We start from the raw sequence: 144,179 nt of genomic DNA, 5'->3' as shown, positions 1-144,179 counted from the left end.
TATATTATATTTATTAATTATGTTTTACTAGTATTTACTTATTATTATTTATTATACCTATGTATTATGTTTAATTACATTATGTAATGTACATATCGTAATGTAAATTATTGTAATGTAATAGGACAAACAAAAAAAGGACTGTGTTTTTTTATCATCTAAAGGGGCATTATGACAGAAACGCAAAGATTTAGCAGGAGGGCCATTTAGTTTCTTGTACAAGAAGCTTTCAAAGAAAATTAAGCATTCTCTCTGAAAATCAAGGGCCACTGGAGAGTTTTGACACATTTTAGTTCCTTTTTCTGTCAGTATGATTATGTAGAACTTTTATTAAACTTTAAAGATTAAAGTTTGTAGGCATTTTCTTGGAAAAGAGCCTAGTTTCTACTCAGGATTTAACCCAACTTCCTTTGAATTAAAGTAAACATTCATACTGATCTTGAAAGACCTTGCATCAAATTCTAAATTTATTTATATGAGGTCACTAAAGAGTTTACTGGAATCTTGCATTCATACTGATTTTTCAGCAAAACCAAAATTCAGACATATAGTCCCTCATTTTCACAGAATTACAGAATAGTTGAAGTTGTAAGGGATTTCTGAAGATCACCTAGTCCAACTGCCCTACATGACGCTGGTTTATCAAAGCAGAATTAAAGATAAATTACTTTTCCCTCAATGTACACAATTATATCACATGAAAAACTTCTGAGAAAAGTTAAAGAAAAGAAAGGATCTGTAAGAAACAGAAAGTAAAGTACTCTGCACATAAGTATCCTTTTGCAATACTTTAGTTACAGACATAGTGAAAAGCTTGTCATGAAATATGAAAGTATTTCTTGCCCAGAAAGACATAATCCAAATCTGCTCTTTCCTTTATTCAAGAGTTTTGAGACTTGTGTCATTATTTCTATGTTATTCTTGTCCATTTGGCAGACTGTCAGGAAGGAGACAATACTATTAACAGCAAAAGCAACAAAAGATCAAAAAAGAATGAGTCTTTTAATAAATTCAGACTGCTATATTTATAATTAGTTTAAAATCTTTTAGAAGAACTCAGTGAAGGGATGGCTATTAGATCTTTGAAGGGAATGGAGAAGAAAGAGAAAACGAGGAAAAGGGGTGTTTGAAACAGAATGTTGCTTCTGTAATAGTCAACATCAGGCTATCAAAGTATACAGTATCAGATTTTATAAATATGCACAGAACTGTCAAGGATTCAAGCATCTGTATCCATTTACCACTGTAAAGCATCAGATTTTGTATTTTTTAGGCATGGCACTGTGGAAGGGAAAAAGTCAGCAAAAGACATCCAAAAGAGAAAATTGAGTGAGTGAAGCAAATTCTTCTGACTTTTCCACAACTAAAAGAAGGAGCAAATCACAAGTAAAAGATATCTGCAGATCTTATGAAAAATTTTGTTAAATATTAAATGAAATAAACAGTGAATGGTATATCTTGGGAGTGTTTCAGTCAGCATATTTTTCCTTTATCAGAAACCACCAATCCACACAGGAACAAAATGAACTAGAGGCCTCATGATAGCCAGCTCTCCTGTAAGACTTTCAGAATTTCCTGAAGGAACAGGCACCACAAAATGTCTAACTTCTTTCCTGAATTTATTCTGATTATTTTTATAAAGCTCTCCTTAAAATGGAGTGACTTGGATTTGACTTACAGGTGGAAACTGCAAGACAATTAAGCTTAAATAAAACACAGCCTGTCTGGAACAATTATCTAACAACTGCAACCCTATGGATGAGTTAGTTAGATATATTTATTAATTATTTTATGTGACACATCAGTCAAAACAATCATTCTGGATGCTTCATTATTAATATCTATTGTTCTATTTAATCTCTATTTTTCTTTTATTGTTTTAAGATTAACTTAAGGCTCTTACAATCCCCATTTCTAAGTGTCTCATGTTCATGGACTTGGAACTGATTCAGACTCACTGAGGTGAAAGGCTCTGCATGGCACCCTGATTTTAACAGTGAGTCTCACTCATATACCAGGGAAATGATAGCTGATTAATCTTTGAACAATATGCGCAAGTAACTGAAAGTGCCACAAAATTTAACTTTTATTAACTTGTTATATCACACTCTTTATTATTGTTACTCCCTGGAATTGTTGTTCAGTCCTTTGAGACCCCAGTGACATTTAATTGTTTCCTTTTAGTTTTTCAAATGAGTGGAAGACAAAGCCACAATGGATGTAACATCTCTACCTATCATTCACAGTGACAAAAGTAAGTGAAGAAAGTTGAATTACATCTAGCACAGTTTCAGTTAAAGTCTAAGTTCATTCAAAGGCAAAATCCACTGCTGTAGGTAGGCTTGCAAATTCCTAGTGACTGAATTTGCCAAGATCCATCAGACGGTGTTGTTATTTAGTGTCTTTGTGCTTTAGGTATATCCAGTTGGACTATGGTCATAGAATTCACAGTTTTCTGGTGTAAAAATGGCACAAAATTCCATTGCTGACCCAGTATCATTGTATCTTATTTATTTTTTCTAAACCACTGTGTGAGATCATGGGGCCCTTCCAACAAGGAATGCCTGATTTGGCTTTAAAAAAAACCCTGTACGTTGCCTCAAGCTGATCCTCTCTTTTATCTTTCTTCTCTTTGCCAGCACAAGGAGCCCCTCAGTTGCCTAACTGGACCTTTGACTTGTGTTTTAAAAACAAAAGTAGAGATTTCCTCTAAAGCAGATGACAACAGCTGCATGTAAATCAGCCTGCCAGATTCAATGTCATTCAGGGAATACCTGAGCGGGCAGCTTTCCCTCTGAGGCAGACAGTAATTCTCTTAACAATGTTACTCAAGGACAAAAGGAAAAGGCAAATGAGATAACTCTAAATGTAATCTACCAGCTGTCTAAAACCTTTTAATAGTTAGAAACTACTGCTTGTCCTGGGGCACTTTTATCTCTTTTTCTACTTGACAAATCTGTTGATAAGGCAGAAAGTTTTGCTATCACAATTTCAAGCTAACTAAGAAACTTGTTATAAAAGGGAATGTTAAAATATTTTCTTGGGCTTATGCAATTATGTGTGAATATGGTTGGTGCATCGTGTTATGTGTTCTTTTTTCCCATCCCCTGAAGGGAGAAGAAGCAAGTATTCCATTCAGATAGATCACTGATTAACGTTCATGTGTCTCAGCATTCACTGAGCTGTTTATTGAAAATATGTAGCTGAGTCTCAAAGCCAACAACATAACCCTAGGCTGCCCCTTGGGCAAAAGGGCAGCACAGTTGTAGATAATCTATTTTGTAAAGTCAGAGAATTTGATAGAAAAGACATCTAAGTAATATTTGGTAAATATTTCTTATTTTGTAATACATAGCTTACAGGCAGAGAGGAAAAATAGAAAGACAATAATTTAAAAAGTTACTCAAGCATAAAATCTTTCTATTAATAATCTAATAATGTTGTTTTTACAGAGTGCACGTCATAAACGCCCTGTCTGTGCCAGTTGATGTAAGTGGATTCCATAGGTCTGGATGGAGAAATAGCCACTAGGAAAAACTTGGTAGTGTGAGAGCTTCCCAACAAGTCATAAAACTCTGAGGATGATTTCTTGTGTTGAATAAACAAGCACCAGTGAGGTCAAGATACGAGAACCTGATGCATCTATAGAAGGCCACAAGTACAGATGGGCACCCACTGTGGCTCTGTACTATATGGTCAGTGACTGCTAAATGTCGATGAAGAGTATGGGACAGATTATGCCCCCAGTGAACAAATAGACCCCTGAGGGTCTCTCCTAACGTTTCCCTAAAAGGCCCTTGTACATCGCAGCAGCCTCATTGTTTTGGAGGAGCATTCCACTGGGGATCATCCCATTGGGACTGCCCTCCTTGCTGCTTCCTCATCCTAGTGTCTATGAATAAGCATGTGAGGGTGTGTGATGGATGTACTCAATCCTCCCTTAACCAAACCAGCAGCAGTTTGGTACAGGGTCTGAGGAAACAGAAGCCTGAGCTGCGGCTGGGCCAAGAACTCCTTTAGGAAACCCACAAGGAGCAGAGTGACACGGTGAACATTGAGAAGGTGTGAGTATAAGGAGCCTCATTCATACTTCTATTATATGTAATTTGGCTATAAGTCAACCAATTTTACCCCATAAATATGACAGCCTATATGAGCCTCCTCTGAGCTGTCCCTGTGAGGCAGTGTGGCTGCACGGTAATGATCTCCTCTGGCACTAGGATGCCCCTCGCGAGTGCTCCTCTAAGCCATAAGATCTTTTACCAACAGCAGATACTCGTGAGCCCCATTTGAATCCTCCTTGGATGGCAGCTGGACTGCACCATCAGGCAATTCTTCTCTTTATCAGAGATTAGTTGTTTAGCCTGAATAAGTAATATTTTAAATAAAATAAATCACTTATAATTATAATATTGTGTGATTTAGTATGTTGTTTGCTTAGCTTTACTTAGCTTGAATAACCAGACTAGCTGCAGCATTAGGCCACAAGATGGGAATTTCTGCTTAACTTACTGAATGTGTACCTAATTAGTCAAAACAAGGCCTCTAGAGTCAAGAAAAAAAAACAAACCAGAAAATAAATGAGGTTTCAAGGATACAGACCATCAACACCAGCTGCAACTAAGATAAAATAACAAAAAGTCAGAAAGCCAGTGAAGGAATCCAGTGAGGAATGAGAAGACTCCAGACCTAAATATTATTACTGAACCAAACCATCATGTAAGGAGCAGGTAAATAGTCTATAAGGGTATAATTACCCAGAGATTTCTTTGCTCATGTCAGCCCTCTCTCCAGAGATGATCATTTTGTTACACCACATTATGAAATTATTTATTTCATAAAATCAGATGCCTGGGAGTCTGCTTCAGGAAACCTCAGATTTGAACTTCGGAGCAAACTACCACCAGATACCCAGGTAGAAGGTAAGTGAATTTGGGATAAGCACTATGAAACTTTGAAATCTTAGTTAAATGATATAGAGAACTGGGTGTGCACTTATAATCCTCTAGTTATAAACATATATAATCCTTTAACTATAATTATGTATCATCTTTTAGCTATAAATACATGTAATCCTTACCCTTTGCATCCCTTACCCATAAACCATTGACCAAGGCTGGGACTAAGATTGGATCCAGCTGCACATAGACTTCTCTCTGAAAAGGAGTTTATGAAGCAAGGGTGTCCGTCTGAACCTTGTGATGAAACATGAGAGTCTCTGTGACATTTTTGTATCTCTAGTTCCTGTGAAAATAATTGAAAAAGAATATAAACATGATTTTCCCTCCATGTGTTTTCTCCATGTAGTAACAGAGTAAATTTTCCATCAAATTCTGTTACTTTGCACTTTTACCTCAAAAACACTTTTGCGACAGGGTGCAAGTGAACTATGTACATGCATAAGTGTACTGTGTTATCAACTGTTAAGAATAACAGCTTGATTCTATTATTAATAGCAGCTTAATGAATAAAATATGTTCTAATAAATACTGCCTGTGCTCTTGCCTCCTTTTCCTTCCAAACTCCTGCTAGAAAAGGAAATTTATAACCAATATGTGCTCAAAAGAAATACAGCAAGGAAGAAATTTGGGCATTTAGAGGTGCTACAGGGTCCAATGTACAAATTGTGGGCCTGTAAAAAATAGGTAAGAAAAAATGTTTTAAGGAGCAGACAGGGATAGATGGATATATTTTATTTGTAAGAACACTAGGCTCCCTGAAACTGGTGTATTTTTCCTAAAATGTGTAATTGTAGCTTGTTATCCAAATACATCTTTCTCTTTCATCTTTTGTACTCCTCTTTGAAAATTCTGAGACTAGAGAGCACATCTTTGTGTTTGCACAAAAATTATCTCCACAAAGTGAAATCAGGCCAATTATTAAATTAATTAAATATATACTAATAATATTTCATTGAAATAGATTAAAACTGGAAGTTTTAAACAGGAGTGCGTGGGCATCCAGTTTCAATTTTGCATAGAGTTAAAGGATTAAAATTAAATTTTATAGATGTATATTTCTTCTGTTAGTTATATCAATCTTTGTCATATGTAGAGCTAATCAAAGTACTTTAAATACTCATTCATTACGGGGAATAATTCATGGTAAATACCTGTATCTTTGAAAACGTCACTCTAAGAATAATAACTACATAACAGAGATGTAACTTGGTCGTCTCTCTATTTATTTTTAAATGCCTCAGTAGCCCATTCTGATTTGGTGAAACACACCAAGATGAAACACTCTCCTTTTGCTTGTGGTCTGATTGATTTTCAGTTGCTGTTGTTCCATAGTACTTTGCTTCTAAGCAGAATAATAATGAATTAAATCTGTAAAAGAATTAACACATTTTTAAGTTTATAACAATATATTAGCAAACTTTCAACATCCAGAAAAATAATTTTCTCATGATTAGAGCTAAGTACAGTTAATGTGAATCTACTTACTTTAGCTTTATATTACTGTTTATTAAAAAGTACACAGAAATTACCTTTTACTTTCAAGGTCATGTTTTTAAAACATGCAATCTAATGAGCTTTACTCTCTTTGTCCACAAGTTATGAAAAAAAAAAACCCTAAACCACACTCCAAAATCTCAACCCACCCAAAACTCTGACAATGCTACATAAATTGTCAAACATATTAAACCCTCAAGTTCTATTTCAATTTCAAATGAAATCCAAAATCAGTGTAATTTCTCATAGCTCCATTGCAAATTCTTGATATCATAGAACTGTCGAATGCTTTTGGTTGGAAGGGAATTTTAAGGATCATTTAATCCAGCCCCCCTGCAGGAGAAGGAGGGGCACCTTTTAGTTCAGAGCCCCATCCAACCCGACCCTGAATGTTTCCAGGGATGGGGCCTCTGCTACCTCCCTGGCAACCTGTTCCAGTGTTTCTCCACCCTCATTGTGAAAAATGTCTTCCGTATGTTCAGGGTAAATCTATCCTTAGTTTAAAACTGTTACTCCTTGTCCTGTCACAATAGATCTTGCTAAATGTCTGTCCCTATCTTTCCTATAGGCCCTCTTTAAATACTGGAAGATGCTATAAGGTCTCCCACCAACTTTTACTTCTCCAAGCTGAACAAGCTGAACAACCCCAACTCTCTTACCTTGTTCTCAGAGGAGGGGTGCTCCAGCCCTCGGATCATTTTTGTGGTCGTCTTATGGACCTGCACCAACATGTCGATGTCCTTCTTGTGCTGAGGGCTCCTGAGCTGAATGTAGTACTTCAGGTGAGGTCTTATGAATGCTGAATAGATTGGCAGAATCACCTCCCCGAACCTGCTGGCCATGTTTCTTTTGATTCAGCCCAGGATACATTTGGACTTCTGGGCCGCAAATGTACATTGTTGACTCATGTCCAGCTTTTCATCCATCAGTACCTACAAGTCCTTCTCCCTAGGGGTGGTCTCATTCACATCATCCTCCAGCCTGTATTGAAACTGAGGATTGCCCTGACCCAGGTGTAGGACCTTGAACTTGGCCTTGTTAAATCTCAATTTTTCAGCTTGTCCAAGTCCCTCTGGATGACATCCCATCCTTCTAGTATGCCAACTGCACCACTCAGTTTGGTGTCATCTGCAGACTTGCTGTGGGTGCACTCAATCTCACTATCTGTACAGTTGATGAAAATATTAAACAGGTCCAGGTATGAATCCCTGAAGGACAGTTTTCACTGATCCCATTGGACATTAAGTCATTGACCGCTGCCCTCTGGATGTGTGACCATTCAACAAATCCCTCATCAAACAGATCCATCTCCAGCTGCTGCCTTCCTGGCCCCATCCCTATACAACCAAGCAGAGTCCATATACTCTTCCCAAGTCACCAGTCTTTGCTTTCTCTGCCTGTGCACTTGCATCTTGCTCTTCAGTTTGACCAGAACATCTTGACTCAGCCACACTGGTCTCTTCCCTTTCCTGCCTGACTTCCTACATCTGGGGACTGAGCACACTTGCACTTTATGGAAAGCGTCCTTAAATATTTGCCAGCTCTGTTCTGCTGTCCTGTTTCCTGAATAGAGTTTTCCGGGGAGTGCTTCTGAGTAATTCATTGGAAAGCTGGAAGTTTGCTTTCATAAAATTTAGGGACCTAACCATACTTTTTGGCTGTATTGCCTAAAATTTGCCATGCTACTTTTCCAGCAGGTGTCAGGGTAGTTGAAGTTCCCCAGTAGGACAAGAATTTGTGAGCATAAGCCTCCTGTAGCTGGAGAAAGAAGGGTCCATCAGTAGGCTACACTTGATCAAGTGGCCTATAGCAAACACCAGCCACAAGGCTCCCTTTGTGGTCTCAGTCTCTAACTCTTTCGCATAGCTTTTGACCTGCTTGGGGCTCTTCACAGTCTATCCATTTCTTGATACAGAGGGCAACACAAGTGTGCCTCCTTCCCCACCTGTCCCTTCTAAATAACCTGTAGCCATTAATAGCCACACTCCAGTCCCAACAAATTTCAGTAACAGCAATGAGGCCACGGATTTCTAGCAGCGCAGTAGCTTCCACTCCTCCTGTTTGTTACCTATGCTGTGTGCATAGTGGAATGTTGGCTATGTCACCTTCATAGCGTAACGTCCATTTATTTCCCTTAAGGTGTTCCACAGAAGATTCCTTGTTGGTTCATACTACCTCAGGAGCCCCCGATTCAACTCCACAATCTTTTGACTGTGCTGCAGTGTCTCCAGCGTGCCTCTGGGCAACAAGTTGAGTTTCCATACTAGCAGCATGTCCCTCCAACAATTGTGTGTCATCCTGCAGTTTATCACAGGCAAGCATGATATGCTCCCCTTAACATCTAGTTTAAAGCCGTCATTGAGCCCCACAGCTTCTGGGCTAAGACCTGCTTTCCACTTTGAGAAAGACGGTTCTGTGTAGGCCATCTCTTTGTCAAAAAATCCAAAGATGTGATGTTGACACTAGACATGGTACCATGTATAGACCAAATAGACTGGGTCTGCCTGTTCCTTCCAATGTCACTATCCGCGTCTGGAAGGAGAGAGTTAAAAATCACCTGTGTCCTAGATTCCCTCCTAACCATCCCAAGGCCCTGAAGCCTCTTTTAATCACCTGTGGGCTACGTACTTCAACTTTGTCACCTCCCGTGTGGGACAGCAGTAGTAGGTAGTAGTTGGAGGGCCATATCAGGCTCAGAAGTTTCCTAGTGATACCTCTAACCCAGGCTCCTGTGCAACAGCAGACTTCCCTATGAGTAGGGTCTGCCCAGCATATTTGACCCTCTGTTCCTCTCAGCAGGGCGTCTCTTACAACTATGACATGTCCTTTCTTCCTTGTGGAGGTTTTAGCAATATGGGGATATGTCTTTCTGATTTTGGCCACTTCTCTACTGTAGACGGATCAATGCCTACATCGTCCACTGACTGGTTCTCCACATCCAGAGCCTCATCTCTATCGTGCAGAGGCATCTTGGGAGGTGGTCAAGGAGAGGGTTTGCTTGCTGCTGTTTGTGGACTTGCTTCCACTTGCTGCTTCCCTTTAAGTCCCTGCCTGCCTCCTGACTGGGGCCTGAGAAGAGTGGAATACTGGATGCCTTTGGTCAGGGGCTTTTTCTAGTGGCTGTTTATGTTTCAGAGAGGTCAGAGTACATGTCAAAATATAAAGTATAACATATTAAAAATTGACAGTTGTTAGTACTCTACTACACATGAATGTCACATCTGAAAGTTGCATACAGCTCCTAAAGACAGAACTCAGATATTCTGTATGTATAAATTCTGAGTTTCTTCTGATTTCCTTCAGTCCTATTTTCCAGTTGCACTATTGCAAACATTTCAGCCAAATGACAAGATGTACACAATACCAAACAAACTGCTTTATTCCGTGCAGTCCAAAGAATTTTCCAGCAGGAAAGATAAATTACCTGGGGTAATCACAACACACTATAACTTGTGCCATCAAAAAAAAAAAAAAAAAAAGTGGTAAACCAGGGCATTAGGAACATTTTTATAAATTTTCTTTAAATTTCTCTAAAATTATAGGTCTGTTCTAAGTACATCAGTATTCAGAAAACCACTCCAGGTCTTATACAGACAGAATTAGATTATCTTTCCTCATTCCAACTAACTCTCAAATAAATAACCATGTATAAATGGAGAAGCCTTGAAGAGAGACTCTTCACCATTTAAATCAGTCATCAGCATCTTTGAATGTCTAAATATGAATTTTATTAGAATATTCAAATTTTAACCTAAAAATGAAACATCTTTTTCAGCTGGGAACAATCAGCAGCATTAACCAAGAGAGACTAAGGTTTACCAGCAAAATTCACTCCTGTCCATCTGCCTCTTCAGCAAATTTGGTGAGCTATCGAGAGTTAAGGCAGTTAATTCCTCAGGGAAGAAAGTACAGAGTAGTTGGGTTTTCATATGATGATTTACTCAAGCTTTCAAGTGAATTCCTAAACAGGCCATTTACAATCCACTTTGAGGGTAGCAATGCAATAAACAAATATGGGACGAGTCACATTTTTTGAGTCATTCTTGTTTCATAAATTCATGATATTCAAAGGTATGACTAATAGCCAAATGTGAAAAGAATTCTTGTGACTATGTATGATAATTTATGTTTAGAACTTGGCAATGCTTCTCCTCAGTCTACTGATAAGTAATTTTCAAATAGAAAGTACAGAATTTTTGTAGTAATAGCCATTTAAATTTAAATAATTTCATTTTTCAATTTGAATTGCTCTATCAAAAATGAAATATCTTTCTTTCTTTCTTTAGATTAAAATCCACACTGCAACAAATATTAATAAATTAAATTTTGGTTTTGTGACATGAAATTAACCTAATAAGAGATGACATAGACACATAGGGATTATTAGAAGAAGTTATCTAGGGAGAAGTTACAACAGAAACTTTCTTGCAAGGTGCAGTACAGATAAGAAGTACTTGTTAATACATTTGATCCTGTGAATCATGGTTGGACTGATCTTGCAAATTTTTATTGGAATTAATTCACTTTTTCTGCTGTTTTTCAAAGAGTACAAAAAGCATCTTGGGCCTTATCTCTGGCCCTTATTGCTGTGGGTGTCGTTGTTCCATGAAAAGATATTGCTGATGTGAAATATTTATCCTTTGCTACTTTGTTTTGACATTCCTACTGATCTGGTGTGTGCTTCATAAAGCAATTAGAAATCTAAAATAACTATAAGAGACACACAAATGAGTGGCAGCTACAAGAAATTACCCACCTTGGTTCACATATACTGAATATGCTTGTTTCAACCAGCTGGTAAAGAAGGCTGTGGTTAATTTCCCTGTCAGTTACACCCTGTTTTGACGCACGTTGAGGTCAGGTGAGAGACAAAAAAAGATAAGAGCTAATGTACCAACATACTAATGGTGACACAAGACCCTATGTATGTACTTTTTTTTTTTTTTTGAAGCACGTTGTTCCTGGAATATATGTTTAATTGGATAAGATCAGTTTTAAGTTATTGTTTAAATTAAATAAAATTTAAATTAAATTACTGATAATTTATTGTTTAATTTTTTTCAATTACTCCATCTATATAAAAGAAATAAAGGCTAGAAAATTAGACAGATGAGTGAATGAAATACCGAGGACACTAATTTTAAACCAGTCTTTTGGGATCAGAAGATTTTTGAACACTTGAAGTTTGTAATTATGAAGTGTATATTTAAGGAGAACTGTATCTACACTTTTTGTCCCTTCTCAGTTTCAATAAAATTAATAGAGTTTTATGCCATTGTTATTTAAAGACTGATTTACTCGGTGACAACTGGCTCAGTATCACATTTGCAATCAGATAAAACAGTTTGCTCTCTTTAAGACATTTAGCATAATATGATAATTCATTAAGTGCAATGTAAACACTAAATAATATAACTTAGTAACAAATGAGAGATTTTTGTAGGATTTTTATCTTAGTGGAAGCCATTGTTTCAGCATGGCAGTATCAGGACAAAGACTTTGTTTGGGCAAAAGAGATGTTTTAATGATCTGTGAAAACCACTGTTGGTAGCCAAGTCCTGGGTGTAATGGGAACTGACAGGCATGTTGTCTATGATTCAGCAAATCCAAGGCAGAATGACCAAGATACCTCAAATACAAAGTTCAGTGATGTCTTATGTAGATATTTTGGTGAGCATTAAGGAATTTTTATGCAAGCTTTATGAATTCAAGCATATAAACAGTGAGTACTTTGCATTAAATGACTAGCTTAGGACACCCAGATGTCTTTGAGTTGATAATAACAGGTTGCCAGTAATGTCAGCCTAGGAGGCCAACTGACCCTGAGAGGAGCTGCTGCCTTCTGTATTCCTTCAGGAACTTTCCTGAGAGGTCACAGCAGCAAGTCATTCTACTAAAATGAAATGCAGTTTTTCTCTGCAGAAGGAAGTTTTGGGAAATGTGTGTTCATTAATGTCAAGCAAGATATCGCAAAAAAAAGTCATGTGCTATTTCCTTACATAAAAACATTCGAATTTCTACTGGTGTCTCTTCACAGAAGCCATTTGAATTATGGCATGGATTAAAGTGGGTTACTAATTGTTCAGTTCTAGTAAATCCAGTAGAAGTTCATAATTTAAAGTAAATCAGCAGTTAAAGGATTGGTGGCTGTAGCCAGGAAGAATGCAATTAGAGGTGTCATTGTACAAGTCTAAGATACCTGCATCATATTTCCCTGATACTAAACATGCAGTTCTACTGCAGATTAATTCAGATAAATGGAATATAAATCACTAACTTGTACATACTAACTTTCAAACACATGGCTATAGGAGAGAGGAGGAAAATTACGATGCTTCAGTTGGACTAAGCAATGTTGTATATATTATTAAAATCAATAAAGGTAATATTTAAGAGCCCAAAACAAATCTTCAGTAAAATCAAAGCATAAAGCAGTATTTATTGATTAATATAAATATGGTGTTATGTTTATCTTAATAAAGAGTTCTTTATCATGACATACAAAATGGTACCAAATTTCTGGTCTTTCCTTGTGTCCACTTACCATCATAAGCTTTGCAGACATTAAAGTGTTTGTTAAAAATATTTCTGCTGAGTTTTGCTGAGAATTCTTAAGAGGCAAATAAGGTTAAGGTGCTCAAAATTTTAAAATACTTTTCCCGATTGTTAATTTTAGATAGGTCTGACTTATGTTTGTCCTTTTTGCTGTCTCCTTGATATCTTTTTAATTAAGAACTATCTCTCAGTTAAGTGTCCTAGGAAAACTTAAGATTTGATGAAATACACTGTATCTTCATTCTGCTATTGAAGTACTCTGATAAGCATTAATAGGCAGTTGTTTATCATATCTGTTGGAACTTTTACTTTTTCTACATAAGGTAAAGGGGAAAAAAGTTTTTAAACAGGGCTTTGAACTGTGGTATTGCTGTAGGGCATGTTTTAGTGAGGTTTTTCATCATATGCACCTTTTATTTGAAATAAAAGTTTAGAAATTTACTGTTACATACACAATGATTTATGAAATTGTATTTAAATGCAACCCATGTTACTCTGTGTCAACAGCTAATGTAAACTATTGGGTGACTCAACTTGAACTAACCACCCATACGACACATTTCTGAAATACATAATCAAAATTAAAATGTCTAAAGAGAAATGAAAATCTTTAGAAGTAAAAGTCATAGTTGTCAATTGTTTGCATCCAGTGTTTAAGAGCATACACATTTTTTACTAAAATATTGTTTACACTCTCCTCTTGAGTGATTTGTGTCATTCTCATGCCATGACAGTGATTCCAAAGATCTCACTTTGAGTGGGACACAGCATTGACCATCAGCTGACTATGAGCCAACAGTGTGCCCAGGTGGCCAAGAAAGCCAACAGCATTTTGGTTTTTATCAGAAACAGTGTGGCCAGCAGGACTGGGGAAGTAATTCTTCCCCTGTACATGACATTGGTGATGCTCTGCCTCAAATACTGTGTTCAGTTTTGGGCCACTCACTACAAGAAAGACATAAAGGTGCTGGAGCTCCTCCAAACAAGGGCAACAAAGCAGGTGAAAATGTTGGAGCACAAGTCTTAGAAGGAGACATTGAGGGAACTAGGGTTGTTTGGTCTGAAGAAAAGGAAGCCAAGGGGAGATCTTATTACTTCCTACAACAACCTGAAAGTAGGTTGTAGCAAGGTGAGTATTGGCTTCTTCTTCTGTGTAACAATCCACAAGACAAGAGAAAATGGCCTCAAGTTGCACCAGGGGAGGTTTAGGTTGGGTATTAGGAAAAATTTCTTCACCAAAAGAATTGTCAGACATGGAACAGGCTGCCCAGGGAAGAATCGTCCCTGGAGGTTCATAAAGGATGTATAGTTGTGATTATATCTTAGGGACAGAGTTTAGTGCTGGATTTGGTAGTGTTGGTTTTACAGTTGAACTTAAAAGTCTTTTCCAACCTAAGCAATTCTGTAGTTCTGCAATTCTATGAAATATTTTCTCAATACTTGTTGTTTGAGAAAATAAAATTAATCATAGAACTACACTAAGAAAGCCAAAGTAAACACCAGTTCACCAACAACACTGCCAGAAAAAGGAGTGATAAATCTGTTTAAAACAAAGGACAAAAAAAGCAAAAAGCCGCATTACAAGAGGCAAGAAAGAATATGTGCTAAATAGCACCAGAGAGACGTAAACAGTTGCTGTGAGAAATGATAGTAATGTACTTTGTCAACTCAACAAGATTCTAAGTGGCAAATTTCGATTAGCTAAAGGGTGTATTAGTAAAAAAAAATAGAGGAAGACCATGAAAACTTCTTACTATGTCATCCATGCACTTGATTTTTCTGAACTTCCTTCTCTTTTTTTATATTAAGTCCAACTTTCCGGTCATCATTTCCAAGGCTGTTTTTCAAAGCCTGATCTCCTCATTTCTGACTTTTCATCCATAAGGTAAATGATTTTCTTCTCTGGTATTTCCACCGATCTTGTCTCTCATGCATACACATGAGACAACTGAAAAACACCTTTTTGCTCAGCCCTATCCTTTTCTCAAATATGGAGGAGTTCTGTGTAAGTGCTGTGAAAAAAATGTCATTCTTTTCCTTTCTTATTGCTCAGGATGGTATCAAACTATCAGCAATTTTCTTGAGAGACACTACACTATTTTTTTAAAAAAACACTTGATGATGTAATATAAACAACATCTCTACATAATTAGTTCAATGCTTCTTTTCATTTACTAATTTATGGCATAGTTTGAGAATGTGCTATTCATTTTCCTTTACACTTTTATGTCCTTGAATATTTGTATTACTGTTCTTCTTGGAACAAGTGAAAGTATTTTTTCAAAATTTCAATAGCTGCCATGTTTGCTAAGCTTCTCAATTTCTATTGTTTGCCTCTATATCAACTCAGGTTGCGGTGTATTTTCCTTGCAAAGCAGTGCCCAGAAGTGGACATGATAACAATGTTGAACAATATGGGGGTTACTCCTGCTTTTCTTGTTATGCAGATTTTTGCCTCTATGCCCCTTTTTGTGCATTCCAATGTAAAGTTTACCTACTTTGTAATAACATGGACTTCGCTGTTTCTTCTTCATTTTGTAATCTAACAAATGGAAGAACTTCTTCCTCCATTTTATAGATGGCTATTCCTCCCAAACCATCGTCTCTGTATGTTATTAAGTTTTTTCTAGATATTTTCAAAACATTTCTGTATGTATAGTTTGAATTCTAATCCCACTCTTTGTTGCTTCTACATTCCCTCTCAATTTCTCATCTGCAAAGGTAATAAACCTAGCCTCTATTTCATCATCTAATTCTTCATTGAAAATAGTGAATACAACTGGACCTAGAATTGACCTTGTACCACCCCTAAACATAGCCATGCTGGAATGAAATACTTTTTTTACCTCTTACTCTTCTTTCTTGTTGATTTGACTAAAGAACTATAATATAGGAACCATATGGCTTATCAACAACAAATTAATGCATTTAGATAGATTTTTCCTACAACAGAGCTCAAACTAAGAGCTCAGGAGAACAAATACAAAAAAACATACCCAACAGTCCGCTTAACAAGACAGAAGGCTGATAATGAAAGGTATAAATGGCTGTGGAAATAGATACCACCCAGAAGAGGTATTAAATGAAATGAATTAATAACAGCTGCTGAGATGTGTCAAAGACTTTTTTAATCCTTCTCTTTACTGTTGTCCAGAATAAGAATTAGAAATATTTACAATGTGTGTTAAGAATAAATTTATGGAATCTGCTATAACAGGTGTAACACTGAGCAGCTGGAGGAAGAAGTAAAAATGCCATTTTAAAGTCCACTTTATTATAATTTGGTTGTGCATGTCTTAATAGTTTATAGATGTATTATCCATATAAAGATACAAATACACACAGAAGAATTTTTTTGGAAGCAGAGGAAACTTTGGAAATGACAAAAGAAGAAACAAGTCTGAATCCTTCCCTTTCTAACCGGATCTTGCCAAGGGAGTGCTTTTGGTCTTTCCATAAGCTTACAGCTCAGGAGAACGAAACACTCTATCTCCTTGTTCTTCATGAGCGGAACTGTGAAATTTCTTGCTATAAACACATGCCATGAGAGAAAAGTAGGACCTGAGACTAATGGTGAAAGAGATGATAAAAATTTCTAACTTTCTAACTGTGTTAGAAGGTTGAACTGAGCTGTGGCTTCTCATCCCATTGTGTCTTGGCACTGCACTGAAATGAAGTCCATGTTTTTGCTGAATCTGCTTCTTGTAGTTCACACCTGCTTTACTAAATAAGATCTTTTAATGATAATATTTTCTTTTTTCTGAGGTTTCTTATCAACAGTAGGTTTTCACCTCAGAATAGTTTTGTCATACATCTGTAGCATCTAATCAGATTCCTTCAAGACAGCTTTGCTCTTCGTTTCTGTGTCTGGATTACATTGAACTAGCTTCACCATCCAGCTGGAGTTAAATTAGCCCTTGATGTAATAGTTGCAAATACAGCATTGAATGGCTACAAGCTCACTTCTACAGCACAGCACTTTGAAGAGATTTGGCTTTACTAAAAGAACTTTCCTCTTCAAAAGAGTTTTCAGCATTATTCCAGATATCCCATTTCTTAGAAGGTTCTAAAACCCTGTGTATTGATGCTTGTTTTCATTTGCCACCTTCAAAGCAGGAATTGATTATTTTCTCCACATAATTTATAAAACTGCTTGTGAGCTACGTGCATTTCATTTTTCTTTTCTGTGCTTTCCTGACGGTGTACATTATGTATGGAAACTGGTAAGTGTTCTTTTTTTTTTTTCCTAGATTCGTTTTGTCTTGTGGTTTGGACTTTCTTAATTTGGACTTTCTCTGCATATTTCAGCCATATTTGCTGTTTAAAGACATTTATGTGGAGATTTATATGTCTTTCAACAATCTCTCTTGAAGGCTTTAAACACATGTCCCACAAGTGAGTCTGGCTCTAGTTAGCAAGTTTTTCATGATTCCAGTGCTGCATATGGATGCCAGACTCCTCAAATGTGTAATACTCATATTTGCTATGGATGTACAATCATTATCGTATTCCAGTTGCATTCATTTGTAGGTCATAATCCTCAGGTACCTTTATCTGCTGCTCAAGCATTTCAAGCAGTGTTCTTAGATACAGTAACTCAGTTATTCTTTCCCTGCCCAATGAGCTGTTAAGGAATTTCTTTTCATTTTCCATTATCTTTAAGTCTGATGGTCACCTTTCCACACAGAATCAGTTTTTGCTTCAGAGTTCTGGGTTTTTAGTTGGAAATGTAGTAGTCAAGGTTTGTGTTCATTCTGACCGTTTTGTTTTCAGACATGCTTTGCTTGTGACTTTGGCTCTCACAGTGATAAAACAGACATCTACTTTTCCCCAGACCTATCCTGTTTTTTTCAGGTGGATTGTGTTTTTATTCTGTCCATTTGCCCTAGCAGGGGAGGAACCTCCAACACAGATGTTGGACATTCAGAAGTTCTGTACTTACAGCTGTCTGGTAAAAGCCACAGTTTATGTACACTGCACTGCAAGTCTACACACAGTAAATTCAATATTATTCAGGAGTAAAGAGAAGTACCATGCTGTGTATATTCTCTGGATGATACTGACACTTTCTAGAAGTAGATGTGCTTCTCTTGCCCGCCTTCTTTCAAGCGCTCTGAAAATTATTTCACATACTCCTTAAAATTATTCTGTGCATTCAGAGAAAATCTTATGCAAAATGCAAGTGTTGGTACTGAATAACTCTATGGTGAATGCACACTTATTTGTCTTGTTAAAAAAATATATTCTTTATCAAGGAAAACATTTAGAAAGGTATTACGCTAAAACTGGATTCCAAGCACTTTTTTATGTTTCAGCCTTCTCCAAAGTCCTCCATCATACAATTTTGGTTTTCTCAAAAGTTCAATGTATGTTATCACTTGAAAGTCAGGAAGATCTGCTGGTTTTACTGGTGCATGTTTAAACCAATTGCATGTCAAGTAGCTGTACTGTATAACCAATGATTTATTCAACTTTTTAATCAGCGAACTGCATTTGGATATATGACTACTAGTGATTCAGAAAGCTTGTTGGTAATCTTAAATCAGAGTAAGGGAAACTACAGAGTAAAAACTTGTAGTTGGCTGAGAGCTATAAAATAAATTATTTTCAAAGAAGTGTCAATCAAGTATTTAATACTCCCTGGCATACTTAATCGTCTGATTAAGTTTATTTGTAAGATGATGTTATCTTTGAAGTGGCCCTTGTTATTCAAGGTGTTCCTGGTGCCTCTGGCTGTTTTCTGCCAGGTCTGTCATTTCACAGCCTGCCTCAGAACTCTAATACATGTTAATCAATGAAACTAAAGTTCTCCTAGGAACAATTGCCTAGACAAGAAAACAATCTCTTGTTTTGACTCTCTGTCACAAAATGTCGTACCTTACAACTCAGCAAATCGGTGTTTGAAGTTTTTTTAAAACAGATTTCTCCTAGATATGAATGTTATTCCAAGCAGAACACATAGACATACATAAAATTACTGACTTGAAGATAGGAAGCTCACTGGGAGGAATTACATGTCTCAGCCTGATTTCAAGATAGCAGCTCGGTCATGCAGGATTAGGTTCTGAGAGAAGTTGTACACCAAATCTCAGCCCTGCTTAAATGATTAGGTGGGAGGTAGGCAAAAACCATTTTTGTTCAAGGTCACCGGACTCAGTAGTTTTACTTTTTTTTCTTAAAATATCTTCAATGAACACTCAGGTTTCCTTTAATAGAAAACATCAGTTTTCTTCAGGCAGAATAATAATGAAGGACAAAAAATTAACAAACAAACAAAGAACAGATGTAAATTTTTGTTTGTTTTTTTTTTTTTTATGAAGGAATACATACAAATACAAACAAAATTATTAGCAATGAATTCATCCCAGGCATTTGTTTTGACATACACTTATTTGCTGCATGTGTTATGAAAGGATCTCATTACTTGATTTCAGATAAGAATTTGGACTCAGTCTATGGGTTGCTTATCTTTAACTACAGTTGTGCCAACAATGTGAACTCGGAGAAAAATATCAAGAAGAAAGAGAAAGATATATTTGTTTTTCTCTTGTTAAAGTTACATTTCATTGCAATGAGAGATTACAGTTATAAAAAAATATCATTTCTAAGATAATCTTTGTGCTTGACAAACTGCATGCACACATGAATCATTTCACAGAACTGGAACTATTTTCACTCAACATTGAAATGAAATCAACGTGGCGGGTTCTTCAACAGTATGGCATAATAACTTTGGAAGGGAAGAAGGAAAGAAAGCACTGAAATAAAGATTTACAAAGAAAATCAGCTATTCAAATTAGACCATAAAGATGTCCGACCTGTTTTTTGTTAAAACTTTCCTTGTAAAAAAAGCCACACAAAAAGAAACCAAATCATTTTGCTGAAAAGCATTTGATTTATATATTTTAAATTCCCCATCTTATCAATCAAACTGATTTTTTTAGCACCTAAGATTAAAGAGGTAACACATATAAAAAAATAGAATTTATAAGCAGATAAAACCAAGTTATTGTGAAGCACCCTCTCAGCTATTTGAAATGAGAAAGCTGCCAAAAGCATTTTAAGAAGAGATACATTTCCTCCAGATTTCTGCATATAGTTCTCCTGGTCAAATATTATGGCATAAATTCTTGACAGCTCAATCAAAATAGATTATATATGGCATTTTCCATAACTGAAGCAAAAGAAGCACCATAAACAAGATTTCCAGTTTATACTGCTTTTCATCATGGCATTTAGTAAGGATTCAGAACATTTTCCTTTGAGTTGTCACTGGGACTCTCCTGCCTCCAGGGTCCTATATTCTCCATGTGTGGACACCAGAGCCAAGACTCCTGACCTAACTGGCCCAGGACAGTTCCCCTCAGAAGCTCAGCAGCGGTCCACATCCATTAGCCATGTGTTTGCTACTGAGTGTATGAACATATGCTGATCAGCCAATGGAGAAAATCTCTGTTGCAAACATTGATTCTCATTATGCACTTGAGAGTTAAGAATGTTTTTATTATACTGATTTCACACAAAGACAACACCTGAGAAATGAAGGTGAAATTAGGCTACAAAGCAAGAACTTGCCACTGAGAATGAAATCTAGGACTACTGTTGATTTAAAATTCCCCATTGCAGCTATCAAGCAAATTACTGTTTTAGAACTACCTCACATTGAAGTAACTGGATTTAAAAGTTTTTGGGACAATTCTGTACCAAAGAAAGCTACTAAAATTTTGCTTAGTTAAATTCCTTTAAGCCTTAGCTGTGGTACACATGTGGTGTAGGTGTAGGTCAGTTTAAGGAATCTTTATTTCTTTTAAAGAATGCGAAGTATTATAATTGTGCACACCACAGCTCAATTAATAATAAATATCTCTTATGCTTTAAGTCATACTAATAATTTATGGAAGTAGTTGGGAGTACAAATCCTGCAAAGCAGGGAGTGAAGTGCTGCTCAGAAACCTATGCTGTAAAAAGGATCTGGATAGTATTGTGGTTGAAGAAAAACATTTGCAGCATTTTTTTTCCTCTCATGGAGGTTCTTAGTCCTTTTTTAGTTGCAGGAGATAACCACAATAAAAGATAGTGTTGCTAGAAATTTCAGTCTTGCTATTAAAAACGACCTGCCTGAAGATAAACCAGAAAGAGATTATAACATTGGTTCGGTAAATTCAAGATGCCAGTTGTTAATACACATGATCAAGAGAGATGCTCTTCTGTGATCATTCATTCTGGTCAATCACTGCATTCTATGACTCATGTTTTGATTTCACCTAAATGAAAAAAGTGTGCTTAAAATTATAGGTGTTGGTACTAATCTGAGGCATACAGGAAGTAGAATGGAAACAAAGGAAAATGGTCCTCTCAGATTCTGGGCTTAGCCTCTACTGGAGTACTACATGTTTTCCACTGAGACTCTTTAGAACTTCATCCCTAAGACACGAATGCAATTGAAGACAGTCCAGCTGACCTATATCATAAAACAGATGCATGCCTTTCTGGAAAAATGAAGAGTAAATAGAGGTTTGCCCATAGCTGATGTTATCCTCTTTCATGACATTACTCTGCAATATTTTTGGTTTACATAATGCACATGTTCTTTAAACATGAGCAAACTGAGTCTCCTGAGACAAGATGTGAGTCAGTCACACACGGTCTTCTCTTTTTCAGTGACTGAGTTCAAGTCATGCTTTCTGGAAAAGTACCCAAGAACCATGATTTTATAAAAGCAATTATATTCTCTGTTAGACTGCCTTCTCGCATTCAAGTAGCCTAAGTAGAACTCTGGGGTTTATACAATCCCATTATTTGGTTGTGTATTTGGGTTGATCCACACTTTTGATTCTTTCTTTTAAAACTTTCAAACAACCAAAATGCCTATGACACTGATTTGTTAGGTCTAATGCAGGTAGGAGCAATATAGGTTACTTCATGGTTTGATACCAGTGCACTTCAGTAATGACCTTTGTTTTTTCAGGAATGTGTCGTTGAAGGCCGCATAAAATGTCAGAAAACAAGCTGTGATCAGACAGTTGCACTTAACTCTCTGCAAACAAGATGGACAGCATAAAATCATGCTTAAGAAGGTACTGCATGATGGTAAGTGGTGTCTGATTTTGGAACTCTATTTTTCTTTCTAAAGTGTATGCAAAAATATAACTCAGAATTTCATGTATTTCTAAAAAATCAAATACATATTAAAATCACACATAACAAAGATTTCTCCTGCTAGGACTTGCCAAATCTGCCTGGAAGTAAACCCACTGATATCCTGCCAGCCAATGCACAGTACTCTGGGCTGATACATTACCTCAGACTAGTATCCAAGCTCGAAAAAAGAAATGTTACAGGAACAGTCCCAGCACCTCCCAGGAACATGGGAAGAGTGAGGCCTTGCTGGCACTTCCAGAAAGATTATAATCGCATTGTCTGTTTCCAGGGATATTGTAAAACTTGAACAGATATCAGAATGATGGCATACAATAACTTGCATCAATTTTAAGAGGGGCTTAAGTAAAATATCTTATCCAACTGAAACTGGATTATTCTAGGTAATTAATCAATCTTCCTGCCAGGAAAAATTCTGTTAAATATTTGTTCATCTCTTCACACCGTCTGTCTTCATGACCAATGCCCATTCATGCATTTGAGTTTTCAGTCATCAAGATGCACACAGAAACAGTAATCCACTGCCACTGAAGTCAATGGGAAAACTGATTCCTGTCAGATAAGTCCCAAAACACACACTTCAAGTTTTGTAGTGTACTCTCACATATCAAGAATTAAATACTTGCACATGGGAACAGTTGCCCTCTGATTAAGTCAGCACAGGACATTGCTCAAAACACAAGACTACAGACTATTCAGATCTTTGTTGAAGAAGTCAGGAAACAAAAAGAATATGATGCAATGAATAAGACACAATAATAACATAGCAATACAGAAATATCAGAACGCCAAAACCATTTTTTTCAGCCCCTAAAAATTTACAATCATCTTGTATACTGAAAAATAAGATAATACAAAATAAATAATTACTTTTTCAAAACAAAAAGCTTGACACTATTTTGGCTTGCTGTGAGAGAGGAAGAGCATTAGCTTGTCAAATAAATTATATGCTGTGAATCACTTGCTCAGGTCTGTTCATTTAAACAAGCCTTTTGTAAAGTACATAATTTTATATGAAAAATGCCTTTTCTGTTTCTTTCCAGATACACGATAGCCTTCCATTCAAAATTTCATTTTTTTCTGCTAATTAATTACACATGCCTCTGCAGCTCTAGCTTTAAAGTGTTATTTGAAAGAGAACATGCTTTTGAATCTATATCAATCACATAGTTTTATCATCTCACGGGAAAAGACGATGGTCAAAGGAAATTAACATTCTGTCTACACTAACTTGTTTCCATATGGAAAGATCTTCCGGCCTTTGGAAAGTCTGCAGCATTGCTCACATATATTTACAGCTCTCTCTACAATTAATTTTCAAAATAACTTCTGGGGTTTTGTTTGACTATTTGGTTTAAAGAAAGATAGAGTGCAGAGGGTTGTGCTTATAATCACAGGATTGGTATTATGAGTTTGCTGTTCTTTGTCCCTGACGTATGAGTCTTGATTACTCAGACTGCTTTCAGCAGAACAAGGTGGGACATGGTAAAGTTCTCTAGTATGTGAGAAACTGGTGAAGACCAATACTGATGCTTGTGCTTAACACTGTCCTCTCCATATTGCTCCCAACAAGAAAAAAATGTTTTGCAGTAAAGCACTGTATAAAAATGTGGTTTAATTATAAATATATATATATATATATATCTGGTAAATATATACCAGATAAAGAGGTATCAAAGCGCATCTGTTGAGATTTCCTCTTATATAGGCCTCTACATTGCTAATTCCCCCAAATGTGATGCTATGGTATTATTTTTTTGAAGACCACAAAATCAATCAATCATGTCAAAATTGTCTCTTTACTTTTCACTGTTCATAATTTTTTCCTATCCTTGCCACAGACTAAAAGCAAGAAGAAACAAAATTAATTTTGTCCAGTATGTCCACATTCTGGCAATATTGTTAAATTGACATCATATTCGAGTTTTCCTCCTCTCCTCTCCTCTCCTCTCCTCTCCTCTCCTCTCCTCTCCTCTCCTCTCCTCTCCTCTCCTCTCCTCTCCTCTCCTCTCCTCTCCTCTCCTCTCCTCTCCTCTCCTCTCCTCTCCTCTCCTCTCCTCTCCTCTCCTCTCCTCTCCTCTCCTCTCCTCTCCTCTCCTCTCCTCTCCTCTCCTCATTATTCTATATAGCAAACCTAATAGAGACTGCATAGCAGTTTATATAAAGAAGTTTTTTGGGAACTACTGCAATGAGTACATTTCCAAGTAAGTATTGTTAGCTACACAAAGAAATATCCAGGCTTGAAAAGATGAAATGCTTTGCCCCAATTTAAACAGTAAATCTTTGAGCAGTATCATGACAGAGTCCAAGCCCAACTCCAAAGTTCTTCTCCCTCAGCGTTCCACAGGTAAACACATTGTTTCCAATTTTACTTTTGCCTTTTTTTAATTTTTTTTTTTATTTCCACTATTTAATGTTATTTTCTATAGACTGAAAAATATTTGATAACAAGAAAAACAGTGTATCAAAAAGTAAACCTTATTCAATATTATGAAGACATTAGGTATCACAGGAATATTCTTTTGAACTTCTGAATTCCAGAGTCTTCAAAGCATCGTTCCCCTGAATCTACCAAAGCAATGTCTCATCTCGTGAAAGGAGAGAAGGCTATAGTATGTTGAATACCCAGGTTAGAATCGTCGTGGAAAAATACCAAAGGTCCATAAAGACAAAAGAGTATATTGTTAATATATGCCCACACTACCTAATCACAGAGGAAAAATATAATCTTCAAACACAATACAATTATATGTATGTAAAATATGCAACTCTAAGCACAGTATTATGATAGGCCAAGTGCTAATCAAAGAAGAAGTAAAGAGAGGAAGAAATAAATGGAGAGAGAGAAGAGAGGGAGAGAGGGAAAGAGGGAGAAGGGGAAGGAGAGATCACCAGTCCTGGCTCCAATGTAGATCGAACCAGAGGGGAGTTCAGTCCATATGAGCACTCCACCAGAGGTTTCCCCAATGCTGGTTTCTATCTTTCCCATTTTATAGCTGCAAGAGCTCTATTTCTTAAAAAGACTGTCCTTTTGCCACTGTCTTAATCCCAGGAATGTTTGAATACAGCTAAGGCCAAGAGAGCTTTTGCCTTTTGTCCTTATCTTTGACTGCTAAGTACTTCTACAGGGCTCATCCTGTATGCTTAATCAATCCTTTGTCTCGGAGTATTAAAGGCAGATGAGGCTGCCAAAGTCCCTGTTCTGTCCCTGGTCTACAAATGTATACCACTGCTGTGGAGAGGATCTTATTCTTGACATAGTTTACTTGGTATCTCTTTGGAGAGCAAGTCAATTGTGTCTCATAGAATTCTTTTAAGTTTATTCTGTTTAGAAGGAGCTCTTCTATTATTGCCCTGGTTTTAGTCACTCCATTGTTATTTGTGGTGAAAACTATTGCAAGAAAATAGGCTTAGAATTTGGCTGCTCGGCATTTCGTCTATTCCTGCTACTTATCCTTCTCTTCAAGTCACACTCCTGGGTTAAAGACACTGAACTTGTCCCTGTAGTGATTGGTTGATATGTAATAAAGCCATGCACCGCAGACATCAGATGCAATCAGACCTTGAATCAAGCAAGCAGGGGGAATGCCAGAAGCAGAACTGTCATCTCTTCAGGCTCAACAACACAAGTCCTAATAGCTTAAGTAAAAACCTAACATTGAACAGTAAGTTTTTTTGCTTCCTTCCATGATTGTATAGCTAAATGTATATAAATATTAATACCAATGATAATACTGATATTAACAGTAACAAAAATATCATACAAATTCAGGTTAATTGTCAGTATATCTTGGAGATTCCTCATCCACTTCTGAAAACAGATGTCCGCAATCTTCTGTTTCGCTTTTTCTTCAAGTGATTCTTGTGTTCTTAATAAACCACTCAGAGCAGCAGTCTGACTGACCCAGAGCTTAAGCCTTAATAATGGCTGCTCAACAGTACTGACTTACAGACAGCTTGTGGGATAAAATGCTAACAGTGCAGTTCCACACATTTCCTTCTCTGTCAAATACACCAGCAATAAAAAGTAAATTTATAAGAATTTTAGATTGTTGTAGCTAACCCATTATGGAAGCAAATCAAAAATGTTCAGTTCAGACATTTTCTGTGCTGTCAGAGTGACCCACTTCTGTCTTTAAAACACCAGACTACAGGCGTTTGACTTCATTAAGTCCATTTATTCTGCCTGTATTAATAAGATCATTGCAAGACTGTGTGTGTGCTTGCTCTAGTCTCATGACCATATCGATCCCATTGACACCTTCATTTTTTCAGATTCATTATTAAGATTTAAACTATATCTTTGCAAGCGTGTATCTCATGTGGATCTCATAGATCTTGGTTCTGGTGAAATAAATAATTTTTATTTTCTCTGAACCATTCTCAATTACAAAAAGCCTCTGCACCTCTGCATTTGCTGTTAATCAGATGGACTCACTGATCACTGACCTAACTTGATTGTAACTTAACAATCTATTTTGCTATATAGTTTTTTTTTTCAGGTGTGCTAATTTTGTTATATGAAAATTATTTTATTATTTTTTATTAACTTTGTGGTTGCTCCCATTCTTCAAACTCCAGTCATGCTACTTACTTTGTTATTTCCCCTTCATCTCTGAGCTAAGTGCAGATTGAATCCTAGAAATTCCTGTGCTGATGTAATGATCTGGTTTGAAGAAAGAGTATCTTTGAAAAGGGTTTTGAATATGAACACACATTGAATGCCAGCTACCAAAATCCCTCCTGCTGAAGCATCACCTTTGATTCAGGAAATGCATTTCCTGCTGAAGGAATATTCAGAGGAAATATCACTAAATGTGTAGATTTTCCAGGATTTTCTCCAGATATTCTTCAAACACTGAAAAAAACGTGGGCATTTGATCTAAAATGGTATCCGTGTCTCAGTTAAGCAAGAATATTGACGATCTTGACCAAAACATCTCTCCTTAAAGATTGTTAAAATATTCTGCATTGCCATATTTGACTCTATCTTGTGGCCACTATAAAAGATGAAGATTTTAGTTCTTTTACATTATATTGGTACCTGTCCTTATTGTCATTGTAGGTCCATGAGTATTCCTCTAAGCCCATCTATCTCCCCTTTTTTTTCCATCTGCTGAAGAGCTGTCTCAATGTCACGTCTATGGTATCTTGTGAATACAACGGGAGCATGACATGGATACAGCCAAGTACTTGAGCTAAATTACAGAAAAAAAAATCATGTATTTTCTTATGTACTTGCACTGTTAATTACCACATTTCCTTTTGAAATAAAAGCACAATACAAGATTGTAATGACTTTGTCATCTGTCACAGGTTCTGTTCTCCAAAATTTTGAGAATTCTTCAATCTTAGATACATCAGTTCCTCTCTACTTTTCATGCAGCTTTTAATAAAAGTTTACTTTTATTTTATCATTATATTCAATGCAGACTTTCACAAAGTTTTGTAATAAAAGCTTTTAACCAACTTGTCATGATTGATTTAACAGGAACATTTATTCGTAGTACGACACATGGTTCAAAAATCAGAGATATCTTACAGACATCTGCTCTGTTCAGTATCTGGGATATATTCAATCTATGGTTCATAGAATAAGCCCCTTTTCTGCACATAGGTAGTGCTTCACAGACAGCATAAAAATTATATAGTTGACCACTGCTCTGTCTCATTTACATAGAGAATAATCTAGACTAATCTTGCTTAAGTACTTTTCTGAACTGTAATATTAAAATATTAAAATATTCCTCTTAACTTTGTTAATTTAAAAACTTCAAGAACTGTAGAATTCACTAGGTTGCCTCAGCAATGCATGCTATAAACAAACCATCTGTATTGAACTCACTTTCCGTGTTCCACACAGGTTTCTTATAAGAAATGCAAACTACTTCTGGCCTGGGTTCAGAATATTTAAAAGATCGTCTGCATTCATGGGAGGATGACTGAGGCCAACAGTTCTGCTATTTTGCCACAATTAATCTCTTCACCAGAAAGAAGTACTTCATCTGAATAGAAAATAATGTTTTATCCTGGATACATTGAAGAACACATATTGAATCTCCATTATGGTGCATAAACCTGGAACTAAGATATTTCATGGCATGTTTTACATTCCAGACAAATGCAAGCCTAAGTTTTGGCTGTATAAAGATTTCGTGACTGAACACCCCACTCCACTTCCCTCCACCTCATACACTGTCAGGAACAAAATGTTTCAGAAATAATTTTTGTCTAAGGAATTAGATTCTAGCATTAATTTAGCCACTAACATAAATTCTCTCAGATTCAGAGGTATGTTCACTCTTTATTTCCAATATATTCAGAATATCTATAACTTTCAGCAACATGCAGAAGCTAAATGAACTAGAAAGAATGGGAAGAAATTCCTTGGCTCTGCACTGAGGCATGTACAACCACTGTTACAAAGATAGAAATTGTGTGATGGAGACAAAAGGGGCAGTGAGGCCAAGCCACCAGCTTTATACAATATGAGAAAAAAAGAAATGTGATTTATAAATTTTCATCATGCTAACCATGATGTGAGTTTAGGGGAAGTTTCTACTGTGCATCTTTACAGCCAAAATCAATTGGAAATAGCATGATGTGCTGGAATGCCTGGCCAGCGATGACATTGACACATTTATAAGCTGCCAAAATGAACATCCATACTTTGTGTTGTAATTAATGTTGTCTCTGTATGTCCAGTATTATCAGCTCTCCTCAGGAGAATGTGTTGGAGGTAATAGTGTTCTTGTATGATTTTCTTTTCATGTTTATCTCACTTCAATTTTCTTTTCAGATTACATGACACTGTGATAGGTTGTGCTCAAATGATAAGTACAGAAAAAAATATTGTCTTTGAGCACTGAGCAATAATTCATATGAAGAAATTAGAAGAATGGCTGGTAGCAGAATTTTCTCACTGTTTTGTGAAATATGGAACTTGGTTATGATTAATTAATGCAAATTAAAAGTTGAGACTATAACATATCATAAGATATTAAATATATATTTGGCCTTCTGACATAAGATTTAAACAATTTAGCAGGCATGTGTTTCATTTGTGTGTATAATTATAATGATTACATATATTGTTAGGGTAATTGAATTTGCTAATGACCATTAGCCATTTGCACATACAATTATCTAATTAATATGCACAATTTCAAATGAAAAATGGCGTACTTCACAAGTTTTAAAAGTCATTTTTTGTATTCTGAAAACTGGAATTAGTCATAGCAGTTTACTTTGCTACTCTGCACGTTTTTGTAATCCACAGTCTTTAATCAAGTAAGCATACTCTTCCACAACGGTATAGTGGGTGTACCTGGCTAAAAAGAACATCAGTGCACGCAATGTCTTTACCTCATGAGCTAAGTGGAATGTTAATCACAATCGAATAACGGAATAAGGGATACAACTGCTAATGACTACTGCCATGCTTACTCATGGTGACATCTTAAAACTCTTCTGAATATGTCCTTGATTTTGATCAGTTTAAGCTTTAGAAATTTCCTAGTACAATGCAGTCCAGAAGGATTTCTTCATTCAGTAACATCACAGTGCCTTGCAAGAAAGACAGCAACAATGATGGAAACCACTCTTCCCCAAAAATAGCTCTTTTCAGTCTCTTTTAGCTCTCATTTTTGTTTCTGTCTAGCTGATCATAAGATACCAGACAACAGTTTGTAAAATTCTCCCATGATACACTCTACCAAGGATGACAATATGCCTTTAGGTTTTGATACTGTAGTGGTTTATTCCCCTCCTGGTGTAAATTCACACTTATCTCTCTGGAGTGTGTGCTATTATCACATTATGATAAAGCAATGACTATAAAAAATAAAAGGTCTTATTCTATCCTAATGAGAATGCTTCATTTTAAATATGTAGTATAACATCCACTGGATTAATCAGAAAGCGAATAAGAAAGAAACAACAAAGGATACACACAAACAGCTTTGCCTGTAAGGGTTCAAAGTGACCTAAGTGTATTGCATCATCCCAGCAATTAGATGAGTACCTAATTTGGATGTTTTTCTTCAAATCCCTTACCTAAATGAAGGAGAAATGGATGTGAGCAGGGATATCCTATCTTGCAGGTGAACATCAAATTCACCAGAAGTCATTCTGCGAGCTTTTAGCTCTGAAGTGTACCTTTGTAACTCTTCCAACTTTCATTGGTCCCTGCGAGATGAGTGAGAGTATGCTACTATTTCCTCAGTTGTCGTGAGGTGCTGTGTCAGACATCTTTTAGATTCTAAATTCATATTACATAGATTAAGAGTCTTTCAGTGGTGCTTCTCTTTGGCAAGGTGATTCGAGGCTTTGAATCTCTTTCAGTTCTTGCTCTCTGGTATTATACTCTTAATGAGCAATTTTCTTGAAGTTATAGCTCCCTAACACTAGCAACAATTTCACTAACAAAACAACTTCAGAATTGTTTCTTTTTCCAGTTACAAACCATGGTTTTGTTAAGAGATAATCAAAAGTCGTAATCTGGATTTGTTATTAATCTGAAATAAAAATAAAAGGCTGATCTGAGATACCTGTTTTTCTAATGGATTCTATTTTTCTTGGAAAATGCCTCAACATTCACAAATTCAGTGCTACAGGACTAAAAAAATTGTCAATACAGAGAAAATATCGATTGATTTTGCCAATGGTTACCTGCAGCATTCCAATTCTTGTAAACAGCAAATAGCCCAACCTTAGAAGACATGACAGCAGCCCCAGGTGCAATAATCTTTGCCAAATTACTCTGTTCAAATTGACAAACTACTTTAGGGAAGGATAGTAATTATCTTTAGATACACTGCAACATGGGAGAAGCTTGATTTAATTTAATCAGTAGCACTGTAATTTAAGTTATGATGCATGCTTTAATTATTCAAAGCACAAATGCTCTTCTCAGAAAACTTTCATTAGGAACCCAGTCATTGGGAAAACCTAGTCATATATGAATTTTCTTGCCTCAGTCACTGTTAATATTAGTTGGGTTTTTTTTCCCTGAGAATATTAACTAATTGTGTTTTGCTAATTATTATGTTCAGCCATGTTAGAATTGTATGACTTATAAAATAATCATATACTTTACTGAGAGTTATGCATTAATTTTATGAATTCATACAATTATGTCCTTCCAGTTTTTGCAAATACTTCGGCCAAGTTCCTGTTATTGACTGCATTACTCCTTCCCGTCCTAATCACAGAGTTTCATAGTAATATAGGACTCTTATTTGTGACACTGATTAATTACATTAATCACTTATCTCTGCCTCTTGAAAAAAAGTCACATTGCATAAACTGTTGTGTAAAACAATAACAACAAAACTACCCTCAAAAGAATATTGCATAAGCATGATTTTTCAAGTCATTTCTAAAACCAGGCAAGATAAGTAAGATGACAACAGCCCTAGTTTACTGATCATTACAGTGCTACACATTTACATAACACTTCTAAATATTTCATAATATATACATGACTAAATTAAACCTCAAATGCTTCTAAGACACAAAGAAATAAATTACACTCACCTTGGAACTGTGTGTTCTAAGACAGAACTTTTAAATCACTGAGTAGAGTGAAAGTTTAAAGCCGGAGTGAGGGAAATCTGAGAAGACATGCTCTTAAGTTTTGATTAAACTAGTAACTTCTAGACCAATACTAAAAGATACAAATTAACAGCCAGAGTTTCTGATTGATTTTGTGTTACTTCTGTTAGTGGAACAGTCTTTCATTTCTGGTAATCCTTCTCCTGATAAAAGAATTCTCCTGTGTCCCCACCCATAATGTAACCCAACAAATAAACCAGGCCTAAAGAAGATTCCTTGGTTCAGTATCAGTCAGTTCTGAGTCTCACAGAATCATTTCACTGATTTGGAGTTCCTTTGCCACTGATTTTTATATTATAGAATACATTGCCATTATTGTTAACAAAGACCCTGAGCTATGCCATGTAATATGAAAACACTCTTGAGTTCTGATTAAACAGATCACCTCTGCACATGATCTACACAGTTAATTTATGTGTACAACGGTAGCTTACAGTATGTATACATCTGTTTCTTCATGTAATAAGCCACAGTTTCACACACTTTAAGAAGAATAGAGTCCTCTTCCCATACTATTTCTATTTTGGGCAGAAAAGCTACCCTACTTACAACTAATCTTTTTCCCCATCCCCAACCATCCCTGCCCTAAAAGCATGACAAAAAGTAGGATGGGACTTTTTAGCACCTGTAGATTTTCAGTGTGTGAGTTAAAAATCCTACAGTATTAGTTAGAAATTTTCCATTAAAAGCAGTGGAAGTCTCAGCTGTCCAGAATGTCTGGTTTTTAACAAGGTCTAATATAGCTTTAACAATTAAAAATATCCTGAAAAGTTTAGCACAGTGATCAATGCAGCATCTTTGCTGCTTACTATTTAATCTCCTGTCTGCAGTCATTGAGCATGACATTTCCTCCTCAAGGCAATTAGAAAGACAATATTTAAAAGCCATTTCAAGACGCTGTCCATTTGACTTGTTTCCCTTTGGATTTCACAGACAAAACCAGACACTATTGAGATTCCGTATGATCTGATTATACCCAGGGAAAATCACACCTATTCTAAGAAGCAGTCATGGTAAATACACTTATTCAGAATCACGGGCAAATTTATGTTCGTGCATAATACAAAGCTTCAATGCTTAAATGACACTGCATCTTGATAGGACATAAGGATTAAACTTCCAGCTACTGACTTTATAGAAAAGAATTCAACATCACCTTCTGTAAGACTTTAATAGCAGGAGGCTGGAGTGGTTGGCTCAGGTGTCCCGAGTCACTATTTGATTAGGCTCTACCTTCCACCTTTTAAAGCCTCCTGTGGTTAACATGTGTGAAGCATCTTGGTACTGGGTGATTGCTACAAGGAAGGTTTTTCCATTCACATTCCCGTAAATGAAATGATCTCTGTTTCTATAAAGTGCTTCAGTTTCTATGCGTGAAAGAGATCATAAGTATCTTCCTCAACTCTATATCTGAGTGCTAGAAAAGAGGAGATATTTTGATATTCCTCCTTACACTTTAGTGCAATCAAAACCTCCTGCTCTGCTTATTCTGTCATCGCCTTTTAATGACTGGAGATGTATCATCACACCTCATAAACAAGCCATGCTGCTCCATCATCTAGAGTGAAATAATTTTTTCTTATAGCAAATGAAGGTGAATCTGGCTTCTGCGATTTTTAGCAACAGCATCAATCCAGCTAGTGTACGTGCTGATGGACATTTTGGTTAAGCAACATTTCTTCTAATTCTGGGGCAAATGATGACTCAAATGATCTCAATATATCCACAAATCATTTCAATGAGTTGTTTTAAGAAGACATATGACATTATATTGGCTAGAGGACATGTCATCTACAATGGGATGCTGCTGGGTAAAGTTTATTTAGTGAGTGCATGTTGATCACACTATCCAGGATATAACAATGTCTGAAGCAATTACTAATTATGATACACAAGATTCAGAAGTAAAAGCAATTTGAACTGCATAGAGGAGGATAAAACAGGCTCATACGCAAATAGCTTTCCTAAAAATATTCTAATCTCAATTATGGTGTGTCTTTTGTTGTCCTCTACTCCAAATACAGAATTTTTCTCTCTGTGAAGGTCATTAAAAGTCACAAGAAAAGTGGATGTTAAAAACAGATCAGAGAGACCAGGATACAAAGAAAGCATTTAAATTCCTAAAGACAATTAGCCAAATGGATTTTTTAAAGCAATTTAAATTTTAAAATAATTTGAATCATTGTTAAAAACCTTGCTCCTCCCCAACTACCCCTGCAAATAAGCAGTATAAGTTATGTGTAACCAGATTCTCAAATGGTGTATTTCTATGCCACGTCATAGACCGAAGAATAACTCCTAACAATTTATGAGATCTTTGAATAATAGAATCATAGAATGGTTTCAGTTGGAAGAGACCTTAAAGATCATCTAATTTCAAAACCCTTGCCATGTGCAGGCACACCTCCCACTAGATCAGGCTGCTCAAGGCCCCATCCAACCTGGCCTTGAAGACCTCCGGGGAGGGGACATCCACATCTTCTCTGGGCGACCTGTGCCAGTGCCTCACCACCCTCAGCGTGAGGAAATTCTTCCTTATGTTTAGTCTAAATCTTCCCCTCTCCAATTTATAGCCATTCCCCCTCATCCTATCACTACAGGTCTTTGTAAAAACTCTCTCTCCAGCTTTCCTATAGCTCCCTTCAGGTACTGGAAGGTCACTATAATTGAGCCTTGTCTTCTCCAGGCTCAATAACCTGTACTCTCTTGGCCTGTCTTCATATGGGAGGTGCTCCAGCCCTCTGATCATCCTTGTAGCCCTCCTTTGCACCCATTCCCAAAGTTCCATATCTGTCTTATGTTGAGGATTCCAGGACTGTGGATCTTTTTTGAATACTTTGTGGATATCAAGGCAAAAATACAATGATTTCCAAGTCAATATTATTGTTCATGTAGTGTGTCAACTTCCTTCTTTTGATAATTTTCTCTTATTTATCTGCAACAGTGCTAATTCATGGATTTAAATGTGAGCAAATTCCAGACCATGGTCAGACTTGATTAAATTTAATAAATGGTTCACTACAGTGCAATTACTTAATGCACCTTTGCATGGTCAATTGTCTTCACTTACAACGCAACATTCTTACATTAAACATAACAAGGATCATATGCTCTGCCTCCTCTTTGGATAAAGCATGTAACGCTAACTTTGGCATGTTTTCTACCATGCAGTGTACCTATCATGTTGTAATTTCCTGAGCACAGAGTAGGAAACAAAGCAAGAAAAACCTTACCATTTTTTTCAGATAGCTTCAGCTCTTGAATGACTTGTGTGTAGTTTGCAAGTAGATATGAAACTCCAGCATTATTTCAAATAAATGCATAAAAACACACCTAGATTTTTAATATGTTGACTCAAAGAACTGACAAACATGGAAACTTTAAACCCTACATCACCTGGCTCAAATCCCACTTAGGTGGGTGGTAAGGGAAAGCCATCATTACTCAATGGCAGTTTAACAGCCCTTATGTGAACAGTGATGGTGCCCTCTGTAAAGTCACAGTTGGATATGGAGTTCATTGCATTCCAGTAGTCATTTCTGTCATATAAAGGAAAAATAAAAACCACCACTATGAAAGCCAAGTTGTAAGCATTGTATAGTGAGTTAGTGTTTACCCCTCAGATGATTTTTGAAGGATGCTGCAAAGTTAAACCATTAGTGAAGGAGTTTTCACTTACTTAGAAGAAAATGGAGATTAGGAAAACTCCTATTCAGGCTTACTTTGCCAGCATTTATCCCTCCCATTAAATATCTAAAAGCACATGCCCTTTCAAAATTAATTCAACCAGTGTTGGAAATAGTGTCTATGAGCAGTTTTTAAAAATGCTAGTGAGATTGTACGCAAATATATTCTAAGGTCAAATTAAAAAATGAAAAAGGTAGACATTTGGACACCTATCTTCTGTCATTCCATGCTTGCATTTCTCTAAGCAAATATACAGTTGAATGTCATTAGAATCAAGGAGCTGCATGGCCACAAAATGTATGCAGTTGTTTGACAATTCATTAGCATAAACTAATGCAGATGTGATTAATTCAACAAGCATAATAATTTTGCACAGGTGCAGGCTTTGATAATTCGTACCACAGCCATTGACACATCAGATTTGATGAGTTGTTGAGGGGAAAAGAGACCACTCTTACAAATAGCCCAAGGGCATATTGAACACCATGAGATTAACACTGTTGCTACAAAATAATAAATTGGCAAGATCACCTACATTTCTGGGAGGCAAACATTCATTGACAGAATATTCTGGGGTTTGCTTTTAAGTAAATACCAAATGTAAATACAATCGTATATCAGCTAGGTATAAAAGGAGCCAATGAAAAGGCAAGGCAGAAGTTTGACCCGCTGACCAAAAGTGTGTTCCATTGTGTGTCACTGAGTTGTGTTTCCAGTTAAAATGGTGTCTTAACAAAATTGTGCATCGATAATGAATTGTGAAAGAAGTATCAGAAAAGTCAACCAAGAAATAGTAGGAATAACAGAGACAGTCAAACAAAATATGGGAATCTATTCCAAAGCAAAGGCTGACAAGCAAAGCTTTTGAGTATAAAAAACAATGAGAAAGCACCAGAAACAAATAAATTTAAAAAGCCTTGCATTATTACATTTCTGTTGCACTGAAATTTGACCTATTGTCCCCAAATATCTCCCTACTTCAACCATAAATCTGAACTGTGTCTCCAAATAAAATATACTCAATTGTGAACACAAAAATAAACATTTGTATCCGTCTCTTCCCAGAACCTGGTAATGAGCATATTATGCCTGGGCAGAGTTTGTGTACAAAGTATTTCAGGATACTTCAGCTTTCTGAAACAGGTAACGAGTTACTTTCTGTTCTATGCTGTTGAGGTCTGAACTAAATTAAAGTCAGTCTTGTGACTAACTCAGTTGCTTTAAGTAACTTCACTCTCTGAAAACTAACTGCATATTTTTGACACAGTGTTCCTTGCTAAAAATGATAACACAGGGCATTGGTATGCAAGAAGGCCAATGCTTATCCCTGCAGTAACCAAGGCCATCCTTGATTTAATGGGAAGAAGACTGCACCTGCTAGGATGGGCAGACAAGAGAAGTGACCCTAAACTGACCAGCAGAGTATTCCGTCCCATATACATCATACTCCGTATAAAACTGAGAGACCATGAGGCTCTCATCCCTCTTCTGCAATAGCCAATATCCAGGGAGGGCCTCATCTGTCTGCTTGTGATCCCAGACCCGGGTATTCCTGAACTCAATTCCTGAATACAAGTAGAAAGTGTTAGTCGGGTTTTGGGTTTTTTTCTTGAGAGCTGAAGTGTTGGAAATTAAAATGGATAGCTAGTTTATGCTGCTTTTGAGAAAATTACTACATTTTGTTCTTTTAATTTTTTTCTGACTGTTGATTAAAATGATAACGTAGTTATGATGCAGATGCTAATGGACAAGTAATGGATCATGTGACTTGTGCTGATCACCTGCATGCTGGCCCGAAGTTTTATTTGTGGGTTATTGATTGGAGGTGCTGAGAAAGGGCAATTGGCATCATGACTGGTCTAAGGATGATTTATTTGGTAATATTCCATTTCTCTGAGAATTATGAGATCAAAATACTGTATGATGCCCCTGTGAAATTTTGTTTATGTCTTGCTTTCTCAATATGGCACACGAGAAAAAAGATACATCAAGGCTTACTTGTTCTCTGCATCATTCTGGCAGTTATCAGTTTTAACCTCTGGATAATAGTGATACTTCTCCTTTGTGATCTCATTGTTATATACTTTGCAATACATGTAGTCGTGGCCATATCTGAAAATTTTGGGTGTTATTTAGTGAATGTTGTTTTTAATTACACTTTTGCCTTTTTTAATTACACTTTTGTTTTTTTCTGGGATAGAATAGACAATTTAGCTGCCAGCCTGAGGACCTAAACTGGGGGAATTGTACCTCTTGGTATTGCACCGAGCTGATTACACTAGATTTTGAGCAATTTTGAGTATTATTATTGAATATATTTAATGTGTTTCAGGTGGGATTTGTGATTAGATTAGTAAGGTACTACAGTAAGAGTTACACAATTGCCTCAGCTTCCAACATGTTTACTGCTTCAATAACAGACCCTGCGTAACACAGATCTAAGACAACAGCTACCACATCTTGGAAAGTTAAGAATCATCGCTACACAGACAGCACCAGCCTTAATGAGTACTGCAACTACACAGACAGCATGAGCTATTTCAAGCACAGCAGCTACTCAGAGAGCTACTTGGCCTAGACCTGTGTGCGTCACGGGCACAAACACCATAGCTATGCCAAAGGCTATCAGAGAATCAGTCACTCAATATGAACTAGATCCATTTGAGCCAAGTGCTTGGATACCTGCTATGGTATGCTTACTGACTCCATACTGGTGTCAGTTGCTCCTATGAAGAAGAGAAAATACAAACAAATGTGAGGAGAGAAGGAAAAATGGCCTGAAAAGACTGTTAGCAGGGATGAAGATGGTGATGAGGGTAGAGAATAAACATCTCCTCTTCCAGAGCAAGAAGAAGCCCCAGGAGAAGGTCCTTCACAACGACTAGAAGATCCATCACAACTACCAAGTCTTTTACAATTGCCAAGTTCATCACGATTGTCAAGTCCTGTGCAATTGTTAAGTCCATAACAGTCATCAAGCCCTTTACAATTTCCAAATATTTCACATTTGCCAAGCCTTTTACAATTACCAAGTTCTGTACAACTATTAAATACTCCACAAAAAAAAAAAAAAGGTCCTTCAAAATCAGTGCCATCACAGCATCAGCATCAGAATAATTCAGAACAATCAAGACCGGATGTAACCATCATATATTTATCAATGAAGGAGTTGTGACATCTAAGAGAAGACTTTAGCTGTCATCAGGGTGATCCAATAGTTTCCTGGTTGCTCTGGTTCTGGGACAATGGATCTGATACCATGGACTAAGAAGTCAAGCAGGTGGGGAATCTCACCTAGCCAGAGACAGAGGAATTAACAAGGCACTTTGGAAAAAGATACGAGTCCTTAGCTTCTGGAGATGACTCGTCAGCTGTAAGAGACGGGTATCCATATACAGATGATATTGAATGCTGCCCAGTCAGAACACCATGGAGAAAGATATTAAGAACCTGAGAGAACGGGCTATATGAGAGTTGATCTATAGCACATGGTGTTTAAGTATGGATCCTGGCAAAATGCTATATCATCAAGCTGTGTTGCAGAAGTTTGTGCAGAGTGCACCACTGATGTATTCTTACACATTGTCAACAATGACCTGGGGAGAAACTGCTGGTAATCCAGCAATGGGTGAAGTAATTGACAAACTCTGATGATATGAAGACAGTCTCTCTTGGATTTTATAGGCCTATCTCTTGTCTCTGGAGGAATTATTCAACAAACTGTTTGATAAATTGTCTTGCAGGGAAGATGAATCCTACTTCTCACAGACCCACATCTTAGCCATTAAGAAAAAATGTCCTCCTACAAAACCAGCACAAAAGAGGGTCTCATCCCTCTTCTGTGATGGTCAATCTGCAGGAGGACATTGTCTATCTGATTGCTTTTGATCCCAGATTTGTACGTTCCTGAATCCAGGTCCTGAGCTCACCACCCCCTAGCCATTTACCTCATGTCTGCCCTACAGCATTTGCAGTGATATACAGTCATCGAGGGGTGCGGTAGGGGCACAATCTCATATATTTTTATATCTTTTATTACTTTCTAAATATAACATTATTATTATTATATAATAATATATATAGTTTCACTTAGTTTCCAACTTGCAAGTCTTTTTCCTCTCACCTTCTTTCCTTTACACTGTAGGTGAGGGGAAGGGATTTGGGAGTCCAACTGCATGGTTTTAGCTACTGAAATTATCTGTTCTGGGGCCAAATCGTGACATATGCAAAGGAGAATATTTTATGGTTTCACATCAGTGTCTTAAAACAGGGAAGGAAAAGAAACAATCCAAATCTAAACATACAAAATTTGAATTGTAAAAAGCTATTAGCAATTTTTAATGGAAAATTCAAAGCACATTCCCTCTTTGCCCCCCAAAATTTTTTTCAAGAGTGTTAAAACATGTAGAGGAATTTATTTGTTGATGCAAACTTCTATTTACAAAATGAGTTTAATATTAAAGAGTCAACCATCGTTTTTAATTCAGTAATAACCTATATCTTTAAAAAAAATACTTGGGAGATTTAATTCAGGATATTTCATTGCATAAAATATCAGAAAGCCATTGTGAAAACAAATATATGAGCTTTCTAAATGTCAGAGTTTGTCTAATTTATATTTGAAGATATTAGTCTTTTTAAAAGTAACTTGAAAAGACATTTTTTTCTCCTTGCTGTCACTCTTCAATCATTTTATAATCTGAGTGTTTGTTGATGTCTCTCACTAATCTTGGATGAATTAGAGACCCAGGATCTTTGAAGTTTAAGTCATTTATGTATAAAAAGAGTCCATTATTTGCAGCACTGTTATGTCCTCAGTTCATTTATTATGCAAGTCTATTCCTATCATCTGGAAATTAACCATTCTTATTAACTAATATTTTGGGGTAAATTAAAACATTGTGACTAAGGTAAACCACATCCCGCTCAGCCAAACAAGATAGGAGTCTTTTCTTTCACTTCTCATCCTTTTGATTCTCTTTGAGAGGACAAGATTTTTCAATAACAGTAGAAGGAAAATTTCTGCATGTGTATGGCAAAGGTCGATTCAAACGTTTGCTTTTATCTTGCAAAATAAGATGTTGATTCCTCAATAGCCTTATGAATCTATTCTGTGATGTTATTATGGCTCTTAAGAGCAAAGTTTTGAAGCAGAATAATCAGCCTAAAATTATTTTGTGGGTTTTAGATTGTTAGGATGTTTATTTTTTGTCCCTACTTTAGCTGTGAAATAACAGGACATTGATCAAAACAGTACCATAAAAGTCACAAAAGCTGCTTGATAAGATGCCTTTATTTTAGTTACTTAGCATAATAAAGACAGAAAAACTGAGCAATTCCCTTGACTGATGCTTTTACTTTCTTTCAGTTTCTTTTCTAGTGAAATTTTAAGTTCCAATTTCTTAAATTTCAGTTTTATCTCCTGGCAACTGCAACTAAAATCATCTTATTTTATAACTATATGAAGCTACAATTTTTTTTGTCCTTTCTATTTCACGCAGTAGCCTTTTTTGTATTCATTGCCAGAGACAGAGATTTTCCTAGCCTCATGTTCTTTGCCACAACCAATAAGGTGAAGTTTCATTGTCTGCCCAGCTGTCTTCAATTCTGACTGCAAATCATAACATAGACAAGATTTGCATTGGTTTGGGTTCAAGTTGAGCTACAGAGAGAGAGGATAAGACAACAATCATTAAAAATACAGTGACTTATCTACTGATATTAGACCATCCCAACATTTCGAAAGTCTTCTTTAGTTCTTGGTCTAACTGTCCCTTAAACTATTAAACATCTAGAAAATATGTTTTGTCTTAATAATTTAATCTATCTTCCTCTGAAAGTTTCCTGACTTCTGTAAATTTTGTAGATTTATGATTTATGATGGTGCAGTGCCAGCATTGTCTATAATTTATGAAAAAAACAGGATTCACTCATTTCCATTTTTGACAGACAACTCCTTGTGCATAACGCCAGTCTTTGCTCTTTAAATAGAAAGAGTTAATTTTGAGGAACAAGGAGACTTATATTATAGAGTCTAAAGCCTGTATTTAATCTGCGGTGAATTGTTCATGCAGAGAAATGGATTTTGCAATGAAATGAGAGATTCCAAACCTTTCAGCTGTTTAATAAACCATATAACTAGAAGAGATGGGTTGGAATTGAACTTCTCAGCCCACCTGCCTATTTGCACATATGGCTGAAATACTCTTGGGTAATAGAGAATAAAATAACTTCTTTCCTATTCCTAAGAACCAGGGCAGTCACGAACAGGAATGATAAACAAGCTAATTAACCAGGCAAATGAACACTGATGGTGGTGGGTTATTTCAAGAGACACAGAACATGTGACTTATGTTTTCTTATTCATGGATTTTTATTCCTGTTTCTGACCATAATTTTGTATGTTTCTACTACAGTATTTAACCGATATTTGGTCTTTCATGAATAAAAAAATGTTATGACATTGACAAGTTTAATAATTAAATGTGTGACAGCTACAGCTCTCATTGCAACATATATTCCTGCCATGTCAATGTGTTTCTTTCCTCCTCAGCCCCAGAAGAAGGCTTGGTAAGATGACAAGGCAGAGTTCGGCCTTAGTCATTTCAGTTGTTAGCCCTTGTACTGTGTGCTGAATCCAATGGCTTCAACTATCAGCTGATTATGGTCAATCTTGACCATTAGTAAACTGCCCTGTTAAACCATCCACCCCTGAAGCTTAAAGTGTAAACATAGATCCCAAACCAGTAGATTGAAAGGATTTATTAATTTACTTTCATCCTTTTCTGGGCTGTTAAATTCCATCCACAACCTTTTTTGTTTTTCATTTTACAATATTAAGCTTACAAAATTAGACTCAGTAGAGAGCACTTTTGAAATGTAACATGGTTTTTCTTTTGTTTTCCTATGTGATTTTCAGCAATATAATAGTCTTTGGAATCATCCTAGGTGATTGTCTACTGTGAACACTAAATATAAAAACTCTTATTATGAAAATTTTATCAGCCAGTTTCTTTGTTAACAGCGTACTTGATGTTTTCTGATTTCTTTCACCTATGCTAGAGATCTGATACTGAGTAGAAACTTGAAAAAGGAATTGCTGAAATGGTGGAAAGTGCTGATATGATAGTCTTTGGAGTCTTTGGAATCTTATTATAATGAAGGAGAAAATATCCAGTTTCCAACATGCAAAAGTACTTTAATTTGTATATTCAGAATGTGTTCATCAGATTTTTAAGGCAAACAGCTAAAGTAAGTATGAACTTTAAAACCATTGGATCCTTTGACTCTTTAGCTATACTGCTGACTACTTTGAACCTCTATAACTAATATTTCATGTGAAACTAAATCACTCCTCATTATTTTTGTTGATTAAGAAAAGATTAATTTAAATTACCTCCCATTTGTTTCTATGATTCCTAATTAACAAATCCTGAAATCTTAGTTGATATTATGTTATAAGCAGCAAAGTAACCCCACTGACAGTTGAATATCAAGGATAATTAATCCTAACTGTATTTTTTCAAAGATTGTGATGAAATACTATACTTTAAAAATAAGATTATGTTTATATGTATTCTTAATATGCATTATATATATATATAATCTCGACTTGAGAAGACTTTGGAAAGTGATATTGTCGTAGATTAGCCCCAGCCAGAAGGTGCTTATCAAACAGCTATTTGCTCCCTTAACGCCCTGGTAGGATGAGGAGGAGAATCAGGAAGTAAAATAAAACCTGTGGTTTGAGATAAAGACAGTTGAATAGAAGTAAATAATAATAATGATAATCAGAATAATAATATTCAGATAAGAATAACAAAAATAATAATATACAAAAGAATTAATGCTCAATTCAGTGCAATTTCTCACCACCCAATGACCTGATGACTAATTGTGCAGTCCACCCTGAGAAACAATCACAAATCAGTAAGCTCTGCCTCCACGCCAACTTCTCCTTTGCATGTTGCTGTATGGTATAGAACATGCCTTTGGTCAGTTCTGGTTAGCTGCTTGGCTATGCTCCTGCCAGCTTCTTGTGCACCTATATGTTTGCAGAAAGTGGGCAATTGGAAAAAATTCCTTGATTTTTTTAGCAAAAACTAAAAGCATAGGTGCTTTATCAATACTCTTTTGTTATTAAATCTAAATATCAGCAGCTGCTGGTAAGAAAATTAGCTCTATTCAAGCTGAGCACAAATGTTTTCTGGCAGCAACTAAAACAATGTGTTATCAAAATTATTCTCATACTGCTGGGAAGAAAATTAACTCTATCCCAGTCAAAACCAGGACTGACATATAGATATGATTTGGTTTGAAGGCCAAAACCTATTTAAGATGTAATTGCCTGTTGCTAGGAATGTATCCCTTTAAGAAGAAAGGACTTATGTCTAGTATTATTTGACCAGTAGCATTAGCATTATATTATAGGGATCCACACATAGAGCACAGACTGTGGCCAGCTATCCTGAAGAATATTCATGAGAATGTTTTGACTTTTTTTCCCTCTCCCTCTTTCTCCTGTTTTTTATTACTCATTATGCAAAACTCCATAAAATGGCAGTGGTCATCGACATAGTTACTGGACTCAGTCTATGTCTTCTACCACCAATTAAAGAAAATTACTGGACAATATAAAGATATCATTGGCTTTTCTAGTACTTCGTATTACTTTTAATACAAAGAGAACAATACACACCAATATACGCCAAAATAAGAGAACAATATACACCAATGAAAAAAGGTGACTCAGCAACTGATAAGTCTTTTAACTACATAATGAATTATATTGAGCCTTAAATACATACAGTCTAAAGTTGTTACAAATAAATAGCTGATGTTAAAGTTAAGTGAAATCATTATCAACACTATTGCAGATGTAATGACACAAGAATAAGTTGGTGCCTCTGGTCTTTCCAAGCTCTCCATGAAATATGTGAACAAAGAGCTTTTTTCTTCTTTTAATAGCTTAACTACTTTAATTTGACACCACAAGGCAAACTCTTTTTCTTCAGCTTAGAAAGACTTCATTCTAGTGTGATTGACATTTCTCCCTCTGTGTTTAGTGTGTTCAATTGTCATTTTATCATGGATAAAACAGTTTGTAAACTCAGATTATATTATGTACTCAATCACAGGTATCATCAGGTACCCCAAAGTAAAAGTAACTTCGTCATCTATCCTAGAACATGATATTCAGGTTCATCTCAATTTCACCATGTAAAAAACTGAAATTCTCAGCAATCAACCAGTTCATCATAACCTTCACTGTAAATGTCCTTTTTGAAACCAAAGACAATGAATGTATCTTAAATGTGAAATACATGCTAACCAGTGGAATAAATGATTCAGTAGCACTGTCCTTTCAGACAATACAAAAGATTCACTGATAACTCTAATATGTACCATAATTCTCTACTGAAACATCTACAGATTAGAAAGTACATGACAAAATACCACTTGGTGATTGATAATCTTTGCATGTTTGCGACATCACTTGCATGTGATGAAGCATCTAATACTGACTCACTTTTAATACTCAAATAATGAATATACTAAGAACACTCTTGCTGGAATAAAATGGTTCCTTTTGAGGTTGTCATTGCATCAGCTTGTCTTTTGGCATTAGGCAGGTGTTCAGAAATGTGGTTTGTTGTTATTTTCCTCTGACTTGGGTTTATTATCTTCTAATCTTCCTCTACAGAGCAATAATTTTAAGCTTTCATATGTGACATTTTAAAAGACGTAGTTCTAAAAAGATGTAATGTGTGAAAAAGTCTCAAAAAGAGACCAGGCACAAAGATTCATTTATTTTGAAGAGAAAAAAAAAGTAACAAAACCACAGTGTTGTTTTGTTTAGAAGATGAAGAATCTTTATTAATAAACAGCATAATGAGCACTTATGCTGGCTTGCTGTATGCCTCCCTTGTTCTTCTATCCACATGAAGAGTGAGAGTGGAAACAAGCATCACAGAATAAGAAAAGAAATCCAGAAAATCTAAGCGATGATTATCCAAGTTGCCAGTAAAATTGAAGTAGCTAAGGTTCATGAAACACTGAAGATATATTAAAAAGAGAGAGAGAAACATTAAAACCACTTAATAAGACAGTAGTCATTTCCTTTCTCTTCTTTCTGAGGCAGGAATATGAAATATGATTATTTCATAGTAGTAGTATATGCTATTTGAACTGTGTTTCCTCAGGGATGCAGGGTAATTAAAAGATGAAGTTGCACGAATTGAAGGCTTGCCGAGATTTACATTGGATACACACACTTTTACCAAATCCCAGCTATTCAGGTGAAGTATCTACCTAAAAAACTGCCCTGGTGGAGCTATTTAAATTCAAAAAACCTTCATTAATAAGCATTTTAAATATTTCCATATAGAGTTCACTGTTATCCAGCTAAGAATGAGTAGTAATCTCTGAATTAGGATTTTGTCCTGTTTCATCTTATGGTCTTAAATTTGATATTCTTTTCTTTCTTAGGGGGAGAAGAACCACGGGTACTTCCACCTCACTGCATGTTATTCCAGTCTTGGGTTCTCTAAAATACTTCTCAGTAACATCTTGTTCCTTTCCTGAGCTTGGCACAGCCATGGTTAATGTGATTATACTTTAAGAATGCTTACTGTAAGGAACAGATACTTCAGCATCTATTGGCACCGCTCTGATAGTGAGGAGAAGTCCAGTTCAGGCAAGGATGGCACAGAATTAATTTAACAGATATTTTCAAAACCTGGTATTTTTGTACTGACATTTAAATATACCATCTAGTTCACAGAAAACTCTCAGCACAAGCAACATAGCACAACATAGGAGTAACCTTCAGTTAAGTAAGAATCAGACAAAAATATATTCTCACAAAATAGTGACAATATGTACAGAATAGCTAAAGAAAAGCTGTGCAACTTCTTGAACGTGGGTCAAGTTCCTTACAAATTAACAGGAGGTAAAGTGTTAAAAATATATATATATTTCTTTTGAATGGAATGAATGTAATATTTCATATGTCTCTTCTCTTAAAAATTTTCTCTATTCTTCAGCTCTACGTATCTAGGTTTTTAACCATTCATAATCAACTCAATGAAAACTGTTTCTCCCATCAGGCTCCAGCCTTCCAACACTAAAGGTGTTTCTAAAGAGGCTTCAATTTTTTTAAATAGGAACTTCCACTACACAGTGCAAGAACATCCATTCTATTCACAGCCTTGATAACATACAAAATTAACCACCACGCAGGAGATATTGAGCACCTCCATCTCCTATTAGCTTCAATCAGAAAGGAGGCACTCATCAAGTCAGTAGACCCAAGAAAATGTTCCTGCATAAAAGAAAAATGAATTTTCCAGGACATTTAGTTCCAGGGTTATCACAATAGCTTTTCCTCCCATGGCATTATTCCTAGTCAAATTATGCTGTGATTATTCTATTTCAGTTTCTGCATTGAATATGCACTTTAATTGCTCAAAGAGAAACACTGTGCTATTCAATGTAGAGAAAAGAAAGAAAGGAGAATAATTTTTGGCTAAGTCTATCTTGTTACTGTGAAGCTATAGGCTATCATTTTCAGTGTTCAGCTTAGAGAAAAAAATATCTGGTTCTTGCCTTGTTTGCCACCAGAAGAAATTAAATACATTTAAGAAACAAAACTTTCCCTCATATCCTTCTGAGTAAGTGTTACATGTTAATTCTAGTAGTACCAGTGATATGTTACTAGAATGACATTTGTGACCAGGGTGACTCAATCTGTTTAGTTTACTATCTGTCTTGTGAAAGGAAAGGTGGTAATGGCTTGTGAATAAATGGCCATCAGTCATTTGTGGCCAGTGAGCAGAAAAATCTCTATTCATATGTGTCTTAAAGCGTAATACGCAAGGAAAAGCTTAAATCAAGAGCCTTTTACACAAAATAGGTTTCTATGAGTGTCAGCTGAGTACTTGGATGCCTTTAAACTGGCTTCCACAACATTTTCCTCATTTTCTACAGAAATGGAACAAACCATTGCAGTGAGTAAGCTTCAATATTTACTTCATCAACTATGATCATGTATTTTTGGGTTTCTGTATCGGTTTTCTGTTTTGGTTTTTATTATTGCTATTATTACCATTATTATTATTTCTTTTAATAAAATAAAATAGAATGGAGACGACTAAAACTTTCTAGACCTTTTCACTCACCAATACAATTTACTGCATTTCCAAGCATCCATAATATTAGTGAATAAGTACCAATGTCCTTTTTACTGTCTTACAGTAAATTTAAAAAGCCCTAGTGCTTACAAAGATGATGCTATATTTTGAGCTATTACTTTGGAATACTCAAATACTTTTCAAGAGCAATGAATTTCTTCATTTTATTTGACACTTGATTTAATATTCCCAGGTTGACACTAGTTGAAATGTAGGCACTCAGATCTTCAACAAGTCAACAAATGCAGGTTAATGAAAGACAATAGGGATATAATATATACCAAGTGGAGATAATTCTCTTTTAACTTAAAGTATGACTGACTACCTCATGCTACATTTCCTGTGTTTGAGGTCAAGATAAAATCAGAGCTAATCCAATTTAATTTACTCCCCAATTACAAGATCTGCCTGGGTATTTATACAAAGCATTTAAAAAACCTGTCTCTTTTTAATCTGACTATCTTTTCCTTGAGTTGGATATTCTTTAAAATCTCAGATATGCCAGGTTCTAGGCCAATGATTCCCAAAGCCTTAGGGACAAGACCATTGTGAAACCTCGAACTACATAATTTACTTTCCCTGCCTACTACAAAAAAGTAAATGGATATTCTATGGTTGCACCTGTTAGCTGAAGAGCACAGTTTGGAAAGACTTTTTAAGGGTTATAGTTACATATAGAAACCCCATTTTCAGTTGGGCTATGATATTTCTTCTAGGACAATTAAAAGCTTCACAACAAAGCAAGAGAACCAGGAGTGTATCAAGCTGAAGGTAAAAAAAGAGTATGGAAAGTAATAGCATAAATGATGATGAAAGTGTGTACAGAACACACCAAAGTAAAATGGAAAGTAGACTATATATTAAAGGAATAAAGAAATGTACTTGAATAGTTTGTCCTTACAGAAACTATTAAAAATACAGCATCCAATTCTGCATTTCTGAATTATTTCTTTAAATACATGACTTGTTAATTTATGATAGAAAGTAATTTATATTTTTAAAATGCTCACACTGGGTACATTTACTCTATTTTTTCATCTCTCTAAAAGATGATAAATTCTCTAAATCATTTTAGTATATTTTGTTCTGTGACTATCATTAGCAAGAAAAAAGAAATTCTGCAAAAATATATGAAAAGAAATATCCAGGTTTATGCTGGAGGAGACATCTAATTTGAAGTTCTGTCATTCTTAAGAAGCAGCTTTGTCTTTCATTTCATTAAAATAAACTGAGTTTGGGGTTTTACCATTTGTCTCTTAATTGGAATGAAAGTTGCACATATAAGAAAGTTAAATTAACTTGTTAGAAATGTAGTGTCAGAAGAGCTCTTAATGTACTGTTTTGAAAATTGTGGGGTTACTCCTGGACAAAAAAAAAAGATAAAAATAACACAAAAATTAATTTATTTTTCTACTGAAACACACACACACGCGCGAATAAAATGGGTATTTTAAATTGTCTTTCATACTGAGAGTGGTGTTTGAGCAGTAGAGATCCTGAATGCATTTATTTATTACTGAGAAACAGTTGTATAAAAATCTAGGTTAACTGTAAGTGGTGTTCCTTTTTCCCATCATTCTTGACCTGAAGGAACAGAGAACTTCAAGAGAAGTCAGTATTGTGGGAAAAATAACAAAGAAATGTAGTACACAGTTCAAATGGAAAACATTTTGAGGAGACCTCTGATTGAAGAGTAAAATGATAAAATAGGACTATGAAGATTGTATTGTGTCAGTTGCTAAGTTATGTATGATAAATAGTGATATGTTCCACACACAAACCTATTCACAAATGACCGGTTTGAAATAGATGTTTAAACCATGACTGTGCTGGATGACTCCAACACAGACAGCAGCAATATAAACCTCCTAACAGACAATCCATATGAGGAGGAATGAGGGCTGTTTGGGATTTCCTAGAAATTAAGATGATTGTACAGTTACTTGTGTGCAGCACGTTCCCTGATGTCTGAAAGGAGTAGACATGCTGTACATGTGCATCACAGCTGGTCTATGCCTGTGCCTTAAAACCACTCTTCACAACACACTGAATTTATCAGGTGTGGAATGTACCAGTGTGTCACACATGCACAAAAATCTACCTGATACTTCCCCAGTTGTCAGGCGTGCTGTACAGGCACAAGGAAACTACATAGCTTGGATTTATTAACCACTACTTCCAAGAAGTAGTATATGGTCTCTATGTAATGTGATGTTATTCTAGTCACACTGTCAAAGCTTGGTCAGGATTTCTAAGTTCTGGAATGTGTATGACAGACCTGCTGCTCGGTAGGCATGATCTGTTTTTTATATTTCCAAGAAATTTTCAGAAGTCTGAATGAATTTCCTGAATTACTTTTTCAAATGGAAAAAGAGGATATGGCCAGAAAATAGAGGTTGAAAATAGCTCAGGGAGTGATCTTCCCAAGTTTGAATGAAAGATCAGACAAGTCCAATCAACTTATCCTTTAATTTTTTGCTAAGCTATTGTGGTTTAAAAAATGTACTTCTCATGACTGTGGAGACTTGTATACTCTTTGAATTAAACTGTTACTCATATATTCAAGTGTCTCATATTAACTCCAACTAACTTTTATTCATGATGAATCTGGCCTAAAAGTTGGGGGGAAGAAGGTTAAAATCTGTCTTCTTTCAATTTATTAACGTGATCATTGCTTAGTAATAGATACATCACCATATTTAAAGTTGATAGATAAAAATCCATGTAGATTCATATTTATTTGGGCCAATGTATATTTAAGGCTCTTATTTTTGAATTTCAATAGACACCATAAAAATAAGGGGACTTTTAAATATATCGTAGACTCCAAACTGCTTAAAAAATAGACCATGTCAGAAGAATGAGACATTTTAGGTTGTTAAAGTATTCAAGCCTCAAAGTAAACAGATACTTCAGATTTCTCATTGTGTTTCTCTGTGTATCCTTACAAGCCTAGTGAATTCTGTTTGAGACCAGTTCTCTCTAGGCTTGCCCAATTCAGCTATGATCCTTTCAATGAAAATAAAATGCTCACAATCTGTATTACGGGTGGCTCTTGCAAATTAAGTTATTTTGTAGATCAGAAATAAAAGAGTTTGATAGTCTTTGAATAAAAATATTAAATATAAGTTCTTCATAAGATAACGATGTATAGACCTTGTGATATATTTAAGAGGCTTATTCGTGCTGCAAGTACTCATTTTGACATATTTGAAGAAATTGTCCATTCTCATTTAAGTGATGAGAGAGAGTGTGTTCTTTGGTTTTTGCTTCATTTTTTGTGGCCTGCAGATTGATGTTTCTGTGGCATGGAGATCATAATTAAAAAATCTCATTATCTCTGTTTGAATGAAAAGAGCAATGGCGCAGAAGCAGCAAATTTCTGCATACAGATGGTATATTAGCTTGTATCCAGTATAACAACAATCATTGGACTTACTTGTATATGAACTTTGATGCTGAACTTCCGAATAGGCAATTAGTTTTCCTCTTCTCTATTCTATACTCTTCGGTTTCTTGCCAAAATTCCTCAAAGATGCCACAGAGATCTCAGTGCCCTAAGGCAGTTATATCAGGAATGAAGACCCCTCAGTGTAGCTGACAAAATGTTTAATGCTTCTGGCTTTTATCATTCTTTGCTAATATTAACTGACAACGTGTCAGGAAGCCCAAGAACTACATAGTAGCATTGTTCCTGTACTAAAAAACCCACCATAAATACAGGGGCTGAATGAAGAAAAGGCCTTCAAAATTATTTTATCCTATAACAAACATTGTGTTGCAATAGTAAAGTTTCAAAAATAATAATGGAAAATGTGGAAACGTAGAAGTTGGCTCCCATTCTTCTCCCTTTTAGGATCTTCATTTGATACTGCCAGTGGGAATTCCAGCACTAAATCCAATGATTTCTATTGGGTGAACACTGTTTTGATTAATAGTGACTTCTTTTTTTAATGTTCGGGTTTTTTTTTATTAACAACAAAAAGGCTTGTTAGCTCCCTGATATTTGTGAGTTGATAAGTGACATATAATGAGGAAAATCTTCCCCCATACAAACAAAACCTTTTGGAGAGAGAAGTCAGCTAACTGCTTTCTTCTTCCCTTTCCCTGGACATAACAGAGAAGTCTCCGCATTTGAGTTCCAAGAGGATAGTGAAAGTAAGGAAGACACAAGAAGAATGATGGAATATCCAAACCAACCTTCATCACCATCTTGCTCAATGTATTATAGAACAGAACTCCATTCCAAGGAGCACTAAGAATCAAGCGCTGGGTCTTTTGAAGCATGAAACAGCCTAGTTGATCAACAACATGCCAAGTGTGCATTGAAGATTTTTACTAGCAGCTAGGCTTAGTCGGGAGCTACAACAATTATAAAAGGAGTCTCGAGAAGCTTCAGCTGTAGACCCCATAGATGCTCAAAATTAGGTGAAATGTATCACACAGTATTTTTGATACAACATGGCATAGACATTACTTAATGAGGGAAATAACAATAAAAAGAATGTGTTACTACTTCTTCTATGAAATCGAAGTTTCAGAACAGAAAGTATGTTCTTACTCAGAAAAGTGTAAGAAGCCCTGAAAATCCTCAAAATGCTCAATGACAAATAAATAATTATCTAATAACTAGATTTTCTGATACATAAGCAATAATGATGAGTCTCATAGGTGGGAAGGACTGCCACCTTAGTAAAAAACCCACACCATATCCATGACAAAGTTACCAGTGTTCTAACAAAACTAGCAGTTAAAACAAAACAAGAAAACTAAAATTAAATCATTTTCCTTCTTAATCAATTTAATACAAGGCATCCTTATCCCTGGGAAGGAGATATCTGAATTTTTGCATTTTCAATATCAATGGTTCTAAAAATTAGGTGGACTAATATTTTCCTCCTCAAATGGTAACTCCACAGCCTGCTTGGCATGGGTACAATTATTCAGCTGTATGGAAAATGTTGTTAAATGCAGAGCAACATCTCTAGCTGCCTCCTGAATACTGTCAACAAGAAATATTCATCTTATACCTCTCTTGAAACAATTCCTCTAACTCAAAAAATAAGCCCGCTTCAGGGATATTCAGATATAACAGACTAAGAAACATCCTATCAAAACCAACCTGGCCCCATTTTTACCTTAGGTTACCTGGAATTAAGTGTTTCTATGCTTGAGGTCTAGTTAGTTCAATACTGTGCTATCATCTCAATGTTCACATAGATTCAAGTGAGAACAACCTAGACATGTTATGTATATTGAGATGAGTTTAACCATCTCATTCTCTAGATTAAAAATAATATTCAGTTACTCAGTCAATACCCTCCACACTATCTTCTCTATAATTGCTAGAGGATAATAATTAAAGGTCTCTCTGCCAATGCACCTCTCACAGAAAAAACAGCACTGTACCTTAGATTTAAGAAGTGTTGTGTAAAAAGAATTAAAAAATAATAACAAAGTAGTGCAAACTTAAATTACCTTCTATACTTGCTTTGTCATTTAATTATCACTCCAAATGTGTATTTCAACACCGCTACTATCCCAATGTCTGCATCTTTTTCAGATCTATTCTAGACAGAAGATTTCATTTAGAGGAGCTTCAAAACTGTAGAATACTTTACTAGTTCAGGGCTCTGAATCTTATGAAATTCTGTATCTCTAATTAATTTCAGAGAGATGATAGAAGTTATTTTTCCTTGTTTAGTGACAGAATAAATTGATGAGAAAATGAGGACCAAGATGCTATATGTACTGCTGTATAAATTATTTCTATGCATTACTCTACTGAGGAATGACTTTAATAGAAACTGTCCCCAACTGAACTTGATATTGAGTGACTTCCATTTCTATAACGCAGGCCATCGGTTAAAAAACACCACCAACATGAAAAAAAACCCACAAAACACCAAAATCCTGCAATCAAAAATCACTTCTCTACAAGGAGGCATGTGTTGTTTGTGGGATTTTTTTCTAAAGACATCCCCCCCCCATACACACACATCCCTTAATGCAAACAACAAAGGCAATAACAAGTGTTAATTGTACAAGAAAGCATGTTTTGAGAACTAATATTTTCTATAAGTTTGGGGAAAATTCTTTATCGACTAGGGATCTGGATGGGAAAGTTGGGAAAAGCAGAAGTCTAAAACCTGTCATCTTTTAATTTGAGAGCCCAGAAGAAAATGTATTGTGTTGAAGAGCTCTTTTTTTTCAGACAAGGATTGAACTGAAAACATCTTTTTAAAGTCATACTTAAATAAAATTATATTCCTGACTTTCTTGATCCAACACAGCTCACTTCTTTGCAGTTAGTAAATTTTTTTTCTATACACTCTGAATATTTTCTTTTTGATATTTGAGGATTTCAACACTGGAACTCTGGATTCTGTCTAGAACTTGGGCTAACTTAGTAAATGTTGTTCATGTCATAAAATAAGGTATTTCATCTAGAAGTCATAAGATTTAGCAGGACATCCTTCCATTACAACTGCTTATAGCTATTTCCCATGGCAGCTGTTCATTTGTATGTGAAAAGCGAGTAACAGCTTTAAAAGTAGTACCTTCTCCTGAAGAAAAGTGGTGAAATGGGAATAGTTTAGACAATGGGAAGAATTTGTGCTAAACACGGACATATTTAGCTTCCAGTTGCCTCAAGTAAACTGTGAAGTAAAAAAATATTTTCTTTCAGAAGCTCAAGCTGTCACCATGTATCAGCATGAAACAACTTGCATTGTATTCAGTGAAGCATTTAAATAAAACAGTTAATTTCCTAAAAAAATCTGCTGGGATTCAATATCTATTATTGTGCAATGGATCTGCTGTGACTGTACTTAGAATCATAGAATCATAGGATCACTAGGTTGGAAGGGACCCACTGGGTCATCAAGTCCAACCATTCCTAACACTTCCTAAACCATGCCCCTCAGCACCTCATCCACCCGTCCCTTAGACACCTCCAAGGGAAGGTGACTCAACCACCTCCCTGGGCAGCCTCTGCCAGTGCCCAATGATCCTTTCTGTGAAAATTGACCCATTGACACTGATGAAATTTTTTGAATGTTGGAGTCCATTCTCTTTCATGCAATGGCCAGAAGAGATAAAACATTAGATATCATTAACTTTTTGCCTTTGGAGCCAACTTTTCAAATACCTGCACGATGAATTAGTTTCAGAAGAAGCCATCTCACAATTAGGCATCATAATTGAAAACTTCCTTAAGAATAATCAGCTCAGAAACCAAAATTTTTTACACTTCAGTAACATTTCACCTAGAATAATACATGTGAGAAATCTTAACACAAACTTAAGAGTGCAGGAAAATTAGATATTTGGACCTATTAATATTTTTCAGATTATTGTGCAGATATATCTATCTCTTTACCACTTGTTTTATTGTGAGTATAATAGCTATCTATTTTATATCACAATATATGATACACTTAGTTCACTTCTGACTGATTCCTCTATTCTCATGCTGGTCAGCACCAGGTTTCTTGGTTGTTATTATCCCTATTTCTAGGCCTTCAAGAAAAAAGGAGTTTGGAATTCGTTGGGGTCTGTGAAGGATATGTTTTGTTTTGTTCTGTGGGTTTTTTTAAAGAAAAAGAAATAACACTATACTTCTCAATCAAGCACAAGAATATAAACATATAAGTGAAATTTATTTCCATTACCACAAAAAAAATAAATTAATTTGAAGCACCATTCTACAGATGGTGAAAGCCAGAACACAAATCATCACAGCTGTAAGTAATGTTGTTCTCCTCTTCTATGGACTACAGGTTCTTAAGTACGCCAGTTTAATAATACTACACTATTTTAAAGTGATTTAGCAGTCTCTAAAGAAGTGAACAGTATATATTATCCCTTTTCACACAATTTCTTTACTGGATACAGCTGGAGACTAAATTATTGTTCAATGGTGAGATGAATAGTACAGAAAATATCTCAGAATTTTTTTCCTCAATCTATTGCTGGAGAGGAAGAAATCTATGTCCCTACCAGATCTGAAAAAAAAAAAAAGAAAGGAAAATGCTGGTAAAACAAGCAGGTCAGATCCAGATCCAGAGGATCTACTGAATTTGAAAGTAATTGTGCAGGGTATTAGTTTATTTTAATTTGTGTGTGGAACAGAAAAGCTGAAATAAAAGTATTTTCCATCATGAATCAGGAACACCAAAATGTGTATATCTCACAGTATGGTGAGAATGTCAAGTACAGTTTAGTAACTTCTTAAAATATTGAGCAGAACCATTTACTTAAGAAAGAATTTCCAAAGTGGCTCCACAGTGCCTTTGTTGGTAAACTTATTCACAATAGTTTTTGAATACCTGTTAGCGATATTATTCATCAGCCACAAATCCAAGACTGTAGTTGTGGCCCGCAACAGCTGCTGTACTTTGTAGACCAGACAGAGTAGAAATTATTTGCACTTGTGGGCTGGTTACATGTTCTTCCGCGTATTCTGTATAAAGAAGTCCTATGACTTCTTTCGCGTTGTCTTTCGCATTGTCTCTCCAAGTCCAAATACGGTATACATCCAGTCTCAGAGGGTTTAAGTGAGGAAAACTACCGATATTTTGAGAAAAAAATAAAATAACATCTTTATATATAAGTGCACACAATAAAGCTTTCTCCTCTGTAACAATCTGCAATGAACTCAAATCAATTCTCATTTGTGCATTCATAAGAGACTTAAAAGTACAATGCACAGAAAGTAAAGACAGTGCACTCAAGTATGTACTCAAGATAGGTGGAGTCACATTGCAATTATGAGTTAACATTTCCTCTTTCATTTTTATGTACTCTGCCATTGGTAGAAAATATAACATGGTGTATGCCTTGCTGAGTATAATGTAACGTTATTTCTTCACACACTCAATCATGTTTGAGCTTTTTACATAAGCTCAGAAAGAGACACTCTGGCAGCTGCTATGCATACATTGTCACTTAATGCACCAGTAATGGTGAAGTCACGTTATTTGAATAACACACTGAGGTTTTCAAAGCATGTTCAGTATTATAATAAAAACACTATTAACAAAAGAAGATAGCTGATTGGCATGGAAATAATAGTAAGGACTTGACCCTCAAGATCAGCTAAGAGAGAATCTAGTGTAAATAAACAGGAGTGATAAATCTATGATTTCATGAAACTAGAACGTCAACAAAACTGTATGTAATGAGAATATATGAATGCCAGAATATTTTTGGTAGACAAGATTCCTAGTCTTGTGGTTTAAGCTCTTATAATGTTAACTTACTTTGACCTTGACCAAGACGTTTTAACAAAACGTTTTAAAATTCAAAAATTTTCTTTCAGTCCTAAAATGATGAACTTTTTTTCTCACTATATGTAAAGGCAATTTTGAACCAGTAGATTTTTTCTGCAGACTAGAAATCGAAATTCTAAGTTTTGGTCAGTACTTTTACCAGTATCATCAGCATCATTTACCCTGCAGTAAAGTCAAAAATTTGGTATAGTTTGAAACACCTAGTGAGTGCAACACTAAAAGGTGCCACTCGAAAATGCAAACGTTCTGCTACTAAACATTTAATATCTAAACATAAATATGATCCTTAAAATATATTTTATCTAATTATATGCACTTATCTCGCCAGTAATCAGTTCTCAATTTTTTACTGTGACACTTTCACAAGTATGACAAGTACAGCAGATGTTCAATTTTACTCTGGATGGGAGTAATTAGGATTTTACCATCAAAAGTTAAATCTCAGTGCAATGGCATGGCAGTTTTAATAGAGCAGAGGAACTACATAAGACTGTCTTAAGTAGAAAAAATAAACTAAAGCCCTAGAGCTAGCACTTTACAGAATCACAAGGATAACTGTGCCTCCCTCCCGCAATCCAGTGTTAATTAACGTACATGTGTGCAGTCTTGGAAAAACTTGAAACTCAACAGAGTTCAGCACCAGAGAACCAATGGCTGAGCTACCATAGAGACCTAGTAGTCTCCTAGGATTCAAAGGTAACATTTTTCTGGGACACTTAAGGCCACTAATGTGTATTTTAAGACTATCAAGAATGTCCCTAAAGGTTCATAGAGCGCATATAGTTAACCATGTGGAAAACCATTGAAGTGCTATGACTTCTGTAATCCCCTTCTTTTTCCACGCCAAGCTCTCCCTGTGTGGGCAGCCCAGCTCCCTTCAGCCTGGGTTATCACTGCTCTCTGCATGCTTTATTTTACCAATCAGATTTCCTAATACAAGACACCAAGGAGGTTAAAGCTGAATCAAAACTAGCAGGCATCTGAGGGAATAAAACTTCTAAATGAATGAATATTTGCCAATACCCGATTTATACAAATCCACTCCAAATCTTTGAGGTCCTTTAGAATTAATGTCCAGTGAAAGACAAGGCACATTTGTAAGTTCATTGGGTTTTAATGTACACACAAAAAATGTATCAGTTAGGTCAGGAAAAGTCACTGTTCATAGACTAACATGATGAAAAACTGAAGTGTTGAATATCTGCAAACCAGGACTACTAAATAATAACATATAATGATTATCTAACCCACACAGTGAGTAAACTGTATCCTCATGCCATTGTCAAAAAGCAGAAATATGTGTCATTGCCAGTTTATCTCAGTATCAGTTTAGAAGCACACTCAAATTAATAGCTAATGAAGAAATACATGGCATACTGAAAGAGTAGGCCTACATATGATGGTTTTAAATAGGGATAGAATTACATCATTTTTCACATTTGATGACAAATTCATAGAGAGTACACAGCTTGTAAGTAGGTGGGTTGATTAAAATCAAAACCTAAAATTACACCCATTGAAAGGTCTACACTTCTACTTCATTGGAGGCTAAACCAAACCTAGCTCTGAACTACACTGTTGAAAGCCATATTTTTGGGGGGGAGTTTTTGAGATCACCTCCATTTGTTTCCAGCTGAAAAAACACAGAAAAGAAATTGTAAGTGTTATAGATTTTATTGGGATGTTTTCAATGTGATTTTAAAAAATAATAACTACCAAAAACTACTTTGTGATTTCTTTTTTATCCAAAATTCTTACTTAGTTGTTCTTGCTATATCCAATATTGGACAAGAATAAATGGACAAAATCCAGTACATCAGAAAGAATTCTTATTGTTGTTATTATATATTTGTGAGTTAATAAACTATTTCAGAAGGGAGGAAAGTATAACACTGGTTATATAGATGTCTTCTTTTAATTGTCAGGTCAAAAGAATCACCAAAGTATTCTGTGACTGAACATCTGCAATATTACATTTGTTACTGACATCTGTTGCTTAAGCACGGTAAAACTCTCATATTGAGAATTGGTTTTAATGGTTCTTTGCAAGATATCTCTATGTGGCATTAGGGCTTGATAACTGAGAGAGAAGATTTAATTAAACATGTAACTGTTTTGGGTAAGTGATAGAACAATTTAGTTACTGTTTGAGAAAACAGTGAAGAGAAGAACCTGAAAGAAAAACTTCTGAAAATACAGAATTTTCAGTTTATTCAAATATACATCAGATCTCTTTTAGTCTTGTCTTGTTTCACAAATTTTCAATTTAGTGAGATAGCATTTGCAAGATCAACAGCATGTACTTTTACAAGTCACATAGTGAAACTTTCAATGAATAATGAAAAAATTAAACAATTTATTTAAAAATCTTATAGGTTGGCTACAGAAACATTTATTGTCCATTTAACTGCATATGGAAATAATATGCAGTTTATAAAAGAATCCAGACTTCCATTAATTTAATATATAAAGATATCTTTTTGATTATGGATAGATATACAAAAATTCTTTAGGGTAATAAACTATGTTGATCAATTCAATGTCACATGTATCTGAAAAAACCTGTGATTGTACTTCCTTTTCTGAGTACAAATAAGAAATTTGTTGATCGAATGAAAAGATTTATTCATTTTCATTCCAGATTCTAACTCCTTCCTCTACATTAGGCACTTTTTTTCTGTTATTATGCCTTTCGTAATAGGATGCAGATGAACTTCTAATACAGTTTGCAGTGATGACTAAAATGGTGAGTCAGGTATCTAAGTGCATTGTGTTCAAGATCACATTGAGTAGACTGCAGTATAAACTGCATGATAAGACGTAGCTGCTCAGAATGTAGTATTCTGGATCAACATATTTAGTGATGTTACCTCTGGTAATGTTCCTAAACCTTGCTTTGCTAAGGGATACGACTTCGGCTACATTTCATGGAATATAAGACTTCAAGCTGGAGACTCTTTGAAAGCTATTTCTGTATTATGAAGCAGTCACTGAATAGTACAAAATGTAGTTTAATTCATTCAGATCTTCAGAATAGTTGAAATTGCTTTAGAAGTACAATCTCTTACAAATTGACTAATTATTGCACTTGAAAGTAATGACAGAACTCTCTCTCTCTATACACACACACACACACATACATATATATATATATATATATATATATATCTACACACAGATATCTTTTTCATTAGTAACTTCCGCACTGCTAATCTGCTGATCTAACATAGAAGTTTTGAATTTTAGATTATTGGGTATCATGACCTTCAGAGCAGCAGCAATTAAAACAACAACAACAAAAGCAACATAAAACTCTGCCTTAGTAAAATTAGCCATATACAGATTGAAGTAGAAAGCACCTTCTCAGACTACTCAGTATTAGAACACCCTCCACTACCAGTATGTCTCAGGAATTTGTCTTTCTCTAATCACCACAGCCAGAAGATTCTTCCTGTACACAACTTCAAAGCAGTATACTGTAAGTATATGTAAAAAATGATGATCATTGTCTTCACTACTATGATTTGATACAATGTAGAGAACCATTCCCAAGGGCAGACATGCCTGGGACTCCTGTCTGGCCACGGGGCGAATTTTCTCTTTCCCTTCTTCTTTTCTTATTCTTCTTCTCTTTCTTCTTTTATCTTTATTGTATTCTTCCACAAACATAACTCTCACATTAGAGTTGACGTATGTGACCAGCTACGCCGATTCTTCTAACAAATCCAGCAACATGCGGAAACCAAGATCAATGGAATCAGCTACAGAACAGACAATTGTTATTTACAAATGTATGCTCCACTTATTCCGTTTATTCCTAATTCTGACCAGACTGGCCCATCTGTGAGTGTGTGCATATGGAAAGTAGCTTCTCAACATTGCTATTGGGTGGACTTGAGGAAACAGAAATGAAGCAGCTTCGCATCCATGGGAATGAGGAGGCATCACTTGGTCTTAGAGTACACCAAAGTCAGTGAGAGCAGATTGGGGAGGAAAAATTTCTTGTGTCCTGAAGTCCACTATATCTCGCAGCTTCTAACAGAATTTAATTTGCTATAAAAATCATTGCTATTTGCGTCGTCTAGTACAAATTCTCTTTATCCATAAAATCTGTTTTGTGGAGCCTGTACAAATTATTAAAATAAAATTCTGTGGTATAGGACAGGTTTACAGTATCGCTGCAGCAGTAAATGAAGAAAAAGGCAAGTGACATGGACTTCTTGCATTAAAGGTATGACTGAAATGAATTTTGCCTACTCCAGTCAGTAAGTTGATGAATCAGCTACTCGGCTTCTAACCATGCATAGGTAAAATAAGTTTTGCTCAATTTCAACTTTCTGTGTTGGCTTTCTTAATTTTAGTAAGCAGGGAAGAATACTGTAAACATATGCTTTGAAAACATCTGAAGCCAGTAGTTTTCCATTTTCCTTTCTTGGAAAGACTATCCACCTGAGTGGGAATTATTGGGAATTACTTAGTTGAGCTAGGTCTAGTGAGACTCAAATGGTATAGTCTGAAAAGATGCTTCAGGAAAGCTGGGTAGATGTACAGGATGCTCAGTTTTGGACCTATGCAAAAGAAGTTCCACCAGGAAACAGTAGCATATTGATCTGGTAGCATTCCTCACTGTGCATTCCTCACCGTTCAACTGTAATATTGTAATTAAATAAAAGCCTAATTTGAAGAAAATCAGTTTAAAGGTCACAAAGCAATGAAATCCAGCAGCAATATGAATAAAAATTCTTTTGAACAGTGTGCTTTTCCCTCTTCTGAGGCAACTTCAGTACAACATAAAACATCACACAACTTGTCACAGGTCTCATATTTCTATGGTTAGAGACTTCTATGGTCATCTATTACTTGTTTTTAAATATGTGATTATGACAGGCAACAAAGTTATGTGTTTTTCAGTCTTCAAGCTAGCTGAAGGCTAATTATATTTTATAATTAAACATTATCATATTTGATAGTTAATATAACTCTGCTTCAGAAATAATCAAGGGATAATGAATCAAATAAAAAAGCAGAAAGAACAAAACTTCATGATACGTAGAACAGTAGTTTCATGTTTAAAAATAATCATAAAAATCTCCCTCTGGCTTTAGTTTCTAACCAAGCTAAACTGATTCCAGTTATCCTTTAAAAAGTAATTAGAATATTGAACAACATTTTATACATGCCAGTGTTAAATTGCTCAGAGCCTGGAACTGGCAGGCTCCATTTATCTCAGTTTCTATGTCTCATATTTTTGAAGTTAAGCTTCTACTGAATGATTACAAGGATAATTTGTTCACTGTTACTGCTGTATACCAGACTTCAGCTGCTATGGACGAACCTCAAATTTAGTTTGGGGTAAAATAAACTATTCGTTGCTTACATTAATCTCCTGCCTGAAAGCTCGTGCTTTCTTGTGAGATGTGTGGTATTTCTTGATCCCTGACCAGATAAAAAATACAGCAAGACCAGTTTCACTTGTATTTTAGCAATAAGCAACTGAAACAGGAAAGACTGTTACTCAGAAAAAGTACTCTGAGCCTTTTGAAGTCTCAAGACATTCTGCTGAGTCCAAAGCCTGGTGCTCTTGCAGCTTCAAAATCTCCCTGTCATGGTGCAGCCAAAATGTGAGTTATCCCAGAGTGACACAGTAGGAACTAGTGGAAATTTGACAGTTGCTATCTATAAGGTCTTTGTAGCTAGATATTAGCGTGGAAAGAGATAAATGTGCAAACAGTGTCTATAGATACACAGGAAGTTTCTCCTGTTTACAGATTCCAAAATGTTTCTTAATGCAAACAATATCCATCCATTGGAGTCTCCATCTAACTTAGAACAGGAAACTGAAGGCTACTTTGCCCCAGTACATTGGGTGGCATTATTTTTCCTTTGTGATATAATTGGCTGAAAAAACACGGCAACCTAAACAATTATCTCCACAAGGTTAGTTTAGCACTTGAATGGTGCATAAAAACACTTAACATTTATGTATTCTTCTAGTACTTCAGAATGCTTCACTAATGTTATTTAACTATTTTTCCACTCTCCTTAAAAAAAGTATATCACAAGTACACAGTATTTGGGCCATCTAAACAAAGAAAATAATGTTTCACATTTTGTCTGAGGATGTCATGATAAGCACTTATGAAAAGTGGTCTTAATAATGAAATCTGGAAAGTAAAATAAACAGACCCTCGATCTGAAGCGAACTGAAGATTTTTAACTGTATAACTCTTCCAGCAAAAGCAAAAGCTTCACAATCCCAAGAGCTAGGCTAGTGACAAACACTGTCAAATATCAGAAATCTTCAACAATGTTTCTTATAAAGTTCTCTAGGAAATCAGTTTAAATTTTGAGCAGTAGAAGAGGACTTTACCTCCTCTCTAGATAAGGCAGGCTCACTATGAGAAAAGATGCATTAAAACAAAATTATCCCAAGATACATTGCAGGTATTAAAAAAAAGTAGTACCTTTTGTGTCCTAAGCTCATCCACAAAAATTCAAGTAAGGTTTGCTGAGCAAGCAAAGAGTACCACATTTTATTCAGGACCACATGGTGTCTTGTTCTGAATATAAATGGGAAATTGACTAGGGGCCAGAGCTCATTGATCCAAAATTGCTGCTCAGGATGCTTGACCTGCTGGCCATGCTTCTTTTGATGCAGCCCAGGACACACTTGGCCTTCTGGGATGCAAGCGTGCATTATCAGCTCATGTCAAGCTTCTTGTCAATCAGCACACCCAAGTCCTTCTCTGCAGGGCTGCTCTCAATCACATCATACCCTATCTTGAAACCACTAGTTGCCACAACCCACATGTAGGACCTAGCATTTGGCCTTACTGAATCTCATAAGGTTCACACAGGCCCACTTCTCCGGCTTGTCCAGTTCCCTCTGGATGACATCCCACCCTTCCAGTGTGGCAACTGTACCACTCAGTTTGGTGCCATCTGCAAACTTGCTGAGGGTGCACTTAATCTCACTGTCTATATCATTGATGATGATCGTAAACAGCACTGGTCCCAGTACAGACCCCTGAGAGACACCACTTGTCTCAGATCTCCATCTAGACATTGAACTGTTGACCACTCTCTGAATACAACCATCCAACAAATTTCATATCAACTGAATACCGCAGCCATCAAATCTATATCTCTCCAGTTTAGAGAAAATGATGTTGGGGGGGACTTTACAGGAGTCCAGACAGATCACATCTGTTGCTTTTCCCATATCCACTGATGTGGTTACCCCATTATAGAAAGCAACTAGGTTGGTCAGACAGGATTGGCCCTTCTTGAAGCCATGCTGGCTGTGTCAAATCACCTCCCCATCCTCCACGTGCTTTAGCGTAGCTTCTAGGAGGATCTGTCACATGATCTTCCCAGGGACAGAGGTAAGGCTGACAGGTCAGTTGTTCCCAGGGTCATCTTTTCTGCCCTTTTTAAAAATGGGGACAAAATTACCATTTTTCCAGTCACAGGAGATTTCTCCTGACTGCCATGACTTTTTGAATACCATGGAGAGTGGCTTGGCAACCACATCAGCCAATTCTCTCATCCTGATGCATCTCATCAGGTCCCATAGACTTATACATCTTCATGTTCCTCAGGTGGTCATGAACCTGATCTTACCTTACAGTGGGAGGGACTTTACCCCTCTGGTCCTCTTCTTGTTGTCTCTTGACCCAGAATGATGACGAGAGCGGTTGTCAGTGAAGACTGAGGCAAAAGATTTGTTGAGTACTTCAGTCAACATCCCTATACTTTTCCCAGGTTCCTTGTCCTTGCTTGCACTGCTTGTGCAGTTCCCACTTGCTCTTCAGTTTGACCAGCAGGTCTCGACTCAGCCACGCCGGTATCTCCCCTTCCCTGCCTGATTTCCCACATCTAGGGACTGAGAGTTCTTGTGCTTTATGAAAAGCATCCTTAAACATTTGTCAGCTCTGTTCTGCTCCCTTGTCCCTGAGGACCATACCTCGAGGGGTCCTACTGACTAACTCCTTGAAGAGCTGAAAGTCTGCTTTTCTTAAATTTAGAGTCTGACTATAATCCTTGCCTGCCCCATACCCCTCAGGGCCTTGAACTCCACCAGTGCATGACCATTGCAGCCCAGGCTACCTCAGATCTTGATGTCACTGGTGAGCTCGCTTGTATTGGTGATCATCAGGTCCAGTACTGCATCCCCTTGTGAGGAAGCGTCTGTTAGCTGGGTTAAGAAATTATCTTCAATGCACTCTATGAGTCTCTTGGATTGCCTACAGCTTGCTGTGCTTCTTTTCCAGCATATGTCAGGGTACTTGAAGTCCCACAGTATAATGAGAGCTTGTGAGCGTGAAGCCTGCTATAGCTGGAGGAAAAAGGCTTCATCAGTATGCTTTCCTTGATCAGGTGGCCTGTAGTATACACTGACCACAAGGTTCCTTTTCCTTCCTCAGTCTTTTATTCTGACCCACAAGCTTTCATCCTGTTCATGGCTACTCTTCAAAGACAGTTCTTCATACTTTACCCATTTCTTGATATAGAGGGCAACACCTCAACCCCTCATTCCTGCTCTCTCCATTTTGAACATCCTGTAGGTATCAATAGCTGCACTTCTTGCAGCTTGATGGGATGAATCCCAGTGATGGGATTCATCCCATCAAGTTTCAGTGATGGCAACCAGATCATAGCTTTCTATTAGCACGGTGTCTTCCGGCTCCTCCTATTTGTTGACCAAGCTGCACGTGTTTGTAAAAAGGCATTTCATCTGGGCTGTTGGCTGCATCTCCTTCTTAGTGGAAGACTTCTTATTTCCTTTGAGGTGTTCTGCAGAAGTTTCCTTCCTGGCACCTACTACCTAAGGAGCCTCCCACCCATCTTCCACTCTTCTTGTGAGGCCCCACCTGTAGTACTTTGTCCAGTGCTGGAATCCCCAACATAAGGAGGATAAGAACTGTTGGAGCAGGTCCAGAGGAGGGCTACAAATATAATCAGAGGGCTGGAGCATTTTCCATATGAGGACAGGCTGAGACAGTTGGAGTTGTTTAGGCTGGAGAAGAGAGGGCCTCAAGGAGACTTTAAAGTGACTTTCCAGTACCAGAAGGGGGCTACAAAAAAGCTGGGGAGGGACTTTTTATAAAGACATATAGTGACAGGGCTAGGGGGAATGAGTATAAATGGGAGAGGGGAAGATTTAGACTAGACATAAGGAAGAATTTCTTCACCATGAGAGTGGTGAGACACTGGCACAGGTTGCCCAGGGAAGTTGTGGATACCCCATCCCTAGAGGTGTTCAAGGCCAGGTTGGATGAGGCTGTGAGCAGCCTAGTTTAGTGGGAGATGTCCCTGCCCATGGCAGAGCAGTTGGAACTGGATGATCTTTAAGTTCTCTTCCAACTCGAATTGTTCTATGATTCTATAATTAGTGAGAATCAATATTTCTACTTTCAAGGTAAACAAACAAGATGAAAAGGGATGCAAACCTACTAGTTCTTGCCTAAACGAAGCAAAAAGAAAATTATTTCACAGTCAATCTCTGCTGAAGGTAATTAATACAGAAATAAGTCTGCTAAAAGGGACTTCTGCAATGAAGCTGCCAACTAGATTATGAAAATTCGTATTGAACTGAATAGGGAAAAAGTGCATTAAAATATATGTACTGTTATTTCTTTATATTAAAGGAGGAGATGCATCTTTATACTAAGTAGAATTTACAAAAGTAGCTGGGAGGAATTTTGCATTCTTCCTACAAGATTTCTAGGGAAGAAAACTATTTTTTAGAACAAATCCACTCTTTAGAGAAGGATGTAGGGTATACTTTAGAATTCAGTGAAACTGGCAAGGGACAGTTAAATAATCATCGTATGTTGGTCATGTTTAAATAATCTCATTGTCCCACATGATTTTGCAGCAAATTGGTGTAATTGTGACTCTGAAGCATATTAAGCTTCAATTTGCTATTAATTTCCTGCTAATCAGAAAAGTGGCAGTTTTTCACCTTTCTTTTTCTCGGTCAATGCATTACTCCAATTTGCAAATACATTGGTTTTAATTTACATACATTTTTTACATTAAAAAAATCCTAAGATGTATATCAAACATTTGAAAATTAAAAATATGTATATGTATTTCTTCAGCTTCAGTGTCTGATTTACAGAGCAGACAAAGGAAAGGCCCAGAAAAATTAGAACACATGTTTCCATAACTAGAATATGCCTTGATTTCAGCGAGATGAGAACTACTGCTATATCATAAATCTACTTATTCCTTTAATTTCCATTCCTCAGTTTTAGATGTCATTAGCATTTTATGGTAATACTTGTATATAATAGTCAAGAAATATTTTCAGAGAAGTTATGTATAAACCAATAGTTGATTAGAAAATATATTTTCTTCTTAAAAACCTTTCATTAAGACCAGGATTTTATCTTTAAATGGTCACTTGTTTCTGGTGGGGAGATGAAGGTCTCCAACTCTATAGGTAAGGATAGAGCTTGCAGGTGTTTTAGTTTTTTGTCTTGCCATGTTGTTCCTCCGTGCTCAAATGTTTCACGGGGTTTCCATAGAAGGCTTTACTGTTGCTTTCATGTTGCTGTAAACAAAATCTTTTTAATACTTATGCTGTTGGGTTTTTTTGCCTCTTCTGAAAGTGTTATTTTTTTTTATAGGTAGCAGAGAAAAAACAAAAAAAAGACTCCCAGATTTTTAATTTGGTCTCTCAGCTCATTAGCGGTAAAGCTGAATGAATTAATATCCTTAAAACTAACAGAGCATTTATGATTAATTTTAATGAAATATTTGAATGGCTAACACACGTGAAGATCTTGATATTTAAATAATAGAAAATTAGGTTTGAAAACAACATTCCTGCCTTTTTTTTTTAGACGGTTATGTGCACTAAAATCAATAGATTATTTTTGCTAACCAGTATAAAAGAAGATATAAGTATATCTATGAAAGTAAACATTAAAAAAACCCAATGTAATAGTAGGTATTTAATTATTTTTATGAGTCGTTTTCAATATACTTACCACTTTAAAACCTGCTTTAGTAGCTTTGTCTAGAAAGTCTAATTTTTTACAGAGATAGGCTTTAAATTCTAAAATAAAGTCTAAGTTCTAAACTAGCATAATTCTTATTAAAGTACAATTCCAAGGATTTTTATGTATGTTCTCTGTACATTAGTCACCCAGAGGGACCTGGACAGGCTGGAGAAGTGGGCCCCTGAGAACCTCATGAGGTTCAACAAGGCCAAGTGTAAGGTCCTGCACCTGGGTCGGGGCAATCCCCATTTTCAGTACATGATGGGAGATGATGTGATTGGGAGCAGCCCTGCAGGGAAGGGCTTGAGGGTGCTGGTTGATGAGAAGCTCGACATGAGCCGGCAATGTGCGCTTGCAGCCCAGAAGGCCAACTGTATCCTGGGCTGCATCAAAAGAAGTGTGGCCAGCAGGTCAAGGGAAGTGATTCTGTCCCTCTGTTCCTCTGTTGTGAGACCTCATCTGGAATACTTTGTCTGGTTCTGGAATCCTCAATGTAGGAAGGATATGGAGCTGTTGGAATGGGTCCAGAGGAGGGCTACAAAGGTGATTGGAGGGCTGGAGCACCTTCCCTATGAGGACAGGCTGAGAGAGTTGGGCTTGTTCAGCCTGGAGAAGAGAAGGCTCAGAGGAGATCTCATAGCAACCTTCCAGGGGGACCTACAGGAAAGATGGAGAGGGGCTGTTCGTAAAGGCTTGTGGGAATAGAACCGGGGGAATGGGTATAAACCGTAGAGGGGCAGATTTAGATTGGACATTAGGAAGAATTTCTTCACCATGAGAGTGGTGAGACACTGGAACAGTTGCCCAGGGAAGTTGAGGATGCCCCATCCGTGGAGGTGTTCAAGGGCAGGTTGGATGGGGCCTTGGGCAGCCTGATTTAGTGGGATGTTTCTGCCCATGGCAGGGGGTTGGAACTAGATGACCTTTAAGGCCCCTTCCAACCCTAACTCTTCTGTGATTCTATGATTTCTATTTTTGTAACCCTAGATCTCATTCTGCATCTGAATGGTGAATTCCTTTCCCTCAGCTTCCTCAGTATGGCTGCTGAGAAAGGTACCAACTAGCACCTTTTCCCTATTCATAAAAAAGCCAACACAGTTAAGGTGTTTACTGACAGCCCAACATACTTTCACAAGATGAGAATTTGATGTTACCAGAAACCTGTGACTGTTTTTAGTGAGTAGAGAAATACCTTGTCCATATTTCCTAAGGTGCGAGATATACCACATAATTTGTTCAGAACAGAAAGGCAGCGCTCACTGGAAGGTTCATGCTTTCTACTCCTTGCACGTTTTGCAGGGGTGACACTATTGTGAGCAAGATGAGCGGATGTGGTGGTATTTGTGAGTGTATCAAATGTTTTTGCACACTGACAGAATGAGCAACAATGCTGTTACAGATAACAGGAAATAGCTAGTAGTACTTTATACAGACATTGACAGTGATGGGTGCATTATTTTGAAAGAATTTCACTGTTTTTAGTGTTGTTATACACCTATCTTTAACAGTGTTCATCATAGATGATATATGCCCTGAATAGATCTTCCGTGGACAAATAAATACCTAAATCTGCTTTATTTGAGCTTTAAATGTGCTTGCAATATCTCCTAACACATTTGAATTTCACCATAGAAACAACCCTAACGTGAAGCAAAGCCTAAATTGTTAAGATATATCTTTTTCTTTCCACCGAAATGTGCCCATATAAATTCTCTATGCTGCATAAGATTTTACTGTTTCACAAGCAGTTTATCTTGTCCTTTTTTTAGCTACCTCAGATTGCTGAAGCTGAGACTGCATGTTAGAATTTGTTGCTCTGCTATTGTAGATTATTGATACGTACACATGGACTACAGCAGCCTGCCAAATGTGTGAATATTTCAACAAAGAAGTTCTAGATGAATCCTTTTGTCCTTTTTGTTATTGCTCTTCTTTCTGTCCATCGGGGGGCTTATCCTGTAATTCTTCTGTGTAGGATATTTTAGGAAAGTTTAGTGTCATTGGTTTCAACTGCAAGGAATCTCTTCCATCACATTGTAGAGGTAAACGCTTATGGAATGTGTTACAGATGTGCCTGCATTTCAGTGATTTAGTTGCTGCCTTTAGTGAAAGGTAAAAGCCTATGGTAAAGCAGAACCATGGTTTGTCACTTTATATTCTAACAACAATAGTTATCTTAAAACTATTCCAGACTTTAATCCAGACTGTATTTCACCACCTGAATTATTCACACAAAAATTAATCCCCTCTGTGTGTGTTACTCTGTGTGTGTGTGTGTCCACATATATATACTAAATTTCATGCAATTAAAGATGATTAAAGATATCTTACTTAGGGAAATTTTAGTATGGCAAATATGTCATGACTGGTTTATGTTGAATAGAAATGTTATAAAACTAGGTCTAGTGGTTTTAGAAATATGGATGCTTTGTGACAGCAAAATTTGGGGCTGTGATGGTACGTTCTAAATTTTTAGAGCTCCATGTTTTGAAAGGACAAGAAGGAGACATGTTTTGTTATGACTAATGTAGTAAAATAACATTCCTTATTTGATACCTAGAGTATGCCATAAATTAATGCTTGCACATTAAATTGTGCATTGAGAAAGGAAAATAAAGGGGAATGCCAAATAAGTCTTCCATGTCCTTAATCCAAACCACTGACTAGATCTGTCTCAACTTCTAGGAAAGCTATGATCTGTGTAGATTGCACTCTACAGAGACATCTCTCAGAAAGAAGGATTTGACTATCTGTCCCAGGAACCAAAATGCCTTGATTCAGCCCATTGCTGATGATTAGTCTCTAAGACAGGAACAAGGTTGTACTGCCTGGGTATGAAAATTAAATGGGGGAAAAAAAAATACGGAAGAAGTGGAGAAGAAAGAGTACTTGGAAAGTATGAAATCTTAGCAATTCTTCCAACTAATTTAGGAAGTCATGAATGCATGAGGAAAACTATTCTGTAGAATTTAGATGTACTTCAGTCTTCTGTCTTTTAGGTGCATCTGTAAATAGTCGAGACCTAACCAGAGTGAAAGAATCAAACTGCCATAGCTGCTCAACCACCAAGCCATTTCGAATAATGATAAAGCATAAGCTAATATTACAGTTACATTTTAAAGGTAAGCTACAGATAGACCTTAAATCTGTATTTCTTCAGCATCTGCCCTTTCTTTACCTCCTTAGAGAGTTATTGAGTGTATTCACAAAAATTGACAGATTTTAAATTCAGATTAAAATTCACCACAGAAAAAGAATAGCCATGGTACTTGCCATCATTTAGACTCATGATCACAATTGACATCTGCGTTACTGTGTATAAAGTTTATTCTTTGCCACCAGGCAAATGGACTTTCAATAACAGGGCAACAAAATACTTTAAAAGACTTTCCCATCTAAAGCATATAAGTGATAATTTAGGTCTCTATCTCCAATGCATTTTGAAAATATTATTTGTTATTAAATTAGATGTAACACTGGCGGTAGTTTTACTGCTGACAAGCCTTTCAAATATCTAAATTCTAGAAAACTTTGAGTAGTCTGCTGTGAGGAAATAAAGTACTCTAACTCCTTGTAGGTAGTTTTTTATTTCTGGTCAGACGTCAAAGTCTCTGTTTCCCATCTCAAGTCTTATTCAATTCTCTGTTAAGAGAAAAGTGGTAACAAGTTGTTGGGATATGGAAAGTAGTGTGAGTACAGCTTGAAAGGTATAGGAAGCCTCACTCAGCATCCCAGTGCTTGTGAATAAATTCCAGGTGTTATGTGGTCAGCTGTACATTGCTTTGAAATCTTAAAGGCAACTAATAAAAAAAAAAACTTTATTCAGTTTATCATTTTTAAAAGTGTGACTTAGGAATTAAGCTGAACTTGGAAATACCTGACATGAATGCTGTATTATATTTCTATATGAACTTGTTTAGGTATGAATGTTGTGTCCTGAGTACTAGAAATCACACATACAAAGAATTTCAAACAGACTTGGATGTTTCATGCCTCATTTCTCATTTTGCTACTCTAATGGGAACAAACACCAATGTTGTAAATTGCAGACTTGACTTCTCATGCTTATAACTTGGGTTTTTATGATGGCCAGTGCCTAAGGTCAATTATCAACTCATTATCAACAATTCAACATTCTTATTGGAGAGAAGCAACAGACCTTACTTTAAAGGTTTTAGTAGTGTAGATTTGGTTATCAACTAGTGCAAATGAAACTCAAACACAAAAAAGGAAACCAGTTTATGGTTGGATGTTCCATTGAGCAGATGCATTTTCTGGAGATTATAAAATGATGGAAAAGCTGGAGTCTCATGGAAATTAACTCCATTGTTCCCAAAATCATCTGTGACATGATAGAAGGTGCAAAATCTGGACTGGGTGAAGGTTATAGATGAAACAAACAGGAAGGGAATAACAGAGGTTGTAGAAAGATTTGGAATGAGGTGGTAAGTGAGATATGTATATTCATCAGGATGGAGCCACAAAGGATGTTGAACTTATCATCATTTATCAAAAGAACTGCAATTCACATTTGCAATAAAAGAAAGCTCCCTTTGGTAGAGCAGTGACAGCTGCCTCAATGACTTGGCAAGTACTTTGGGTCCAAGTCACTTCAGACAAGGCTAGCATCATGAAAAATGTGTTTAGAATGGCTGCAGAAGTAAAATGTGAGGCTGTATGAATATCACCTGTCCACAGAATGCAGCCTGCCATAACTTCTCACTGGAAAATATTCTTAGAACTGGAAAACCAACATATATTACTGCTAGTAAATGTCTCACCATATGTCTCTAAGATGGTTGGCATAAATATTGAAACCCCAGCTAGACTACTGGATCCAGCTTTGGGGTTCCTCATATGGGAAAGTTATAGAACTGATGGAGCAGGTCCAGAGAAGGGCCACAAAAATTATCACAGTGGTGGAACAACTCCTCTGTGAAGAAAAGTTGGGGTTGTTCAGCCTGGAGAAGAAGATTTCAGGGAGAATTTATTACTGTTTTCCATATATAAAAAGAGCTTATGAAAAAGGCTTATAAGAGGGAGACTTTTTATCAAAGTCTGTAGTAACAGGACAAGGAGTAATGGTTTTAAACTGAAAGATGATAGATTCAGGCAAGATATAAGGAAGGAGCTTTTACTATGAAGGTGATGAGACACTGGAACAAGTTGCCCACAAAAGTAGTAGGTGCCTCATCCCTGGAAACATTTGAGGTCAGGTTGAATAGGACTCTCAGAAATCTGATCTAGTTGAAGATGTTCCTGTTTATTGAGGGGGAGTTGACTAAATGACCTTTAAGGGTCCCTTCCAACTCAATCCATTCTATGATACTATAACTTGGTCTGTGATTTTAATAATAAATATTAAAAAATATAAAAATATTAATAATAAACATTAAAAATAAAAATAAAATTAATGAAGGAGACATAAGCCCAGGCTTCCTTTGTCTTTTTCTGCTCCTAAAATAGAAGGAGCTTAGAGAAGGTTTCCTACAGGATTAATGGCATACCTGAGACAGATATCTTTGACAGGCAGCAGGGCAGTAGTTCAATAATCTTTGTGATTAGACAGCAGGAAGGGATTACCTGGAAGTTTACACTAACAGATAAGTATAACCCATCAAAGTAAGTAAGTAAGCAAGTAAATAAGTAAATAAATAAAAAGGAAAAAACAGGGAAGTGATGATCCATGAGTTGAAAAAATCAAAAATATCGTTACTAAAATAAAGCGCAGTTTACTGAACTGAACTGGACTTTATCTGCAGGGCTGCATTAATGGTCTATGTACCTGGGTAAAACAAAATACTATGACAGTATAAGTTCGTAATTCTATGGATAAATGTTGTTGATGTTTACAAGGCAAATTTTTGACATAGAAGCTTACAACTCCATGTTTCTTTGTTTGATGTTAGTAAGGACAGAGTGACTTTCTAGAAAAAACAAAATTTCTTTGGCAAGAAAAAAGAAAAATAAAATCCAGGAAACACTCCCGTATCTGAGAAATTTACAACTTTTAACTGTTAATATCATTATTAACTGAACAATAACTTCTTTATAGTCACAATTTTTTTAAATCCACTTTTAGATGGTTCCTGATCAGAACCCACTGCTACACTGTCCAATAGTACTTCAGATATCATAGTAAATAATTGATTTATAATACACATTGAAATATAGGCTTGACTCTTTAGACTTGATACTTTACACTTAGTAATTCTTGGTTTGTTTCCTCCTGAAAAAATATTTATATTCAGGTGTTTGGGTTTTTCCCTCCCCCTCCTAATCAAAACCTGAAATGGCATTCTTTTGTTTCTCTAAGCCTTCTATCCATAAAATATTTGTTTTATTATGATTTGTAGAGAAAAATGTATAAAGTTTTAGAGTTGTGTTCTGATATTTACTGTTAATTTGGAAAGAAGATTTGTATTTCCTAACAGTATCAGAATTGAACAGGTTTGCATGTTAAGAGTACCAAGAACATTTTCTTTATAAACCACAGATTATGAGAACAGGAAGTTACATCCAGTAAACCTCTCAAATTCCATTAAATTCAATTAATTTTCCAATTTCTGTTTCTATGAAAACCATTTCCTATACATTCTTAGCTCCAGAAATAATTACTGAACTCTTGAAATCTACAGTGTAGATTATTTCTTTAAAAATAAAGCAAATGAAAGCATTTTGATTGGCCATTTTCAATTTCTTGTTATGACATTGAACCACAAAGCTAGTAATGTAATAAGCTAGGCAATGCTTATTGAGAGAGTAATAATACTCTCTCAGTCTGAGACTATTTTCTAGTCTTTCTCCAAAGAGAATTCTGGACCCATTCAATGTACAAGCATAAAATATAAATGAAGTCATTTATGAACTGCTGTAACTCAAATCCTGTTTCAGACTAGTGCTGAAAATAAGACCTAGTTTTATGTTTTCCTCATAATAGAGGAAATAAATGAAATTATTTTCTAACACTTAAACAAAATAATAATAAAATCAAGGGGAAAAAAGTAATTTGTAAAGGTTATGTTAAAATACAAAATCTTTCTGAATTTGTTTCCTTTCAAACAGCCTATGGCTGTTTACAGTAACTACATAATATAAAAGTGCAAATTGTGCCCTCTCAGAGAAAACAGCCTGAATTTAGGTTAGGTACATCGTGAATGCTACCTAGTATTGCTATTGAATTTTGTTCAGAAGGATTTCCATTGAAGTGGAGAAGAAAAAAAGAAGTAGTTGGATCTTTTTTAAAACCATTTTCCAAAAAGTGGAAATACAGAATCATGACATGATTCCTCATTTCATAGTGAAACAGAATGACTCTCAAATTCAGGTGTAGTCTTGCTATTAAAAGCTGTATTTAAGAAAGATATTTAGCATGGTAGTTCTTGTTTCACTTTGTATTGAAAACACTATCTACTTCTTGAAAAATTCAGAGCACTGTAAGACCAAATCATCCTTTGTTTTGTTTTTTTTCCTATATTTTATTTACATTGGCCTTAGGTGTGAGAGTAGCCTTTGACACTGCACAATTTAATAATAGCATGATAGCATAAAATACTGGTTTTTTAATAAATGTATGATTCTCATCAAAAAGAATAAGTCTTGCATTTCAATAGGAGAGGGATATAGTCATCTGCTGTGAACACCATCTTACAGAAAGAATGGTAATGGAAAGGAGTACTTGAATAATGGAATTCTGGTCCAGTTTAAGTTGGACCTTTAGTAGGTTGAATATTCATTTGAAGTTAGATCAGGTTGTACAGGACTTTTCCAAGTAAAGTTGTGAAGACCTGTCTGAGCAACCTGTTCCAGTGTTTCATGACTCCCACAGGGAAGAAATGTTTCTATTATCTAATCTGAATTTACTTTATTGCATCATGTGGCTGTTGCGTCTTGCCTTTTTTGTGCGCACCACCAAGGACAGACTTTTCTTTATCCTCCAATTAGTCAGGTGAAGACAGAAATTAGATCTCCATTTAATCTTCTCTTCTTCAACATGAACAAGCTCATCTTAAATATCAGGTGCTCTGGCTCGCTTAACATCTTGAAGACCTTCCACCAACTCTTTTCATTTTGTCAATGTCTTATTCGTACTGGCTACCTAAAATTCTAGACCGTAATCCAAATTTGATCTCAAAGTGCAAAAGGAGGAGAAATAATTACTCCTCTTGACCTACTGGCTGCAGCCTTCAAGTGAGCCTTCAGTGGTGTAAGGGTGCATTACAGATCTGTGCACAATTTTTGTCCGCCAGAACTGCTATGCCTTTTATGGAAAACTACTTTCCTGCCAGGCAAACCCAAGTCTATACCACTGTGAGGAGTTACTCTGCCACTGATGCAACAATATGTATGTTTTTGCTGAGCTCTGTGAAGTTTCTCTTAGCCCATGTCTCCAGGCTCTCTCCAGAATAACATTTTAACACCATCCATGAACTTGCTGAGGAAGCAGTCTATCCTACTGTCCAGGCTGCTAATGATTTTAAATAGTGTTGATGCCACCATTGCCTTCATGGGAAATGTCTTTGTAAGTGTCCACCTGCCCAAAGTTGAATACTTAACCTCTATCCTTTGAGCCTGATGGTCCAGACATTTCCCCCCCACCCCCCCGCAACTTATAGTCTAACCACCCAGATCATAGTTCCTCAGCTTGTGCACATTTATGTCTCTTAACGTGTAATCTTTCAAATTTCTTTTCTTATCCAAGACAATTCACACAGGAAGAAGTTTGGGTTTTTAGCTGAGAGGAATATTTGGTCAGTCACTGAATGAATAAGAATACATTCTTAACGTAATTCAGTCCTCTGAAATTACAATGCAAAAAGACAGAACTGTTTAGCATGTGATAATACCAGTCTTCTATTTCTTTCTCTGACGGTCCATTTGGCTTTCAAAAGAAAATACATGAGGCATACTTAAAGCAAACGGGCATCATGATTAATAAGGACATCACACAGAGACACATAAAACTGCCCTGTCTCCTTCATTTGTTCTTTTGGTGCAGTGATTAACCTTTGAGTTTATGAGTATTTTTGCACTTGCCTCAGATAAAATATTTTATGACTTCTTACCTCCCAGGCAACTTGGATTAAACTTATCAGGTCTGGGAAGATAGTGGCCCATAATGACTCTTCCCTCAGAAATTGTATCTACCTCCTTACCACATTATCAGAACATTCTTTGCACAAAACAGATGGAAACATCAAGACAAGAGACAAGACAACTTGTTAAGGTCAAATTTTACCTTCCTATGCATCATTCATGCTTAATTGATTTCCAGCCCCTCCTGGAGACAGATTGCCATACACTATGGGAGCTGAGAATATGAAAAGATCATTTTCTTTTCCCTATTAATTCCCATTTGGAAAGGCTGCTGCCTTTGCTAAAGTTGGTTTGGCACTCTGCTTGCTAATGACTGATCACTGCCTTTCAACATAGAAATAGGACAGAAGCAAGTAGATTTATCTTATGTCAAAAGTATCCCTCTCTGGTACAGTGTTACAGGTATTCTGCTCTCATTGTTAGAGGGGTTAAAAAAAAAAAGGGAGACACCAAAGAGGTTCAAAAGAAGCCACAAGACAGATATCTGGAGATTGTGCAGGTGAGTAGTTTAAAATGGCATTGTTTAATGTACTTGGAAAATAGTTCATCACTGTTTGAGGAAAGCTGTTTAGCTTCCCCCTCACACCTACCTAACAACTCCTTCTACACTGTACAAAGAAAGAGTCAGTCGTTTTGGTGCATGTCTCCTAGAAAGGGTGGATGAATAATCTCCTGAAAAGTGTGGATGAATAATTGAGTATCAAATCTGAACTTGCAGTAGACCTCCTAATCATCTAGGGACACTGAAGTAGCATTAGGGAGAAACAAAAAACAAAAAAAAAGCCAACAAACCAAAAGAAAACCCCAAGCAAATAGAAAGAAACCTGTAAACATTGCTACCAAAGATATTTCTGAATAAGTTTTCTCTTGTTAATTTAAACAAATGCAATGTACAGGACCTCCTATCTATAAAGCTGTTAATATAGTGATATAGGAATGGCCATATCAGGGTGAAATGCCACATTTAGTCTGAACACAAGATTAAAAAGATATCTTCAAGGGACATAAATTCTATGACTCATCTGGCTGCCACATTTCAAAAAAAAAGATATCAAGCCTAAAATAGCAGGTAGCAGCACAGGTGGAGAATACCTTATTTGGAATCCACACAACTATAATAAGATTGCCTGTGTGCAATTCTTGGAGCTGGAAAACTGGTTTCTGGAAGGGAACTGGTCTTTTTAATGCCCCTCTGGTCAAGCTATGTGGAAAGAAATGGATAGAAATATCTTCTGGTTCTATAGTGCTTCAGTTTACGTAAAACACAGAAAAGAGATCTACAAAGCACTGAAAGTGTTACTGGCCTTTAAAATATTGTCAGGCTCTATTCAGTTGAAGTAATGAATATGCTAACTATATTAAAAAATATCACCACATATAACTGGCTCTGTGTCCAAATTTACCATCAAGTAAATTCTGAATTGCTGGGCCTCGGACCATAATTTCAAACCATCCTCCTGTTTTCACCTTGTATGTTAAAGGTATGTAAGAACATATCAAAGATTCTTTTAGATCACACACAAGCATCACTCCCCATGTTATGCATTTCCTATTTCAGAACAGCAACCAGATGTTCCTTGCAGTGGTAATTTGGAAGTAGAATGAAGTGGAAACAAGGATTTTTTCTTTTCTTTTGTAACTGTTACTAACACCTGCTTAATTTCCTTCAGCACTCTCAGGACCCTTTAATGTGCACTGAAAAGAAGGGGAGAGGAGAGGAAGGAAAATCAGAGACTTTGTTTGCCCTATCCCTTTCAGAGAGCAGCTTCATGAATCATTTTGCTGTAGAGGGAAGTATCATCTCCGTACTGCTGTTTCTGGCAGAAATATAAAGTATAAGCTGTAAAAAGCCTTCTTTTATTTTCCCTAGAGTACAGCCATTTAGATGTAAACTCTTACAGCTTCATTGCAAGACAGTCTTCTTTCAGAGGAACTCTCAGGTCAGAAGAGGAGAAAAGAATGAAACAGATGAGTTTCCTTTGCAGTTTCCCAGTGGGAGAGCTATGCTGAAATGCTAGTCCAGCTCCACTGGTTTCTGCATCAACAGATGGCAGATAGCATTCTTTTTGTTTGCATCCCATTTGGTAAATCATAGGTCACATCTGGGCTGGTCTCTGTTCTTTCTGAACAGATGGGAGTACACATTTGTTGTCAATTGCTACAAGGGGGCGGGGAGATAGTGGGGAGGAGTGTACATGAGAGGGGACAAGGTAGCTGGGAGGGAGTTAGAAGTAGAAAATCTCCTTAAGTTTAAAAAAGGAGAGAAAAACTTTAAATGACCACTACCAACAAAATAATATCTTTGGCGATAAGTAAATATGACAAAGCAGGAACACATAGATAAATGGCTATTAAAAAATATTTCAAGATGTAATGCACAATTGTGAGCATTTACTTAGAGAATACGATGGAAGTTCATAGGTTAAATGTTAATGTGGTCTCCCATCCAAAGCTATTATACGGGTAAATGGAAACCTGGTTTTAGTTCTAATATCTTTCCACACGAGATATTAAATAGAAACAGAAAATAGACAGAGAAACGTTCTCAGTCACTGTCAATCATAAGCTTTGTTTTAGATAGAGAAAACAAGAAATAAAATCTCTTTCCGCATCTCACTTGTCACCTCACGGATAAGTATATCAACCTTTTTTAGAGATTTTTCAACTTTCTAGTAGAAAATGGGATGATTTTTGACTTTATATATATATTTGTTTATTTGGTTTATGAAAGTATGTAGATTTTTCATCTTTTGATTGCATTCATAGCTATGTACATTTTTAATGATTTTAAACAGATATTTTTAAATATTATTTTTGTTAAGAATTAGTTTTAAATAAAAAGTAACAATATAATTTCAAAATTATAATATATTCTGCTTTCAGAAAGTGTAAATAACCTAAAGCTTGAAAGTGAAATTGTTTCTGTAGCCTCAAATGCACACAACACAAACCTCTTCAATAGCAAAAAATTCCTGTCAGTAAGGAAATGCACACTTGCAGTGCAAACTTTGTAAACATACACACAGACCACAAGAACTGTTGATCCTTAGGCTAGGTGCAAACACATTTCACACTTGCTAAATAATATCATACTAAACAATGCCTGATTGGAGTTACATACAAAGAGTTCTGTGTTTTCCAAGAATACAACAAATTTAATTTCATTCATTTCATTTGAACAGGCTTTTTTACTCTGGCTTCATGTTGGTTTACACACTTCTATTAATGTATTAATGTATATTTGGATAAATGGCATTAAATAAACACATTATCTAATAATGAATTTCTTATCCACTGAACAGTCCATCTACCAAATCCATATCTCTCCAATTTAGAGATAAGGATGTTGTGAGTGACCATGTCAAAGGCCTTAAGGAAGTCCAGACAGATGACAACTGTGGGCCTTCCCTTGTCCACTGAGGTAGTCGCTCCTTCATAGAAGACCATTTGTTTGGTGAGGCAAGATTTGCCCTTGGTGAAGCCACGCTGGTTGTCTTGAATCACCTCCCTGTCCTCCATGTGTCCTAGCCTAGCTTTCAGGATGATCTGTTCCATGATCTTCCCAGGCACTGAGATGAGGCTGGCCAGTCAACAGTTCCCAGGGTCATCTTTTCTACCCTTTTTAAAAATGGGAACAATATTATCCTTCTTCCAGTCAGCAGAGATTTCTCCCAGTTGCCATGACTTTTTAAATATCATGGAGGGTGTCTGGCAACTACAATTCCCTCAGAATTCTCAGTTATCTCATCTGGTCCCATGGACTTATATACATCCAGGTTCTTCAGGTGGTTGTGAACCTGATTCTCTCTTACAGCAGAAGGGACTATGCTCTCTCAGTCCATCCCCTTGAGAGATGTTGAAAGAGAGGTTGCTAGTGAAGACTGAGGCGTAAAAGTTGTTGAGTACCTCAGCCTTGTTCTCGTCTGTTGTTGCCAGCTTGGCAGTCTCACTCATAAGGGCAGGTACACTATCTTTGACCTTTCTTTTCTGATTTACGTAACTATAGAAGCCCTACTTGTTATTCTTTGCATCCTTCACCAAATTCAGCTTCAACTGTGCCTTGACCTTCCTGACTCCATTCCCACACAACTGGGCAACGTCCCTATATTCTTCCTGGAATACTTGACCGTGCTTCCACTGACTGTGTATTTCCTTCTTGCCCTCAAATTTGAGTCACAGGTCACGACTCAGCCATGCTTGTCTTTTGCCTTTCCTCCTAGACTTCCTGCACCTAGGGATGGACAGCTATCATGCTCTATGGAAGGCATCCTTAAAGACTTACAGCTCTGTTCTGCACTCTTGTTCCTGAGGACAGTTTCCCAGGGCCTCCTATCTACTAACTCCTTGAAGATCTGGAATTTTGCTTTCCTGAAATTCATGGTCCTGACTCTACTCTTTGCTTGACCCATATCCCTCAGAACTATGAACTCCATAAGTGTGTGATCACTGCACCACAGGCAGCCTCCAAACTTGATGTCCCCAATTAGCTCACTCGCATTGGTGATCACTAGGTCAATTATTGTAGCTCCCCTGGTAAGGTGGTCTATTATCTGGCTTGAAAAGTTGTTTCCAAATGTTTCCAGGAGTTTAGTGGGTTGCCTACATCTCACTGTACTACTCTTCCAGAAGATGTCTGAGTGGTTGAATTCACCCAGCAGGATGAGAGCTTGTGAACACGATACCTCCTCTATCTGGGGTAAGAAGATTTCATCAGTTGCCTCCTCTAATAGATTCCAGACACTAAGTTCCCTTTGTTCCCTCGGTCTGTTACTTCTAGCCATAGGCTTTCACCTTGCTCATGAGTGTTCTTCAGAGACAGCTCTTCACACTCTATATATTTCTTGATGTAGAGGGCAACTCCTTCATCCTGCCTTCCTCACCTCTCCCTTCTGTACAGCTTATAGCCATCAATTGCTGCACTCCAGTCCTGGGATTCATCCTACCATCTTTCAGTAAGCCTGGTGATATGAAGGCATTCCCATTGTAAAAAAAACCCCAAATCGTGGCAATGACAGCAGCCATGGAGCCATGTATAATTGTCTGCACAAATCTTGTCCTTCTGTAAATCCAAAAGAGAGACAGAAAGGTTATTTTTATTGTCAGAGTGTTCTTTTAAGAGCAAATACATTTGTATGCATTTACAGAATGAAAAGCAAGCTTCACTACCTTCGGCGATAGCATATCAGATTTTTACCAGATACTATGAATTCAGTGTACCTGTAAGGATATGAGCCTCAATTCACTTCTATCTCAAAGTCAAAGTATTACAATGACCCCCATCTTAATTGGTAAGTGGAAAAGGTAATGCCACAGACCAAAAGTGTTGCTGATTCATTTTCTGACAGAATTTCAGTAGTAGTCCCAGTTATGAAGGTTTTATTCAAGTATTAGTATTCATTTAAAAAATATTTTAACATGAAATTTGTCTCCAAGCTTTAGCTAGATGTTCAATATAGGAACAACTGAGGCCTTATTTTTCATAACTGGGCCATATTTGGAGGGGGTTAAGGGTTTTAGGAATTTTTTTTTTTTGTTACTTCTTCAAAACTTAGTTTGACAAATGTATAGTGGAATTTGGGGGAAGGCTGAGCTGTGTCTCGGCCTGGTTTTAATCAAACTAGCAAGTTCCCATCAACACTAAACACAGAGATAGTTCAAAGCAGGTGTTAAGAAAATAAATCCATCACTGCATATAAAATAAAGCTGAGAATGAGAAATGAAATGTAAAAGCAAAGGTACTGCTAGAACAAAGGAGTTGTGTGAGACAAATCAAAAATTCTGAAAGTGTGGCAAGAAAAAGACCATAAAGTTTATAGGAGTCAAGAGAGCTTTTTAAAAAGTGTTGTGATGTGTTGCAAGCAAACCAAAGGCAGAAAATTTTATATCAAAGGAGTCATAATACAGTCCTTCTGTTTCCTTCATCTTATGAATAAGCCAGACACAGCTCCTATATTGGTCTATACAACCTTAGTAATAGTGGGCACGACATGAGAAATAAATTTCAGAATTTTATGCGTTATATAATTCAGAATGTAGACTACTGGGCAATATTAAATTACATTATAATCTAACAGCACAGTGTACCATTAAGTTTCCTTGGCACTTCCATTGCATACTCTTGAACCTTTAGTACTTGCTGATACTGGATTCCAAAGAATATTATCAACTATGGTAAAGTGGAGATAACTAAAGGCAGATACAAGACACACGAAATTGGAAATAGAGATAAAGAACTTGCATTAGATGATCTAGGATGGCTTTAAATTTGGGGGGGGGGGGGTAATATTTAGGCTAAAGACTAGAGCAAAATTCTTCACAATGAGGGTGATGAGGCACTGGCACAGGTTGCTCAGGGAAGTTGTGGATGCCCCCTCCTGGAAGTCTTCAAGGCCAAGTTGGACAGGATATTGAGCAGCCTGGTGTAGTGGGAGGTGTCCTTGTGCATGGCAGGGGTTTGGAACTATTGGAACTAAATGATCTTTAAGGTCCCTTCCAATCCAAACCATTCTGGGATTCTCTTCAGATGGAAACACAAATCTGTGAGGGATAACAGACATCTCAAGAGTTCTGATAGATAGAGGGAAAGACAGGAAGACAGACAGACAAAGAAATAAAGAGAAAGAAACACAGAATGAAACAAAGATAGGTAGGTCACAGACCTCACAGAGTCTAGTTTTGCCTTCTCAGAAAGTCCATCAATATTGTTCAAGCAGTCTTTGTCCTTTCCAAAATGGTGTACTTGGAGCAATTCTGGATTTCCCAGAATTAATGTATTTCCCAATCGTGCCATGAACCCATGTTTTGATGAGACTTGACTACACACACAAACATGCAATTAAGTCCTCTCATCACCTTTCTTTCCTTCGAGTCATGTGTTTCTACATGAACAAAAACCAGGTTGTGAGCTAGAAGAGAGTCACAAAGGATTCACATCCTCCACCAAGGTAAAGACTGGGGAGATCAGGAATAAAGTGTGCACATGCTTCTTAATCTAGACAGAATCTATGGAATAGTAGTTAATGTATATCTGCTAACTGACCTTGATATATCCCTTACATAGTTGCTCTTGAAAAGGTCACCAAGACTATCTAAAGCCTACCTTTTACGCTGCTTAAGGAATTAATATACAGATTTTAATGAAGTAGCAGTGTTTAAGATGAATAATGAAAATTGCCGCAATATAAATATAAATCACATCCTACTATGCATTTGAAAGTACTATAGCTCCTGCTCTCTGCATGGGCTGATTAACATTGAGCTGTGTCTGTCCCTCCTATAATGCAGCCTTCTATTTAGGAAAGAGAAAAGTTACAGAAGCAGGAAATAAAAAAAAAATATATTCTTTTTTTTTCTGAGATGCAGAATCTTTACTCTCTTTTTTCTCCCATATTTAGAAGGCGCTACTAATTTTAGGATTAAAAAAAACCCAATAAACAAAAACCAAAACCCCGACGGTTTATGCCAGCTCTTAGAGGTATTTGCCCAGCATTGTAAAAGGGTAAAAATATATCACTTGACAACCTTCAGAATGAGAATCAAAGATTCTTAGTTCTCCTAGTGATATGTCTTAGAAATATTGTAATGTACTGGTTAGGACATAGGTATCTAGATGACCTTTTCTAAATAGAATCATTGCTTTTCAATTGTTCCATAAATCCATATTATCAAGAGCCAGTGGAACACCTAATTTATCCCAAGTTTAAAAGCTTTTGTTTTGAGTGCAGGTGAATCCCAATTTTCTCTTCCCTGCTGTAACAAGGAAAACATAACGACGAATGACGAATAGCAATTGTGAAGATTTCTACAGCTGTGGATGTGTTACAAAGTATAAACCAAAGATGTGGCAAGAACTACCCTTATGTACCACAGTAGAATTGAGAATCAAAATTTGGATTATTTAATTCCTGGAAATGTCAGTCTGCAAACAATTTAATTATATTTTCTGTTTTCCTCATAAGAAATAATATTAATCCAAATTCTCTTTATAGCTTCTACATAGCAGGCAAAAGAATAGCATTGTATTTCCCCTGGAACCTTTCAACTATTTAAAACTTTTCTGTGAACTATGCCTGTTCTTAATAAATATAATTCAACAAAACCTTAAAAGAAAATGGACTGTTTGCCACCGCCCCAAACAGATGTTATTTGTTTTACCCATCCCTATAATCTTAACTGTTGAGTTTTTTAAAAAAACATTCAGAAGTATTCCTGCGTATAGAGGAGATTGCATGAGGGATAACCGCTTTGATTGTCATTCTGTTGTGACATTTATCATACCAGTGTCTGAATACTGTGTCCCTCTTTTGTGCTGAGGATAGAACGCAAAACGATTCAAACATACTGCAGTCATGTCTTACTTTTCGTGACATTTCTCCTATGCCATTCTAATTTGAGAATTATGAAGAGTTACTGTTCTTGAGAGGTGTCAATTCTGGTATCCATTAAAATCTGAAATGAATAAATTCTACTAAAACAGGTATCTGTTGTTTCTAAAATAACTGCAGGAAAGCAGAATTAAAATGAAGGTCAACAGCTCTAGCACTGGCAGTTTACACATTGCTGTAGATTTCTGGACTTGGAAAAAACAGTTCCTTTCCGATTATTATATACTAGTGTAAAACTATCACACAAATATGAACGAAAGCATTCAGAAGGACTTGGATTACGAAAAAAAAGAAATTCGATTTTTAGACAAAAATACAACATAGATACCTAGAGGCTATATTCTATATTTCTCAGATATCACTTACTTGTGCTATTTAGTATAAATACTGACATATTTATACTTAATAGCTTCAATTGAAAACCAGTGGGCACAATTTTCTGAAGAAATTTTTTTTTCTCTTCTTTATTAATTAAGACTTTGGTGTAGGCTTATGTTCTTATGTTTGTAACCAGAATTACAAACAGAGATATTGACATTTATATATTAGTTTTGAAGTACAGCATAAGCAAGTCTATGTGGTAGAGAATATGATATTTCATGGACCCTCGAACTGGAAAATGTCATAATTAACAAAAGTTATTGCATCGTATTCTGCTTCTCTTGTGTATATGCAGTACAACAGAGTTGCTGAATCAAAGTGCCTAAAATTTCTTCTATGCAGAGTATACACAGCCTTTACTTGATTCAAAGCCCTTTAGATTTTGGTTTATCACTAATTTTTTTGTATAAGGCCTTCTGTCTCATTTACTGCACACTATTCAACCCTTTGCTCATTACAGTCCTCTTAATGTCCTTACCAAGATTTCTATGGGACTATAATTTCACAGTACTCTGTAGTTTCCCAGTATTTCTTTTACTTTATACATTTATTGTTCATATGAAACAACAGAGAAAATTGTCTTTTTTTTCTGAAAAAGAATTTGATGCACAGATGGATTCCAGTCAACAAATGTTTTGGTAGAGATGTTTAAACATTCTTAGTCTGTGTACTTAACAATATAGAGCATATGAAGTGTTAAGAGCACAGTGTTTTTTGTCTGTGGCACCAACAGTGTGTCACTGCAATAAATAACATCTCTAGGTGCTCTACTGCAGAAATGAGCAACGTGGTTTGGGAAAAAACATCAAGGAAAGGTTCCATTTCAGAAATCTCTGCTAATTAAAGAAACAGAATACAGCTTTCCAGAATGCTTTAAAATTGCTCAGATTAGAGGTGTTAGTTGGATGCTCCTAACAATTTTCCTGAAGTCAGTAACTGCTTCATTTCCCTCTAATTTCTGTAATGAATGAGTTAAACTGATAGACAACTGTCTCTTTTGCAATACAAATGTATTAATCTCTATAACAGGTTTGTCTTTTGCACTAAATGAGTCTCAGGAAAAATATTATATGAATAGGTAGTTACAGAATATTGTAATTCAATACAAAATATTACAATTACAATATCCATGCATAAAGTAATCTAATTTAAAATGGTTTAGGAAAGCATATGTTTGGTATTCTTTACTTGCAGACATAGTTGCACGTTCGTTTTGGGGATAGGATTGATTTCAGACAACACGAAGACAAATTGAATATTGCATCTTATATTTTGTTGTTAGGAGAGTTGGTGGCATCTGAGGTAGAAAATATTGTTATGTGATAAAACAAAGATTACAGGTTAGTGTATTTTCTGATTTCAGACTGTGTTAGGCAATCTTGGTAACCAAGAGTTTGATTTACTGCTGGAATGTTTGAGCTCTGCAAGGTAGGGTGAAGATTCATGTATTGGAAAAGGTATATGTAATACGCTTACTTCAGCGGGTATGGTGACTGGCCGGAAATAATATAAGAGGAGATCGAAGACAAGTTTCCGGAAAATAAATGTTTATTACTAGTCTACACAAAAACAAAAGGTGAGTAAAGACAGTGAATGAAAACTACTCATGATAACCTTATGGACAACAGGACTCATCAGGAGAACATTAATGATAATATTTAGGTTCCAGGTTACGTATGTTAAAAAAACACCTTCATTAAGGGATCTTGTTTATCTCGTGCAAGTAAAAGGAAGACTAGTGCTATTATGGTTAAATGCATTTTTTATGGAGCAGGTAGGGGGTTCTGCTGAATGATCAAGAGCAAAGGAAAAAACAGGCTGGTTAATTGCAAGATCTTCTGTCACCACACAGTGCTAGAAATTTCATAGGTTTATTTTAATTTACAGTTTCTTTTTCAGGCTGACAAGGACTCATTTTTATTGTCTTTCCAGTACAGTACTTTTTTCTGTGTTTTTTTTTGAATGGACTGTGATGGTGTTCTTTTAAATGGTTCAAGTGAGTGGTCATGCCTTTGGAGATAGTGCCACAGTTTCATAGGTTTCGTAATCAAAGGAAGAAAAGCAATGCTAATGTTCATTCCTCCCCCCCCCCCCTTTTAGTTAATATTTTCCTTTGATAAATTCAATCTCAGTTTGCACTTCCAGAAAATCTACTCTTGTTGTGACTAGAAAAATTCCTGCCTCATACTGTGAAATACAATACAATTATTTTTTCCACTAAGATCAGTGTTAACTAACAGTTTCTTCTCTGTTTTTCTACTACCTACAATCATCTCCTTATCATGGCTTTATATGAAGTCTATTTCTATATTAATTGCTTAAGAAACTGTATAGTTTTGTCTCTATATTTTTTGTCAATCTAAGTATAGCAACAATACTTACTTGGATTTTAAATCATAAAACGTATAACAGTCAAGATTTGTTTCCTGCATAGAAATTAATGTTTCACTTCTGACACTAAAGAATTCTCAGTTAACTGGAAAGCTTATCCGGGGAAAAAAACACTTCATTAATGCAAAGAGAGATACTAGTGACAAAGCACTTCTGCAGACATATATATTAGCCTTACATACTAGTTTATGGATTGGAAATATACAACAGTCTTTCATTTAAAGATACGCTTTGCATTTGTATCAGTTTAATATATAAGCTTAGTACCAGGTTTAGTTCTACCATTACTTGACTGTTTGTCACATTAGAGAGAGTAGTTTGTTTATCAGTGAAGATGATAGCAATGAATAATACTAACACTGCTGAAATCACCTCCATCAATCTGCTGTCCACACAATCACACCTATTAAGCACATATTAACACTGCTTAATACTCTTCCATTCCAGCAAGTCTGTAGTCTGTTCTAATTGAGAAATCTCCAGACAGATTTTAATGAATTTGTGCCAAATTATACAAGGTCCATGCATAAAATACACTTTGACAACACTAGTGTGAATTGATCAAATACACACACAACATCATAAGATAACAAAAGTAATAAAAACAACAGTAACGATAAATAATATACAAAACGATACTTAGGCTGTCCTGAGCAGTAAGTATGGGTCATGCGCTCTCGGCTGTAAATCCAGGTGGTGAATGCACTGAGTGCTTCAGCTTTGGGGAACATCAAGACCACAGTGGACACAGAGGTCACCCATCACAGAACGTTGGAAATAGGACACTCAGAAAAGGAGTGCCATGGGCAAAGGATGGCAGAGAGCAGGCAGAGGAGAAAGAAGGTTGTCCCTAGAAAACTTCCCACTTAGAAATAGAGCATGATGATCATGATGTGGAAAATCAAGGATCTACATTACTTCTGATATTTGTCCTTACTTCATATTCTATCTGTGCTATCCTTTCCTTACTGTTACGTAACTATTCTTAAATACGTAATTATTCTTAATTTTTCACTTCCTTGTATTCTTCTATCTTATTCACACTGTCTTGCACTCTGAAATGCATCAAAGCTTTTTATGCAGGATATTTCCAGCAGAGAACAAGAGGTTTGTTTGAAAGATCTCCCCAAGACTTATGAAACAGGTCTGGAAAAAGGTTAAATAATTTGTTAAGTTTATTGCTGTTAAGAAGACCATGCAAATAAGCTACAGATGCTGAGGAAATCACGCCCCCCCCCCCCTTCCTTATAAATACTTACACAATAGCCCATTTTAGAAAAATCATGATTACATCTCTCAGCTGTGTAGCCTATTTCAGAATCTCAGGTGTCTTTAAAATCAAGTGTTGCTTACACTCTAAAGACGGACTTTCTCTCTCTTTTTCTTTTATATGGATACAGCTTTCCAGGACAACAACCTGGCCTTTCAGGCCAGATCTCTACGTGGAAGGGAGTGTGCTGCGCTACTGATCACATTCTACCTCTTAGGTGAATGAATAAAGACTCTTGGTGTCCAAGGGTGCTAATTTGGCAGTTTTCACCAGTGGTACAGTTAGCTGAGAAAATACATGTGTGTGAAAAACAGAAGTATTACAGTTTTCCATGAAACTAAGGCACCTCCTTTGAACACTTGAAAAGAAGCACTATATGGGGAAGCTATTTAAAAATTAGACTATGTAAAGCTTTTACATAAACTATATTTCAGAAAATTTCTTCTCATACAGCAGAGCCGTTGGTTCTCAGTTTTGGGGGTGGTGCTGCTGTTGTTTGTCTACAGTTTTCTTGTCAGAAAAGCCTTGTGCCAGCATCAAAATCCAACCAGAACCTTTTCCTTTTATTACACAAAATCCATCCAGGTTAACAATTCAGCTGCCTCTTTTTAAATGTATTAAAATTATTTTAAAGCTAAATAATTTTGCTTTTGTCCCTGAGGGCCTTTGCATCCTTTCTGTATTATCTTCCCACACCTTACCACAATCCCTTCTATTGTAAGTCTGCCCACTGCACCACAGGCTTTGTCCTGATCATGCTGATAATATGCAAGCTTCCCTGTTGCTAATTCTGATTTCAATTAAGTGATACAGAGGGAGACTCCAGGACCTTAGACAAAGGTCTCCTAAGCACAGTCTTTAGCAAACAGACTTTATCCCACCAAAGTATTTTATTATTTTTGCAATGGTCTCTTTTGGACCCAGTTGCTTTTCATCTTTGCCTTTTCCTCTTTGTCTTTTCCTCTTCCCTTCTGAAATTTCTAACAGTTCACCAAGAGGCCAGGAAAAAGGGGGAGGGGGAAAGGTTAGAAAGCTTACTAGTTCATACAAAAATCAAATTCTGTGACTAGATTAGGAGCAGCAATCAAGTTAACATTATGACCATTTATGGTGTTCACATGAACTCAGTTAAGAAAAATCAGCCTTGTATTAAGGTATGCAATATGATTAGGTGAAGAATTGGAATATAGTGTTTTCTCAACCCAGATCACAGCAACAGAGAAAGAGACAAAGATGAGCTTCAGCTTAAAGTAATTTTGTTTCACAGGAATTGCCATGGATGAGACAAATACCATTATAAACAAGTTACAAAATCATCCCTACATGATCAGGAATAATAATTGCTGATTTGGCACAGTACATGATGATACCAAGTGCTTTTAACTTCATTTTTTCCTAAGTTTAATGTTGATAAATTTATTATCCCCATTGTTCAGATCAATAAACTGACAATTGGACTATGCAATAACCCAGAAAACTGAAAAGCTGATACTAGAACACAGTTCTCTTAACTACTAATGGTAGCCCTGTTTATGGTCTCAATCTACTTTCCCTCTCTGTTATCTAAGTTTCCCGAGTGACTTAAGTGTTAAGCTTGATTATAATGCAATGAAGGAAGAAAGTCTGCCATTTTTGGAAGCTCTTTGCTAGGAACTTGTAGTCCAGTTGGTTTAACTTTAGAATATTAACCATCATTAAAGAAAATCTTGCTAAGAATCACATACCTGAGTCAAACTCTGTGAATTAAATGACTCATCTGTACAGTCAGTCTACAGTGCTACTTAGCCACCTTGTTACTAAAGGCTAGCACATGCACTCTCTTTCAAAGCTGAAAGAACAATTTTTTTTCCTGTTTATAGACAAAATGGGATTTTCATCATGTACCTCAAGACAATTACCTTCTACGTTTTTCTGAAAGTAGGATTAAATAAATACCTATTTATAATTTTAATACTTCCTATGGGAGAACACTAATCATAGCTGAATCAAGTCTTTCCTCCCACCACCCGCTTGCTGAAAGTGGGAAAAAAAGTCAAGCAAAATGGAACTCTATAATTGCTGATGGAGAATAGTTATTTCATTATAATTAATAAGGGAGGTTTCAAATCTCACTTCTTTAAAATGTAAGAATATTTCTTTGACTTCCCTTTTTTCTTTACATTTTTCTTATAGTCTTTTCCTGTATTATTTTTTCTTTTCTTGCCTCATATTCATCTAACTTGTTTGGAACTTAACTGTATGGACTAATCTGTCTGGCTCAAACAGATTGCAACAGATAGACTTCGAGATACTTAGAAGATAAGGTATTAAGAGTTGTTAAAATGAGTGGGTGAGTTCTTTGAGTTTTCCTGAGGAACTTAAAATCAGCTTTCTATATTGATGAACTTTATTATTATAGATATTATGCATGGCCGTAATTTGCTCCCTTCTTTCCATGACAAAGTTACTAATACAGTAAAAATTCTTGAGCTGAAGGAGGTCCGTCCAGCCATATATAATATTCAGCCATAACTACAGTGTTGATAATCTGTTGCCTGTACTCGCCAATAGCAGCATTATTGTTAAAATAATTTTCTAACAATATGTCATCTTTTTTTTTTCAAATTCTCTTTTCTGGGTTCTTTCCTTGAATCCTTTTAAAATAGAAGTCAGAAATCTTCAGGATTTTGAAAATATATGTATTAAAATACATGTACCACCAGTTTAAACAAATAAAAATCCAAAACAACTAACCCAGAACACCCCAGCACCCTCCGAAAAAATCAGCCCCCCAAACTACTTCATGCATTGAAAATATCATAGAATTATAGAATCATAGAATGGTTTGGATTGGAATGGATCTTAAAGACCATCTAGTTCCAATCCCCCTGTCAGGGGGTTCCACCCCACTTCCCAACAGATCAGGCTGCTCAAAATCATCCAACCTGGTTTTGAACACTTCCAGGGAAGGGGTAGCCACAACTTCCCTGGGCAACCTGTGCCAGTGCCTTACCACTCTCGTCATGAAGAAATTCCTCCTTTTGTCTAGTTTAAATCTTCCCCTCTCCAATTTACAGCCATTTCCCCTCATCCTATCACTACATGACTTTGTCAGAAGTCCTTCTCCAGCTTTCTCGTAGGCCCCATTCAGGTACTGGTAGACCATTATAAAGTTTCCCCAGAGCCTTCTCTTCTCCAGGCTAAACAGCCCCGAACATCATTATGTATTGTCAAGAGAAGATCTGAACTGAATAAATGGAAGGAGAAAATACCAAACTAGGTTTTACATTGTTTATACAAAATATGGTGCTGCAGCAGAAAGATTAAATATGATCCTACCTCTGTTTACATCAAAGAAAAAAAATTATTTGGCCTCCAGTTGTGTAGGATGAGGACCAGAGACACATACATAGGTAGGATACGAACCATATTTTGTTTGTACTTGTGACAATCTCTCCTGTAATCTGCCCACTGATCTATCTCCTTTAGAGCTCTTTTTGACATTATAAACCACAAGCAACTTTAAATAAATTCTAGTTTTCTCTTCTAAAGCAACATGTTCTTCCCCAGTTCCCGAATCATTCTAACCTAAAGTTTAGGGCAAAAAACCAGTTTCAGTCTTTCACTAAATATAGGTATAAAGATCGATATTTTAACAATGGTTCTGGACAATAGCTGTGGATGAATATGTACAAAGCATGCAGTTCCAGAATTTTAGTAAGAATCAATCTAACCATAATTGAAATACTTAAAGGATTGAAAGTATTTTTTGGAGGGGAATTTAGAAATTTGCCAAAATATTATTTAAAGTTAAAAAAAAAACCCACAAAATAAAGTGTTTTGATCAAGCAGAATGATAATCTTTGTTAGCTGGTGGAATGATAAAGCTGAAAATTATGTGATAATCAACACATTTTGTTTTTCCTTTGTTTTGCCTGAAAAAATAAGCTTTAGTTTGCTTTCCTTGCTGTGACTTACAGACAAAAATCTTGACTATTCATGCCACTATGGATAATTCCGTAAAGGTGCTTAGAGGAACTTTACATTAGTTGAAAATGAAGATTTCCAGCTTTTAGACCAACATATGCATTTGCATTTGGGCTTACAAACTTGTATGGTAATCATGCTGCTGGAAATTTAGGAAGTTGTGAGCCCTCTGGAAAAAGAATCAATAGGGACCTTTTGTTCCTTTGTAGTTTAGTTTGCTTACCTCTTTCAAAGTCCAGATAAACAAGACTTCTGAAACATTTTGCAAAATCCTTTCTGAATTTCCTGGGATCTTATTGTTGACTACATGAGAATGTATTTTCATGCAAAACATTGACAGGTGTCCATTTCAGAGTAACTTTTTGTGTAGACCTCATGAATACTTGTCACTAAACCATAACTTCATAAAATAGCATGTCTTTTATTGTTAGATTGATTTATAATACTGTAAAGTAATGTTAATGTGAACTTCTAATACTTCTTCATACTGGATAAAATGTGTATGTTACAAGACTGATTTGTTCCACAATCATTTGAGATGTTTATAACTGGTTTTAGGTACATAAGTGACTTTTTAGCTAAAAGACAGAAAGTGTGAACTTTATCTCTGCTATTGTTGGGAGAAACTGAAGGACTGGAATATGCGACACCAAAAGAGCTGTGGATTTTCTGTCTCAGCAAAGGTATTCAACATTGTATGTAATATCGTGTAATATAGTACATTATTTCTACCTATGGCTCCTTCCTTCTTCAGGAATACAGGTTGTTTTACAAAGGTGAATATAGTTAGATTTCTTAGCAGTATTTGATTCTCAGTGGTACCACTAAACCAAGTTTATGTCTGTACATAACAGTATGCTTTAAATATGTCTGTTTTGAAATCCATATTTGGATTATAGTTTTTCTCTATCCAGATAAACTGGTCTCTAAATACTATCCTCCTTTTATCATGGCATTAATGACTTCCCAGAAACAATAATTGCTAATAATGGTTAACACAAAATGACTTCAAAATTGAATTTTAATCCTTTGAATTCAAATTCCCTCAGTTTAAGACTGGGATAGTATATCACTCTACATCCATGTCTCTGATACTCAGATTCCTTCTCAAATTCCTTTCAGGCATTCTCTCTACTTGCACATACAAGTTTCTTTGTTTTCACAACAAAGTTCAACAGAAGCTCATTCTAAGCAATGTTAAAGAGGATTTCAGTGGCTCAAATTCCTAGCTAAGCTGTAAAGGGTAAACAACTGCTCAAAATTTTCTGGAGTTTTGGTCAGTTGTACAAGAAAAATGGGAAAAAAGACAATACCCTTCTTCCAACTGGCTGTCTTGTATTTCATTTTATTTAAATTACTGTTCATATAATAAAACTAGATGCTCAGATCTTATGAATCAGTTCTACTTTTTCAAAGTTCCAGTAAATGTGAATTCAGAAACAGTCACTGTGTGTTTTGTGCTACAGTAGCATTTTACAGTTTTAGGAAGAGACACCATTAAATCATTTCATATGAGAAAGCAAACCCCTGCTAGATGAACTGTTAATCTAGCAAAAGGATGTTTTCACACTTTCGCAGTTCACTTTGGTGATTGAGCTACTTCTCTTTCTTGATATTGAACTGATACAAGAGTACTTGACCACAGTCATCACTTAACAAGCTGTGAAGGACCTAGTGAATTGTTTCTTCTAAAACATGTCTGTTTGGCTTATCAGCTAAAATGTGGTGGACTGAGGTGATGGGAAAGCACAGATTTCAAGTAGAAGCTTCATTCTACAAAACATTATTTGAAAAATTTAAGGCTCATGAATAAACAAAGGAGAATTAAACATGACACCAAGGTGCTTTGTCACTGACGATACTGCCAAACAGGTTTACAGTCTTGAAGGGAGTCATGCATGTTTGGAAACTCAAAAATTCATAAACAGAGATACACAAAACACGCAAACAGTATGCAAATATTATATACAAAATATACAAAGATTCACAAGCATTGAAATAGTTTGCTAATAACCTGTATTTCATTTTCTTCACAAGACCTTTTCAGAATAAGAAAGTATCCTCTAATGGTAATGAATTATTATATGGAGACTTACTATTTGTGGTGAAGGCTATATTGAATTTTCAGAGAAATACAATATCTGATCTGACAGAGACTGGACAACAAAAGAGTTTAAAGAGAGCAAGCTGGACATGTAAGAAAATCGTACGAACTCTTTTATTACAAAATATTTAGGATTAACCTTCTCAAACATTTTCTACCAATCCCTAACAGCATTACTAGAAATAAATGTTTGAATGATAGGCTGCTCCATAAAATTCTGCAACTAACCTTACAATCTCTGGCACCAACCATAAATTCAAAGTGTGAAATGGGATTGTTTCATTCCCTGTGAATTAGTGTCTGTGTTAATAGAGTTCTAAATATATAATCATATAAAGGCCAGAAAGAAAAATCTTAAACAGGCTTTTACTGCACAGTTATTTCCAATGCAGACGTGGGAAGCCAGCCAGGTCAATTCACCTTTGGGAGCAATGCTTCAGATTTCTCCACGGTTGGACTTTCTGACTAACATTCCATGCAGAAAACCAGGCAGGTCTTGGGTTTTATCAGGCTTTGTCAGATATCTAAAGCATCATGACTTCCTCCATTTTTTTTCAGTCTTGCTCTTGGATTTTTTTATAGTATGTGCAGATGCCAAAAAGAAAGTCTTCGGGGGGTGTTTAATCTGGACCACAGCCAGCTTCTCAAACTTCTTAGCACAACATCTCATACAGAGAATGCTACAGTTTTCTACAGGTTGGGAAAACAAGTTTCAGCATTCTTGGTTTCTTGAACTTGAGCCAGATCCGTCTGTGAACATCTTGCTCAGTAGAGTGGAGCTTTATATTAATAATACACTTCAGAAAATCACAGGCCTTGATTGGCATGGGTTTTCTTGTGCTAAGAAGAGTTCAAAACCACTGCTGTCTCTTGAAAAACTAAGACCATAACGTGTCAGCCTCTATGAGACAGTTAGTTGAGCTCTTTAGATCTGATTGAAGTATGACTGTGCATTACAATCTGAAATGCTTGTTCAAAAATCACTAAGCATCTGATTTCAGCCCTGAAGTGCACCATAGTTCAAGCAAAGCTAATATTTTTCTCCACTCTTTCTTCTTTTTTGTTACACATTATGTCATCTATATCTATATCTCCATAATCTATATCTATATATACATATTCAACTACATCTATAAATTTAACTTCACAGTAGAAGGTATAAAGAAAGGAAACTCTAAATTAACTACTAATTCTGTGATTAAAATTAGTGGGAAAGGTATCCATGTTATATATATATCTTAGAATGAAACTGTGTTTGTAAACTGCAGTCTGAAGTAACGTCAGATTTTTATTTCTGTTTGAACCAGTAAATTATGTCTTTGTTAGGCAAATATTTTCTTGAATATTAAGTCGGAGAAATAGATAATTTAAATATTGGGAAGGAACAGCTATTAAAGGAACAAGCAAAATGGCACAGCGTTCTGATTCAAAGCTGGAATAGAAAACTAGTTCACAGAATTTTCAAGCTAAATTTTTGAAAATTTTATATACACATGGTTGAGATTGGTTTCTATGTTATGGTAATTTTCTATATGAATATTTAAAGACATATATTGATGGCAGGAAAAAACATTAATAAAAAAAAAATCCAAATACTATTAAGTTTACAAGAAGGAAATTCTAAATTGTAAAGTACTTGATTATAAATAATCAGGGAAAAGTTAGATTCTAAGCCTTTACTCCTCTAAAAATATATTATATGTATTTGGTATATATACAGTAAAAATATACTATATATATGTAAAGTACATAAAAAATAATTAACACAAAATCTAGATGTGGAAAATCTTTTCACAGTTCTAAGTGACACTGGTTTGAATGGAACATTAATTCATTACTAAGTGTATTGCTAAATCAAGACCACAAATGTAATTTGAACAGTTTATGAAAGGAGAGTCAGGCAAAGCAAAAAAATAGCTATTTCCCTAAGCTAAAATACAGATTTTTTTCTCTGGTTTTAGTTGATCTGATTTCAAAAGAATAGAAATTCTAGCTACCCATGTGCAGATATATGTATATACTTACAAGATTAGTTATTCAGATCATTGTTACTTTTTTTTCTAAATTTATTATTGAAAACTGTCCTAATATAGGTTTTACAACTAAACTTAGTGTTTGCATTATGTAGGAGTAATGTGAAATGGAGCTATTAAAATTATCTTTACACAAATGAGATCAGTACACTAGAAAGAATCTCATGGTTCATTTCTGTTGCTGATTAAAAATACATCACAGTCCTCTTTGAATTTCAGTATCCTGTCCAATGCTTCTTCTCACAAAAAATCTTAGCACAATAATTTAAATGTCTCTAAGTGAAGAAAATTTTCTTGGTAGTCTTACTGAGAATTTTACTCATGAAGAGTATTAAAGGCTGAGTGTACTGATGGCGAAGCCTGACAGAAAATTTGAGTTTCAAGACATAAATCTCTGGTTAGTACATTCTTTGTATTTTTTACAAATACTGGCTTTCATCTAATTCTATATTTTGGTCTGTGCATTTTTTTTTTTCTTTTTCTTCTTTATTTTAAAACTTCAACTGCAAATCAAATATCTCCCAGTTTTTCTGATCTCTTGCAGGAAAGCATTCACAGCTATCCAGGGCAAAATTATCTTGTTAAGAATAAAATGTTACATCTGACTTTCTTGCTTCAAAATGTTACATCTGACTTTATTGTTTTATAATGAATTGAGAAAACCTGACATATTTAGATGTAGTTCCTCTCATGAAAAAAAACTATAGTCAAATGTGCCTTGTTTTCTTGAACAGAAGCAGAAAGAATTGACATTTGAGGGTAAACATCTAATAAAATGATCCATAAAGAAGTTTTTGTTTGTGTTCCACAGTACCTCTTGATTCAGAGAGAAGTTTCCAGGGTTCCAATCAAGATATTTCCCGAGTTATTTCACTGTACCGAGTTATTCCATAGTATGTTGTAGAATTTTTAGAAGCAAAATCTCAACATGGTATCTTCAAATCCAAACAGCCACGTTAAGATGAGGAAACTGCATGATTGAATATCAACATAACTGTCCTCTCAGAAGAATAAAAGCTTGTAAAATTTAATTACATAAAATTCATGTTTTATTATGTTCTGGTGAGATAGGCTGGAGTAGGTTATCAAAGACAAGACGCATTTCATACTTGGTAAAATTTTATTTAGACTTCGTAAACCTTTACTTGGATAAAAGGCTATATCATTTCTTACCCTGTTCATATATATCAGACAATATATTCAATACATATTCATTCTATGATTTTATGAATATATTGGTTTGATGCCTCTAAATTATTATATCTTATACATATTTCAGAGCAGAGAGGATAATTTAGGGAAGTTTAACACTGTCTGTAGTGAGATACCAGACTGAGATTTTCACAGATATTTTTGTACTCATGGTTCTTCAAAGATCCATCTGATTTCAGGGCCAGATGAAGCTGAAGAAACTGAAAAACTGTTGGAGTGTGCAAAAAGTAGAAATGGAGACTAGATATACAAGAGTTCACTGAACACTAACCTAACCATGATAATTTATTGCAATATCAGTTCACTTTGAGTGGCTTCTCTGGCTTTGAAGACCTAACTTACCAGCGTAGCTATTGCTTGCTTTCAAGGAATACTTAAAAAAAAAATAATATTCTTTTTAGAGGTAAGGAAAGAAAAACAAGGGTAAATTTACAACAAAATTATATTGTATGTTCCAAGAGAAAATCACTACATTGTAAGCAAATCCATTCTATTTGTTTTTCTTTCCACTAATATATTTTCAGTTGTGATATGAAACTGATATGTCTCAGAAGTGTCCTGTATCATAACAGGTATTAAGCAATGCAGAGCATTTGATGCTACTTTTAGCTATGGAAAAATTCAGATTGCTTGAATGAAACAAGTCAGAGAGTTAGCAGACTGAGTGGCAGAGGACACACACACAAGGCATGGGATTAGAAAGGAAACAAAGAAATCATAAACACGTTTCCATATCTTCTGTCATTTACTTTGACCACAGTCCCCCTCAGTGAATTTAAGAGGTTTGAAAATGGTTGAGGTAGAATCATATTGAAGGGTTGCATCAATAAAAAAAAAGAAATAATAAAAAGCATAGATGTGAAACCTAGAGAATACAAATAGTGAAGGAAAGAGCTGTGGAGGAAAGGAAGATGTTCTTCTTCAGGCAATGCATAGTACAGAGAATAAAGACTGAAGAGAGTACAGAAATAACAGGAAAAAGGGAAAAAAACATCAGGACACTGACAAGGTAATAAACAATATGTGGAGACTATTACAGATCAGAAGAAACATAACTGAGTTGTGAATTGATTTCACACTATTGCTTTGCTTTCCATACTAAATTCATGAAGGGAATGAAATCTTACCTGGAATAAATCAGCAATGGTTCGCTTTCACACAGTTCTCTCAAATTTACACTAGCAGAGATTGTGACCCCAAGGTTTTCAAATAAAACCGGCAGCATTGTCATGCAGTGAAGATAAATTTTAATTTTAATTGTGGATGCTCTCTGACTTCTCATTCATGCAATCTCAGTAATGTTATCATAAACAGTGTTATTAAACTTGTGCACCAAAGTCAATGGTAGAACACAGAGGTAAAAAAGACCAGCTACTGAGAGTGAAGGACAAAACCATAAGGAAGATTTCCTAATCTTTTGTTCAGTCTAGTTTTCAACTTTTTTCAAGCAGTAGTGCTTCTTGTATTTCTTGGCAAAGTTTTTCTTCAATTCAATAAGTCACACCGGACATTTTTGCATTGTTGGTTTGTTTGGGTTTTTTTGCCTAGAGTTTTAGTACAGTAAGGCTCAAGCTTACAGTACATCATCTACTCATCACTGTATCTCCATGTGCATGCTTACAGCCTTCACTGTAGAGAAATGACTGGCTTAGTCTGGAGTACAAAAAATGACCACAACAGAAAGAAAATATTGCACTGCAAATTCGGTACAATTTACTCTTTAACAGGTCTCCCACATACAAACCATAAAGCCAAAAGATTCTTCTACTCAACTGCTGTCCAGCAAAGTTATCAGAATCAAAGTTCTTCCCATTATAAAAGCACTGAAACATAGTAACATCACAGCTCTGTCTAAAGTATTTTTTCAGACTGCCTTTTACAAAGATGTAAATTCTGATTAACACTAAGTCACTGGCTTTTTACTCAAAGATGGATGGAACATAAAATACCTGTAAACAAACAGATGACCAGGTATTGTGCAGTAAGTTTACTTAAAATAAATGTCCAAATAATAATTAAAAAAATCTTACTTATATCTCCGAAAAATGTTACTCTTTCATTTGAATAATAAGCTCATCTCTTAAATCCTTTTTGACTCTTTTTGACTGCTATTTACGCTTTTTACTGAGGTTTCTAAATATCTAAACATTCTTGGTCTCTATCTGCAGTTTTTGCTGTGCTTTTCTAATACCCATTTTAACTCAAAAAATAAAATAGATTAATTTGGACGAAATTGGAGCAATTTCATATTGTAAAATCTTGAACCACATTCTTGGTTCAAGATTCATTAACCAGCTATTATAAATTTCAGGTGTTTACCGAAGTAACTGCAAACCGTCAGAAGTTTTTCTGGTCTATAATTTGAAAGCCATGCATGCATGGTGTAAAGCCTTTGAATCTATTCCAAAGCATTGTGTTTAAACTGACAGTTTTCCAAACCTAACTGTTTTGATCACACACTGGCAAATATATACAAATCATTAAATGTATCTTCCATCTGCTGCTGCTGCCTGCCTACCCCCAAATCAAGTAGAATTCCGGTACTGTTTCCCCTGGCTAGTGATACAAGTTAAAGTTCTCATGGAGTAAAAAGTATTCACAAATGCTGGACGCTGATTCTTTCATCACCAATTTTTTTCAAGGCACAGTCCAAGACCAAATAAATGAATGATAAAGAAAAAGAAAAAAGCCTTTTATGAGTTTATGTGAAAGTAAAAGATAAATAATATGCTCTCATATAAATTCAATCATCATCTTATTTTTTTATGTCTTTCCCTATACTCAGTAGTTTTTTATGCTGATACACTGAGGAGCTGTTCAGAATATTTTCATTATGACTACAAGGCAGTCGAGCAAGTTGCTTAGAGAGCCAGTGCAGTTTCAGTCTTTGGAGATTTTCAAGACCTCACTGGAAAAAGCCCTGAGCAGCCTGGTCTGACCTCATAGCTGACCCTGCTTTGGGCGGGAAGGTGAAACAGAGACCTCCTGAGGTTCATTGTAAACTGAGTATTTCATCAGTCCTGTAAACCTGAGATTATCCATAGTCCAATGCACTCATGGGTTGTAATGGCTCTAGATTTGGTTCAAATGCCTTTATCCTCGCTTAACCAAACAAGCTAACTGAGAGTAAGAAACAACTGTCGTTCAGCATCTTGCATGATTGAAAGTGTGATTGAGATCCAGAACTACCTTTAGAATTCGATATACGTTGGCTTACTGAAGCCGCTATTGTCGCTTCAATTTTTTATTTGTTGTGTCAAACTTATAACATGATACTTACTTTGGACTCTTTCATCAGGTAAAGAGCTAGCAAAGAAACTCAATGTCTAAAGCTATTAGAGATTACAGGTCAAAATTTCCTTAATAAAGAGAAATTGCTGTAGATCCATTGAAAACAAGACTTTGAGTGATTCCTACTCAGAAAGCCATTTCTTTTAAGCCAGTATAATGTTTAGTCTTATCCCATCTCCCACAATTGCACTGAATTACAGAAAACAGATTTGGAAAGAAAATTCCTCTTTATTTATGTGCTTCAACCTGTACCGATTGTTACTTCTTAAATATATCGACTATATTAAAAATTCAGACAAACCAGGTAACAAATAAAAATGTAAAAACTATGAGTAGGCATACACTTCCTGCATTAGATCATGAGACCAACGTCTGTGCTCTCTAAATTTTAGTTTCCTTCAGAAGTCATAAATTCTAAGAGAAGAGACCAAGAAAATACTAAGTTCTGCTTCCAAAATTCATTCCAAAATAGTATCTGAGGAAAGCTTGAGTCACTGTTGTTTGTTCTTGAATTTCACCCTCTGTTCATTAATTCTTTCCACTTTATAATTAAGATCCGAACCCAGAGGAGGTTTCTCAGTGAAAGGAAGGGATGAATTTGGAGGAAGCATTTCTCAGTGTACTGTGAGCAACAAAAATATTTAAACATCCAGGGCTGGCACAACAATGTTTTAATTTGACCTAAAACAACATAAAAAGTCCATTATCATTCATGCCTACTTTTTGCCAGAAGGAAAAAAAAAATCCCATAGAATGTTCAGAAATCTCTTCTCACTTATAGCAGAACTTTGTCTAAATGTGTCCCAGAAGATTAAAAGAAACAATTCAATTGCTTGAACAACTTGCTTTTCTTCTCTTTCATTTCATGAATACTAACTATTTCAGTGCCTCAGTTATCCTGAAGTTATATATTACTACACTATCAAATATACAGAGAACCAAAACAGGAAAGAAGATAATAAAAAAAGCTCAGCCAACAAAACATTCAATGACACGAAATCATTTGGTAAAAGTGATCAATAATTTCTTCTTCATATTGAATGCAACCTTCATTTTTACTACATTAAAAATTTAGGTACATAAATTAGTTTCAGTGGGAACTAATCCTTTTTTCCCAATTGTTCTGTTCCATTAGGTGTGAAAAATACAGTTGACATTGAAGGACTTCCCCTACCTCTAGCCAGTAAACCATTTCTATACACTGTGCGTTTGGACACATGTATTCCAAATAGTATGTCAACAATTAGTAAATGATTTTTATCTTGGACCATCTAACAATAAAAAAAGAAATGTTATCAAAGACATGTTTCATAATCAAGTTAAAGTTACTTACTCTTTCAACAATTGTGACTGTCTTACAAATAGAACTATTTCTTCCTATTTTATTCTTACAATCTTGTGTGTTTAACACTCAAATATTTCAGTAAATCACAGTTATTTGGATGACTGAGCTTCATATTGTTCCTAAAGATAAACGCTTAAAAAGCAACTCTCTTGAGAATTAGGAATTAGATTAAACCTAAGAAGAAAAAAAAAATGTGTACTTTTGAAAATCAATAATTGAACTGTAGAGTTGAGTTAGTGTGTCTCATATTGTCACAAACTTCTTATTCTTTAGTCTGAGGAACACTGCGGAGTGCTCTCAGTTATGTGTCTTTATCTGAGTAATGTAGGGGTCAGTTAGTAAAGAAGAGGAATGTTTGAGAAAAATACATAATTCAAGCCCTCTTATCCCTCTAAGGAGAGTATAAAGATCTTTATAATATTCCAGAACTGAGAATGAATGCTGAAGCACAAAGGGTGATGACAGATAACACGAGTGTAAGAGTGAAAACAGTGATAGGCAGCACTTATGGGCTCTGATAAAGCGACAGTTTTTCTAGCTAGAGCATGAAAATATTATTCTGGAATCCACTGTTATCTTAAAATGAGGGAATTTTAAGTTGTGTGAGGAAAAATTTTGAACACATGTACAATGTGTGTATCTATTTTGTCCTTTATTTCTAGTTCATTTCTTTGTGTTGGGTGGATTCAGCAAATAAGGAAAGGCATTAGTCTGTTGGGTTTTGTTTTGTTGTTTTTGTGGGTTTTTTTTACTGTTTAAAACTAGTTTAAAAAACTCAACAAGACCAACAAAGAACACACAAGGAATTTCATACAACTACGCAGGTTTAACTACTTAGGAAAATTCTTCATGGACTCTCTCCATGAAGTCAGCTTTGGTCTGCCTTTGCTTTCTCTTCATAACCCTGTTTAGTGTCTGAGGACATGCTTAAGCTGCACTGTTTTAGCACCCGTCTGCTTGTCCATGTTAACTCAATAATATTCAAGTGATCATCTTATACTCAGATAAAGGACACATTCCATGGCCTTAATTTGTTCCCTAAAACTATTTTTTTTGACATTCAAAGAGAGGATTGGAGGCAGATAGTTTAGAGAGAACAAAATCTTGTCTGTCAACCTATATCTTGATGCTGGAACACAGCCTTTTAATTGCCGCAGTGTCCAAATGGTTGGGTTTTGTTCATCGCTACTTTGTATTTAAACACTGTACTGTAACGATATTCTAGTTTATTTGTTCTCTTCTTCCCTTTTGCAAAAAAAATAAAAAATCAGTAAGCATCACATTGAAACATTATCCTGAAACTGTTTGTCATGAAATATTCCCATGGCGTGCAATTAGATTCTTCTACAAATAGGTAGACCTACAAAAATCAAGAAATGACACCATATCAATTAAAATTCAGAACATGCTAAATCTGTTCCCTGCTTCGAAGTCTACTTGGTTCAATGTTTCTACAGCAGACGTAGCACTAGATGATTAATACATCAACCTCACAGTATGAAAGTTGTTTTAGTTATGAAATACATGAAAATTATACAAATGTTTTTGCCTTAACCTCTTCATTTAACATTCCTCCATATGGTAGATGAACTACAAAATCTGGTGTAAGGATTCTGAATTATTGATATGTTCCATTCCACAAATGGAATCTGTAACAGGTGTCTTGAAAGTCAAGAAAACACAAAGAAAGCAAGTTAAATCTATTCTGTAAATACCATCTACAGCACTTATTCTGGAGCAAAGTTCATAAACATCTAGTGAGTCAGTGATCAATAAAATCATTGAAACAACCCTAAACTAAGATTTGAAATGGAAAGCTTGTAGACAATGTATATTTCAAAAAACATGGCAGTTAATGTATTCTTTCTTATAAAATACAAGCAGAGAAAAAGCCTCCAGAGAGGAGTTGATTGATACACCTTCTCATTCTTTTTAGAAAACAGTGAAACCTCTCTATTTTTCTGTAGTAGAAAAAATCTTACTAAAGTACTCTCTTCTTTCTCAATATTATTTCAAAACTATGTTAGTGATAACTTTATCTTCACAGAGCAAAAATATAAATCTTCAATGTATTAAAAGACACAAAACATATGGAAAAAACTATCATAAGACTAATTTACAGCTCTCATCCTGTCAACATCACACACCAAGATCAACCTTAACAGCTATGAGATGAGATATTCTTGGCACCCGAGTTAGGTTCTTACACTTATTTGCCATCTTGAGCAAACTTTTTCTGATTATTCATGCAGCCTTCAAAATCTAGCAAGCACAGAGATTCCAGATGGGTATCTTAAGTGTGCAATACTTACTATTGCAGCACCCAAAGATAGGCTTGAGTGAGAAAGAGAGTCAGCACTCATAGCTTCATTATCACTCCAGAATGGTTTGCCGTCTTCAAATCTATCTGACCCCAATAGCTGCATTGATGTAGCTCTCATAGCCTCCCTCAGGAGTTTAGCCATTTGCCCCGTACAGTTTGAAATGTTTTGTTAATATCTAGCCTAAACATTTCCTTCCTTAGCCTCAGGTCACTGATCCTTGTCCTACCTCTTTTGAGACTGTGAATAATTCTCTGCTTTCAATTTCCACTGTTGTGTTGAAGGCAGGAAACTGAGAACAAAAAAAAAAAAAGAAGAAAAAAGGTCTTCTTAGTCTAAAAAAATCCTCAGCTCTCCCACAGACTGTGAGTTAAAACAGGGTTATCAAGGTTTTTAACCTTCCACTTGAATAAAAAATTTATGAAGAAGTCTGACATATTGTACAGTACTATTAAAGTAACACTACCCTGGATTAAACAAGAATAATCAATAGACCAGACCTGTCAAGCACTGACGAGTCTTTTCCACTCTCTTTCTGCTTACTGGAGGGGAGCCAGCCAGCCCAATATACTGTAGGCTAAAAGAAATTATAATGAAAAAAATCTTGCAATGTAAGCCTGATCACTGCTGTTAAAGCTAAAAAAAAAAAAAAAAGAGAGAGAGACGGAGTAAAGTACTCTATCATAAATTTATGTGAGGCAATTAAAATGCATTTCCACATTATATAAACAGACTACAAACTGCTTGTTTAAAAAAATATCACAGAGATGAGTTGATCTACACAGTGTAAAGAATTAACTCTTTACCTAAAGGCATCAAAGGCTATGGAAATCTGACTCCACAGAGGTAATCACAGAGGTAACGAATGATTAGGCATACTTCATTATTCATAACACTAGATACTGAGTTGTGTAAATGCTGCTCGACATAGGTCACTTGTATCTGACTTATTGCTACCACACCAAATCCCCAGCCCCCCAAAAAATTCAAACTAAATAATGACACACAATGTGTTATAACTAATGAATATTGGTTACTGGAAAAGTTTAATCTATTGCAAACCTCTACGAAGTGCTTGAAACAACAAAGAACACCATCCCCAAACTTAAAATAAATACCAAAGAAACTGAGGAGCACATAAAGGGAAATTCTAATATCTTAGATAAAACTCATTTATCAGGTCTCTTCATAGACAACTGTGCTTCTGGTTTTCGTGAGATATTGCCTTAGCCTATCCCATCCAGCAACAATGTGTCAGCATACAGTTGTAATAATTAAAAAAAAAATATGAAAATTTTGATTTATCTTCATTGTGTTCTGGAGCTGTGGTACAAAAATATTTTTGTGGCACAACTATATGTTGCATTGCTGTGGTTTATTATGGTAAGCAGACAGTAGAGCTGAATGGGGCATGGCACACCAAAACTTGAATTCCCATTAAGTGCAGAAGCACTTACGTTTCATGCCCTTCTTAAGTAGACATGAAAGTTGATATGCTTCTTAAGTTGACATTAAAGAGACACAATTTTCCTTCAGGAGTATCCTTTGTATAGGATCCAACTCAGACCAGCTAGAGTTCCCTCACACATCTTCATCAAGACCTGTGGCACAAGTTCACTTCAGACTATTCCTAAACTTATTGAAGTGTTGATCGTATCACGTGTGGATATGTACTACAGCAAAAAAATTTCACAAAATTAATCTGGTTCTGGTGATTAGATAGTTGTTTAAAACTGTTCATTGATCATTCTCTAGTTTCCTTCATTTTAGAGGACAGTGTTCATTATTTTTTGAAAAAACAAATCTACTCCCCCAGTAAAATTGAATTTTCAATGGAGGGAAGTTCATACTGAACAATCAGAAATCATTTTCAGCCTATGGAGTATACATTTTCCTGCTTTAACACTCTGACCGGAAAATCTAAATTTGGAAAAAAAAATCTAAACAGCAAGCATATCAAAGCAAACATATTTTGTCCTCACTAGAAAAAAGGACTGAGGTGCTTGAAAGACTGTCTCAACATTGAATAAAATTTTATCTTTCAGAATATCTAGGTTCCTCAACTTAATAAATTGGATTAATTCTCATGACACTTGACACCTTACTGGAGCTGAGTTGAACTTAACTGGAGTGTTTTGGATCTTAAGAGGTTTCATATTTAAATATGGATCCCACCCACCTTTATATATACAAGTGACATCAAAGAGAAAAGTATCTTCATTTCTTTCTGAGATGAATATGATAAATAAACCATATCGAATCTGCTTTTTGATGGGTTCTTACTTAACTTATGAGTAAGGCAGAAGCTGTAGTGCATAAGTTAACCTTGTATTTTATAGATTTTGTCTTTCCTCTAGCTAAGCAGAGACAAGTTTATTTTGGTTTATTGTTGCTTTTTTTGTGAGTGCTTAAATTCCAGTTTGGAGAGACAGAACATTTTAAAATAACCCCACCGGTTATACTGAGCATGTGGGAGAATATTCTGCAACCAGCTTTCCTCACACACTTCTGCCACGAACCAATAATAGGTACAAGAGACAGTTGGATGTAGTTCATTGTTTTCTCCAGTGAGAAAGGACAGAAGTAACATTACTTGAAAACTGACTTTCTGTTGATAGGAAAGCAAAGAGAAAACCTGATGCTGCTATGCAATGTGAAAGCTTGATCACAAATGAAGTGTTCTCAGACGTTTCCTTCCCCTCCTGTTACAACCTCCTGTAATAGTTAAGCACAATGACACCATCAATAGTGGAAACCACGAAACAGCTAACATAATGATTCCTAAACCAGTGCAAACATCAATGAATGCTTCAGAGCATGTTTTACATTTGCCAGCCTGAGATGCGTTTCATTACACTGACAATGGTGACCTTTAAAAAACCATATTCGTCATAAAAAAGGGGGAAGGAAACTCTTTATAACATGAATTTATTGCCTATAAAATCACTTCCCAGCAAAAAAAAGGCCGATTATAATCAAAAGAACCCACCAAAATGAAACAGTTTACCTGTGATCAATTTTATAGGGCAGTAAAATCCTAATTATGGTCAAAAACACATTCAAGGTTTGTAGCATTGCCTATAAAATCTACATGGAATCTAACATTTAGTGATGTGTAGCACATATGGGTAAGCAGATGGCTAAGGGATTATTTTTAAAATCAGGAGTTTTGCTGACAAAATATAGAACTGGTAGGGTATGATCAGAAAGCTAAGAAGTTGTTATTTATGAGACAGTAAGCACATGTGCAGAGTAGCAGATTAAGGAAACTTAGTCTACTGCCTTTCCTTCATCATAAATATTAGCACTTCCTATGTTTTCTGTACCTTTTTCAGTATCCTTCCCAGAAGGAAGCACTGAGCCATCTCATCTGCTAGCTCTATTCTTTAATTATATTTCTGAAAAATGTTTCTTTTCCAGTGTTTTTAATTTTTGTTCAAATATTTTCTCCCAATGTTTTCTCTCTAGTCTGTCCAAACCAATATTAGCTCATTAACAATTGTGGAAGCTTTCGTTAACACAGATTTTATAACAGTACAACACAGAAAGTGAAATACAGGCCCAACAGTGTTTCCAATTAAACTGTATTATACTATCTGCTTCAGATTCTACTTGTGTTTGAGAAAAGATCTCTCAGATTTTGCTGATGCTTGTCACTGAATGGTGGAAATGGTGGTCACCACAGCTTGAATTTCTTGCAGTAGTTTCCCCCTTTATCTTTTGCTTTTTTACCTCCTCAATTCATTATAAAATTTCTTCAGTACACATTAGAATAAATCCATGAGAACTTGTCATCTCTGTGTACTGAGTTCTTCTCTATGGGTACTGGAGTCCAAAAATTAAGATCCTTCCACACTACTGATGCAGCAGAGTGGGCAGGAACTGAGTTCTAATTTTGACATTTTCATTTGCTTAGAGAAATAAGCACAGTGAAACTGTGACGCCTTTCACAGCACAATCCAGCCATGGATCGACAGCCTTCCCACTCCACAAAAGCAGCCTCATCAGAGATGCTGCTGTTAGGAAGAAGGAGGGGCATAATGGATCAGGAAGGATCCTGCTGTCAATCTAGAAAGCTGGAGAAATAATTCAGTCAACAACTGGTTCACTCTGGCCACTTCTCCCTCTTCTTTCCAGCTGGACAGTACAACATCAGCACCCTCTCTCTTATTTGCCACCTGTGAGCAGGTGCAGAAGGAGGCATTTGACCACTTCAGTGGGGTTTGCTGCCCAGGTATGTGTTTCTGCCCCCAACGAAGAGGCTGTCTGCAAGCATGTCATAAAACAGGTTCACAGCCAGATGTTGTAGAGGATTTCCCTAAACAGCTAGATATTAATAATATCTAGGATGTTGAATGAAGAAAACAGAACTGATGCTGAGTTCATATGAAGAACGAGAGGTCACAGAGAAAATATAATGCATAGCTGTGGGATGGACTCTTTAAGCCCGAAATCGCCATCCCCCTCTGTCTTGTTGATAATCTTCCTTCCCTTCTCCTTCTGTTTTGCAGCGGAGCTACAGTGTAAAACTGCACTGTTGAGGACATTACAGATAAATGGTGATTATTCATGAAATGAGCTGAGGAGTAAGTGAACTTTCCAAAGGAAATGTGTTTGTGGTATGTGTATATATGCGAGCTAAAAAAGAAATGGAGCATTTACTCAGTTTGTTTAATCAGATCAAACTTTGCTTTCTTTTAACAAGCAACATTTTAATATTACCCCCCTCCCCCCTCATATTTTTCAGGCTTTTTAAGGATTACATTCTGACAGCCAAGTATTACATTGTGCATCTCTTGGGGGTAATAAGCATAGATTTTAGTACAGGTTTAAGTCTCAACTTCATTGGAAATTCTTTAGTTTATTATGGCATGAATGGAGAGAATCATGTTTTGTACAGAGGTTCCTAGCTGCATTATTAAATGAATTATTAGTAAGGTCAGGCAATTTTACTTGTTTAAAACAAAAGGAATGAGAAAAAAAAAAAACACCTCAAAGAACTAAGTAAAAATCCATACTAAGTTATTGATTATTGGCAAAAAAATCATAGACTCATAGAATGGTTTGGGTTGGAAAGGACCTTATAGATCACCTAGTTCCAAACCCCCTGCCATGGACAGGGACACCTCCCACTGGACCAGGCTGTTAAAGGCCCCACCCAGCCTGGCCTTGAACACTTCCAAGGAGGAAGGATCCGCAGCTTCCCTGGGCAACCTGTTCCCGTGCCCCACCACCCTCATTGTGAAGAATTTCTTCTTAATGTTTAGTCTAAATCTTCCCCTCTCCAATTCATAGCCATTCCCTTCATCCTATCCCTACATGCACTTGTAAAACATCCCTCTCCAGCTTTCTTGTAGGCCCTGTTCAGGTACTGGAAGGCTGCTAAAAGGTCTCCTCAGAGCCTTCTCTTCTCCAGGCTGAACATCCCTAACTCTCTCAGCCTGTCCTTCATGACAGACATTTATCTTTACTGTGCATTTCAAGCACTTTGTTTTCATTCTTCATGTTGCTTCCATTTGAGAACCACAATTGCCAAATACTTTAATAATTAATAAGTCCTAAATGAGAGTAATCTATCCGAAAACCTGATCAGATGTCAAATAGGAACTTAGGTTTTGTGCTTTTAATACTTCAAGCACATACTTTATAGACATACAGTTCTCTTGATGACCATACCCATAGAAGAGGGACCTGGATAGATGTCAGTCCATTCAGATAATTCAGGTCAGCTCAGGTCCCTTTTAAGTACAATACATCTTTGCAGCTAAATCTGTATACAGTACAGTGCACTTATACACACTACAGATGTGCAGCTCCTGATGGAAGAAAATAGTTTGAACAACAAGAAACTGAGCTGGAAATGTGACATCAGTAAACCATGGCTTATCTGGGATGTTTACAGCCAAATAAAAAAAATTCATTCTGTATTTTGTCACTGTGTGTACCTCCACAGTTTTTGTATGTCGTCAGTCAATACCCTGAATTTTTGTGTGTGATATGCTAAGTGTATCCCAGATATCTGATATTTCCTAGATTGCCCAGTAGAGGATCTGCTTCTTTTCATGCATACCATGGAAATATAATTCTCCTTGTGTCTGTTCCCGTGTTTCCTAGTTTATATCATCTCTGGCTCCTTAAATGTAAGTTAGACTCTTACTAAGACTCCAGAACTCCTATTGATAGACTTAATGGAGTGGTACAGAGAGCAATAAAGTAATCCAGTGGACAGCTGAACAAGAAACAACTTCAAGCTGGTCTCAGCTATGCAAAGAGACAAAGAAAAAAATGTGCTGCATACCAAAGCATTCATATCTATCATTCCTGGGGCCAGGTTTCTGAAGAACAGGGAACTTAATACATTTAAAAAGCAATTGCCTCCCAGTGTGGCTGCCCACTGTGCTTCCTAATCCTCTGTGTTTGAAACACAAACTAGTCTCCAGGTTTTTTAGTATTACGCTTCTAGAATAATTTTCTTATGATTTACAGTACTGTATAACAGCTCTAAGCAAGATCCTGGATTAGCACATTACAAGACAAAATAATTACAAGTAATAGTAACAGAAAGGAGATGGAATAATAGTGAAATAATAGTAATGTGTACCTAGGGGAGGGTTGATTTGACTTCATTTTGACCATGTATTTAGAATTTATGAAGTGAATGGATATCAGTTTGTGAGGTCAGCTACAAAACACTTAATCTTTATTTCATTTTGAAGGTACATTTAAGAAGAAGGAATGTTCTCATTTGAAGGAAACTCCCTGCACTTGAGATTCAAGGGAAAAAAAGAGCTTATTCACCAAGACAGTATGGCTTTAAAGAACTCAGTTATGTATGCATTATTCAAAGAAACGTAGTCAGTGATTTCATAAAGAACAAGGCAAATAAGGGAATTCAACAAAATCTCAGTAGGGACCCTTAGCATAGGCAAAGATTGGACTTATAAAAGGGTTCTGAGTCACCACTTCCCCATGGTTTCTTCTTGGGAAAGAAAGGGAGAGGAAGAGGGAGACGCTGCGAAAAAAAAAGGAAGAAATTAAGAAAAGGAGGGAGAGGGGGATGAAGGGAAGGTTAAAAAAACATCATAGCAAAATTTCCCTACTGGAAGATCTATATTATGGAAACAGAAATTATTTGTCTTAATAGAAAACTAACTGTGGTATTCTACATCTTTAGTTATACAGCAGCTCAAACTAGAAAATCTACATGTTTCATAAATTTAAATGATCAACTAGCTGCTCAGAAACAATTCAAATATTAAAAAGAAAATCCTAAGAAAGAATCACTCATCTTTTCACATTTTTGTGATATTGTCCCCTTTCTAAAGCAATAGACATCAGAAATGAACTCATTCCGAGGGATGTCATCCTTTCATCTCTTCTTGTTCTGACCATGAAAAAAATAATGGTATGTGATTGAAGTTTCTTTGAAGATTGCTAAATTATGACTGGAAATGTTGGAGTTGAGGGTTTACAACAATCAATTCTGGACTTTTCAGGTTATTGGTGTCATATGTACTTTGAATTTTAAGGACTGCAATGTAATAGTCCTCTCCTCCCTGGAGAAAACTTTAAAGTAATTGAATCTGCTGCACACAACCTGATATTGCTAACACCGGCTACGAGGAATGGAGCCCTGCCTTAGAGATTAGATCACCAGAGATACCAATGGGATAGAATAATCAAAATGACTACTATGGAGAAGGGAAACATGAACAAAATCTGCAACAGGGTAAAAAAGGCTGGGGGGGAAGAAAAAAAAAACACAAAGGAGACAAAAGTTACAAATGCCGTTTTTCAGGGACTGTGGAATATCTGAAGTACTTCATGCGGACTCTTGGATAATGTTGGGGATTTTTTAGGATATTCTGCCTATTGCCTAAATGTGCATGACTTTACTGTTCTTTTGCCAAAATATGTATTCTTAACACAGAAACTCACCAGGAAAACATTCGACTATTTATATTAGTTGACCAACACTGATGGTAGAAGCAACTTTAATTTTGGCTTTGGATGTGGATCAATATTAATGTATCACTAGCTGGTTAATGTTTCTGGTTTTGAGTACTGACAGTTAGATCTGCTGTTGAAGGATATTACTGTCCTATCAAGATCATTTTGCCTAATGACATTCCTGTAAGAGAAAACTTTGAAGCAGTTACCAGAGTAGGTAAAAAGGCACCTCTAAATCCTCACCCAGTGTAAACCATGAAATGCAGGTCTTTTCAGTGTCACATGTTATTAATGAAAAATGTTTTAAGTCACCACGTCATATTTCTATCTCAAAGTTATGGGAGCCCCTTCTTGAACAGAATGATATTCTTGATAAGTGGGAAGGTTCAAATGTTGTTCCTCCTTATAGAAAAGCATATCTATCTCTCTCTGGGGAATCACGTATATAGTCTTTTATATTACATTCTTCACTAAATAGTTTACCTTGTGATTTGGTTTAAGCTAAAGGAGAATCAATTTTCTATCTTCAGCTAAGTTTTGTCTAACTTCAGACAGGACAGGTGACCCCAAACTGATCAGCAGAATATTCCATGCCATAAATATCATACTCTGTCTAAAACTTAGGGATCAGGATGGCATCACTCTCTTCTTCGATGGACGACACCAAGTGAGGACCTCATCTGTCTGCTTACCCCTTGTCCCCGATCCATGCACTCCTGAATCCAGCTCCTGTGTCCAAGTGCCTCCTGATGCTGAACCCTTCCTTGTGCCTGCCCTGCAGCATTTGTGGTGACATATAATCATTTAGGGGGTGGGGATAAAATTTCATATACTTGTATATGTTTTATTATTTTATTATTAGTAGTAATTTTTATTATTATGGTTATTGTTATTATTTCATTAAAGATGTTTTAGTTTCCAACCTTTTTTTTCCAAGTCTTTTTGCTCTCATTTTTCATTCCCCGGAGGTGGAGGGAAGGGAATTGAAACCCCAGCTACTTGGTTTAGATTTTGGCTGCCAAATTGAGTCAGGCCAGGGCTAAACCATGACACTTTGACAGAAGTAATGCTCTTGATATTGTTGCCCGTAACATTGTCCTAGGCAAGCTGACAAACAATCGGTTAGGTAAGTGGACAGTGAGGTGGACTGGAAACAGACTAAACAGTTAGACCAGCCTATTATGATCAGTGGGACAAATTCCAGTTGGAAGACAGTCACCAGTGATGCACCCCAGGCATCGAGACTGAAGCTAATATTCTTTGACATCTTCATTAATGATCTGGGCTACGGGCAAGTTTGCAGATGTTACAAAAATAGCTGATACACCAGAGATTTCTTCAATATAACCATAAAAACCCACCATATTCACACAACATACATTTTCCTGATACATGAAAGTTTCAGGTATCTCCAGCATCTATATCTCTGTGACTCAGGAAGATTAGTGTTAATTTTGCCTTTCCCCTCAATAAGTATAGTAGATGATATAATAGATATGGGGAGTAGAGAACATAAACAAAACAAAACGAATATGGCAAAACAACTAGTAAATAAAGTCCAAGCTATTTTTTTAAATATTAGTATTTCTGGAGTAGAAATAGGACTATACCTAATCAGAATTTCACTAGAAAAAGTACTTGTATCTGTATAGTTGACCAAGAGAGTAAAAAAAAGAATGAATATAGGACACAACAATATGGGACACAGCTCATCCATGAAGAACTTAACACACAGATGGCAAGGAAAATGTATAAAAAAGAAATCAAAGTCTATGTCTTGGATTTCCTGTATTTGTTATCTTTTATACCATTGTAAGAATACAGAGGCTAAGAGAAGAAACAGTGATTTATACAATAGTTTTGAAATTGTTACAGAAGAAAATGAATATTTGGAATTAATCGTATAGCAGGAATAATCACAGAAAAATAATCTTATTGTAGAAAATTATTTGATGGAAAATTTATTTAACATTTCTAATGGCAGTATTGTGGTTAATCTTGAATCAGGTACAGGCCAACAGGCTAAATTTTAGTAAGTCAATACTTGGGGAGTGTAAGTTTTGCATAGCATTGGTTTCTGGAAGGGAAGTTAAAACTGAGAAAGACGATACGAAATATGATTGGATGGCTTCAACTATTTTTTTGTTATATTCCCGTTCTCCCATTCTATAAGCTGTCCAAGAATATCTGCATCCTCATAACATGCTTATCATTAACAATTCCCAGTAAGATCACTAAAGTAAGTAAATCTAACAAACATGAAAGACCAAGTACGATAGTTGTATTGTATCACAAAGAAAGAGCAAGAGTTCTCAAGACTGTCATTCCCACATCCATCGGTAGCAGAGATTTTTTTAAAACAAGAATGAAATATTATCTTTGTATGAGATCAATACAGGACAGAGTACTGTCCAGTCTCCTTTTGTATCTTTAATATGAACCTCCAAAATAGCTGACATTACCACTAATATTGCATGTTATGTGACAATGAATTAAAATTTAGTCATAAAATTTACTCCCCAAATACCTGAATCTTAAAAAACCTTGCCTCTGCTGCCAAGTTTGAAAGAAGTCTTCAGTTCCACGTGGTTACAAATCTTCTAATTTCCATTTCTAGATTTATTGCTGAGCCTCTCATATACATCTATTTGATCGGATATCCATGCTGTCTTTTAAGTTTAAACAGTTCTTTTTCTTCCTTTACATCAGCCCCTGAATGCATTAGTCTCCATCCTTCTTATTTTCTTCTACTTAAACTGAATAAGCCAAGTTCTAAATGTCTCTTGCTTGGATAAATATTGCATTCCCCTAATCACCGTAATAGCTATTTTCTACATCTGTTCCTTTATTTTATTCAACTTTCTTGAAAATAGGTAACCAAAACTGTATGCAGTATTCTGAAAAAGGTCTTAACCAGTGCCCTGTAAAATGAAATCTGTATTAACTTGGCTCTGCTTAAAAAACATTATTTAATATGATCCAGAATTTCACTACCCTTTTTTAGTACTTAAGCACAGTAAACATTTGCCACTTGGTAAGTAATCAGTTTAAGAAAAAATATTTATTTTTATTCTTAAATTATATTTTATTAAATCTCATTGAATTTCCGTTACTTAAGTTGCCAATGGTAAACAGAATACTTTTCAATTTTTTTTTCATATTGATAATATCTCCCCGTGTGGATTTACAAATTCCACTAATAGATACTTAAGACTTTTATGTACTGTACTGGTCCCAAAACAGATTCCTATATTTCTGGAAGATTGTCTCCATTCAAATAATTGACTCTTCTACATGTATGGTTGTTATCTTCCTGTAGTCAAGTTCTTGCCAACTTTGTAAGTCCAGCATTAGTCTTCATCATATTCACAATAACTTTTAATGGGACATAAAGTTCACAACTTTTCTTAAGTCAAAGTAAACTAAAACTTTTCCATTGTCATTTTAGAAATAATAAAAAAAAAATCTAACATTCTTCAGTGAAACCTATGGAAAAGTGTCTATTTTCCACGGCTTCTATAATCTTAATTATTATTCCAGTAAAACCCAAGATTTCTAATATTGTTGAAACTAACAGCTATGGAGTTTAAACTGACTTTGCGTACCTTAGTGAGGAGAAATATGGAAGCTGTTATTTGCCCAGTCAAAGGGTAATACCATTAATGGATACAGGTTTTACATAAAAAATCATAATCTTTGCAAAACCTTATCTCTCTGAGCAATATGTCCAAAACAGCACAGCCATTCTGAGTTTATTATATAGGTATATCAGATCATATTCTGGTTTTGAGCATTTTTTGTCCCAGAATGAATAAAAAGTCAATGAAAGCTTCTTTAGGATTTGTTCATAGATATAGGTTCTTTCTTCTGTTCAGCTATTTTTTTAGTAACAGCTCCTCTGTTTCTATAAGCTTCTCTCAGTTGCTATGGTTTTCTCATCATCCACCTTAAGATCTTTTTTGTCACTAAGTGATTCTCATTTTTCTCCCCTTGCAAACGATATACTTTTCTTGGCCTCTAGATCCACTCATAGAAGATGTTTCATTATTTATCTATTTATTTTCAGTTGTTTGGTTTTTTTTCTTTTGTTCTCAGAAATCTCTTTCCATTTTTGCTCCACACTGCCGACTTGTTTCCCTGCATCTAATTTGTTGTGTCTCTTATTTACCCATTCTACAAGGGGAAATTTGGTACTGAACCATCTCTATAATCTGCCACACAAACTGCTTGCCAAAGCTCAAGTGGTTTGCTTTCAAAACTCAGCAGCTAGAGAAGATTTCTTTCTAATAGTCCTCAGGTATGGTCAGAGACTGAATATAGTTCCACAACTTTGAGTTGAAGGGATTTTCTCATCTTTCCAAACCATACTTTACAAAAAGTCACCACAAATTGCTGCCTGAAATATTATTATAGGATGGATAGATACACTGGAACCTGTTGCCCACAGGAGTTGTGGAAGCTCCATCCCTGGAGGTGTTCAAGGCCAGATTGGATGGGGCTTTGAGAAACCTGATCTAGTGGAAGTTGTCGCTGCCTATAGTAAGGGGGATTTGGAACTGTATAATCTTTAAGGTCTCTTCCAACCCAAACCATTCTATAATTCTAAGATTCTATGATACAAACGCAGTAGCACCAATGACACACCCTGCGTCATTGCTTTGCTTTGACCAAGAGCTTGAGATCAGCGCACATGGGTGCTGAGCACTATCAGCTGTGGCAAACAAGAAAATGCAAGTAAGGATATAACTATAACTAGCAATGACACAAGAGCAACAGCTGAAACTACTGGAAAGATATACCAAGATATCATTGTGTACAGGTCAGATTGATAGCCCATTCCAACATCGGGCTGGTCAGACAGCGGTATAGATCAGAGGAGTATCATTGTGCTGATGTTCAGCTGTATGCAGAAGCAGAGTGCAGGTGGAAGCAACACACGTTGAAGGCAAGCCACTGCTTAACAGACTAACATAGAGACAGGCCAAAGGGACAATTACTTTCCCTAGGATAAACTGTACCTTCACTGGAAGAAAAAGAGAGCAGTCTCAGCAGATAGTACATGTGTATGCATATAAGTGTACGTGTGAGTGAATTTTTCCTAATATAGCTTATACCTTGCCTCATCTACTCTACCATTTGAGCTTGCCAGTATCTGCTGAGGGACATTCCTTTTCTGTGTTAAAATTTACAATGAAACAACAGTGATTTCTAACCACTTCAATTTGTAGATTTTAAAGTACTTCTTGACAGCTTTTTCATCTATTAAAGTTAGTACTCATAGGTTCGCAAAAGGAATAACTCACACAATATTCTACAAGTTTCCTCAATATAGATTTGCATTGAGGTTATAAAGGTAAATTGAATATAAAATACAGAGAGATCTTAAAGCATTCTTCCACCACACTTATTCAGCCAAGTTCACCAGGGTTAATCTTGCTTTCACATTTTATGAAATTATTTAACTATTTTGAGAAATTACTCCCTTACTGCCCAGTCTCATGGTCACGTAAGTAGATGAGTCTTCAAAAACCTGCTATAAAATAGTCTAATTTTCTGTGATAAACCTTAGAGAACATTAAAAAATGAAGCAATTTGATAAAGAAATGATTAGAAGTAAAATACTACTCATACTTTTTTCATAAGACATTATTTTCCCTTATCATACTATTCTTTCAACAGCAGAACTGTTCTTCAAAAGCAAGGAGCTTTTGAATTTGGCATATTTTGAGTCATAAGTTGATAAAATTGGAAAAAAAGGCTATTATGCAGCTGCTTAAAGAAGGTCAAATGGTGAAGAGCTGGTTTAGTAGATTATTTGTAGATTTAGAAAAACAAAGTTCTGTGTTTGTCAGAAGCAGTATGCCTCAAATTGCATTGATAAGTGTCAGGGCCAACATCGCTCAATTCCAGTCTTACAAATAGTCCTAAAGAACCCTGTAATCTTCACTTTTATATAACTTGTTTCTGTCATCTTGTGATACATAGAACTTCAGACTGAGTGCTAGCATTTTTTCTTTGGCACAAACATACTTGTAGGAGGACTGTTTTGCTCAAAGAATCATTAATGTATAAGTCTTTTTTCTGTTTTACTTATTTAAAAGTTGCCTATAAAGTTTGAAAATAAATACTGTTGTTCTGAAAACATGCCAGGGAAACAGTGTTTTGAAGAGATTCCAGACCACTTCCTAATGAGCAAATACCCACCGCATCACATCCACTCTCACAGAGCAAGCTATTTTTTGAGAAGAAAAGGGGAGGAAAAAAGACCATAATGCTCAAACTAATGGTCAAATAGTAAGCTATTCAATATGCCATGAAACTCCTAATATATTCCTAGGTTGCCATGGGGAATTAACCGCAAGTTGTTTTAGTAAAATGCTTCATTCAAAACTATGTTTTACAGTTTACTGTACTATTCACTGAGTTAGTGGAAGTAACTCTAGTGCATCAAAGCACTTGTGGAAAGTATATGAACACTTGTCTAGGGACAGGATAACTTTCTTGCTCTTTTAAGTGTTTATGAGTATGAAATGGAACAAATGCAGGAAGACTGACTGTAAAAGGTTCTGTCTTAAGCTGAACAGTTCACAGATGTGTCTATGCTTTAGTGAGATCAGAACAATTTGAGGCATGAAGTGCCACTTCAGAGATGTGTTCTTAATCCATTGGAGAGAAGAGTTTCGAATATTTCATCAAATGTCCTAACTACCATGCCATATTGCATGCTAGGTTTGGTCACTAAAGAAAAGCATCTTTCAATGATACTTTTGTGAATGGCAAATATACGTACCCTCCATTAATCTGCCTCTAAAGTCACATCATTCATTCCAGAAAATGAATAAATAAATATTTTTAAATCAACAAAACCCCAAAATTTTCAGCATAGAATCATAGAATCGCTAGGTTGGAAAAGACCTTTGAGATCAAAAAATCCAACCATACCAAGTAGTTCATTTAATGGAATAATATTTCTTTATATTATAAAAAATATATTCACTTTTTAGATCTCAGTTGCCTTTTGAGACACAGACCCGGTATAGTTCAAGGTGATCTTAAAGTGACTGCAAATACTGTAATACTCCAGGTAAAGTATGGATGGCTTCATTGCCTAAGGGTTCTGAAATCCTGTCAAAAGCTAGTGACATAGCAGCAATGACCTTTCTGCCTTCCTGAGACCACAGAAGGCAGATGTAGCTTGTTCTGCAAAGGAGAGAAGGACAGAAGGGGTAAAAACGTCTGAGGCAGAGTTATCCTCCAGCTAGCTGCTCCATTCAATTACTGACACAACACTAATGAGTCAAAAGAAGCACATGATTCATTAAAAATTAGTGTACATTAAAACATGGCGAGATTTGACATTAGATCCTCCCCTACCGTGGGAGGGGTTTACCTCTCTGGTTAACATCGTGTTGTCCCATGAACCAGGAGGGCTGAGGAGAGCTGTTGTCAGTGAAGACTTAGGCAAAAAAGTTAAGTACCTCAGCCTTCTCCTAGTCTGTTGATACGAGGTCACCATTTTCAACTGTCAGTCGGGGTATTGAGGGTAATGATTTGTCATAATTTATAAATGTGTGATGCTAATATCTACCTAAACAATCTCTACTTATTCTTGAATGAATGTAAAAAGCTCTTTGCCATTACTGTCTCTCATCTCAAAATAAAGTACAGCTGGAATGAAACGTAGTTGAACACTTTCATTTATCTTGTGACCACCATAGATCTGCTATGGAAAACATTAACAGTGATGAAAAAGTTCAGTTTCCAATTAAAAAGAAAAAAAAAGAATTTATTTAAGCATTAATCGTTTTCTTGAAAATCTCCAGACTGAATTTCCTGACTGTCTTTCCTCTTCCTCTTCCTCTTCCTCTTCCTCTTCCTCTTCCTCTTCCTCTTCCTCTTCCTCTTCCTCTTCCTTTCTTTGTTTCCTTCTTTCTTTGTTTCCCTCTTTCTTTTGTTCAGGTTCAGGTTCAAGTAGTTCTTTGACAATAACACAGTGAATGAACATAAAGACATTTTTCATCTTTTCTGGCAGTTATTCCACAGGTTTAAAATTTTGTTATGCAATGCAGTGTCTTAACAACGCAACAGTGTTAGTATGTAGTAAGTGGTAATTTAGTCTTCTAGATGAAAAGCTGTAAAATGTTTTTGGATGGTTACAGACTTGCCATTTTTCACCCCAGATTTGGATACATTCCTGTAATAAGAAATCCTTCACTGTAGAAAGTTTGGTGCTGCCCTTAAATGCAATATGAAATGCATTAACTCATCACAACCACTAAGACTGACATAGGTTTTCTCCCAGAATAATAACTCCAGCTCTAAATACATTGCAGTTTTATTAATTTCACAACGTTTCCAGCATGGTTTTACTAGCATACTTTTGCAAGTCATTAATCGTGCATTCTGCCGCTCCAGCTTTAATGATGTTATAATTTATTCCGAGACTGCTAGAGAAATGAACTGTAAAGTACCGTTTTCATTAAATGGCCTGAAAAATGTAATAAACACACAAATAAATACTAATAAATGGATTATTCACAATGGTTTCAAAACACTAGAAATATCCCTTGAGACATAAAGAAAGAAAATACAGATTATAAATGGAAATATGAAGTCCAATTTGACATCAAGAGCAAAATAAACCATAATGAATCCTACCAAGAATTTCCATCAAATTATTTTTGTCTAACTTTAAAAATACATTACCACTGGATAACAGAATTTCCCTTTATTTTGGCCTATTTCTTCTTAATACTTCCTGGGCTCGTACATACTAAAAAAATATTGAAAATATTTCACGCATATTTCTAATATTTTTTTCATTTCTCAGCATCTCTGAGATATTAAATAACAGTAATAACAATTGCCACCTTTTCTCTGAGAGTAGAAATTGACATTTGATAGCCAAATTCAAAGACTACTGAAGTCTTACAGTGTGAAAGCAAATTTTCAATGGGACATGGAATAACCCAGCAAGTAAGTTACAGAGCAAAACCTAGTGAGAATGAAAAAAATAAGAATGAGAAGAATCTGAAAAAAACCGACACAAATCTATACTGAAGAAAAGCTATTTCTGGCTATACTGAAGACAAACCGAAGACCTGACCTTACATTTAGCAGAATGAAGAAATGCAGTCAAGGATCTACATTTAACAGAATGGATGTGGTGAAAATGAAATTAAAGTATTTAAAAACTTAAAAGGATTTAAATACTTAAAGGACTTATAATGAAAGTTTTACATCAAAATTTTACTTTGAGAAGTGTTTTATCAATTCTTTTTTTTACAAAAAAAGATTATATTCCCAATCTCCCTGTCTTCCTTCCTTTTTTCCTTCCTTACTTCCATCTTTCCTTTATTCTTTCCTTATTTCCTTTGATATGGCAGTCATCTGGAAATAGTTTTTCTTGGTTTAAGGTTGCTCTTCCCAACATTAACTCATATCTGAATGAAATCAAACAGAGCAGAGTTATGGTGATTGTGTGGTCTAAGCAAATACAGTGTAACCAGAATGACTTTGGATATCACCAAAGCGGATTTCCTAGAGACTTGTAGCAAGGCAATTTTGAAGCTATTCCTTATCCACCGAACTGTCCACCCATCAAATCCATCTCACTCCAATTGAAAGGGAAGGATGTTGTAGAACAATGTCAAAGGCTTTGCAGAAGTCCAGATAGATCACACCCATTGCTTTTCCCATGTCCACTGCTGTGGTTACCCCATCATAGAAAGCCACTAAGATGGTCATACAGGATTTGCCCCTGGTGAAGCCGTGCTCACTGCCATTAATTACCTCCCTGCCCTCCATGTGCTTTAGCATAGTTTCCAGTAGGAATTTTTCCATGATCTTCCCAGGCACAGAGGTGAGGCTGACAGGTTAGTAGTTCCCAGGATCATTTTTTCTACCCTTCTTTTGATCCAATATACTATGTCCTACTATATTATATCTTGATCTCTATTTCCTATCTATTTTTCCTGATTATCTCAAAACTGGTTTGAAAGACTTGGTCTTATGTTTGAATAATTTTTCCAGTGTTTTTGGTGGTGGTTTTATTTTGAGGCAAATGGGGGAGTGGATAATTCTCTTTAGTGAAACACTTCATTTCACTTGTGTTTCTAAACTCACTAATTCTTTCTTGGCTCCATCTTGTAATTCCTTTACTATTTTTTTTTTTCAAATTTCCATTTCCCTTTTCCCAAGTCATTGTCTTTTTTTTCATTGTAACATTCATTTCACCTTTGCATTTCCCTATTCATCAATTCTAGTGTCATCAGTATTATCAAAGTCACTGTTATTGTCATTTTTTTCATTTCAACTATTAATTCTTTTTTTTTCTTCCTCACCTTTTGATGGTGAGAAATTCCCATTTCTTACTTTAGAAGACACCTTCTTCTCACTTTAAAGCAATCTAAAATAGTTTGCAAAAAGAATGCATTATAAATAAAATGCAATATTATTTATATTCTTTTTCCTTGCTTAACGTCGGCATCGGCTGCTGTTCTTGTAAACAGAGCTATTAGGAAGTTTGAAGTGTCAGAAAACAAACAAGGGAAGAAATTTGAATGGAAAGACATTTTATAATCATCCTAAAAGCACAAACAACAACAAAACATAGATAAAAATCCCAAACTGAAATAGATATCTAATAAAATATGTTACTAATAACACTCATAATTAAGACATCCAAGCCTTTGGCTAAGATTTTAGAATTTTGAGGAACAATAAATTACTAAAAGATATTCTATATGTGATGAATTGTCTAGTAGTATGCTAAAGGGTTTTCAAAGAGGATATTTTCTTACCTCTTATCATTAATTCTGTTGCAGCTAGCTCTCTCCTTTGTACCATCCAAGCTCTAATGTTTTTCTCCTATAAATTCATTGTTTATAGGGATTGCTTCATTTTTTGGTTTTAGGAACATTTTTTCATTTGTAAGAAGGAAATGGGACACACCTAAGAATTTTCTCATGTTTCACAGCACACCATTCCTTCCTTATTTTACAGTTATTAGTTGTACTTCCAGAAAGTAAACCATTACCAGACTTTTCAGAATTAAGAGATCATTTATTTTTGAAGTGATTGCCAAAATTCTTTTCAACTGTCAAGTTTTGTCTTCATAAAATTCTTTCAGGTTTACTGAAAAATTAAGTTTTCACAGCATTCATTGAAATGTTTTGGAGAAGGAAAATATCCTGAAGATAGAAAACCAATTATTTAGTTTCCATGAAATTAGCATTGTTAAGGCCGTTTTCATTCCTGAGGGGAGCTTTTCCTACATTTCTGAAAAAGGAAGTAAAATAGAATACAGAAAAGCTTACAATAAAGTAAGAGGAAGGCAAATGTCAGATACTTGTGTTCTGGGAAAGCTCAGAGCCATACCTGAAATCTGCAATAGTTTCAATTCTTAATAAAGATTAGACCAAAATGCCAGGCCTTGAATTTTGAAAACTATTAGATTGAAATATATTGGGGTTTTATTTTTTTCTTTATCAGATAGAATTTTTAATTGTTCAAAATCTAAATTTAACAGATTTTTAACAAGTCATTTTTATTTCCTTATAACAAATTTATCACTGTCTCGGATAGCAAGTGGACCTGATAATACCCTACTACAATGGAAAATTTTCTAGCAATTAAAGACAATTAAACACCAGGACTGACCATTCATAAGAGATCAAATGAACAGTTCTGATCTAAACAAATGCTCATGAAGTTCTCCAAGATTCAATCATATATCCAGACTAAAGTAGTTATCTTTCTTGTCAGAATTTCTTTTAATTATATCTGGAATGCCAGATATTGGCATCTTATTGAAAGGTTTGCAATGAAGACTTTGAGAAGAGTCTAATAAAACAATACTAAGCTGAATCAATCTCTGACCCATTTTTAACAAACACCGAAATTCAACACTTCTTCCAACCTTTAAAAAAGTGTAGGTACTATGGGAAAAGAACAGCCTTCTAGATTCTGCTATATGATAATACATGATTTTTTTTACAGAAATGCAGAACAAACCCCAGTAATTCAGGCAGAAGACAAGAACAATATATTTTGATCAAAAATAATTATATGTAAGGGCTGAAAACAAGTAATACACTTAATTTATAAATTAAACATAAAGCATGGGATTGATACAAAATAACTTCACCTGCAATGCAATTTCAGAATCTAATCTAGTCTTTCTTGGTTCTTTTTAAATTTAATGAAGTAAAATAGGTATTTTCAAGATTCATTTGATCAATCCTATCCGAGGTATCTTTTTTAACATAAAGTATATTTTTCCTAGGTGAAATTATAGTTCATGTGGTAGATGATTATGATTATTGTATGAGATAGTACACCTGACCATTGTCCAAATAACTTTAAGAATGGGTCATTAATGTAATAATCTTTGAGGAAGAATATGTGTGAAAATATCTTCATTCTTCACCAGAAATCCTGTGGATCTTTGTGTAGGCAAATATGGTAAGTATATCAGTTTAGAATTAGACTACAGGCATTTCTGAAACTGTGTGGGAATTATGATATCAGTCATCAATAATTTTTTCAAAAAAAAGCTGTAGACATTTTGCATGTACAAAACAACTCAAATTTTTTTACAGTCCTTCAATAAAGACATCCAGGTTTTGATCTGAATCTCATTAAAATGCAGGGATTTTGCAGGATCAGATTTTGGTTTTAGATTAAAGTAGTTTCATGAGTTTTTTCAGAAGTTCATACTTAAATGTCAGTGGCAGAACTGACAATGGTTCTGTTTAATCCTAAAAAAAAGTGGCATTTTAATTACTGAGAGTATTTATTGACCATGATGATTCATAGTAAGGTTTTTCTTTGTGTGCTGAAGCTCAGACCTTCCTTTCATGTGAGTTTATAAAGCCATTAGTCAGTTCTTCAGCCACTGCTTTTGAGTTTAACACAAAAAAAAGCACCATACAAGTCTGAAGAGTGTGATGGATACAGCTGTATAATCTGCACATTATCCATTAGGACAGAAATTACTGCCTCCATGAGGCAACTTTAAACAAAGATGTGAACAAATCCAGTCATCAGAGAAAAGGAGAAAAGCCTTCAACTGATCTAAAAATATTTAAACTCCAGATCTATGGTTAAATCCATTGAGTAAAAACATCACAGATTCAAATTTCTCCAAAGAGTGCATCAAATTACTCTTCTTCTATTCGTAAACAAATCTGTTTCAGCTCCATTAAGTATAACCTGCATTTTTACGCAGTTAGCCACTTTTTAAGAAAGAATATTCTATATTATAGTTTTGGGCCATGTTGAATGACAGGGAGTAATACAACTTGTTAATGATGCAAAGGTTCTCAAACAAATTCAGTGTTTTACTTTTATATGAAATTTAATAGCAATGTTTAATCAAAATCTTTCTCAAAATGCCTGTAGAAGAAGTAGGAATTCTAAATCACTGTTTTATGGGTGATAATATAGCAATATAGAAATTAATAATTAAGGAAGCCAGGAAAGAAATTCTTTTGTTGCGGTGTCCATTGACCTACTTTTTTCAAGCAATCCATACCATGTTTTCCTTTTCACAAACTAATCAAGATTCATGTTTAAGTAGGTTTCCCTGTTAGAAGACTACTTCAAAATATTCTTTTACTGATAGCTAAAAACATCTAATCATTTTCCACTCTGAACTGATTCATGTGCAATTTACACACCTTTAATCTACGTGTAGACAAAATGAGCAGGTTCTTTGGCCAATAGTTTCTCTAGGGCAATAAAATGTCAGACAACTCTGCCCATACCAAAGCCTTAGACAGTCTTTTTGCAGTTGTACTTTTGCAGCTGAAGAGATGAATGCATAGCAAATTATCCAGTTAGTATACATATTTTTAACTGTACAGCAGTTTCATATTCAGCCCAATGTGTTGGTGTCATTTACAGCCAGACACTAAGGTGAACAAAACATCCCTGTTACTGAGAGAGCATTAAGCATAACAATTGTGTCCATTTTGTAGTAATAGTTGAATCTTTCTGTAGAAAATGCTGCCAGCAGAGGATAAAGTGCATTTGAACAGTGACTATTGAGATAATTATTTATTTTATGATATAGCAGCCATATTGGGGGGGAGGGGAGAAGGTATCTTCTATTACCTTCCTGTAGCTCACTTGTTTGGGCAATTCATTAATCATGTACCACAAATTACTATTGTCTGTGTGATGCCAAATTCTGTGAAGTTAGTTGATACAGTATTATATTTGCCTTTGTAGTGCTGTTCTGCTTCGTTTCTGTCTCAAAGAATCTCATTTGAAATTAAGCTTTTGCAACTCCAAAGAGCCTTGCTTCTCACAAAATCATTTTGCAAATTAATAAATCATTCAGTGGTAATTACTCTCTTTATACTGGGCTTTCTTCAGAATAGACAGTTGAAACTTATTTCAAAATATTGAGTGTGAGTCTCAGAATATATTAACATTTAAATTATTCTAAAAGTTCTGCATCTTAAAGTTAATGAGGACAGAACTGGTTCATTACAGTTAAAACTATCTTCCTTAGAGAAAGATTGTCTGAAAGTTCACTCAGTTGAATGTATATTTTGATAGATTGAAGGTAAGTGGCTTGAGGAAGGTGTGATGGCTTAATAGCCCATTATTTACTTTAGCTTTCCAAATGACCAGGAATGCGGGCAATAAGAATCTTACCTACCCGGTGCGAGATATAGTTTTGTAATACCAGTATCAGATTAACATTAGAGATCATCTGAACCATCAATACTTAATCCCAAATCTCTGTAAAATGTAATGAGTCTTTTAGAAGAGGGAGTCTGGAGTTCAAATTTCATACCGACCTGAAAGTTAGATCAGAGAATATTAAAACCAGCATAAATTAAAAGCAGGAATTTTTTTTGTTTATTGTTTTTGTTGAAAGCCTTTCCAACTGCATACTGGTTTCTCACCTCTAAACCTTTCTTAACATAGTGGAAAGAAACAAAGTGGAGACGTCCCCAACCGCTCCCAAAGTATGAATTCAGGCTTCAGAGACAACGTATGTTCTAGTGGCCAAATCATATCTGCCAGCCTTCCTGGAGTCAAGAAAAAAGATCAGAAATCGGAGTTCAATATTCCCCTTGAAGGGACAGAAGAACAACTACTTCTGAGGACTGGTGAAAAAAGAATGAAAAGAATAAATGCTTTAACTTTGAGTGGAGTTTAATTTTAATAGGTTTGAAACACTAAAATCTTGTGATACCGTTCAAGTGAAGTATGACAAAGGATTTCTCACTGGGACTACAGGCTAGTGCTAAAAATGTCAGTTCTCAAAGATCACCTGAAGGTAAGCTCTCAATACTATCCTGGCTGCTTTGTTGTTGTTGAGGAGAGAATAAACAAAATCAAAATTTTCAAAGATGTACAGGAAATAAAATCCTCTAAATAGAAAAAATTTTCACATATTCAGCACAAACATTGAAAAAAAACCTATGTAAGTGAAACATCTTGATAACAAGGCACATGTTTCCACCCCCAAACCTAAAGAAAATATTCTAGAATTATTATCCTTGAAAAAAGGAATTGGCAGTGATTATGAGTTCTGATTCATGGCAATACGAGAGAGGTCTACCCAGGTCCAATACTCAGTGTTCTGTAGTAGAACTATTTTGACAGTGTATTTCCCTTCCATCCCAAGCCTGGCCTTTTCCCATAACTCTGCTCAGGCAATAACCACTAGTGGAAGTCATGATGGATGCGTCTGGTCTGATGGTTGTATCCAGCTCAAGGTGAATTCAGGAAAGATAAAAAAAACACAACAACAATGGTGATGCATCCTGGCCACAGTGCTGGTTGGTATCCAACTCAAGCCAAATTTGGAAGAAACCGGTATCTGCAGCCTGAATACAAATATGACTAAGAGTCAGTCTTCTTACTCTATAAAAAGTGATCAGCCCAAGAGCTCTTTGTGAACTCTCTTGCAGGGCAGACAGCTGCAAACTGCAGGGATACCTCTGAAGGCAACTTCTCAAGGTTGATAGAATCCTTATCATGTCAGATTCTCAGGAATTCAATAGGGAATATGTGCACTGAAACTTTAAAATCTTAGCTAAGTGATATAAAGGACTGATTGTGCATATATTATAATCATTTAGACATAAACAGTTGACCAGATTGGGGGCTATGTCTGCGTGTAGCCACACATAGACTCCCATCTGAGAAGGAGTTTAGAAAAAAGTAGGTCCTTTCTGAACCTTAAGACTCTACGGGAGAGTCAACCTAACAGTCTTGTCTGACCCTGCCCTCTCCGCAGTTAATAATCAAGTGTACCTTTGCCATTAAATCTTCTTAAACCACTGTTTCATTTACTTTCAAACATGTTGCTGGTTCTCTTTTAAGAGTGACAAGCACCACCCAATTCATGAGAGCTCTCTCCAATATATATTAGGACCACCTAAAGCACATGCAAACTCAGTGTCATAACAAGAGATTGACTCAGTCACATAGGTAAGATTGATAGTTCTTTCTTCTGTTAGTCTTATAGTGATTCCACTAGACTGTAACTCCTCAGCAAACAAAACCCAAGATGGAACAAAGTATGTAATTGGTATTGTTTACGTGTAATCAGTTGCAAATAAATAATATATTTGTGACAAAAATAATATGTCACAGGAACCTAACATTCTCCAATTGTGAAATATTTAAAGCACTTATAAAATAAAACAGCCTGATTAGAATAATAGATGTATATCAGGGAATATAAATTCCATTAAGACACACAAGAGCAAGAACTGGACAAAAAATTCCAGTGGATCTCAAATTAACCTTTCTATCATTTTAAAAAATAAAAATAAATATATAAAGAGAAATAATTATGAAGTGAGGTTAGTGATCACTGCTAGGGCTGTTTCGTTTTAATTTTCAGAAAGGTCATATTGGCATATGTTGTATTTTGGAACACAAGAACTATTCCCTGAATGAGCTGATTGGATGCCAACCAATTCAGTGCATGTTTCTTCTAAAGCTTTATTAACACTTCAAAGAAGAACAGGTGAAAGATTCACCTGTTACAAATATCTGAGATAATAAAACTGTTTGCCTTATAAATGGATTATTAGTTTTGAAAAGACTTTTGATTTTATGTTCACCTTGACAGGAACTAACTTCATTCCAGTTTCTGAGGGAGTAGGACTACCAATTTAACTGAAGCATGACTGTGGGTATTATGCTAAATGTTTACCTTTTAAATGCTGGGGGGAAGGGGATTGCTAGAAAATATTCTATTTATACCTGGCTAGTTATATCACTGTTGAAACTTTTTTGCCTCTACTTGATATATTATTTTTTACTACTGCCATATTAGCCTTTATTCATAGTGGTAAACCTGAACACGACTACAATGAGTAACAGAAGGCAAAACTGCTTCACATTTTCAAGTAAATATACACATACTTTCTGGGCACAAGACCACTTCTGTTGATATTTAAGGTGCCAGATTTGTATATGTATCTGTGGTACTGTCTGTGTTCCTTCCACCTTCCAAAATCTCAGATGCACTTGTGAAAATCCATACAGATTTTCCAGTTGTAAGACAGCTCAGCATGCCTCTCAGAAACAGGAAGCTTCATGGAGCTTCAATGGGTTTGATCTTCTGCATGACTTTGATGGAGCATTCCTAGTAAGAGCACACTTCTTGAGAAAATTTTCTCACTATGTTTACCCTTTTAGCTAATGTTATGATTTCAAAGGGAATCCGAATACGATGAAGTAAATTGTATCCCAATTCAAATATTGGCTTGAAAATTACTAGTAGTCTTGAAAATTTATAATGGGAGATAGGCAGAATTGCTATAGTTAACTAATTCACCTTTAATCTTAAATCCTTGGTTTGTCATTCACCTCTTCTGTTTTTCCTTTCTGTTCTTTACTTCAACAGGCAAATACATCAACATTGAAGTAAGAATTGTGCCTAATTTCATTCATATCTGTGCTTTGATTTTAAAAATACATTTATTTCCTTGACTTTTCTTTCCTGAAATCCACGCTACTGTGGCATTCTAGCATTCCATGTCATATAAAAGGGAATTTCCATCATGCCTTCATTGTCATTTTTTCCTAGTCAGTAGTGCACTGTTGCTGAAGAATGCAGGTTATTTATTCAATATATACCTAAGCTATATGAATTTCAGGCATACATGAAAAAAAAAAAAAAGAGCCTTCCCTGTAACATTAAGTGAATTTCCTGTGTTTTGTGCTCGAACACAAAATGTAAGGAAGAGATAAACTCCTCCTCTTCAGGAAACATTACTTAGATTTGGGCTTGCAAACATGAACTACACCTTTCTTATGCTGAGTTATGAACATATGCATCCCAATAGTGTATCATTAGGTATATGGATGAAAACATGGCATAGACAAGGACATATGTTGTTCTGCTTTTAACAGGTGTTAAAGAAACTAAAATGATGCTATTTTGCTAACTCAAGTATCAGTTTTGAATGAAATCACAGCAAAGCAGAAGAAACAGCGTAAGAGAGTCTGACTCAAATATTCATTCTCTGCAGAGTTACATCTCACAGGTGCCACTACCACTGCTGACAAACTGAGCAGCTATCATACTTACTGAAGAATTAACCGGAGAAGAAAAGGAGAAGAAAGCTGAATAAAATGTATAGAAATATACGTTTTTTTATTTTTAATTGACCTTTGTTGTATGTTATTATATATACAAACATATAGATATGTAACAGTTGTATCTCCTGACCATATCAAGGACTGAAATGGTTTATGGAATCACTGCATCTCATTTCCAGGAGGGTTCTTAAATTTGTGTATAACTTCATGTATTGTTTAGGGATCCATTTTCTTGAAGGTATTAGGATCACTATGGAAAGGAAAATGGAGTGTTATTCTTATCTTATATTCGTCTTTGCAAGTTAAATCTACTCTAAAAGAATGGTTCCATGTTCCTGCCTGTTTTCTTGCTGCAGTAACAACATTTCCTTACTGACCCTGAGTTTACAAATGCATTTGTCTGGCACGTGAGAACTATCTTGCTAGCTTCACTAACTTTCTTTTTTTATTATTTTTTGTTTGCTTTTTTTTTTTTTTCCTCATTTTTCTTTTCTTCCCCTCCTCCCCCTCCTCCCTGGCATTTTTATTTAGCGCTCAGTGCACTGGACCCTCATAGATGTACATAGAATTCCGATAGAAAATAAATTCATTAAGGTCAGCATTCTTACCAAGTGTAACAAGCAGCTGATTAATATCTGCAGTTCTTGTTAGGTCCTATAGTGTTATCAGCACAAATCCATATGAACCACAATTTAAAACAACTTTTACTCCATTCATCAAAATCTTGCAGTAAATTAAATAAAAGTGGGAAAATAATAAACATAACGGTATTTCAAAAAGTAATGACAGCTGGCTCATTAGTGACCTGGTTGCTTACAGAAGTGATGGGTGTTCGTGTGAACAAAAATAAACCAGTAAAGAATATTTTCATGGTAAGAAGTATTCAAAAGTGCAATCAGACCATTGCTTGTGAGCCTCTGTATATAATAATACTACTTTCACTGGGGGGGAGAGGAGAGGGGGGCGGGGAAACAAGCTTACAAAATACTCTTGGGATTTGATTTTTTGCAAATAAAACACAAATGGTCTCAATGGTGCCTCTCAGTATAGTTATAACTGAAAGGCAAATTAGCTGGTATTTTAGAGATGCTTTCAAGATGTTTTGATTTTTGCTAACTATCAAAGGCTCTTTCTGCAAAGCTGTCTAATTGCACTTCCAACCAAGGCTGATAGAGAAGTTTCCTTCAAAATATTTTTGACAGATATTGTAAAGCAGAGATCTTCCATATTCATAGATTTTTCTCACTGATTTTTCACTATATCTAACCACTGATTAATTTGAAGATTAGCCACCTAAAGGTGACCAAATCAGTTGCCTGTGGGAGTTTTTATTCAGAAGCTTGCGTACAGTAACAAAAGAACACTCATGACATGAATAACTGCTCTGATACCCCTCATGACTTCTGGATACCAACGTACTTCTTGCTATTTTTAGTCTCTGGGTGTCTGTGGTTTCATGGACGTGGTAGAGATCATCCCTTTTCTTTCTCCCCATCTAGAGGGCAGATTGTGTATCTGCTTGTTTTGCTTGGAAATACAGGCTTTTATTTTGTATACATGGTCCTGTCAGTAGAGCTAGGGCTGAGGAGACATAAACCCAGTTACTGTTCCTGCATTTTACTTAATTTAAGAAGTGTTGCTTTGCCTGTTCGTTTCATAGATTTATTGAATAATTTAGCTTGGAAATGGCCTCAAAAAGCAACTGATCCTTGTTTAACATTCTCTATTTTGGCCTGAAGCCACCCAGCAATCTCAGCCTCTCCTTGTAAGTCATATATTCTGGACCTCTGATCACCCTGGTGTCTATTTGCTAGAATCACTCCCCTCTGTCGATTCCTATCATGTACTGTAGGATCCAAAAGTGGACGCTGTGCTCCGAATGTGGTCTCACAAGTGCTGAATAGAGAATAATAATTTCCCTCAACCTTCTGGCTATTCTCTTGCTACTATAACCGACTATGCAGTTAGCTTTCACCCACACACATTGCTGACTCACATTCAGCTTCTTGTCAACCGGGACACTTGGGTCCATTATGCAAAGTTGCCTCCCTGTCAGTCTGCCCCTACCTTCTGTTACTGCGTGGAGTTCTTTGAATTTGTCAAACTTCACGAGATTTGTTTCAATCCATTCCTCCAGCCTATTGAGCTCCCTTAGATTAGTAGTCCTCCACAACATGTTGGCCATTCTCTCCGAATTAGGGTGCCACCTGTGAACTTGTTGAAACCCCACTGTGTTTTGACACCCAGTTTAATAATGAAGATGTGAAACAGCATTGACCTTCGAGGAATTTATTTCATAACTGAGTGCCAAGCACACTTCGAACTTTTGATCACTAATCTTTGACCTTGCACTCATTTCAATATTGAAAAAGGAAACTTTCTGTAATCTCAGAGAAAACCTCCTTTGACTTTGCTTTTTAACATGTTTTTTTTCCAAAATAATCTTTTGCAACAAAAGGTATACCAGATTTACTCCATTCATATATAACACAAATGCAGGCAGGGAACTTCCACAAAGAGTAGGCAAGGCCTACTGGGTAATTAAACAGAGTTTGTATAGACCCTTCGTTCTTGGGTAGATTCTGGTTTGTACAATATAATAAAACCTTCTAGAGATGTATTTTTCAGTTTTTCCTCTGTAATATTAAGTCATTCTCAGTAATGTTAACTTCTGAATGAAATCAATTTAATGGCAGTGTTTCCTCCTCCCTTTAGAGAATTGTCTCAGAAACCAAGAAATTTTAATATATTCTAATATTTTTGCTCTTTCTTCACAGAAAGTAATTTGTTAAAGTCACTTACATATTCTGAACTGTTCACACAGTATTTTTATGGGATTAGAGGACCAGACTGCACAAATATTCCTGTTAAAGTTTTAACTGTTTATGTATTTAAGTTCACTATAGAAAAAAATAGGATTATTCTTTTTCACATTCTGTTAAAGGAACCTTTTCTTGTTACAGTCATATCAAGTCTGGCTTCTCGGTGGTTTGTAGCAAACACCTTTCAGTTTTGTCACTCTGTCACCTAATGGAGAAAACGGAAGTTCCTAGTGATTAAAATATGCAGCTGATGACAGATTCTTGAATCCTGATCTGGTTAAGAAACTGAGCCACTCAAAAGCAGTGGTACTACTGACAGCAAATCAAAACTGAATACCAAAATTCAAGAAAACCATAAGTTTTGAAATATAGTGGTAAGTATTCTATAAAGATACAACATTTATTATAAACTCTGCATTAGGAGTATACTTCTCCCTCACTCAGATGATGTCCAGCAGGAGAGAATCTTTTTCACTCTAAGGTAGGAATACCCAGCATTCTTCCTTTTTAAGCTCAACAAGGGGAAAACTAAGAAAGACAAACTGAAATATGCCTGCTTCATATAAATATCACAGGAGTTAGGAAAGCACATTGTCTCCCACATTTCTGGTATAATTTCCTTAGGGATCTGTATTTAGTTCTAGAGTAGTTTAGCTATTTTATCTACTAATCACAAGAGGACATGTAGAAAGTCTTTTTACCCTCTACCTATTTTCCTTATTGAGGATTTGTGCTGTCTTCACTGCCAGAGTGTCCATTCACTTGGATTATTAGAAAGGTTAAAACTACTGCTAATCAAATGATTTTATTTTACCTAGACAAGAATTAAGTTTAAGTAGAATATCAGTCTATCATAATTTGTAATTTATAACTATTTTGCCCCCTCTTGAGTAACAGATGGATCTAAATTACTTATTTGAATTTAAACTACATGATCTTTAAAATTAAATCATACTTGAAGATGTAGGGCTGCATCCGAGTAGGGCTGCAAAAGGCTTTTTTTGCTGCCGGAAGCCCAAATGTTACCTGAATAGCCAGGTAGGAACTTACAGATTAAAGAACAAAAAGGATTATAAAAAGAATATTAGGGGAATATCTGCATGCTTCTATACAGGAAGAGAGAAAAATAACAGCAGCACAACTTTATTCAGTTTAATTAAAATGGTAAATAAACCAACAACTATGAAAGATGTGACCTAAGTCAAAGCAATAGCTCTATTATGAGAAAGGAAAGAGAGTAAAAGTGAAAAAAAGTACTGACTGTTGTGTTTGTGCAACCCCAGCTGGGGACAGAATTGCTTCAGATATGTGTGTCACACCCCGAGGGAGACAGAGTAGGACACAGAACTGTATTTAAACATTTAGTTTATTACCTATAATGTTACAATTCTAAGTCAAGAATATTAAGCTTAAGTCTAACCAATATTAGCATCCTATAAGGATTTGTGAGGGACTATACTACCTGTATGGAGTTTGGTGATAAAGTCTTTAGATGTTTCCCCCAAGAAGTTGCTGCGAGTGAAGTTTCTGCTCTGGTGTTGGTAGATTGTTGCCGTTGGTGGAAGATCTCAGATCAGCTGAGAGGGAGCTCCCATTAAGGCTTCCTCCTCTCATCCTCTTATAGTCTATTCTGGAGTGATAACATCTGGGGTACCAGTCGGCCCATCTCCTTCACTTTGGTCAGTGGTGTCCTATGGTCAGGGACACAAGGGATCGCTTCCTGTCAGTGCAATCCCCACCAATGCGTAGGAATCCAGAAAATCCAGGGTCGTAGATCAGGATGTTTCCATCAGGAAAATTCATAGTCTAAATCACCAAAGTGCAACATATGTAGATTTCTATTCACAAATCTTATTAATACTTTTGTTTTGAGGATCACCTCTGAGTCTGTTCTGAAATCTGATAAGGGAGGGGATGACCAGGTGCCAGTTCAGTCATCCTGAGAGGCAAACGAGTGGCAGAGACACAGTGGCTCATTCTCCCCTACCCACCCTTGCTGCACAGCGGGGATTTGATATGGACGCTGATGTGGAGTGGTCACCAGACCTCCATCCGGCCCTTCTCCAACTCAGCAAGGCAGCAGCTCTCTGCAGCAGCTTCAAGAGGGGAAGGGATATGTCAATCTGAAACAAGATTAATGGTTAAAGACTTTCCTGTAAATTACTAGGTAAAGTCAGGATAAAAGAGTAATCAAGACATCTCATAAATATACAAAGAAATATTATAGTGAGGTATCATAGAGAAGTATCTTAAGACGTAAAATAAACAATGGAACAGGTAAATCTACCTACTGATGTCTTCATAACAAGTCAGAATAAGCTAACAGTAGAATAAAAATGCAACATGATTCATGAATAGTAAGGCTTTGAGATATTAGAAGAAGGCTGTAATAGAACTCATTAAAATGTATTTTTGTTACTTATTTAATATGTATTTATTTTATCATTAATTAACTTAATTATTCTGCAGCTTTATTTATTTAGATAAAATTATTTGAAGGGTAAAAAAGGAACCAATACAAGAATTTATTCCACATAATATGATTTGTAAGTTTCTCAGAGGTTTTGTCTATATCTTTATTTTTACCTAGCTTCTCCTCTGTTAATCTGATACAGCTAAAATATCAATGACTTTCATGAATATATGAAACAAATTTTCCACTTCTATTGAGAAATCTTAAAGAATGGAAAATGACTGAAAATGTCATAAATCATTCAAATTTTCATGTAAAACTTAAACCAGACACAAGCCAGTTAGTTCAGTCAATGAGAAACAAAATTCCTTATTTCGAAATTTTTAGCCATTAAAGTAGCATTTACAATGTTCCAGATAAATCAGAAAGTTCTAATCTTATTCCAGTTTTTAAGACACTATTTTCCTGACTAACAATGGAGAATTTTCATCTAGGTATGATGTTCAGGCAAGATGTTCATTCTTTTCTCCTGTACCCAGCATAAATTTGGAGACTCTTACTCCGTTTCCGTCATTTTAAGGCAACTTATTTTAAGATTTTCCCTATATTTTTCATAAACTATCACCATCTGTTGAAAGTGCTGCATCTAAATAGTTAGCTACACCAAATCTAAAACATCTAACTGTGCAATTACCAGCCAGTTATCATTAAAATATCAGCCCAAACACATAACAACTGGAACTCATTGCACACTAACTTTAGTTATCTAAAGATTAGGCAATTTGCATAAAACAGTTTACTAAACTCCTGACTCATAGAAGTATGGACAGATAGCAACCCATGTCACAACTTAAGTGTTTATATCTCTCCAGAGCTTATAAAGGAAAACAAAGAAGCAAAACAGCTTAAATGAGATGTTTAACTTTTGACAGGTAATGCTAGGTAAAGTGAATCCTTTCTCCATTCTCTGTTATTTTTACAGAAATTTCTGTCTAAAAATCTTATTACATTGGATCTGATTTTGTAGTTTCTCTGTACAGAGGGAATTTGCACATTGATTTAAAAAAAGATAATTAGCCTTTCCGTATAGACTTCTGCCTGACTACAGCAAAGTGTAAATTTCTTCACAAAACAATATAGAATGAGATAAAAGATGCAGCGAACAGCTGTTTCCAATGGAGTTACACCTGCTTCAAATATCAAACCACAGTTAATTTATTCTTTTAAACTTATTTGGAAACATTAACCACTTTAGAATAAACCAAGCAGCATGATAAAAACTTCTTGGAGCCAAACAGGTTAAAGCATAAATTAAGAGTTATACAGCTTTCTCAGTGTGGTACTAATTAGTACTGCCTAAAGAATCATCCATGTACGTGTATTGTAATTTTGCTTGATTCTATACTGCCTGGTGAGCATTACAGTTCTTTCAGAACATCTTGAATGACGTCTATTCTGCATTTAGCATTACAGAAATGCCCACAGGCACATGTAGAATTTCAAAAAGTAAAGAATCTGGATTGAAGCTATGAGAGGGGTGAGTTCAGAAGCCTTCAAAAGAACTGAACAAATTCAGTCATCAGTTTCTGTGCAGTCTTGCTACGCTGTTCTGTTACTTAAGGATCTTTTTTTTATGGAAAACACTAGTTAAATTTAAATCATTATTATACCTTCTAGAGTGTTTCTCAGGTAAACACACTGCAACGCTTCAGATCCCTCAGAGATCTTCAAATCTAATTATTTACAAGACTGAGTTTTAAAGGCACTAAGAACGATTTTACATGTCTTAAAGATGTTTATTGTAAAGGTTTAAAATGCAATTCTCAGATACTTCAAAAGAATTGCCACAAAGAGATACTTGGCAACGCTAAGTCCATTGAATAAAACAGGCAAAAGGAATTTTAGTTTTAAATCTAGCTGTACTTGCTTTTGTCTGTTTTGCTCGGATCTTTATTTTGTTTGCATCCTGTAATTTAGTATTTCTCTTAGTATTTTCTTGTTCTAGACTCTAGGTAATGAAAAGATTTTGGACCTGAAATCTCATCAACAGTACAATGAAATGCTATTAAAGTCTGCATATTTTAAATATCTAATAGTTCTAGAGACTTAAGTGCTTTCAAATATTTAACAGATAAAAAATATTTTCAAATATTAAGGTAAACTGTAAGGCAATATAATTATTTTCCCATATTTAATTACTACTCCACCTGTTCTTTCTGTATAAAACATTGAATTTTGGCTGTTGTCTAGTTATAAAAACATGCTTCTGAAACTTGCCTGAGAAACTGAATTTGTTTATCAAGATTCTTTGTGGTGGAATAACCATGGGATAAACTATATAGAATTTGTTTAAAGTACATTTTATTTTAAGAGATGAAAATATAAATTCTAAGGAAATCTGAGCAAGCTGAATCCACTGTAAAATCACTAAAGTCACTAATATTACTGGAACGATGACTAAATATATGAATTCAACTCAATTGAGTGTACTTCCTCTAACTCAGAGTTAATTGAAAAGTAAAATGGAACTCCTCAGTTTAAAAAGAAATACAGTATAAAATTGAACGTAAAATGTAGGTAAAAATGTATTCAGACTAGATATGTTTGTAAAATAGCAGGAAAAAGTGAAACTGACTGAACACATTTTTAAATAAAAACATTTCAAGGTACAAACCCAAAATATGATTTCAAAGAGCTGTATTACAAATCCATATTCCCAAACCTTATCCTTTAATTCAGTTTGCTATTCTGGATAGAAATGGCTTTCAAAGACATACGAATATATTTTGATGTCAAATGCCTTAAACAAATTTCTTATTCCAACTCAATGCAGACAAAATATGTGCCTCAGAGTCATGGAGATAACTATCTAGAGATATGAAAGTAAAGAAGAGATGTTTGACATCAGGAAATCCCCACTTATATTAAACCTGTACATGAAAGTATAAAAATATTGTTAGGACTTTTTAAAATCCACAGGATTTTAAAATAGGATTACAGTGCTCCCTTTGTAATGCCATTCTGGGACAAACGTAGGAGAATAATTTAGTGATAAAATCTATCTAAATGCTAAGAGATACAATATAATTTCTCTGATACACTGTGCAAGACATACATAGGTGATTCAGTTTACTTATCTTAAAATAAAATACATTATTGATTCTGATTCTCAGGGCTGTATTATGAAGGTCATTTATTGACGTTGTCATGTTATGCATCATAATTAGTACTTTGCCAAATAGCTCTACTAAATATTATATGGACAAAATAATTAATTTTTATTTTTGTTCAGAACCTTCTCATTGTCTCTACTAAATACTGTTCCAGAAAAGTTCTTTATACTTGAGCAGACTGAGATTCCTTGAAATTAGATTGATGCTGGATATTCAGACAAAACATTTCAAAGATCAGTGGCTCCCATCAAATGATTATCCTTACCTTCACCTATTTAATGACCCAATATATTCATGAAATTACAGACAAGAGGAAAATCTGCCAGAAAAGAACAGGTTTTGTGTTCTCCTCCCCTTCCACTGCCCACTGTGGAAATGACTAATTTTTTTAAATGCAATTTTCCTCTCCTAATTTGTTAGAGGCCCTATGTTAAATACTTTACATCTTGTTCCTTAACACTGGACAAAATTTTTCTGCAATAAACCAGGGGTGAAAACCAGATCTCCATTCATCACTACACTTAAATATTTTTATCTAACAACAAGAGAAAAACAAGAAGATACCTTTAATAGAGGATAATATCACCACCATATTTAGTAGGAATGTTCTTACAGATATCAAAGCTGGGGGTGGGTAACACAGGCTGCAGAGACTCTTTCTGTTCTCATGACTACACAACACTGATAAATCATAGTCATTCAGTAATCAGGAATATTGTACACAGGCTTCCACCATTCACAGATGGTAAGCTTCCAAGATTTACTTAGTTCTGAAATCATTATGATGCATATTTTTTTTCTCATTTTTCTTAGTACTGTGCTTTAGTCACTTACCTGTTTCTTAAAAGAGATTCTATACCTCCAAAACATTGACAATGCCTCTGAGCCTTTATATTCAGTAATTTTCACTCACTTTCCTATTTCTGCACAAAAAATACTTACTTTTATGCTCTTTGTCTGTCTTTTTTTCAATAGAAATTATATATGTAAGATCAGAGAACAAAGGACAGCCAGCAGTTTTAATACTGCCCAAGATATTATACCAATCTCAGTTATGTAGTGAAATAGCAGCCATGTGGAGAAGCTCAATGAACCTCAGGGCCATATCCACTCCTCTACGGGGCTTTTTAATTGTGATCTTCATCCTCAGGAGAAAAATTTTAGGTTCTGCGGTGACAATAGTATAATGATAGTTTCCACTTCTATTCAGTCCTGTTTTAGAATCAAGAAGGCAAACTTTTAATGCAAGGATGAAGTATTTATCTCTCATTGAAGACAAATAACTCAAAACCTTTAAATGTGATGCTAATTCTATAACTATGGCACAATGAAATTCCATTCCATAAAGATTAGAACGGAGCTTAACCTGATAAAAAGGTTTAGATAACAGGCAATTCAACTTACACTTCAGGTTCTATAACCTTACTGCTATGCAACCAAACCTAGTCTTTCAGTCCATAAACTAGTTAGGGTTTTGTAATACAGATGAAGGTTTACAGACTTTCTGTAAAACCTTTCTCAAGCAAGTTTAAACAGTTTCTCATTCCTTGTCTCCTCTTCCCAGCAAGCTGAACTTTGATTATCAGCAGAGAAAACTTCAAATTTCTTACACACTTTGAGAACCTGAGGTAGCTGAAAGTGGGAGTCACTTCATCCAATTTTTGCTACCTAGAAGTGAGGCATCTATTCTGACTCTAGTAATATAACCTCCGTCTATAATCAGTGGAAACCAATAGATTTTTCCATGAGTTTATCTACGTTATTCAAAGAAAGAAGTCTATGAAAGCCTTTGAGTTTCCTTCTATAAAGCTATACCAAAATCTTAGCTCAAATCTGCTTGAAGAGTAAATCTATATGTGCCCCATCTTTAATCATCTGTAATTATGTTTAAGCAACTTCTTGTGCTTATTAATGTTCCTGAATAGGAAATAGAACCTTCTTTACCCAGTGATTTCTTTAAAAAAATTTACATGGTGCACATACATTTTAACCATTAATAATAATTTCCCAATATGCTGCTCTTTCTTTACTCACAGTAAAATACACATTACAATTCATGTACTTCAAAAGACCATATATAGTAACAGTAATATTATAATCATACATAATATAACAATTTTGTTCCTCTCTTCTGAAAACTGATTTTAATCAAATGTGAATTCTTATGATCTGTTTTCAGAACATGTATTTTAGGCCACATTGAAAACAAGTTATTCCAGAGGGACAGATCTCACACTTATAGCAAACCTTCCTTATGACAACAACACTGAATAATAGCTACAGGCTTTCATTAGTGGCTCAAATCGCACCAATGAGCTCGTTGCCTTTTCTGCATTTAACACAGAAATAGCAGCACTGGGAAGAGAATTGATTTGACTAAGGCTAAGCTATTCTGTGACAGAAAAAGAAAACGTGTTTTCCCTGAATCTCATTCCAAATCTCTGAGCCAGGCTGTTTCTATTCTAGTGATTTAGAATCATAAGGGCCACATAGGACATTCACAAACACCATTAGATTGTATGTGTTACTAATTAAAAATTTCTTTAGAAAACAATGCTCATTTTTGTTGAAAATCATCCCTAATACATAATTAACTGGCCAACAGGAAAAAAAATGTGTAAATAATGTTTTAGAAATTATATTTATTTCAAAGTATCCTCTATTTTTAAGCATTGCTATTTTTATGTGAGTACATCTTTCCTCATTTGACCAGCTTGGTGAAGTTTATGTTGTGCAATAATGTCTGAGATTTCAAAATGTGCTTTGCTATAGATCAAAAGTAACCCTAAACAATTCCCTAAGCATGGATATGAATAGGTATTCCTGACTGTTTAAGAAGTTTATGTTCAATGACCAAAGAGATTCACATTGTACCAGAAGCGTTCACTCCAGATCTTTCCAAATCTTCCATCAATGCCTGGAAGGAAAAGGGAGATGTATTCCCTCATCCTCTCCACAAGATAGCTCCCACAGAACAACATGGCCATCAAAGGCAGGTCGAAGTACATAGTCATTATTTGCATTAAGGTGCTCTCAAGCCCAACAAAATAAAAAGATAAGCAGTGCAGCAAACAAACTTCGTGACTGATGCAGGAGCTTGCCACTTAATAACCACTGTAGCTATAACACACAAGACAAAACTACCACTGTCTCGTGCTCCATGTTGGGCTTCAAAAAGGACTATGATGGCTTGTCCTTGATTGGATTCCAGGTGTCCACCAGATCATTCTATCACTCCTCTCCTCAGCAGGACATGAGGGCAGAAAATAAGATGGAAAAAAACTCATTAGGCAAGATAAAGGAAGTTTAGTAAAATAAAAGCAAAGCCCATGTGTGGAAGCAAAGGAAAACGAAAGATTTATACTCTACTTTACATCAGCAGGCAACGTCCAGCCACTTCCTGGGCAGGAGGCCTTCAGTACACATAGCGGTTGTTCTGGATGACAAATGTCATATAAACAAATGCCCCACTTCA

The sequence above is a fragment of the Cuculus canorus genome, chromosome 5 (genome assembly GCF_017976375.1).
Source record: "Cuculus canorus isolate bCucCan1 chromosome 5, bCucCan1.pri, whole genome shotgun sequence".
Classification (NCBI taxonomy): domain Eukaryota; kingdom Metazoa; phylum Chordata; class Aves; order Cuculiformes; family Cuculidae; genus Cuculus; species Cuculus canorus.
The sequence above is the reverse complement of the archived record's forward strand: the minus strand, read 5'-3'. Positions refer to the sequence as shown.